Consider the following 120,270-nt stretch of genomic DNA (forward strand, 5'->3'; position numbering starts at 1 on the left):
ACAATTGCAATTGGAGTTACTATTTGAATAATTTTACCATAGACCACTGCCATCTGCCATGATCTATCCGGTTTTTGTAGGAGCCAAACTGGTGGTATGAAAGGGGCCACCTCTCTTATATTCTTTACGTCTTTGAGGGTGGCACTAATCTCTTCCATTTACCCAAGGATATGGTATTGTTTTTATTTATTATCTTGGCGTGGGGTAGTCTCAGCCCTCTAATTGGCCTTCATCACTTGCTCCACAGGTCAAGAAACCAATATGAGTGTTCTGCAACTTCAAAGAATGTCCATTTCAGTTATATATTGGGGTATCAGGGAAGTGACCACCTGGTGGATCCTTGGTCTCAGTGAATATCCTGTGAACCAGACCTGAGCCCAGGACTCCACTTATTATCTGGACCCCATATGCTCCTATTCTAACAAGGGGTCGTGGTACAGCTTTGAGTTGTCAGCTGTCAATGTTAGCTCAGATGCTTTTTCCAAAAATCCTCAAAATGTCTGAGTATTCTCCTTTTTTCAATAATGGTCATCAATGTAAATGACTTGTTTAGGCATTTTTACTTTTCTTAGCGTGAGCTATCATTTTCCCCAAGCCTCCTAGAAGTGTATTCTCCCCACATCCCAGGGATGTGGTCCACCAGGCTCCTTATTCTTGGTTCCCTCTTCCTCATCTTCCTTCTCTCTACCAGCTCCTCATACAGGGGACTTTGGCCCAGGCTGTCACCAGTGGAGGAACCAAAGGCAACTTCTTCACCATGTTTCTGGCTGGCTCTCTGGGTGTTAGGCTAGCCATCTACGTCAGTGGTAACATCTCAGGTGAGGAGGGTGAGGTCTGGTCATCAGACGGGGTAGGATGTGTACTTGAGTGTGGTAATGATGAAAAGGCAGATCCTTTGGTGACTCATAGACATTATCTCCTTGAGCTTGACCAGTGCCCTGGACTGAGATATGCCTTTGGCCCAGTCCAGTCCCTTCCCTTTCTGTATCTTGCCATCCCCCTTCTTCACATTAATCCTCCACTCACATAGATGGAGATCTATGGCAAAGCATCAAGGGTAAGTGCTCTCCTCTTCTGTCCCCCACCTAAGCCCTCGGGGGTTCATCTTTGCTCAGGACCTCACCTGCTCGTCCCCCAGGCACACATTGCATCAAGTGCTGTAGTGGAAAGAGCAGACAGATCCAGGTTCAAACTTGGCTTCACTGTGTGACCTTGACAAGTTGCTTAACCTCCTTGAGCCTCAACTTCCTAACCTATATGATGGGAATAGTAACATTTGTCTTAAGAGTCGTGGGGAGGAGTAGCAGTGTTACCTGGTGACAGTGCCTGGCAGTGACACAATGGATATTGGTTTTCTTTTCTTGATCCTTGAAGGGGCCCACCTGAATCCAGCCTTCTCCCTGGCCATGTGCCTCCTGGGATGCCTCCCCTGGGCCAAGTTTCCCATTTACTCCTTGGTGCAGTTGCTGTCTGCTTTCTGTGCCTCTGGAGCATAGGTGTATGCTCTTTATCACGGTAACAGAGAGAACAGGGTTGGGGACACCTGTGTGTGGGCAAGGGTGCCTTAGAGCAGTTTTGAATGAGCAAAGATGGAAATACTGGCTGTCCCCCTACCCTGCAGATGCCCTACAGAACTATACAGGTGGGAACCTGACAGTGACTGGTCCCAAGGAGACAGCCTCCATCTTTGTCACCTACCCTGTCCCCTATCTGTCCCTGAGCAATGGCTTCCTGGATCAGGTAGGCATGAGGGGGTGATTTGGGAAAGCCACAACCTTTGCCCTTGTCTCCCGGGACCTCGGCCTATTGTTCAGGCTCTGGGTGGGATGTGGGGTTGCATTTATGTTTGCACCTCACCTTCCCCAGCTGCCTGTGTTGGACAAAGTCAGATGACGTGGGGTGGTAGCCTGGAGCGCTTGGGTGAGATAGGGCAGATGGAGCACCTGACAGCTGATGGGAGCCCCTCTGCCTCTGTCCACTCCAAGGTTCTGGGTACCTGGTTGCTGATTGTGGGGATCTTAGCCATCCTGGACACACGGAACAAGGGAGTGCCTGCGGGTGTGGAGCCTGTGGTAGTGGGGTTGCTGATCCTGGCCATCAGGATATCCATGGGTGCCAGCTGTGGGTTCCCAATCAACCCTGCCTGGGACCTCGACCCACGGCTTTTCACCTATGTGGCTGGCTGGGGCCCTGAAGTCTTCAGGGGAGAGATGACCTCCCCTGGTGCCGTCCTTCCACTCATCCCTCTGCTAAGGGCTCTAACCCTCGGTCCCCAGATCTTTCCTTTTAAATAGTTCTCTTGGCCTCTTAGGACAGTGAACCTCCTCTAAGCCCAAGTTCTCCCTTTCTCTTTTGTCCCCTGCCTCCCCCTCCACTCTTTCCATTGAAACAGTGACATTTAGAGGTTGTGTTCTTGGGCACATCACATTACCTGTTTGGACATTAGTAATCTCATCAACAAAACACAGATATTCAGATAATTCCCTAAGGCAAGAGGCTGGACCAAGCTCTCCTGGGGTCTCCTCTCTAAGCGCTATGCTCTGGTGCCAAGACACCTTCTTTCTGGTGTCTATCACCCCAGGAACTGCTTTAGGGAGTTCTCTTACTACTACCGCCAGTCCTTCAGAGGGAAGGCTAAGGGACTCACCCTGATATCGCCCTTCTGATCTTCTCTTGTAGCGCTGGCAATGGCTGGTGGTAGGCCCTCTAGTGAGGGCCACACTTAGCACAGCCACACACCAGCGGCTGGTGCCTCTGCACCATCCTGAGCACTCAGAGCCAGCTCAGGATCTAGAGTGTGCCCAACCTGAAGCCTCAGACTTGGAAAGTCCTGCCGCAACTCAGGTGCAGGAGAGTAAGCTGTGATTCTGACATGACAGTCCTCACCTCCCTCATGGACACTGAAGAGGGCCAGAGACCCATGCCTGGTGACAAGATGTTTTTTGTCTTTATTAATACACCAGGCCCTGGGCAGCTTCTCCGTTTACTCATCTAGGCATCGCTTCCTCCTAAACTGGGGAGGATGCCTGGACAGGGAGAATTGAGGAGTATCAGGTAAGGGACCCAGGCTTTTCATCCCCTCCTGCCCCAGGCAAGTTTTCGGACCCTGGACTTCCAGGAACGCAGTTCCTCAAAGTAGCCGCCAGAGGGTGCGCACCCTGGAACCCAGATTGGGAAGGCTGCGGGAATCCACAGGATCGTGGGGGCCGACCATCCAGTGCGGGGCATAACCCAGGGGACTTCCTCCAAAGCTTGGTCCCCACTGCCTGACTCCTTGCTCTCGTAACCTCAGTGCCGCCCGCCTTTCCGCTCACTGGGGCGCCTCGCCTAGATTCAGCACCCCGCAGATAGTAATTAGGGGTAGGGGGAGCCGCCTCCACCAAGGGGGCGTGGTGGGGGGAAAAAGGGAGGGCCGCCAGAGGAACACAGGCATGCAAGCGCCTAGAGACTGGGAGAGCAAGCGGGAGAAACTGAGGCACGACCCAATACCTAGACATTCCGGGCTGTGTCATTGAAGGAGAGGGTGAACAGTGAGATGAGCCAGGGCGAGGAGAGAAGGCGAAGGAACAGAGGGAATGAGTGTAGGGGTAAAGAAAGCTGGCGCGGAGGAAAATGCTCGTCGTTCACCGCTTCCCTAACTCTCTCACACATTAGCAGATAAACAGCGTTCTTCTGTTTCCTTTTTTTCAAATAAAAAAAGAAAAAAATCTCAGCGCTCTCTCGCCTCCAGACTTTTGTCTGTTTGTTTTTGACCGGGGATGGATCGGAGAGTGGGTGGGGTGGGGATCACGGCCTCACACTGCGGAGGCGCATCAGAGGGGTTAAGACCCTCCCCCTGCCCCGCACAAAGATGGCGGCTCCCGCCTTCCCTCTCCCTCATCCCTCCCCAAAACCCCCTCCCGCCCCCCGCCCTCTCCCGCCACCTCCGTCACTTCCGCCCCGCCGTGGCCGAAACTGACACAAAGTAGCGGGCCGAGGCCCGGGGGGGAGAGGGGCTGCAGCTGGGGGGGCGGGAGCCCGCGGGGAGCTGAGCCGAGCGCCCCCCGCCGCAGCCCCCGGCATGGGCAGGACGTGGCCGCCGGGGCGGGCGCCGAGCGCTGAGCGCTGAGGTGAGGTTTGGCAAGGCGGGGGCAGCAGCCCAGGAGCGCGGGGCCGGGAGGGCAGGGGGAGATGCTGCTGCGGACGCGGACTCGGGACTGGAGGGGCCGGGGCGGGGGGTGTGGGCAGGGGAGGACAGGGGACAGGGAGTCGGAGCTGCGGTGAGACGGAGGAGGGGGAGTGGATGATTGGAGAGAAGATGGTGTTGGGTGCCTGAGGGTGGGGAAGATTCGGGAGGCCGTCCGCAGGATGGGAGGGTGGGGTGCTGAAGGGGCGCGTGGAGACCAGCAAAGGGGCGCGGGAGTGCGGAGGAGAAGCTTATGGAGCAGCGGAGAGGGGAGAACCGGCCAGAGTCGTGGGGGTGAGGGGAGTACCCGGGGTCCGAGGGTTTGGGTGCCCGGAGAAGGGAGTTTGGGGGTGGTGGGCGCTGTCTCTGTAAGGTGGAGGTCTCTGTGCGTGAGGAAGACCAAGGGTGCCAGGCGAGGTCCTAGCTCTGGGAGTCCAGAGCTGGGAGAGAGTCCTGGGTTCTGTCCTTGGCCATGGAAAGTGGCCAGGCGTTGGTGGCAAGTGAGCTGGGGGTCTTGGATTCCATTCTCTTATGTTTTCCTGACCTGCCCATAAATATCCCTGCCAGCTTCCTCTAAAAGAAGGGGTCAGGCTTCCTGGGTTTGGGCTGGAGGGGAGCAGGGGCCAGGCCTAGAGGAGGAGCCGTTTTCCTCCATGGAGCATTGCCTTCTTCCCAGAGCTGGCTATTTTTATCCCAAATGTGGCTGCAGAGGGGGCTGGGGCAGGGTGACGGGGCAGAGCGACGTGGCTAATGGGCCTGGGCTCAGAAAACCCAGGCTGTGTGAGATTGGGAAGGAGAAGTGAGAGGGTCCCTGTTCCCAGGTCTCCCCGCTCCCTTTCCTTCCCTATTATGGCACCCCAGAGGGGATGAAGTCTGGGGCCAGCCAGCTTTCAGTCTCCCCAGGGTCTTAGAGGTAAAACAACTTTCCTGGGCAGTGTCCAGACTCCTGGCTCCTGAGAGCCTGTGCAGCTCCTTCATTAACTCTTTCTTTCATAGGAGTCAAACCCTGATCTTCAGGCTGATAGTGTTTCTTGACTGCCTCCCTCCCTGAGGGCGGGGCTGGCTATGGAACTTGTGATGCCCACCCTTGCATCCTCTCTTTTAACCTCTCTCTCCATGCCCCACCCTCGTATGACTCATACTCTAGACTGGGTGGAGACCCTGGCTGGGGGCCTTGTAGGAAGGCTTGGCATCTCTGAAAACGTGGATGAGGTTTTTCTTCCTGATCCAGGCACCCTTGGTTGCCAGGGTTGGGGAGGGTCAGAGAGGAAAAGGACTTCTGGCTCTAGGTATTGCCTGATTGGGGTTCAGGAAGGGAGTCCGGCTTAGTGAACGAAGAACTGGTGTGGGTGACAGGGCCTTGGCCAGAGTGTGTAATTATAGAGGCTGGGCAGACAGACAATTAGTATCTCTTGGGGCTGACAGGCTGGCAGGTTGTTCCCAGGAGGCTGGAGACAGGGGAACCAAGGGGAATGAAGGCTTTCCACCCAGACGAAGAAAGAGGAGGTGGACAAGAGGACACAGGACCTGGCTGGCAGCTTCCTTTGAGCCAAGCTGGGATGAGGCTCTGTGACCCTGTCTATAGGCCAGGGCTTTTACCTTTTTAGGTGAAAGGAAGGACATGGGGAGATAGAAGGAAGCAGAGGTCCATCTGACTGATGCTCCCTGAGCTTGCACCCAGTGCCATACTGACTGGACTAGGCTTGGGGTGAGAGAGAGAGAGCTAGGGATGACTCCCCAGCAGGGTTGAAAAGACCCCTTTGCTGGCCCAGAAGGGCGGTTGACCCAGACTGAGAGGAAGTGGTTTGGGGACTGTGTGCAGGAAGTGAAGGCCAAGCCTCTAAAGTGAGCTCCCCTGGAGGAGGTGATAATGGAAGCCCCAGTAATGGAGGGGGGATGGGAAGATTATAAGCTTTTTGAGAAGGGTGGAGCCTGCCCACCCTGTTTCCTGATGCTCTGCCAGGTGTTTCCTGGCTCATGTTCCCTCAACCCCACCCTTTAGTGGAAATTCTGCTTTCCAGTAAACACAGGCACCCACTCACTGCCACCAGGAGGGCACATGGGGTATCCTTTGTCCCTGGGATGGGTACCTTGAGAGTTGTGCCCCTCCTGTCAATATCTGGCCTCTTCTCTTTGCCCCCTTCCTTTCCCAGCAGGTCTTGGTTTTTGTAAGTGGTCAGTCCCCTCATGTTATCCAAGGCAGAGGCATGGGGGGAGGCGGTGGGGAAGTTCCCTCTTCTTTCTCAGGGACCTATCAGGGTAGTAAGAGCAGAGTGTTGCTGTGGAGTTAGTGGGGAAGGCTGGGGGAGGGGCAAGTTCAGAACTGGGGAAGAAAACCTTCAGGAGGAGTCTGAAAAGGGGAATGAAGGTTACCCTCAGTTTCCTGACCTCACGCATATGTCACCTTCTTGCAGGGTCTCCCATGGGATTGCTGGGACCTTGCTGGGTGAGATGGCACTGTGTGCAAAAAAGCGCCCCCCAGGTAAGACAGGCAGGAGGCGGGGTCGGGGGGAAATCCCTGGGACCATCAAGAGTGGGTGTTATTATGGCTCAGGGAGCAAAGGGAAGAGGGACGACAGGTAATGAGCCTGAAGGAGGGTAGATTGCAGGCCCTATCCATCCTGCGGGGAGCCTTAGGAAACCGAATTATTCGCCTTGATTCCCTAAGCTGGGTTCTTCCCCAGGAGGGTGCTGAGTACCTGCCCCTCACCCCCAAACACATAGACTCTTATCTTATCTTGGGGCACCTGGAGCTCCTATTCCGTGGTCTGGGGAGCCCGGGGTGCTGTGTTCCCACCATCCCTTCTCCGTCCTCGCACTTCGTTTCCTCCCCTCATTTTCCCATCTAAGGCCAGGTCCTCCTTGTTTTCCTGAGGGCGGGGGTGGGGGTGGGAGGCGGTGGGATGAAAGCGGTTGCCCCGGACAACGCTGGCAGTCCCCTCACCCGCATTGGCCGGGCCGAGGGAGGCGGGACTCCGTGCTGGCTTTCGCCTACGCGGCGCGCTGGCAGGCGGCTACCCCTGCAGTCGGGGGAGCGGGCGGGGGCGGAGCCCAGGGAGTGCGAGTCGTGTCCGGGGCCACTCAGAGCGCGCTGGCGTCCGCGGGGGGCATCGGGGGCGGGGGCGGCGCAGCAGAGCGCGCGGCGTCGCCGGGTGCGAGCGGCCGGGAGGATGGCCGGGGCTGCAGGTGGGGCGCGCGCCACACGGCCGGGGCTCCACTCTGAGCTGCCGCAGCTCCGGTGCCTCCCCGGGGGGCCGCCCCATCGGAGCCGCTGAGGCCGAGGACAGACCAACAGACAGCCCGCCCTTCCCCCGCTCAAACTGGGATCATGACGGTCCCCAAGGAGATGCCCGAGAAGTGGGCCCGGGCCGGGGCTTCCCCCTCCTGGAGCCGAAAGAAGCCCTCTTGGGGGACAGGTAACGGGAGGCAGCGACTGGCAGCTCTCCCGAGCCCGTAATTTACCCCCTCCCTCCCTCACATTCGCTTGTCCCCTGCCTCCCCCAGCCTTCCCATGTCCTCTGCAGACCCAGAGATCCTGACTCCGAAGGTTTTGGTCCCTACCTCTCCTTTTGCATGGTCTTTGGTGACTGCACAGGCGACTCAGCCTGAGGGGTCCCCTCTGGAGAAGTTTTGGGAGTAAGGTGACCACGCAGGGAAGGAGCACTCTGGGTAGGCAGCGGATGCAGTGGTCTGAGGTTTTTGTTACTGCAGTGTGCTCTGCAGGGGGCTTGGAAGGGGGTGAGGGAAGGCGTCTGGAATGCTGCCTTTGGCTCCAGGACAGGTTTGCATTATGTTTACTACCTAACCAGGGTACCCCCTTTTTCAGCCTGTGGTCGTGACCATGGGAGATGGGCTGGAGAACCCTTCCTAGGACAACCCCATGTTTTGGGACCTGAACTTGGTGCCTGCAGTCCCAGATCTGTGGGTGTTCAGAATAGGTGTAGTTCATTTGTCACTAAGTGACAGATGTGTTGTTTAGGGGAAATATGTGCAGATGGCACAAGAAAGGTTACGGTTAGAGAGCAACTGCTTCAACTACATCCCATTCCTCCCTCTTTCATCTCTGTCTCAGTCTGCATGACCCATATCCCTGACCAGCCCCCGCCCCCCGACTTGAAGATGAGCTTTGAAATAAGATGATGTCATTGTGGGCCAGTCAGAAGCCGCTGCTGATGACATGTGACAAGCAGAGGCTTCTGTAGGGGGGACTGCACGTGGCGCTGGGTTGCTGCCGCAGAGCAGTTACAGGGCACAGTGACCCTCTGTCTTGCCACCCACCCCACCCACTAGGTTAGGAGGAAGGCAGTACCGTGGCTGGATCTGCAGGGGTTTCCAGGAGAAGGAAGCTTAGTGTCTTCAGCTGCTGTTCCTCTGGAGATACCCAAGACCGTTAATTCCTACAGCATTAATTAGAGGGATGGGGGAGAGAAACTGAGTGTCCCCAGTGGAAGACCTTGATGGTTGTTGGTGAGGAAAGGAGAAGGCATCTTGTCCTGAGAATGTAATACCTGCAGAGCCCAGTGGTCAGGCTGGTGGTGAGAGGTGGACTAGAGGGAAGACTTTAGTGGCACCTCAGGTGTGGTGCTAACTCCTTAAAAACTGTGTGCTGTGGAAGGAACCAAGGGCCCTCAGTGGAAAACCCATAGAGTGGGGTGGGCCTGACAAGGTGTTGGGCCAGGCCTCAGTTTGCTTCTGACTGCAGCATCATTCTGTTGCAGAAGAAGAAAGGAGGGCGCGGGCCAATGACCGAGAATACAATGAGAGATTCCAGTATGCGGTAAGTGGCTCTAGACCACCTGTGCTCTCCTCCTGAGTCAGAAAGGGGAAAGGTGCATCCCATCTGTCCTAGGCTGGGACAGAGGGCTGACTGCTGGGAGAGTGCTTGAGGGAGGGGAAGGCAGCCTCCTCGCCACTCTCCACCTGCTATGTGCTGAATTTTTCATGGCCTTCACCTGTCAGTGAAGCAGGATACATTGACCCCGTGAGACTCTCTTCTCTCCTCCTCTTTCACCCTCCCACACCTCTGGTCACTGGCTTTTGGGGACAGAGGTTTGGAAAGTGTAGATGGAGGAGGCAGCCTCAGTCTCGTTCTGGGTTGGGTTTGGAGGCTGCCTCATGATCTTCTCTCCCACTGCCACAGAGTAACTGCATCAAGACCTCCAAGTACAATATTCTCACCTTCCTGCCTGTCAACCTCTTTGAGCAGTTCCAGGAAGTTGCCAATACCTACTTCCTGTTCCTTCTCATTCTGCAGGTAAGTGACCTGTGGTAAACCCTTTGCAACTCACAAAGCGAAATAAAGTCAAGGAAGAGAAAGGTCTAGGGGAAACGAGACGGGGCCTCGGAGGCATGACTTCTCTTTCCTTTTTTCAGTTGATCCCACAGATCTCCTCCCTGTCCTGGTTCACCACCATTGTGCCTTTGGTTCTTGTCCTCACAATCACAGCTGTTAAAGACGCCACTGATGACTATGTGAGTTGTCGTTCTTTTACCTTTTTCCCACGCCCCACCCCACAACTCACCTTCCTCCACCCAGCACAATTCCTTGGTGACCTTGCCATCCCTTACCTGGTCCAGCTAGATCCATGATATCTTGGCTGAGAGTAGGGAGGGGGAGTCAGGAAGAGAGTAGACCTGTGAACAGGTGTAGACAAGGTGGTACCCAGTGTGCTCTGCATTCCACTGATCATCTAAGTCCCTTGGAGCAGGAGAAGGTGTCTTACCTTTCTTTCCTCTCTTCAGTTCCGCCACAAGAGTGATAACCAGGTGAATAACCGTCAGTCTCAGGTGCTGATCAATGGAATGTGAGTGCCTGTTGGAGACTGAGGGCCTTGGGGAAGAAAGGGGTCCCCTGGGAACTTCTCTAGCTACTGACAGCCTCTTCTCTATCTTCTCATTGCCTCAGCCTCCAGCAAGAGCAGTGGATGAATGTCTGTGTTGGTGATATTATCAAGCTAGAAAATAACCAGTTTGTGGCGGTAAGGGACAAGGTGCCCCTCTAGGCCTACAGGGCTCTCCCTTTACTTTGGCAGAAAGGGATGAGTCTTTCCTGATTGACTATTGCCTCTTAAACACCCATGGGAGGAAACCTCCTTGAGTGGGAAGCTTCTGTGTCATATTAATATGCCTCCTTTCTAGCCATTCACGTGCTTGGGACTAAGCAAACCAAGAGTGCTTAGTGGAAGGAGGGATCATCAAAGAGTCCATTGGGGGTGGAGGATTGGGTCTTTGGCCTTCTCACTAGGTTTTCTTTCTAGGCGGATCTCCTCCTCCTTTCCAGCAGTGAGCCCCATGGGCTGTGTTACATAGAGACAGCAGAACTCGATGGGTAAGTCGCATGCTCAGTGTCACACATCTCCTTCTGCCTCCTTTGGGGTAACAAGCTTGTTTTTGAAAGAGGTTCCCAGGTCTGGGGTCTGTACCTTTTGGAAAATTGATGGGTAAGAAAGGCTTTGGGTGTGTAAAAGAATTACCTACCTCGTAATGCCTGGGGGTGGTGGTGCTCCATGGTCAGGTGCCCCCAGGTAGAATCTAGAGGAAGGGAAGGGAACCAGGCCTCAGGGACACTGTCCTTCCAGAGAGACCAACATGAAAGTACGGCAGGCGATTCCGGTCACCTCGGAATTGGGAGACATCAGTAAGCTTGCCAAGTTTGATGGTGAGTAGTTTTGGAGAAGCAACTTTCAGGTAGAGGAGATGGGTGGGTTTGGGGCTTTAAATTGTGCCTTCTCTTTTTGGCTTCTTGTTCCTGTGATTATGCAGCGCCCTGGACTTTTTTGGGTGGTTGGGGAGCAGGGGTGTCAGGAATGCCGGGTGGCTATCATTTACTTGTGAACTGATGGTCATTTCAAGAGATCTTCATGGCTGATAGCTCCCTCCTTGCTGTACATGTTGAAATTCAGCTTATTCTTATTTCTTATTCGTCTCAGAATAATGATATATGCTCCTTCTAGCAAGACAAACTATGTAGCATGTATAAGAAAAAGCCCTCCTTCCCTCCAATTCTAGTCTCCTTAGGTAGTCACATTAACTGGCAGTTTAGTGTGTATTCATCCACACTTTTCTCTGTTTATACAGACACGTGAGCATAAATCAATGGGATCATACTGTACTAAAATCTCTGCAACCGCCTTTCTGTACTTATTAAATTCATCATAAGTATCTTATCATGTCGCTATGTAAAGAAATTTACATCATTCTTTTTCATAACCATATAATGTTTCAAAGAATTGATGTATTGTAATTTATTCAGCTCTCCCCTGACTATTCAGTTGTTTCCAGTCTTTTACTCTTCAAATAATGCTTCAATAAAATTGTTGTGAGCTATGCTATCATTTCTTTTTTTTTTTTTTTTAATTTGGCTGTGTTGGGTCTTGGTTGCTGCACGCAGGCTTTCTCTAGTTGCAGCGAGGGGGAGCTACTCTTCGTTGTGGTGCACGAGCTTCTCATTGGGGTGGCTTCTCTTGTTGTGGAACACGGGCTCTAGGCGCGTGGGTTTCAGTAGTTGTGGCACGTGGGCTCAGTAGTTGTGGCGCGCAGGCTCAGTAGTTGTGGCGCATGGGCTTAGTTGCCCCACGGCATGTGGCATCTTCCCGGACCAGGGCTCGAACCTGTGTCCCCTGCACAGACAGGCGGATTCTTAACCACTGCGCCACCAGGGAAGCCCTATGCTATCATTTCTGTAGAATGAGTCCTCAAAGTGGGATTACTGGGTCTGAGGGCATGTATACTTTTAATGGGAGTTCATGCTGCTCATTCCTTTCCCAGAAAGTTGCATCAGTTCACACTCCCACCAGCAGTGTGTGATGGGCTTACATCCTAACACCATCTCCCTGCAGCTGCTTTTTCTGTGTTGCTGTCTCGTGGTTAAGCTACAGACTGCACCTCGAGCGGGGGCACTCTTGTCTTCTGTTCAGGTGAAGTGATCTGCGAACCTCCCAACAATAAGCTGGACAAATTCAGCGGAACCCTCTACTGGAAGGAGAACAAGTTCCCCCTGAGCAACCAGAACATGCTGCTGCGGGGCTGCGTGCTGCGAAACACCGAGTGGTGCTTCGGGCTGGTCATCTTTGCAGGTGAGCCTCCTAGGGCCCAAAGAAAGAAGGGTGAGAGTTGCTACCTTCACCCTCCCGCAGGAATGTGGGAGGAGGCTAAGTGGGCCCTGGATCCAAGCTTCTCATCCAGCCAGTGTCTCTCTTCCACCCTGATGTCCTGTAGTCTGGGGACCGGGGCAGAAGCCCAGAGGCAGATTTGTTATTTGGCTTTCCCAGCCCTTTGCATTCCTTTCTAGGTCCTGACACTAAGCTGATGCAGAACAGCGGCAGGACAAAATTCAAGAGAACAAGTATTGATCGCCTAATGAATACACTGGTGCTCTGGGTAAGGCATCCCACATATGGTTCCTGCCCCTGCCCTTCTGGTTCTCCCTGGGCGGGTCCCTTTACTTCCATCTCTCCTCTCTGGTCAGTAGTCAGCCTTCAGGTTTTAGCTTTAAAGCCACTGGCAGGTCAACCACTCAAAGACAGTGTTTATTTCAGGCTCTTTTTGGACTTGGAAGATGTTATTTAAAAATCCTTAGGAGCGTGCATGAATCAACAACTTAAAGAAAGTTAAAACAAATCTTCCCTTCTCTGGATTCCAGTTATGATGGTGACTTAGCTTAGCATGTGACCTTCTGTTTGCTTTGCCAGGGACAAGGAGGCCTTCATGGGGATGGAGAGCGAATTAAAAGAAAAATTTCCATTTGGAGTATGGATAGCAGGGTCTTTTCCCCTGACTTCCAAGAGCAAAGGATCCCAAAGGAAAAGTTTCTGTTTTAGTTTTTGGCAATTCCTGAATCCTCCCCTTGTTTGGCTAGAAATTTGAGCTCCTTGTTGGGCTCTCCTCCCCTTCTTGTGCTCCCACTGCCTGCTGCCTGCCCCCCACACGCCAGCTTGCAAAAGCTGGGGTCAGCCTCTGGTGAGACAGTTTCCTCCTTGGCCTTGAAGGGTTTGCAGAAACCCCAGCCTGAGAGGCTATCAGGCCAAGGCTTGCATCGCCCCCTGGTAGTCCTTGGGCATCAGGATGGTTCCTGCTTTGTTTCAAAGCATCCAGAGTGGAGGCAACTTTGAAGATAGATGTCTGAAATCACACAATGGTCTCAATTTTTTTCTTTTAAACCACCAAAACTTTCTTATGATCCTTCTTCAAGGACTCCAAGCTTTATAAGTTTTTTGACTATTAAGAAATTTACATTTATGAAGACATAATTTGTGTCTTGGTTAAAAAACTTTTTTTGGCAATCTGTATAAGATAATGAACATTACAGAAACTTGGCATTTTTTAAAAAATATTTATTTATTTATTTATTGCTGCGCTGGGTCTTAGCTGTGGCATGTGGGACCTTTAGTTGCAACATGAGAACTCTTAGTTGTGGCATGTGGGATCTAGTTCCCTGAGCAGGGATTGAACCCAGGCCCCCTGCGTTGGGAGCATGGAGTCTTAGCCAGTGGACCACCAGGGAAATCCCGGCATTTTTGTTGGCTTGTAGAGGCTTAGCTCCAGTAAATGGATGATTTCTAATAAGCTTCTTTGGTATGTTGAAAGTAGCTCACCCCCACTCTTACCATCTTTGAGGTCTCCCAAATGTTCTAGGATGTCAGAGTGGGAGCTACACAACCATTTCAGCCCTCCCAGCATACAGTTGAGAAAACGTCGTGAGAAAAAGTCCACATGATGGTCAGTGACAGACTAGAACCTGTCACCAGTTCTGGGTGCTTCCCACTAGAGCATGCCACCATTTTAAAGATGCCTGAGGGGATTCCCTGGTGGCGCAGTGGTTGAGAATCCACCTGCCAATGCAGGAGACACAGGTTGGAGCCCTGGTCCGGGAAGATCTCACATGCCATGGAGCAGCTAAGCCCGCGAGCCACAACTACTGAGCCTGCGTGCCGCAACTACTGAAGCCCGCATGCCTAGAGCCCGTGCTCTGCAACAAGAGAAGCCACCGCAATGAGAAGCCTGTGCACTGCAACGAAGAGTAGCTCCCACTCGCCACAACTAGAGAAAGCCGGTGCGCAGCAACGAAGACCCAACGCAGCCAAAAATAAATAAATAATAAATAAATTTATTAAAAAAAAAAAAAAGATGCCTGAGCTTTCGAGGGCTCAGGGTACCAGTGGTGACCTTCAGGGATGCTCTTGGTTTTGAGGGCTTCCTAAGTGGCAGCTTAGCCTCTGCTTCTCATTCCTCTGCAGATTTTTGGATTTCTGGTCTGCATGGGGGTGATCCTAGCCATTGGCAATGCCATCTGGGAGCACGAGGTCGGGACACGCTTCCAGGTCTACCTGCCCTGGGATGAGGCGGTGGACAGTGCCTTCTTCTCTGGCTTCCTCTCCTTCTGGTCCTACATCATCATCCTCAACACCGTCGTGCCCATATCGCTCTATGTCAGGTATGCGCTCTCTCTGCTCTGGGGTCTCTCCAGGGAGCTCAGGTGGTCCCTTGGCAAACTTCTCTCTTCTGTGAAGGTGAAATTCTCGAGAGGGAACTTGGGGTCCTCTCCTTCCTGTGCTGTGAACATTTTATATTACCTGTTTATCTTTCTGTACAAAGCAAACTTCACCACAGTTTCCTGGCACTTTGGATTGTATTAGAACAAAAACCATATTGATTTATTCAGCACATATTTATCGCATGCCGACTTTGTGCAAAGAAGCATGCTAGGTGCTGTGGCACATACAGATGTATTAGGAATGGATTTCCTTCCCTCCAGGAGCTTCAGTCTAGTAGAGGGAGATAAATCTGAACATGTTCTAAAACAAAATGGGAACTAGTGCTGTAACACCTTCAGTGTTACCCTTATGTGTAAAGCAAGGGGACACAGTTGATGTGTAATACAGCCTCTGCCTTCAAAAGCAGCAGACTGGTAGGGGAGGAGAGATGCAAACAGTGAAAGACACCGAGCTACCATGCATCCCACTGAGATACCACAGAGGCACAAAGTGCCATGAGGATTGGAAGAGCATTACTCCCCGCATAGTTAATCAGGGAGGACATCTTTGAAGAGGTTGCTGGTGAACTGAGCTTTGAATGGCGGCAGGGATGGGTGAAGGTGGAGCCTGGAGGAGAGGGCTGGAAGCAAAGGCACAGAGATAGGGACCTTGGAATGGTTGGTCCTGGGACAGTTTGGCAGGAGCATGGACTGTGAGTGGGGGCCTGTGAGACAGAGAGCTGGAAACATAAGCTTGTTCCCTATCGTGGAGGGTCCTGAATCTTTGCCAATGGACTTTTACTTAGTAAACCATTAAAAGATTCTTTAAAAAAATCTAAAGAATGCTTTAGGAAGTGTTGGCTGGCAGTGGTTAACAGCATGAATAGGAGTAAGAGGACATCTAGGATGTTTGCAGGAAAGATAATGTTAACAGGGAGAATGAACAGGAAGGGCGGGGGGATGCAGGAGGAAGAAAGAATGGCAAGAAGAGAGAAGATCTCTTTGTATTTAGTGCCTTGCACTTGAGATAAGAGAACCTGTGACTTTTTTTAATTTATCAGATTGTATACTTTATTATTATTATTATTATTTTGGCTGCGTGGCTTGTGAGATCCTAGTTCCCTGACCAGGGGTCAAACCCAGGCGCTCGGCAGTGAAAGCGCAGAGTCCTAACCACTGAACCGCCAGGGAACTCCCAACCTGTGACATGTTTAAGGAAATGCTTTACAGAGATGCTCAGATCTCTTCCCATATGTTGTTTTTGTTCACATAGGTTCCCCAGATCGTCCTCAGATCTCCCCACTAGCCACTGAGTCCTAGTGCTGTTGACAGTGAGTAGGAGATAAGGAGTTTCTGTGCTGAGGGTGGACAGTGGGGTTTTTATCGAGCATTAGGAGGAGACTCAGAAGGCTTGTGGTTTAGTCCTGCTTACTCAGTAGCCACGTGACCTCAGGCAAATCCACAGTCCCTTAGGGCCTTGGTTTTCTCATGTAAAATGGGAAGAATAATACCAGTTTCATCCTCTTCATAGGGACATTTTGATATAAGATACAAGATTGGAAAATACATTTTAAAAATTAAATTACTGTACGAATAACAGGTGGTAGCGTGTTCATCATTATCATCGCAGCTCTGGTATTTCATTACTATTTAAAGGTTTTCTTGTTTCTGATCTGATTTTTTTTTTTTTTCCATCTTTGGACTTTGCTGTCTTTGTTTTGTATCCAAGTTCACTCGAAGCCCATGGTAGCTGCCTGAGAAAGTTTCTAAGTCTCATCAGGTTACAGTACGTGTGTTTGCGGGGAGGGTGGAGAGGGGACGCTTGATCAGCAGAGTGGGGCAAAGGCCATTAAGGCATTTCCAGCCAGCTCATTTTTTGTGTGGTAACTGGATGCTGACAGCAGCCTCAGTCAGGGTTGGAAGCAGGGTTCCAGATGTGGCCCCATTGCTTGGCTGTGCTGGACCTAAACATGGGGCCCTTTCTGAGATGCTGACAGTCCGAATCCCAGGGGTAATGCCTAGTAAAGAGGATGATGCGAACAGACCTCTGGGACGCTGAGAGCCCTGTGCCATTGTAAACTGGTGTTATTGCCCAGACTCTCGAGACCCCGCTCCCTTCTGGAGTCGGCATCTCAGTCTGCCCCGCCTTCTTCCCAAACACCCCAGGTCAGGTTGTGCAGCCCAGAGCCGGGCGGAAGGAGCGAGCTCGGCCTGTGTTCGGGCAGCGAGGCACGGGCTCCAGGGCCTCCTCGGTTTCCCCTCCCTGCAGGGGCGTCTGTGTGCCTGTGGCACGCGCAGCACCCTCATTATTTCTTTTTCTCTTTTTTTTTTTCTCTTCCTTCTCTCTTGCACTTTCTCTTGTTTTCTCTGCATGGTTTCTGTATTATTAGTCCTGAGGTAAGAACTGGTCGAGTGCCTTGTCCGCAGTCCCTTCTCCTCTGCCTGTGCCGTCTGTCCCGCCTGCCCAGGCCCTTTGCACCTTTTTGTCTGGAGAGCATCGGAGGGTCGGGGTCGGGGACCCCCACCTTTAGGCTCTCCTTGCCCTCCCCCACCCAGGTGTCCTTGCCCAGGTATCCGCTCCGTTCTTGTTTCTCCCCAGGCGGAGGGCCTGCAGCGAAGGCCCGTGGGGGTGGGGTCCCCCTCCCCTTCCTGCCCCCAGCCTCACCTCCTGTACCCTGTGCAGCGTGGAGGTCATCCGCCTGGGCCACAGCTACTTCATCAACTGGGACAAGAAGATGTTCTGCATGAAGAAGCGGACGCCCGCGGAGGCGCGCACCACCACCCTGAACGAGGAGCTGGGCCAGGTGGAGTACATCTTCTCCGACAAGACAGGCACCCTCACCCAGAACATCATGGTCTTCAACAAGTGCTCCATCAACGGCCGCAGCTACGGTAGGGCTGCGCCTCCAGGGACCGAGGGCTTGCGTCTCGCCTGAAGGATTGTGCTACTGGGGCTCCCACAATTGTCTTGATGTTTGGGTTTTACTTCTTTCCTACCTGGGTCTGTGGGACTTGAGAGGGTATGCTCTGCGCCCCGGGTCAGGAGGTAGACACTGACAGTGCTTCCCCTCTCCTCTGCTGGCGCCCTCACCCCGATCCCAGCTCCAGGCAGTAGGGGAGCTCCTTGGCTGTTTGAAGTGAGGCCCTAGACACTGGCCCCTGGGCACCCCGGCCAGGTTGGACCTTGTCAGCCCTGGTGGAGTCTAGACTCTCCCCGTGTTGCTGTCCAGGGCCCTTGTGAGTCTCTGGAATGTGACCATGGCCTTTCCAGTGTGGCCCCGCTGCAGTGGCCTTGTGGCTGAGCTGCTGGGATGGCTTGCACAGGGTGTGTGGGGTCTTTTATGCAGAGTGAACCCCTTTCCTAACTGCTTTCTATACTAACCCAGGCCCCATGGCCAGTGTGTGAGGCTTCGTCTGCTGTGCAGACCTAAAGAGCGAAAGGCGCCCGAAGGGGCCTGGGAGCCCTGGGGACATGGGTGTGGAATTGGAGCTGCCCTGGGGGGGAGAACTGGAGCGTGGACGGGGATGGGGAGCAGTGGGTGTCATGGCTTTCAGTCCTGGGGTTCTGAGGATCCAGGGTGCCTGCGCCTCCTGTCCTTTGAGTCAGCTGTGTGAATCTGGGTGACATTTACTCAGGGACTAGGGTTGCGGGTTCCAGATGCCTGGGGGGGTCCTGCACTGGAGGCTTCTCCCCCTGCTCTGCAAGATCTCGAGCTCTGACGTTGCTTCTCCTTCTCTCCTGGCTGTGTGTAGGTGACGTGTTCGATGTCCTGGGCCACAAAGCTGAATTGGGAGAGGTAAGGTCCAGACCCCATGGTGATTGTCTGTGCCAATGAAACACAGGGTGCCTGGGCAGGGTTGGTGTGGGTAGGAGTGATGTGTTGTCTGGTCAGGAAATGGAAGCTGCTTGGAGGAAATGGTGTTCTAAGGAAGAGCTGGTAGCAGAAGTGGGAATCTTGAGGTCCACAGTGGACAGGATCTTGGTGGGGACAGCGCCTCCCTGGGAGGCAGCCTAGTGACCCACCCTTTCCTGATCGCCCTCTTACCTGCTCCAGAGGCCTGAACCCGTCAACTTCTCCTTCAATCCTCTGGCTGACAAGAAGTTCTTATTTTGGGACCCTACCCTCTTGGAGGCTGTCAAGATGGGGGACCCACACACGCACGAGTTCTTCCGCCTCCTTTCCCTGTGTCACACCGTCATGTCAGAAGAAAAGAATGAAGGTGAGGGACTTCGCCGGAGGTCTAGTGGTTAAGCCTCCACGCTTCTAATGCAGGGGGCACGGGTTTGAGCCCTGGTCAGGGAACTAAGATCCCACGTGCCGCACAGCACGGCCTTAAAAAAAAAAAAGGAAGCACGAAGGTGCGCCGAGGATCTGGCTTGTGTTCTCCCCCACCTGACTTGTGCCTTTGGTCTCGGGCTGTGGTCTGCAGTGCGGCTGCCTGGGGCTTCCTGGGCGGGACACTCGGCTGAGAACGTGGCCACTGACACCACCTGTGTTCTTCCTCCCCACCCAGGGGAGCTGTACTACAAAGCCCAGTCGCCAGACGAGGGGGCTCTGGTCACCGCAGCCAGGAACTTCGGCTTCGTATTCCGCTCTCGTACACCCAAGACCATCACTGTCCACGAGATGGGCACAGCCATCACCTACCAGCTGCTGGCCATCCTGGACTTCAACAACATCCGCAAACGGATGTCAGTCATAGGTGAGGCCGGGACGGGGGTGCCGGGGGCATTCAGGGGCAGCATGCAGACCCGGGATAGGTGAGGTGTACTGGGTGACCCTTGATGTTTTAAGGATGGGGGGCTTCAGCTGCCTGAATTTTTCTGGGACGTTCTCCCCCCGCCCCACCCGTAGTGCGGAATCCAGAGGGGAAGATCCGACTGTACTGCAAAGGGGCTGACACCATCTTGCTGGACAGACTTCACCACTCCACCCAGGAGCTCCTCAACACCACCGCTGACCACCTGAATGTAGGCGTGAGGAAGGGGGCCCTGTGGTCCTGCTACTCGCGGGGTGGTGGGAGGGGCTGGGGGCTGACTCCCTTGACTCCTGCTCCAGGAGTACGCGGGCGAAGGGTTGAGGACCCTGGTCCTGGCCTACAAGGATCTGGATGAAGACTACTACGAGGAGTGGGCCGAGAGACGGCTCCAGGCCAGCCTGGCCCAGGACAGCCGGGAGGACCGGCTGGCCAGCATCTACGAGGAGGTTGAGAGCGACATGATGGTATGGGCTGCAGAACGGGCCAAGGGTGGGCAAGGAGGGGTCGTGCCTGGACTCTCTTCCCAGGGACCCTTGTGGTATTTTCAGCTGCTGGGCGCCACGGCCATTGAGGATAAGCTTCAGCAAGGGGTTCCAGAGACCATCGCCCTCCTGACGCTGGCCAACATCAAGATCTGGGTGCTGACAGGAGACAAGCAAGGTGAGAACCAGCAGGGCAGAGGAGATTGCATCTGGACACAGCCCCGTGGGGTCCTTGCATGAGCCTAGGACATCGGGCTGGCAAGTGCGCTGACCTTGTCGGGGGCCTGTCCAGAGCTCCTGCAATCTCTCTTGGTAGAGACGGCTGTGAACATTGGCTATTCCTGCAAGATGCTGACGGATGACATGACGGAGGTGTTCATCGTCACTGGCCACACGGTCCTGGAAGTGCGGGAGGAGCTCAGGTAAACAGGCCCGAGGCAGGTAGATGCTCTGCACTGTACCTGGGGGTCGGGCAGAGGTTCCCCGATCGGGCTTGAATCCCTGCTCCTGTCCTGGCAGACCACGGTCTCGTTTCCCCCTTCACAGGAAAGCCCGGGAGAAGATGATGGACTCGTCCCGCACTGTAGGCAACGGCTTCACCTACCAGGAGAAGCTTTCTTCTTCCAAGCTCACTTCTGTCCTGGAAGCTGTGGCTGGGGAGTACGCCCTGGTCATCAACGGGCACAGCCTGGTAAGTGTCGCCATCCTTTGCTTGGGCAGTAGTATCTTTTCAGAGAGCGGCTCTTATATCTTACCTTGTTCCCATTTCCCTGGACTTCGGGGGGGCTGCGGTCTTAAAGGGACTGGGAGGAGCTGACCCCCAGGTCTCTCCTGGAGAAGACTGGGGCTCTCTCAGCACTCTGTGTTCCAGGCCCATGCGTTAGAGGCAGACATGGAGCTGGAGTTTCTGGAGACAGCCTGTGCCTGCAAAGCTGTCATCTGCTGCCGGGTGACCCCCTTGCAGAAGGCACAAGTGGTGGAACTGGTTAAGAAGTACAAGAAGGCTGTGACCCTTGCCATCGGGGATGGAGCCAACGACGTCAGCATGATCAAAAGTGAGTGGACTGCGTAGGTGTGGCGGCTGGGCGCTGGGGAAGGGAGAGGGGCCCAGGGAGGAATGATGGGGGAGGGGGCTGAAATGTGATGTGAGTCTGAAGGGTGTGGCTGTCTTCATCCTCTTGTCATCTCTTGTCTCTGCAGCGGCTCACATTGGTGTGGGCATCAGTGGGCAGGAAGGGATCCAGGCTGTCCTGGCCTCCGATTACTCCTTCTCCCAGTTCAAGTTCCTGCAACGCCTCCTGCTGGTGCATGGGCGCTGGTCCTACCTGCGCATGTGCAAGTTCCTCTGCTATTTCTTTTACAAGAACTTCGCTTTCACCATGGTCCACTTCTGGTTTGGCTTCTTCTGCGGCTTCTCGGCCCAGGTAGTGAGCTCCCCAGACCCCTGACTTGCCAATCCTTAAGCTCCTTAAGGACAGAGATTGTGTCTGTCCTGTTCATTGCTTGGTCCCCTTAGGGCCTAGCTGTTGTCTGATGCATGCATTTAAAAAAATGCTTGTTGAAGAAGTGGAGAGGGAGTTCCAGAAAATTCCTTAGGCCTCCACATATGCCACGTCGGCTGTCTTCCTCCGCCTGATTTGTAGTGAAGAAAGACTGCATGTTCACTCCTCTCTTGCTCCCTGTTCTCCTTCCAGACCGTCTATGACCAGTATTTCATCACCCTTTATAACATCGTGTACACCTCCCTCCCAGTCCTGGCTATGGGGGTCTTCGATCAGGTATGGGGGAGTTGGGTGACCGGGCGGGCTGGGGAGAAAGACGTTGCTGCAAGGGAGCCACCTGATAGTGGTAGGCTTGTGCCCACTGCCTGTGGTCCCTGGGAAGGCAGTTCTGTGAGCTGGGCAGGGTGTGGCTGGTTCTCCCTCTCAGCCACACCTGCCCTGTAACTCCCCTGGGTTGCTGAACAAAAGATTGATTGGGGGCAGCTGGCTTGAGGTCAGATATAGCTGTCGAAGAATTTAGAAAAAAAGAGGTAGGGGGACAGAGTCTGCCCTTGGCCTTCCTGAGTTAAAGCGGCAGCTTCTGAGGCATCCTGTGCCACGGGCCCTCCGCACACAGGATGTCCCGGAGCAGCGGAGCATGGAGTACCCTAAGCTGTACGAGCCAGGCCAGCTGAACCTCCTCTTCAACAAGCGGGAATTTTTCATCTGCATCGCCCAAGGCATCTACACGTCTGTGCTCATGTTCTTCATCCCCTATGGGGTGTTTGCTGAGGCCACCCGCGATGATGGCACCCAGCTGGCTGACTACCAGTCCTTTGCGGTCACCGTGGCTACTTCACTGGTCATCGTGGTCAGTGTGCAGGTAGGAGGCAGTCCGGGAACTGGCCTCCCCTATGGAAGGGGTGGGGCTCCTGTCCTTGGGGTGCCCTGGGCACTGCAGTTCTGTTCCTGGGAGGGGGGACTGGGTTTTGGGGGGGGTGCTCCTTCTGCCTGTAACAACTGCTTTTTGCAGATTGGGCTGGATACCGGCTACTGGACGGCCATCAACCACTTCTTCATCTGGGGCAGCCTGGCGGTTTACTTTGCTATCCTCTTTGCCATGCACAGCAATGGGCTCTTCGACATGTTTCCAAACCAGTTCCGGTTTGTGGGTGAGTGCCTGTGGCTTCCTCTTGAATCAGTGAGGAATCACAGTTGTTCTGGGACTAATGGGGTAGGTAAGCATTTATTCAACACTCTTTATGTGCCAGGTATTCTGCAAGGTGCTGTGGGGATCTAGGTGTATCCGACCCAGGCCCTGCCCTCAGAGGGTCTCCATATCCATGAAAATGAAGAACAGCCCTGCCAGGCTACAAGGGAGGCGAAAGGGTGGCAGGCTTCATGGTCAGCAAAATGACTGTTTGTGGGGTGGTCAGGGATAGTCCCACAGAAGAGGCTGCTGAGGGTGTAGCCAGGATTGGGGAGCCAGATTCCAAGTCAGAGAGCTGGAAGTGTGAAAAGGCTGTTTATTTCCAGGAAATAGAGAGTGCTCCAGCTAGGGTGGGACAAGAATACCCTTTGAGAAGCAGTGGAAGAGAGGTTAGAAAGGCAGGCCATTTGAGGAATCAGAATGCCAGGCTGTCAGGTGTGCATTTGACTTGCTAGGAGCCTCTCTTTTTTTTTTTTGAGGAGAGAGTGGGGAATGGCATCAAAGAATTACCTTAGAAAGATGAACGTGGCAGTGACAGCCAGTTAGGAAGCTGCTGTAGTGATCAAGTGCAAGGGTGTTCAGAACCGCCGCAGGGTGGCTCTGGTGGGTGGCCAAGAGGGACTGGTTGGGAGGCATGAGGTGAAAGACTCATTTGCGGGTCTTGGCATTTGCTTTAGATCTGTTCATTCTTTAATCCAGTGGGCATTCAGTCACCCGCTATCCTGGATGCCAGGGATGCAACAGTTAACAAAACAGGCAAAATCCTTGCCCTCCTGAATCTCATATTTCAGTGAGAGAGACAAATTATTTACAAGTTAACAGTTATAATGTCTGAAATCAATAAGTCCTATAAAAAACATCAAGCAAGGTAGAAAGGTACAAGGGTCATCAGCAAAGCCCTCTTGAGGAAGAGACATTGGCACAGAGAAATCTGAATAAAGGGAAGGAGTGAGCCATGTGCCTCTCTGGACAGGAACAGCCCAGGAAGAGGAAACAGTGATATGGAAGCCTTAGGTGAGGGCTTGTGGGGAGGTCGTCAGCAGCAGAGGAGCTGGGGGAGTGAAGGAAACGAGGTTGGAAGGTAGGGCTGAGGCAGGAGGGCAGAGATGAGAATCAGTCCAGATCATTTAAGCCTTTATAGGTCAAAGTAAGAACTTTGAATTTTAATCTAAATGTGATAGGAAGCCATCATCAGAGGGTTTTGAGCAGGGAAATGTCATAAACTGATTTATGTTTTTACAGGATCACTCTGACTGTTTTGTGGATAATAAAAGGTAGAGGGCAAAAGTAGAAACAGGGAGACCAGCTAGGAGGCTATAGCAGTAACCCAGGTGACAATGATGGTGGCTTGGAGTCAAGTGAAAAGTGGTGGAATCCCATAGATATTTTGGAAATGGAGCCAGCAGATTGGATGGGGGCCTGAGATGGTGGGGGTAGGAACCAGGTTGACTCCGGGGCTTTTACTTGGGGCAGCTTAGTGGGTGGTGGCATCTCCTGAGCTGGGGAAGACGTGGAGCAGATTGGGGTGGAGGAAACAGTAGTTCACTTTCAGCCGTGTGAAACCGAGATGCCTGTTAGACCTTCAACAGAGATGTCAGGTTAAGGCAGATAAAGAAGTAAGTCTGGGGACTTCCCTGGCGGTCCAGTGGTTATCATTTGGTGCTTGCACTGTAGGGGGTGCAGGTTCGATCCCTGGTCGGGGAACTAAGATCCTGCGTGTCATGCAGCCAAAAAAAGAAAAAAAAAAAAGACAAAACAAAGCAGGTCTGAAGTTGTTTTCAGAGTTTGGAGCTAGAGTCCAATTTGGAGATAAATATTTGGAGAGCAGAGAGAAAGAGAAGCCAGGGATGACTTAGGTTTTGAGACTGGGGAAGTGGGGCTGCCAGAAAAAGAAATGGGGAACTCAGCGGGGGTGTGCTGCCCTTGCACCTGCTTTGTGACTCCCAGGGCCCCTGACTCCTTTGTCCCCAGGTAATGCCCAGAACACCCTGGCCCAGCCCACCGTGTGGCTGACCATCGTGCTCACCACAGTCGTCTGCATCATGCCTGTGGTCGCCTTTCGGTTCCTCAAGCTGAACCTGAAGCCGGATCTCTCAGACACGGTGAGAGGCCAGGCTGTCTGCTTTGGGGGACGGAGCCCGTGTGTCCGGAAGCCCTCAGGCTTAAATACGCCTGTGGCTGCAGTTTCTGTTAAGTGCGTGGATGGTGGTCCTCTGCCCTTCCCGGGGACAGACGCCCTGTGCAGTCTTGGAGGTGCCCGTGCCTGCCCCATCCCGGGCGCTCTGGGTCCCTTCCCTGAGGCGGTGTGTGACGCTGCCACGCTGACGCTGACGGAGGCTCCTTCCCTCACGCCTCCCCCACCAGGTCCGCTACACCCAGCTGGTGAGGAAGAAGCAGAAGGCCCAGCACCGCTGCATGAGGCGGGTGGGTCGCACGGGTTCCCGGCGCTCGGGCTACGCCTTCTCCCACCAGGAGGGCTTCGGGGAGCTCATCATGTCTGGCAAAAACATGCGGCTCAGCTCCCTGGCGCTCTCCGGCTTCACCACCCGCTCCAGCTCCAGCTGGATTGAGAGCCTGCGCAGGAAGAAGAGTGACAGCGCCAGCAGCCCCAGCGGAGGGGCCGACAAGCCCCTCAAGGGGTGACGGCTGGGACGGCGACGCCCCTTGCCGGTGAGCAGCGCACGCAGGGCTGGCCGGCCACCGAGAGGACAGCATCTCGGAACTGCGCGTCCTCATTCCTTGCCCAGGTCCTCATCCCATCTCCCCTGGTAGACTCTGTCCTGCTGGTCCCACTAGGAGTGGCCAGGGCATCCCCAGCCCAGGGCCCTCCTAGCATCTGGGAGGGTGGAGGGGGCCGGCCCCAAGGGCAGAGCCGGGGCTGACCAGCCCCAGTGGGGGATCAGATGTGGAACCAAAAACAGAAGAAAAAACTGTGAGAGATTGTGTCTGCCCCTGCCCTGCCTGGGAGCCCACAGGGAGACTGTAATCTCTGTATTTTTTTACTCCCACTCCCCAGAGGGGCCCCAGCGCCCCTGTTCCTGAATTACACAAGAATGTATCGTGCCGGGAAGCCAGAGACCTGCTGGGGCCCTGGGCCCCTCACAGTGTGTGTGTCTCTCCTTGATTTGTGTTTGTGTCCAGTTTGGTTTTGTCTTTTTTATTTGGCAAGTGGAGGAGGCCTTTATATGACTTTTATGTTGTGATTGGTTTCTTCACTCTCCTGGGGAAGAGGAGGCCGGCTAGGTGTGGAGCGGTTTGGGAGGAGCTGGTGCCCACGAGGGACAGAGAGGCTGACCAGGGAGGGAGGTGCCTGTCAGCCAGAGGGTGCGGGGAGAGTATACAGGGGTCTGCTCCTGTCTCCTTCCTCACCTTGAGAGTGAAGTGCTACCCCTCCCCAACACACGCAACTCCTGGATTCCGGAAGTCCTGCTGGTACTGGGCTGGAGCCTAGGAAAGTGGCCCCGTCCTTCTCAGTGACCTAAAGCTGGGTGTGAAATGTAGTCCTAAGAACATTTTCTTTAATTTTAAATTTAGACCCAAGTTCACTGGCAGAGTCTGTTCTGACTTTCCTTCTCCCTCCTCGTTGGTGTTTTCCCACGCCTGAGGCGGCCCGAAAGGGGAAGCTGAGCACCACGAGACGAGGCTGAAGGGAAGCCGACCTCTACTCCTCCCTCTGGTAAAAGAGGTCCCAGCCCCTCCAGGCCCCGCACGCGGCGGGAGTTGGTGGGGTCCCTGTACTGAGTGGTGGGGAAAAGCAGAGGAGGCGGCTGCCCCGTGCCTGGCTTGGTCTGGACAGCAGAGCTTCGGCTTGCCTGTCCTTCCTCTCCATCGTCTACACCTAGGAAGCTCTTCCCCAAATTACGTATCTCCCAAGCTAGTTGCTACCAAATCAGTCTTGGGAAGAATTTTTTCCTTGTCTTTGGTAGTGGAGAGGGTTACTCAGGAATGGTGTGGAGCTGGGAGCGGGGTATGTGGGAGTCCCAAGGGAACTGGAGGTGGGCTGCGTTGAGGCAGGGTGGGGTGGGCAGGGGATGGGGGCGGGGAAAGCTTGACAGGGAAATTCTTTAGGCCACACGGTTTACAAACCCAACATCATGTCTTTGTGTGTCTCTCAAGGTGAGAGTCTGATTTTTATACCAAAGAGGAAATGATTTTTTTTTTCATATTTGGTTTGTCTATATTATATAAATATAAATATATATATATATATATACAGTTATATATATATTATTTTTTTGGTTCTCTCTCATTTTTTAGGGAGGGAGGAAAGTACCAAGTTGCAATGAGCTGTAATTAAGGAACATTCTGTATAATTTATGACACATTTCTATACTTGCAAAAATTATATCATTTTATGGATATAAGAGAAAAATGCCTTTTTATAAAATTCCAATTTCTGAGAAGTGTGTAATTTGTGTCTTTTCTGATGTTTAACCAAGACTGGTGGTAAAAGTAAAGACAGATAGAAACTGTTTCTTAAATGGAACTGAGTGGGTAGATGTGGGCCGAAGTGGAGAAAACAGAATCTGACTGGTGGGGTAGAGCACCTCCTCTGTTTGCACACCTTCTGGGATCTGAGTTTCAGCTGGAAGATGGGGCAGTGGGCGGGACTGATGTGGATCACAGGGACTTTGTGTTCTGCTGATGGCCGGGTGCTTAGGACCTTGACTGTTTGCTTTTCCAAACACAAGCCAAACTCTCATTCCTAACACATACCAGATAGGTGGGTATGTGTAGGGGAAAGTACTGGGTAAATAGTTTGATTTTTTTTTTTTTTTTTTTTTTTTTTAACCACCACCCCATGACTTTTCCATTGGCACAGGCCTCATATCCTCCCATCTTCCTGGCTTTTCACAGAAGTAGATATTAAGGAGCCTAAGTAGGGACTTCCCTGGTGGTCCACTGGTTGAGGTTCCACACTTCCACCGCAGGGATCCCTGGTCAGGGAACTAAGATCCCGCATGCCTCGCAGCCTGGCCAAAATAAATAAGTAAATAAAAATAAATAAATAAAATACAAAAATCAATGGTGCTTAAGCTTGGAGGAAAGACGGAGATAAGATCAGTTTTCCTCCTGAGGAATAGTTCAGGGCAGGGATAGCCCACAGACCCCTGGGACACAAACTGGTACCTGCCTCCACACAGGGAGAACCTGTTTAGGGGCAAATCAGCCTTTTACCAGGCTCCTTCTGGAACCCTGAGCCTCAGGCAGCAAGTGGCATCTGGCCTCAATCCCCCCACCCCCAGGACAGAGAAACAGGCCTTAATCCCTTGAGGCTGGTTAGGCTCCCAGCCTTCCTGTTCCTGCCACTTTTCACTCCGACCAAAGGGCTGGTGCCCCTCACCCTGTGACAGATCCTCAGGGTCCCCACTCCCCACCCCCCCCCACTGCTGACCTGCAAGAGAGGTTTCAGAGGACAGACGAAGTGCTATTCAAGCATGGAGAGAATGTTCTCCCCCGCTCCTCAAATGAGCAGCTGAGGTCTCCCCTCACCCAGGATCCCATTATACATATCTGAGGGGCAGGGCCCGAGTTATTTTTTTTACTCTCATTGCCACTTCCAGGTACCTTTTCTTCCATCTCTAGATAAGCATGAGTTTGAGTCTCCTGCCGCTCAGATAACCCATTTGCTCTTGATTTCCTACCTCCTTCCCTGCACTCACTGAGGACTTGGGCACCTGGCTTACTGTCTTCTGGTCCCTTCTCCCACCATTACCCTAGTGCCTTCTCGGAATGTGTGTCTGAGAAATCTGTGTGACGCCCTCACTTTGTTCTCCTTCGGCCTCCTCATTTCTGAGGGCGTTCACCTCCTCCACAAAACAGCGCCCTCCCACGGGCGCCCCACTGCCATCGGGAGTGTCACCTCCAAAAGGTCACAATCCAGCATTTGTCTGTGTCCTTCAGCTCCTCTGCCTTTCACCTGTACTCCCAATACATACTACAAACTCCTCCTCTTCTGGTCGTGCAGCTCCTTTGTGTGGGCTCTTACTTGCTTGGCATCCCAGCCCATAGCCTGTGGTCTGGTATTAACCACTCTGCCCAGCAGCACTCCGATGCTGGGTCAACATGCCGTGTCCCACGGTGAGCTGCCCATGTGGAAGGAGGAAGCCGCGTGACCATGTTGAGTAGAGGAGCTGGGAATTCACAGACTCCCGCCGCAGCAGGCCTGTCACACAGTGAGGCAATGCTGTGCACCTCTGCTCACTTTCATTCTGCTTCCCCTCAATGACAATCCCTAACTTTCTCCTCTTTCCTCAACTCCTTCCCACCATCTCCCTACCCTACCCTATGCAGATGGTTCTACCTCCTACTTCACAGAGGAAAATAACTTCTTCAGCTCTCCCCATCACCTACAAGTTTCACTCCGCAGAGGCAGGGCACGCAGCCCCCATCCTCTCACCTTCCATGATCCCCCATCCATTGTCCTCTTTATCTTACCTTCCCCTTCCTCGCTCATGGTTCTTCCCTTTACCAAATAAGGATGCTCAGCTTTTCCCGCACTTCCCCCCTCCTCAGCCCTGTAAACGACTTAGTGATCTGTGTCCATGTCCTCGTCCTCTTCCTGCACTCCCTACCATCCGGCTCCTCCTTGACCCACCCCTCAAAGGCTCTCTCCAAAATCGCCTTTGACTTTCATGTGGCCAAGTCCCAGGTTTGATCTTACTTGCAATCTCTTAGTATTTGACTTTGTTGACTTATTTCCTTGAAACTCTGTCCTCCATTGGCTTAAAAACAAAACAAACAAAAGCCCTCTTGGTTTCACTTCTGCCTCTCTGGCTGCTCCTTCTCAGTCTCCTTTCCTGGAGCTCCTTCCTCTGCTCTTCTCCCCCGTGGCACCATTTTGGCTCCGAGCTCTTCTGGTCAGTGCAAGGTCCTTGAATGGCCCCATCCAAACCCATGGTTTACATAAGATTTGGGAGTGTCACCATGGTTCACCTCCAGATTGGACTTCTCCCTGCTCACCCCCATACTCTAGGGCCTGTATTCAACTATCCACTGGACTTTTCTACTTGGATGATCCACCAGCACCTCACATTCAACATGCCTCCAAATGAACATTATTCCCCCCAGCACGTGCTCCTCCTCCTGCGTCCTCTATTTCAGTGAATGACACGCTATCTTCCCAGTTACCAAAGCCAGACTCACAAGTCCTGGAGAAAACCCCATACATCTGCTCTGGTGCCACCACGTTCCATGTTGTATATTTCATCTTCCTTGATGTTTAGCATGAAATGAATTAAACTGCAATGTCCTGAGCCACTATTTCCCAGTGATTGTGACCAACCAAATTTCTGGCCCTAAGGGGGAGCCATATAGGTTGAGATTCAAAACACAAAGACATTTTTTTCTGCCAGAAAAGTTGGGTACCACTACATTCCTTGGTGCTGCGGGAGATAATGGGGAGAGACCAGAGGACTCAGGTCAAATAGGCAGGTGGCTGCAGCATCGCACCATTGCCACCTCCCTCGAGCACAAAGGAGGGAGTCACTGATAAAGACCCAGGACTATGGTCTGTGGTCTCTCCTCAGGAGGGATCGGTTATTAGGAGATTCCCTGCACCAGCAGCTGGAGCTCTGGAGCTGAAGGGAGGAGCTGAATTCTCCCTCTTATCTCATTTCTCAGAACAAAGTTGGGAAGACTGCACCCAAGTTTTTACATTGTGTGGGGGAGAGTTTGGGTTTGGAGGGCTACCTCCTAAGGTCAGGGATAGGGGAGGCGATGGTGGCTCTGACTGTGTCCAGTGGAAGACACGGTGTCTGTTCCAGGCTTCAGTGCAGACGCTCCTCTGGGGCTTCGTCCTCCTATCTTGAAGAACTGTGTCCTGGCGCCAGTTAGAGACGCTGACCTCCTCTCTGACTCTCCCAATACTTCTGGAAGCTTTCCAGTTCTCAGTGAGTTGCTGGGAGCTGCACTGCAGAGGCAGCAGCTGAGCCAGCCAGGGAGGGTGTAGCCTTCATCTTGCTGAGTTGTGACAGGGAAGTCTTTCCCAAACATTTCCTAGGGCCTAGAATCCACTAAAAAAAAAAAAGTTATGGGATGTTTTCCCTTAAGAAACGAGTGTTTCTGGATAAGAGCATGAGATTCCCCCTTGGCTAGGACAACTTGAGGCTTGAGGTCTGTCTGGGCCGGAGGTCCCACAGAAATTTTCCATCTGTCCATGACTGCAGGATCCGGAGGCTCCAGCCACCCTGGAAAAGGTCAGTTCTCTGTCCCCCAGGGCCCAGCGGGGACTAGTGTGGGTCCAAGTACCAGGAAGAGGTGGAGAGGGTGCCCAGGTTTACTCAGGGCCTGCAGGAGGTGAGGAGGGGGCACGGGTGGAAGGAAAAGACAATGTCCTGCCCCACTCCCTCCGCAAGCCACTCTCTTGGCCCTGCTCGCCTCGTGGAGCCAGCCCGGGTGCCTCTCGTCCCTGGTCACCCTTGGATGCGGTGCTTCTGCGGGAAACGCCCGGGTGGGGGGCTGCTGTGACAGGGGTCCAGGTTAGGAACCTGCTCCTAGTGGGGGCGGGGGGTGGGTGGGGAGAGATGCTGGAGGCATCTCACAGAGCGTGCCTCTGTTCCTCATAGCGCCCCGGGCTCCCCTGCCAGCACAACGGGAGGAAGGCCAGCGGTTGCCCCTGCGGGGAAAGTGGCTTCTCCAACGCCTGGTGACCCGCGGGGCCAGAGGGGAAAAATGCAAGAGCTTGGATCTTGGGGTTGGATCTTTACTGGAGAGGAAGGGACGACTCCTAGAAACCCAGCAAGTCTGATCTGTGGGAGTGTTACAAGTTTTAGAAACAGACTGACTGAAATAAACAGGTTTATTTGGGGCTTGTTAGGACTGCAGCCTGGGAGACACAAATTCAAGAAGCACTTGAATTGTGTTCTGCTGGACTACAAAGTGGGATATGTTTGTAAAGGCAGAAACTGCAAGGTTACAGTTAAGTTACATGCGTTATCAAGAATTATAATCGAAGCTGGCAAGAAGTAAGGGTGCTGGTTAAGTGAGGATTCGTTGGGGTCCAAGTGGTTGCATAGTCACAAGGGGAGACCATAAGGTTGCAGGTGGCAGGTGTTGCTCTGAATATGCTGGTGGTGTCCCTCGGTCAGGTAGAATTCAAAGAAAGCTCAAGTTCTCAGTGGTGCAGAGACGTGTCTGAGACCAGATCCTCAATGGCCTCCTGACTCCATTTTTAAATGCCTGAACTGTGATTACTCTTGTTGACAAAAAAATGTTGCCTGCCGTTTCAGTAATCAATGAATGTTGCCCACCGTCAAGCTGTGGGCCACTGCAGCCAGCCCCAGCGGTGCACCCTGAAGGGAATTCAGGATGGAAAAAAACAGGATGCTGGCCCCAGAGAATTAAGATGCATATCAAAGGAATAATTTCAGTGATCCCAGACTCTTGCACCTTTCCATACACAGAAAAGCACTAAAATCGTTAACTTGAGATGTCTCTTTTTTTGTGATTAGCAATAATCTTTTGACGTTTGACTACTGTTTTTTGTTTGTTTGTTTTTCCCCAGCAAAAACTCCTATATATCCTGGCTCCTCCTTTGCCTCAGAGCTATATGAGAGGCTGTCTCCTGGTCTGTAGTTCTCAGTAAAACACAACTCGCAGCTTTTAGGTTGTGCAGTTTTTGTTTTTGTTGTTGTTTTTTTCAGTCGATACTCCTTTATAATTTTGATTTGTCATCAGGAGATACAAAGGATACAGGAAGAATGCAGGAGACCTTCATGGCCACCAATGATGGCTGTTCTCTAGGTCTGCCCCAAGAAGAGGAAGAGACAGTCCTTGACTCTGTCTCTGGAACTAGCTTGGTGGAACAGGCCGACTTGTCCCAGCAGATTTTCTGCAATATCTCGGCCAGTGGCTCTTAATCTTATTGGCTCAGGGTCCGCTTAAAAGTTATGCAAGAAAACGTTCATGTGTCTTTACAGAGTGCATGTAGCTTAATGGGCTCCTCAGCTGTCCATCCAGGGATGCGTAAGGTAGCTCTGTTGGGTACATTTATGGGCCCCAGGGCAAGTAACAAATGGAGGCCCACATACCACTTGTCTGAGTACTGAGGCCTTAAGAGGTCAGGCTAACGCACTGTTAAAGTGTGTTCTATCCTTCTACCTTGACAGATATTTCTTCATAACAACTTGGAAGGCCAGGTTTAGATTTAGAACTTGCCACTCATGGTTCTCCAACCCTCAACCTGTGCCCTTTCACTTCCCATTCCTCTCCGCTCCCTCCATTCTGCACTGTGAGGGGACTTGCATGCACACAATGAACAACCCAGCTCACAAGTCCAAGCTCAATTTGCACACCTATGAACAGTGGTTCCTGGCCACCTACTGAGGCTAGGTGTGCACACTTGTAGAGAAATCTGCCCACCTGAGGATGTCCCAGGCAGAGGCCTGCAGAGACCCTGGAGGAAATGGGCTCAGGCTATTTGGGCAGAAAATGCCAGAGTCTAAAATAAAACAGTGCTTCTGGTGAATGGCTAGCTTTTTAAGTTTCCAATCTGGGATGAACTATTACTTTTATAAAATACAATGTAATTTTACTAGCATTAGCACTAGCAACGCAATGTATTATATTAACATTACTGGAAAATGGAGGATGACCAGGAGCTTGGAAGTTGTAACAAAGTCAAATTGTGATAAAAATTTCTAAATGCTTGCTTTCAATTCCTATATTTAGTGTGTGTTGTGGACCAGTAACAAGAAGTTTGCTGACTGGTAGTGGTTAGAGAACCACTTTGAGTAGCCCCGGTCTAGAAAGAGTCAATGTGGGCTCCAAAAAAGCCAGTCCCTAGGGTGGGGAGGCCAGAGGAAGGCCCATGGTGGTGGTGGTGAGAGGGTGCTCTAGATGAACCCAGAACAATAGCCTTTCTTGCCTGAGTCTAAGAGTGGTATAAGGAGAATACCTGCTTTGGGGATATAGACCCTTGAACTGTGTGGAATTCTAGCATAATTTATCCAGAAGTCCAAAACTCCTTATGCTGTATCATGACACTAGGCTTCTACTTGGCCAGTGGCCAAGGATAGACGAGAGAATCAAAGACAGATTACATATTCATAAATAAGAAAATCTGTTCTATAACAGAAGAGCTTGACTATTAAAAATAGCTATCCAGGGCTTCCCTGGTGGCGCAGTGGTTAAGAGTCCGCCTGCCAATGCAGGGGACATGGGTTCGAGCCCTGGTCCGGGAAGATCCCACATGCCACAGAGCAACTAAGCCCGTGAGCCACAACTACTGAGCCTGCGTGCCACAACTACTGAAGCCCGTGGGCCTGCAGCCTGTGCTCTGCACGCAACAAGAGAAGCCACTGCAATGAGAAGCCCGCGCACCACAACGAAGAGTAGCCCCCGCTCGCCGCAACTAGAGAAAGCCCCGCGCACAGCAACAAAGACCCAATGCAGCCAAAATAAATAAATAAATAAATAAAATAAAATATGCCATGCTCCTTCCTTTAAAAACAAAAAAAAGGCTTCCCTGGTGGCGCAGTGGTTGAGAATCTGCCTGCAAGTGCAGGGGACACGGGTTCGAGCCCTGGTCTGGGAAGATCCCACATGCCACGGAGCAACTGGGCCCGTGAGCCACAATTACTGAGCCTGCGCGTCTGGAGCCTGTGCTCCGCAACAAGAGAGGCCGTGATGGTGAGAGGCCCGCGCACCGCGATGAAGAGTGGTCCCCGTGCTCGCTTCGGCAGCACATGTACTGGGATTGGAACGATACGGAGAGGATTAGCATGGCCCCTGCGCAAGGATGACACGCAGATTCGTGAAGCGTTCCATATTTAAAAAAAAAAAAAAAAAAAAAAAGAGTGGTCCCCACTTGCCGCAACTAGAGAAAGCCCTCGCACAGAAACGAAGAACACAGTCATAAATAAATAAATAAATAAATAAAAGAACATGAATTTCTTAAAAAAAATAAAAAAAATAAAAAAAATAAAAAAATAAAAACAAAAAAAAGCTATCCGTATAATAAATACTACGAAGGCATGAAGGGCTTGCTGATCTTTTTTTTTTTTTTTTTTGCCTTGTCCTAGCTGGAGTTGCTATGGTGTCACCTGTCAGCCACAGCTGATTAGTCATTCTGTATCCATCAATCCATCATTCCATTTTCTCTCTTTTCTTTTCTTTTCTTTTTTTTGTATCCATAATTTCTTGACTCTTTGGTTGTGCGAATATGGGCTCTAATCACTGTGTGCTGGTTTTCTTCATTCTTTCCTCCTAGCATTACTGTCGTCTGTAATATAATTTTTACTTGATCTACTGAAATCATCACACAGTGACATAAGAAGAACCCAGAGAGAAGAGGGGAGGGCAGAAAAGGCTGGTGGGATGAGATGTGAGGTGGAATGGCCACCATCATGAATGACTGGGACTTTCCCATTGATGGACCAGGGCAACGACTGAGGCTCTGCAGGGCTTCCAGAGGCAGTAAGGGGAATGCTGAAAAGAAGGTTCCTGCAGCTGCAGGTTGGCCTCTGCTCACAGAGTCTGCATTGTCACCAACTGGGTCACCTAGGGAGAGGAGCTGCCGCATGCATTGCAGAGTACAAAGAGATAAAAATATCCTCACCCTGGGCAGATCAAGAGTCTTCATTTGTAGGTGTGCCCATTGGGAAGAGAAAGGGGATGGAGATAGGCTTGCAGATACAGGGTTATTTTCCTTTGGAACAAACAGCCACTCCTGGATCTTGCAAGCCACATAGTGCGGCAAATAAATAAATAAACAAACAAACAAATAAATAAATTAAAAATAATAATTTATTTTTATTTTTTAAACATCTTTATTGGAGTATAATTGCTTTTCAATGGTGTGTTAGTTTCTGCTTTATAACAAAGTGAATCAGTTATACATATACATATATCCCCATATGTCCTCCCTCTTGCGTCTCCCTGCCATCCTCCCTATCCCACTCCTCTAGGTGGTCACAAAGCACAAAGCTGATCTCCCTGTGCTATGTGGCTGCTTCCCACTAGCCATCTAAAAAATAATAATTTAAATTAATTATTTAAATGTGCTGTCCCTTTAAGAAAATTTTAGATATTTGCTGAAGGTAAAACTGGAGGGGAAAATGCTCAGCTTTGAATTAAATAAATGGCTGGTTGCTAGATTACAAGATAAGAAGAAAAGAATTCAAACTGATGTCAGGTTAGCAAATAAAAAGAGAGAGAGAGAGAGGACTGAAATAAATAAAATTATAAATGAAAGAAGAGGCATTACAACTGATACCACAGAAATACAAAGGATCATAAGAGACTACTATGAACAAATACATACCAACAAATAGGACAACCTAGAAGCAATGCATAAATTCCTAGAATTATACAAGCTATCAAGACTGAATCATGAAGAAATGGAAAGTCTGAACAGACTAATCACAAATAAGGAGATTGAATCAGTAATCGAAACCTCCCAACAAGAAATGGCCAGATAGTTTCACTGGTGAATTCTACCAAACATTTAAAGAAGTAATGCCAGTCCTTCTCAAAGTTCCAAAAAATTGAAGAGGAGGAAACACTCCCAAACTCATTTGATGAGGCCAGAATTACCCTGATACCAAAGCCAGATAAGGACATCACAAGAAAAGAAAACTATAGGCAAATATTCCTGATGAATATAGATGCAAAAATTTGCAACCAAATACTAGCAAAATGAATTCAACAGCACACTAAAAGGATCATACACCATGACCAATGCACAGGGTTATAAAAATTTGCATGATTAAAAAGCCCATTAAAAACACAAGATAGGGGGCTTCCCTGGTGGCGCAGTGGTTGAGAATCTGCCTGCCAATGCAGGGGACACGGGTTCGAGCCCTGGTCTGGGAGGATCCCACAGGCCACGGAGCACCTAGGCCCGTGAGCCACAACTACTGAGCCTGCGCGTCTGGAGCCTGTGCTCCGCAACAAGAGAGGCCACGATAGTGAGAGGCCCGCGCACCGCGATGAAGAGTGGCCCCCGCTTGCCACAACTAGAGAAAATCCTCGCACAGAAACGAAGACGCAACACAGCCAAAAATAAATTAAAAAAAAAACCAAAAACGCAAGATAGGGACTTCCCTGGCCGTCCAGTGGTTAAGACTATGCTTCGACTGCAGGGGGCGTGGGTTCAATCCCTGGTCAGGGAACTAAGATCCTGCATGAAGCACAGCCTGGCCAAAAAAATAGATAAATATTTTAAAATAAAGCACAAGATAGACCAACGTGTTTTAAAGTACAAAAAGAACGTGAACATTTTGGGCTTCCCTGGTGGCGCAGTGGTTAAGAATCCACCTGCCAATGCAGCGGACGCAGGTTCGAGCCCTAGTCCGGGAAGATCCCTCATGCCGCGGAGCAACTAAGCCCGTGAGCCACAACTACTGAGCCACACTACGTGTGCCACAACTGAAATTCGCGTGCCTAGAGCCCGTGCTCCGCAACAAGACAAGCCACCGCAATGAGAAGCCTGCTCACTGCAACCAAGAGCAGCCCCTGCTCGCCACAATTAGAGAGAGCCTGCACCCAGCAACGAAGACCCAACGCAGCCAAAAATAAATAAATAAATAAATCTATCAAAAAAAAAAAAAGAATATCCACAATTATCTGAAAAGGCTATTAAAATATTCTATTTTCCAATTACATATCTGCAAATGCCAAACTTTCTTTTTCACAGGCACACCTTGTTTTATTGTGCTTCACTTTATTGTGCTTCGCAGATATTACATTTTTTTTTTGCAAATTGAAGGTTTGTGGCAACCCTGCATTGTCAGATAATGGTTAATATATTTTTTTTTAGCAATAAAGTATTTTTAAACTAAGGTATGTACATTTTTTTCAGACAATGCTATTGCACACTTAATAGACTACAGTATAGTGTAAACATAACTTTTTATATGTACTGGGAACCCAAAAAATTTTGTGTGACTTGCTTTATTGTGATGTTCACTGTATTGCAGTCTGGACTGAACCCACAGTGTCTCTGAGGTCTGCCTGTACTTATTAAATCACAATATCCCATTTCCCTCTCTCTCTATCCCCTGGCAACCACCATTCTACTCTCTGTTTCTATGAATTTCACTACTTTAGATACCTCATGTAAATGCAATTTTACAATATTTATCTTTTTTATGACTGATACTTCATTTAGCATAATGTCCTCAAGGTTCATGTGCATTGTGGCTTGTATCAGTCTTTCCCTCTATTTAAAGGCCAAATAATATTCCATTGTATGTATATGCCACATTTTGTTTATCTAGTTATCCATTGATGGACATTTGGGTTGTTTCCACCTCTTCTCTATTATAAATAGTGCTACAATGAACATGGGTGTGCAAATATCTCTTCAATGTCCTCCTTTCAGTTCTTTTGGGTATATACCCAGAGGCGGGATTGATTTTTTTGAGAAACCTTCATATTGTTTCCCAGAGTGGCTGCACCATTTTACATTCTCACCTACAGTGCACAAGGGTTCCAATTCTCCATATCCTCAACAAAACTTATTTTGTGAGGTTTGGGTTTTGTTTGTTTGTTTTTGGTAGCAGCCATCCAATGGGTGTGCAAATTTTCTTTATATACTTCAACTAAAATATCATGTAACAGAATGGAGACAGAAGCTGACATGAGAATCAAGCTGTCTTTTATAAGACAGAATTAAAATAAAAGTAAAAAATGTAAAACAATGCCACTCTTATTTCTGTTTCTTTTTTCTAAACAAACGAACAACAACAACAACAAAAAACCCCAAATAAAGTATATGTTATTTGTAATGGTCTAATTTGTTATTATTTTAGAATGAATTAAAGTATACATAGTTTTAAATTCTCAATTTTAATTTCTAATATGGTAAATATTGTTACATATAATCCACATAAAGAAAAGCTCTTCGAGGTCCTCAATTACTTTTTAAATTGTGGTAAAACAGATTAGCATAAAACTTACTGTTGTAACCACTTAAAAACGTACAATTCAGTGGCATTAAGTACGTTCATAATGTTGTTCAACTATTACCACTATCTAGTTCCAGAACCTATTCATCACCCCAAATGGAAACCTTGTGCCATTAAGCAGTCGTTCTTATTTCCCCACCTGCCACAACCCTTAATCTGCTTTCTATTTTCAGTGAATTTGCCTATTCTGGATATTTCATATAAATGGAAACATATAATACATAGCCTTTTGTGTCTCTGACTTCTTTCACGCAGCATTATGTTTTCAAGTTTCATCCATGTTGTAGCATGTATTATTACTTGATTCCTTTTTTTGGCCAAATAATATGTCATTGTGTGAATATACCACATTTTGTTTATCCATTCATCTGTTGATAAACATTTGGGCTGTTTCCACCTTTGACTATTGTGAATAGGGCTGCTGTGAACCTTTGTGTGCAAGTTTTTTGTTTGAACACAAAGAATGGTGTTTTCCATTCTTTTGCGCATATACTAAGAGTGAAACAGCTGGTCATACTGGCAATTCAATGTTTAACTTATCAAGGAACTGACAAACTATTTTCCACGGTGGCTGCACCATTTTACATTCAGCAGTGTATGAGTGTATGAGTTTCTCCACATTTTTTCCAATACTTCTTATTTTCCCCTTTAAAGTCCTTTCTTATTAGGGTCATTCATTTTGAGGGTATATATCATTGTGGTTTTGTTTTGTTTTGCTTTTTTAAATATTTATTTATTTGGCTGCATTGAGTCATATTTGTGGCACGCAGGATCTTCATTGTGGCGTGCAGGATCTTTGTTGCAGCATACGGGATCTCTCTTTGCGGCTCACAGGCTTCTCTAGTTGTGTCGCGCAGGCTCATTAGTTACAGCGTACAGCCTTAATTGCCTCACAGCATGTGGGATCTTAGTTCCCCAACCAGGGATTGAACCCACATCCCCTGCATTGGAAGGCAGATTACTAACCACCGGACCACCAGGGAAGTGCCTCATTGTGGTTTTGATTTGCATTTTCCTACTGACTAATGACGTTAAGCATCTCTTCATGTGCTTCTTGGCCATTTGTATAGCTCTTCTGGGGAACTATCTGTTCAAGTCTTTGACTTTTTTTTTTTTTGCTTTGTTTTGTTTTTTGTTTTTGAGTTTTAAGAGTTCTTTATGTATTCTGGACCTTTATCACATATATGATTTACAAATATTTTCTCCCATTCTGTGTAATATTTTTTCACTCTCTTGATAGTATCCTTTGAAACATAAAAGCATTTAATTCAGTTTTTTTTCATTAATTAATTTATTTTTGGCTGCGTTGGGTCTTTGTTGCTGTGCGCGGGCTTTCTCTAGTTGCGGTGAGTGGGGGCTACTCTTCGTTGTGGTGCACGGGCTTCTCATTGCAGTGGCTTCTCTTGTTGTGGAGCACGGGCTCTAAGCGTGTGGGCTTCAGTAGTTGCAGCACGCAGGCTCAGTAGTTGTGACTCATGGGCTCTAGAGCACAGGCTCTGTAGTTGTGGCACACGGGCTTAGTTGCTCCGCGGCACGTGGGATCTTCCTGGACCAGGGCTAGAACCCATGTCTCCTGCATTGGCAGGCGGATTCTTAACCACTGTGTCACCAGAGAAGCCCAAAACTTTTAATTTTGATGAAGTCCAGCTTACCTATTTTTTCTTTTGTTGCTTGAACTTTTGGTAATGTAATTTACAAACCATCACCAAATCCAAGGTCATGAATATTTACCCCTATGCTTTCTCCTAAGGGTTTTTTTTTTTTTTTTTTTTTTATAGTTTTACCTCTTAAATTTAGGTCTGTGATCCATTTTGAGTTATCTTTGCTACGCAGTGTGAGATAAGAGTCCAACTTCATTCTTTTACATGTGGATGTCCAGTTGTGTTCTTAATAATTTTTGAGAGTATAAAGGGATCTTTCAACCAAAAATTTTAAGAATTTCTGGTCTAAGGTATCCAACAAAAATAGTAAAAGAATGTATAACTAAGAATTGAACATAAGGAAAAATGGAATAATAAAAATAATTAATTCATCCAAAGAAGTCAGAGTGACAGGAAAAGAAAAATAGAAAAGATGAAATAAATATAAAACAAATGATAAGGTGGTAAGATTTAAATCCAAATATATTAGTAATTCAATTACTGTAAAGAACAAAATTCCCTAATTAAAAGACAAAGACTGTTGAATTGCATAAAAAAAAACAACTCAACTGTATGCTGCTTACAGGAAACACATGTTAATTATAAGGATACAGAAAGGTTAAAAGTAAAAGGAAGGAAGAGGTATACAATGCAAATGGTATCTAAAAGATAGCTGGCAGGCTATAGGTCTATCAGTCAAAGTAGATTTTAATATAAGAGGTATTACTAGAAAAAAAGAGGGAAGTTTCAAAAGGATAAAAAGACCAGAAAGATATGATAATTCTAAATTATATGTACTTAATAACATAGCTTAAAAATATACAAAGCAAAAAAGGACAGAACTAAAAGGAGAAAAAGACATATCCACAATCATAGCAGGAGATTTTAACACATTTCTCTCAGTAATTGATAGAATAAGGAGATTAAAAACTTAAATAAAGATATAAAAATGCGAAAAATACAATTAAGAAACTTGATCGAATGTGACATATAAACTACTGCCACCCATGATTGCAAAATTTACATTGTTTTCAAGAGCACATGAACACTGAACAAAATTTTTCCTTTTTTTGGCTGCATTGGGTCTTCATTGTTGCGTGCGGGCTTTCTCTAGTTGCGGTGAGTTGGGGCTACTCTTCATTGTGGTGCACGGGCGTCTCACTGCGGTGGCTTCTCTTGTTATGGAGCATGGGCTCTAGGCGCTCGGGCTTCAGTAGTTGCAGCATGCAGTTTCAGTAGTTGTGGCTTGCAGGCTGTAGTTGTGGTGCATGAGCTTAGTTGCTCCGCGGCATGTGGGATCTTCCCGGACCAGGGCTCGAACTCGAGTCCCCTGCATTGGCAGGATGATTCTTAACTACTGCACCACCAGAGAAGCCCGGCAGGCAGATTCTTAACCACTGTGCCACCAGGGAAGTCTCAACACTGAACAAAACTGACTGTATATTAGATCATAAAATGTCTCAACATATTTTAAAGGATTAACATGATACAGAAAAGTTCTCTTACCACAAGGGACTTAATGTAGATAGTAATACTGTAGTAAAAAGATAAGTAGAAATCTACAAATGGCTGGAAATTAGGTAATACACTTCTTAGTAACCCATGAACAAAAAGAAGAAATCACAACAATGAGAAAGTAGTTTGAACTAAATGACATTAAAACTATAACATACCAAAATTTAGGGAATGCAGCTATACCCAGCCTCAGAGAGAAATTTATATCTTTAAGTGCATATATTAGAAAAGAGGAAAGGCTGCAAATCAATGATATAATAATCAATTTTCGAGATCAGGAAAAAAAAAACCCCAGCACATTAAACCCAAAGAGAGTAGGAGGAAGGAATAAATCTAAGAACAGAAATTAATGAAATAGAAAACAATCATATAATAGTATGAATCAACAAAGCAAAAGCTGTTTTTTTGAAAGAACTAATACAATTGATGACCCCCCTGGCAAGACTGATAAACTTTTTTTTAAAAAAGGCACAAATTGGGACTTCCCTGGTGGCGCAGTGAATAAGACTCTGCGCTCCCAATGCAAGGGGCCTGGGGTCAGGGAACTACATCTCACATGCATGCTGCAAGTAAGAGTTCGCATGCCACAACTAAGGAGCCGGTGAGCCGCAATTAAGGAGCCTGCCTGCCGCAACTAAGGAGGCCGCTTGCTGCAACTAAGACCCAGCGCAACAAAATTTTAAAAGATAAATTAATTAAAAAATATATAAAAGGCACAAATTACCAATATCAATAATGAAAAGAGAGATATCACAATAGACATTAAAAAGGTAATAAGGGGGTAATTCCCTCTAGGTCCAGTGGTTAGGACTCCATGCTTTCACTGCCTAGGGCCTGGGTTTGATCCCTGGTAGGGGAACTAGGATCCCACAAGCTGCGAGGCCAAAAAAAAAAAAAAGATAATAAGAGGATACTGTGTACAATTCTACATAAATAAACATGAAATTTCCAATGAAATAGTCAAATTCCATGAAGAATACTTTTCAAAACAGAAGCAAGTAGAAAATCTGAGTCTGAAGATTCTGTATTTGTTAAAGAATTTGTATCTAAAAATTAAAGATCTTTCAACAAAGAGAACTCCAGGTCCAGGTGGCTTCACTGGTGAATTCCAATAAACACCAAAGCAAAAAGTAAAAACATTCTTCCAATTCATTTTGTGAGATCACCATAACCTTGATAACAAAAACTGATAAGAACATTAATAAAGAATATGTAGGCTAATCTTTCTTATGACTATAAATACAAAAAATCCTAAATAATACATTAGCAAATTGATTCTAACTATATATAAAAAACTTACTACATCACAAAAAATTTGGACTTATTCTAGGAAAGCAAGACTGGTGTAAGAGTTGACAATTTATCAATGTAATTAATCATATTGACAGAATAAGTGAGAAAAACACATGTCTATCTCAATAGATACAGAAAAAGTGCCTGATAAAATTCTATACAATTCATAATAAAACCTCTTAGAAAACTAGACATCGAAGGAAACTTCCTTACTCTGATGAAGAGTATAATAAAAAACCTACATTTTATGTCATGACTTGATAGTGAAATATTGAAAGTTTTCCTCCTGAGACTGAGAATGAGACAAAGTTATCCACTATCATCACTTCCAGTCAATATTGTTCTGAAGGCTCTAGTCAATGTAATAGGCAAGAAAAAGAACTAAAAATGGCAAGTATTGGAAAGAAAGAAAGAAAGAAAGAAAGAAAGAAAGAAAGAAAGTTGCAGTTGCAGATAGCATGATTGTGTACATAGAAAACCCAAAAGAATCTATAGATAAATTATTACCATTAATAAATGAATTAGGAAGATTATGGATACAAAGTCAAATAAAAATTGATTGAATTTCTATATAAATCAACAATAACATGTTCTTTTAAATAAATAGTGCTGGAACAATTGAATGTATATGGAAAAAATAAATATTGACCCTTATCTCACACCCATACACAAAAAAATTAATTCAAAATGAATCATAGGCCCAAGTATAAAAGGTAAGACGATAAAGCTTCTAGAAGAAAACAAAGAAGGCTATTTTTATGACCTTGAAGTAGAGAGAAAGTTAAGACATAAAACATACTAACTTAATACTTAAATACTAAAGTATTAACTAAAGCTAAATGTATGCCTACTCTGTGACTAGAAAATTCACTCCTAGGTGAGAGAAATATGTGTATATGTTTATCAAAAGACATGTACAAGAATGTCCACAGCAACTTTATTCACAATAGCCAAGAAGTCAAAACAGTCTGTCTATCAACAGAATGGGTAAACAAATTGTACATTCATACAATGAGATACCACATGGCAATAGAAAGAATGAACTATGGATACACACAACAACATGGATTAATCTCAGAGACATTATGTTGAGTAAAATAAGCCAGACACAAAGGATAACATTATATATGACTTCATTTATGCCCAAATCAAGAAGAAGCAGAACCAGCAATAGTCATTCTCACAATAGTGGTTACTCTTGTGGTGCTGGGGATGGGGAAGAACCTTCTGGGATGCTAGGAATATTCTATATCTTGGCCTGGGTGGAGTTTTCATGAATGTATACATATGCAAGAATTCATTGAACTATGCACTTAAGGTCTACACTTAGTGTACCTCATGGCTATGTATAATATGTTTCAATTTGAAAAGTATTTTAATAATAAGCTTCCAAAACAAATATCTAGAAATAACTCTAATAAGTGAACTATCCATGTAATCACATCTGAAACTTCCCTAGTGCTCTGCTCCAGACCCCTGCCCCCACTTCCCCAAAGGTAACCTCTATCCTGACCCCCAACACCATAGATCAGTTTTGCTGGTTTTTACACTGTATATAAATTGAATCAGGCAGCCTGATATTTTGTGTCTTTTACATTTGTGAGATTCATCCATCATGTGCTGTACAAAAACAGTCAGTGGGCCTGATGTGGCCCAAAGGCTAGGGTTTGCTGACCCTGAGCTGGAGTATCAGAAAAGTCTAAATAGCCATGAATGGGCTTCAGCTCAGCTGTCCTACCATCCTTTGGGTGATGGTGGTGACAGGGGGCAATGCTCCAAGGATTGCTCTGGCACTGTCTTTTCCCAGGTCTCACATCTGCACTCAGCATGATCCAGAGCAAGAGGGAGGAAGTGTCTCCTTTGCCATCCATCATGTCTATCCTCAAACTGAACCTGGGGAGTGCTGTGCCGTGTGTGTGTATGTATGTGTGTGTTTAATGTGGAGTGTTCTAAGTGTGAGGCCCAGGGCAGGAGCTCCACTTACTCATGTCAAGTCAATGTTCTTGAATGCAAGAGCACTGTTTATTGAGGCTGAAGCCCAGACAGCAAGGAGAAAGAGGCCAGAGATGAGGCAAGACATAAAAGCAGAGGTGGCTTCTGGAGAACCCTTTTCTTGGCTGAGGCATTTCAGCCTGATACTGGGAATAAGCCATAGCCCATGAGGGGTGTAAAGTGGAGGAGAGCCTGCCCCACTCCAACTCAATTGGAGTGAGGCTTTTTGGGTCCTTCTCACACTGCCCTTTCCTATGGTTCAAAGATAACAATAGGACTAACTTCCAATGTATTCATTTCTCACGTTATTCATTGAATTTATTTTATTTTATTTTTTTATTTTTTTTATTCATTGAATTTAGAGTTCCTCCCCTCTAACCCCCTCCTCTCCATCACCTTGGGAAGGGTGGAGATCCAGGAAAGGGATGGGGTGTGGTGCCTGGAGGCTGAAGTGTACATCTTGATTGTTTAACTTGGGGACCCTGAGGGCAGAGGGCTGGAGGGTGGGGAGGGGAAAGGAAGGCACTGGAAAGTCCCGTGAGCCTGGCAGGTCACAGACCACAAAGCCCGTCTAGAGGAGAGAGCCTGATTCTAAAAGCAAGGAGGAAACGATTGGCAGTTCCTCACTGGTTTGTCGGTAGCAGCAGAGCTGCAGGCATTTCTGTACACGGGTAGGTGTAGACCTGTTCTTCCAGATGGAGCAGTCGTCTCCCCGTGCTCAGAATCTACACTGCTGCTTTCTCCCTCCTGCAGATCCCACAGGCCTGTTCTGTTATTAGCACACATTTTTGTGTGCAGCTCCAAACTCTGACAGCTTTATTTAAAACACCCTTATTTTACCCTGCCATTTGGTTTGTATTTTGGCTGGGTATAGAATTCTAGGTTGGAGATACTTTCCCATCACAATTTTGAAAGCACTGCTCCATTGCCTTCTTTCTTCTAGTGTTGCTATGGAGACCAAGCCATTCTGATTCCTGTTTCTATCAGTCTGGGTTCAATCAGGAGACAGGAACACACAGTGATTCCACACAGGGAAGTTTACTACAAAAAAGTATTAAAGTGGGAACTCCCTGGTGATCCAGTGGTTAGGACTTGGTGTTTTCACTGCTGAGGGCATGGGTTCAATCCCTGATCTCACAAGCCGTGCAGTGTGGCCAAAAAAAAAAAAAAAAAAAAAAAGGTGTTAAAGTATGACAAAAGAATGAGTATAAGATGTAAGAGAACTCTATGGTATCTGAGGGCTGAGGGAGATATCCAAGGAAGAATACATTTGGAAGGGATCTCTCCCTGAGGCAGGGTTTCAGACCTAACTGGAGAAGGTGTAGTTGCAGCCCAGTGGATAGCAGAGAAGGGTGTTGGTTTGCTGGGCAGGCAGGAAGCAACCCTTCAGGGCACAGGTGAGCCACAGCTGGTAGCCCGGCATACAAAGAGGGTGAGAGCACTGGTGCAGTAGGCGTGCAGCGCACAGAGTCCATATGCGAAGGGTCACAGCATCGGGAGGACAGTGGGGCATGTGGCTGGGGCAGAGCAACCCAGGATGTCCTTCCCTCCCACCTCCGACCAATGGTGCAGCTGCTGGGCCCAGCAGGAAAAGCCCCTTCCTCCTGCAATGTCCCTCCAGCACCTTCTACCTAGAAAGCTTAATAGCGAGCAACAGCTTGCTCGCTGTGAAAGAGAGATGCTTAAAAGAATCCCCCCAGTGCAGCCAAAAATAAATAAATAAATAAATAAATTGATTGAGGAAAAAAAAGAGTCCCATCCATCATCACTGAGAAGGTATTAAAAGGCAGATTTGGAGCTGAGAAACAGTACATTGGTAACTGGCACATTGATTCTTTGTGGTGATTATTTTTTCTCTCTTGCTGAAAGTTTGTAAAAGTCTTTCTTTGTCTTCAGTGTTTCCTTGGTGTGGGTCTAGTTTCATTCCTTGTTTTAGACACTCAGCCGACTCTTTCAGTCCAAGAACTCATCATGTCTTTTAGTTCTGAGAAATCTTGAATTATTCAAATTATTTTTTCCTCTCTATTTTCTCTTTTCTCTCTTATTATTCAAATAGTGTACTTCTTGGACTGTTTTTCTCATTTTCTTATCTTTTCCTTTTATACTCTATTGCTTTGGTTTTTTTTGGCTATAGTTTCTGGAACATTTCTTTAACTTTATCTTTCAACTCTTCTAGTGAGTTTTTAATTTCTGCTGTCATGTTTTTAATTTTCAAAGAGCTCTTTTTTGATCCTTGAATGTTTTCCCTCTTTTTAAATAGCATTTCATTTTTGTTTCGTGAACATAATATCTTTTAGTGTCTCTCTGAGAATATCAGTGATACTTTTTAAAAAGTCTTCTTCCTGCACAGACTGTTTCAACAAGTTGCTTTTCACTCTGTTTTTTTTTTTTTTTTTTTAATTTTTGGCTGTGTTGGGTCTTCATTTCTGTGTGAGGGCTTTCTCTAGTTGTGGCAAGCAGGGGCCACTCTTCATCGCGATGCGCGGGCCTCTCACTATCGCGGCCTCTCTCCTTGCGGAGCACAGGCTCCAGACGCACAGGCTCAGTAGTTGTGGCTCACGGGCCTAGTTGCTCCGCGGCATGTGGGATCTTCCTGGACCAGGGTTCGAACCCGTGTCCCCTGCATTAGCAGGCAGATTCTCAACCACTGCGCCACCAGGGAAGCCCCCCATTCTGTTTTTTTGTTTGTTGGTATCTTCTGTGCTGAAGGTTTTTACTCAGGTGTGTGGTAATCCTAGACAGTCTGATTATTTCTGAGAGGCAAACTGTATCAGTCAGGTCCCAAAAGTAAACATAGTTTCACTCAAACTAGGGTAATTTCAGGAGGCTTTATTTACAAAATGGCTGTTTACAAAGGCAGAGTGGAGGAGCTGCGTCTCTGGTGGAGAGACACAGGGAGGCCGAGGTGACATCAGAGAGGAACAGAAGAGCAAACGGCCCAGCCTCGTCTTCCTCCCTCGCTCCTGTTTACTTCCTGGCTTCCACATTGGTCAAACCAACCAGAAGTTGGAGGGTGCGGGAGCCTGCATATCTTCCGTACCTGGGAGCGTCCCCAAGCAGAGGGCAGGGCGGAGAGGAAGGAGGTGCGGAGGAGCAGATGGGAAATATCTGACACAGGAACCAAGATGCTGACCGGAAGCTCTGGGGAGGGGTGGAGGTGGGGTATCTGAGTGGGACTGTTTGCTGGGAAAATTCCCAAATGTCTGAATCTTTAGGTCTTTCCTCTCAGGCTCGTCAGATTTCCTGGAGAAGAATCTAGCAGTTGCCTTCCAGCGGGGAACACTGGTCTGGCCCCCCGTATTCTGGTTGCGGAAAGGAGCAGAGGGCTGTGGGCCTTGGCATTTAGCATTCAGCACACACACAGCCAATCCTCTTCTTCTAGAAACCTCGCCTATGCTCTCAAATGTGCCTGATGTCCCCCAGTTCAGAGGTCCTGTTTTGCCCTGTTTAGAGAATAAACCTGTAGATTTCTGTGGGAGTGAAAGGGAGACAGTTACCCCATAATAGAAGGTAGAAGAGGGAGATTGAGAGAGCTGCCTCTTAAATAGCTTTCAACCACCCCTCCCTATTCACACACACGCGCACACACACACACACACACACACTCAGTTTCAAAGGTCCTTGGAACTGTCAGCTCATGAGTCTTTTGAGGATTTTGTGGAATAAATTGTCTTTCCCTGCTGGCAGTTTTAGGATATGGCTTTCTCAAGTTGGCTAAGTCAGTTAACACTGACACATGGGTGACTTTCCGGTTCCTGGCCTCTGCCTGGAAGTCTCAAGTCTTCTTTGGCTGAAACACAGTATATCTGGAGAGGGCTTATGGGAAAGGGGAAGAAAAGGCATCCTGGGGCCAGAGTGTGAAGTGTTTTGAGGAGACTGTACTTTTCTCTAGAGGCTGTGGGTTTGGGGATGGGAGCTAACAACTTGGGTCTAGCTATATGGGCCCTTTGGTAAGTTTATCTGGGTCCCCATTTTCTATTGGCTCCTGTGTGGTGACTCAGTAGGGTGTGAGGAAGGAAGCAATGAACTATAAAGTGCTATACCGTGATACATTATTTTTCAAATGCAGACAGAATTTTCCTGTCTTTATGTCTTCGCTAATACTGTTGCTTCTGCTTGGAATTTTCTGTCTTCTCCCTCACCTCTCCATCTCTATTTACAGACATGGTACATTTAAGTCCAGCTCAGTGTCAACTCCACTATGAAATTGATGCCCTCAAACTGAATAGGAACTCCCAAACTCCCAAACCTTTAATGAAGGCCACTTTTTTCTCACCTCCATTCCTGTCTGTATTAGCCAGAGAAATGAAACCATTAGGATATATATCCTGTGTGCGTGTGTGTTATCTCTCTGTATATCCTATATAAATCTCTTTTAATAAAGAGATTTATTATACAGAATTGGCTCATGTGATTTGAAGGCTAGCAAGTCCCAAGATCTGCAGGGTGAGCTGACAAGCTGGAGCCCCAGGAGAGCTGATGGTGTAGTAGTTCTGTCCAAATCTCACTTCCGCCTTTTGCTCTTCCAGCCCTCCCAATACCTTTGTAACTAATTCCTTATATTTCATTCCATCAATTGAAAAACATGTGGAGGGACTTCCCTGGTGGTCCAGGGGTTAAGACTTAGCCTTCCAATGCAGGGGGTGTGGGTTCAATCCCTGGTCAGGGAGCTAAGATCCCACATGCCTCAGGGCCAAAAAAACAAAACATAAACAGAAGCAATATTGTAACATATTCAATAAAGACTTTAAAAATGGTCCACATCGGGCTTCCCTGGTGGCGCAGTGGTTGAGAATCTGCCTGCCAATGCAGGGGACATGGGTTCGAGCCCTGGTCTGGGAAGATCCCACATGCCGCAGAGCAGCTAGGCCCGTGAGCCACAATTGCTGAGCCTGCGCGTCTGGAGCCTGTGCTCCGCAACAAGAGAAGCCGTGATAGTGAGAGGCCCGCGCATCGCGATGAAGAGTGACCCCCACTTGCCGCAACTGGAGAAAGCCCTCGCACAGAAACGAAGACCCAACACAGCCATAAATAAGTAAATAAATAAAAATAAATAATTAAAAAAAAAAATGGTCCACATCAAAAAATCTAAAAAAAAAAAAAATATGGAGTGGCTTTTGCTTTCTTGACCATACTCTGATTTATAAAAAGCAGACTTATCTATTTTATGGATATTATGATATCCTTCCTGGAAGTACAGTAATTTTGAATTGGTCTTTCTCCCTTCCACATATTTTGTTTTTTTTTTTTTAATATAAATTTATTTTATTTATTTATTTTTGGCTGCGTTGGGTCTTCGTTGCTGTGCGTGGGCTTTGTCTAGTAGCGGCAAGCAGGGGCCACTCTTGGTTGCGGTGTGTGGGGTTCTCATTGTGGTGGCTTCTCTTGTTGCAGAGCATGGGCTCTAGGCACGCGGGCTTCAGTAGTTGTGGCACATGGGCTCAGTAGTTGTGGCGCCGGGCTTAGTTGCTCTGCGGCATGTGGGATCTTCCTGGACCAGGGCTCGAACCCGTGTCCCCTGCATTGGCAGGTGGATTCTTAACCACTGCACCACCAGGGAAGTCCCTTGTTGGCTTATTTTTTAAATGTCATATCCAAATACAATATCATGAAGATTTTTCTGTATTTTTCTTTTTGTTTTTTGGCTGCGTTGTGCAGCATGCGGGATCTTAGTTCCCCAAACAGGGATCAAACCCATGCCTCCTGCATTGGGAGCATGGAGTCTTAAACACTGGACTGCCAGGAAGTCCTTTCTGTATGTTTTCTTCATTTTGAGTTAATTTTTGTATATGGTGTTAGGTAAGAACCCGACTTCCTTTTGTTTTTGTTTTTTGGCCGCACCCGGAGGCTTGTGGGATCTTAGTTCCTCAACCAAGGATTGAACCCGGGCTAAGGCAGTGAAAGCGCTGAGTCCTAACCACTTGACTGCCAGGGAATTCCTCCTACTTCTTTCTTTTGCACGTGGATATCCAGTAGTCCCAGCACCATTTTTTGAAAAGACTGTCCTTTCCCTGTTGAATGGTCTTGGCACCCTTGTCAGAAAATCAATTGGCCATATCAAGTACAGATTCCTCAACAGCACTGAAAAAAAAATCAATTGACCATATGTATAAAGATTATTTGGGAGCTCTCTAGTCTATCTCATTGACCTGTATGTCTGTCCTTATGCCAGTACCACACTGTTTTGTTTTTTTAAAAAAATAAATTTATTTATTTATTTATTTATTTTTGGCTGTGTGAGTTCCTCACTGCTATGCGAGGTCGCGGCGAGTGGGCGCTACTCTTCGTTGCGGTGCGCAGGCTTCTCTTGTTGTGGAGCACAGGCTCTAGGCGCGCCAGCTTCAATAGTTGTGGCACACGGGCTCAATAGTTGTGGCACTAGGGCTTAGTTGCTCCTCGGCATGTGGGATCTTCCTGGACCAGGGCTTGAACCCATGTCCCCTGCATTGGCAGGTGGATTCTTAACCACTGCACCACCAGGGAAGTCCCACCACACTGTTTTGATTACTGTAGCCTTGTAGTAAGTTTTGAAATAAAAAAGTGTAAGTCTTCCAATATTATTCTATTTTTTCAAGACTGTTTTGAGTATTCAGGATCCTTTGAGATTTCATATAAATTTTGGAATGGGTTTTTCTATTTCTTCAAAAAGTGACATTGGAATTTTGATAAGAATTGCATCGAAACTGTAGATAACTTTGGGTAGTATCATCATCTTAACAGTATTAAGTCTTCCAATCCATGAACACAGGATGTCTTTCCATTTATTTAGGTCTCTTTTAATTTCTTTCAGCAATGTTTTGTAGTTTTCAGCATACAAGTGTTTTGCCTTGTTGGTTAAATTTCTTCCTAAATATTTTACTTTTGTTGATGCTATTGTAAATAAAATTGTTTTTTGAAATTTCCTTTTCTGATTGTTCATTGCTAGTGTATAGAAATGCAACTGATTTGTGTCTGTTTAGTTTGTACCTTGCAACTTTGCTGAATTCATTTATTAGCTCTAACAAGTTTGTGTGTGTGTGTGCGTGTGTGTGTGTGAGATCTTTAGAATTTTCTTAAAAAATAAGATCATGTAGTCTGTGAGCAGAGATAAGTTTACTTACTCCTTTCCAATTTGGATGTCTTTAATTTCTTTTCTTTGCCTAATTGCTCTGGCTAGCACTTATAGTACTATGTTGAATAGAAGTGGCAAAAGTGAGCACCCTCGTTTTGTTCCTGATCTTAGGGAAAAGCTTTCATTCTTTCACCATTGAGTATGATGTTAGCTGTGGGTTTTTCATATATGGCCTTCATTCCCTCTTCCACTTTGATTAAAACAAAGACTCCTTGAATAAAATTGTGAACATTCTTTGGTTATTCATCCAATAAATATTTATTAAGTGTCTACTCTGTGCCGGGAACTTGTTTTATGCACTGAGGATAGAGTGATGACGAGACAGACACATGCCTACGAGAAGGCAATAAGGGTTCTAAGCAAAAAAAGAGTGATATGATAAGTGTGAACTAGTGCGGTGAATATAGAGAGATGCAGATGGATTTGAGATCTGTTCTGGATCACAGTGCTATAACGAACTGGATGACAGAGAAAAGGAGAAGGAGGAGTTAAGGATGACTCTTAGGTTTCCGACACGGGCAGAGGGTTGGGCAAGTCCCCGAGGTAGAGAGCACAGGAGGGAGATCAAATCGTGAGAGGACGAGGATGGCTCAGTTTTGGACACATTGAGTTTGAGCAGCACATGAGACCTCAAAGTGGAGATGTCAGGTATGCAGTTGTATGTGCTGATCACAAGTGCCAACGAAATATTTGGGCTGAAGATAAACATTTGCGAGTCAGTGGAAGTGGATGAAATAGACTAGAGAGAGAATGTTTGGGAGGAGAAGGTGGCCTAGGGAGTAATTTCAGCGTCAGATTGAGGAGGAAGAGTTTATAAAAGAGACTGAGAGGAGTGGCCAGGAAGGTGGGAGGAAAGTGTGATAGTAAGGAAGCCAAATGAGTGAATTAAGAAGGAAGGAATGGTAAACCTGTCCAAGGCTGCTCAAAGGTCACATATAGTAACCCTAGAGCATGTTTCTGTATTTCTTAATCTGGATGGCAGTACATGGATGTCTATTGTATGATTCTTTTTACCTTTATATGTAATTAATATAGTATTATATGTAAGAGTAATCAATTATAGGTATAATTAACATGAACAATTATTAATATATTAGGTATTAGCTTAAGATAAGAAGGGCACAGTCTGTCCTTCTTATCTTTGAATTTGTTGTAGTGCCAAGCTCCAAGTTTGGCACATGGCTGACATCCATTAAATATTTGTTAGAAACATAATGCTATTTCCTAGCAACATGCTGAGTTAATACTATGTGCCTGGCACTGTGCTAAGCGATTCACGTGTATTATCTCATGTAATCCTCATGTCCACCCTATGATTTTGGTCCTACCCTTGGTCCTATTTTACTGGTAAGGAAATCAAGGCTGGGAAAGATTAACTAATACAAAGATGTCAAACTGAGTCTGTCTGACTCAAAAGCTTCAAACATTTATTTCATTTTATTTATTTATTCTTTTAAACAGCCTTATTGAGATATAATTTACATGACATGTAATTCTCCCAATTAAAGTGTACAATTCGGGACCTCCCTGGCGGTCCAGTGGTTACGACTCCAAGCTCCCAATGCAGGGGGCCCGGGTTCGATCCCTGGTCTGGGAACTAGAGCCCACATGCACGCTGCAACTAAGAATCTGCATGCCACAACTAAAAAGATCCCACATGCCGCAGCGAAGATCCCACACACGGCAAATAAGATCCCACATGCCTCAACTAAGACCCGGCACAGCCAAATAAAATAAATCAGTAAGTAAATATTTTAAAAAATGAAGTGTACAATTCAATGGGTTTTTTTTTTAGTATATTCATAGATATGTGCAGCCATCACCACAGTCTATTTTAGAACATATTTATCACCTCAAAAAGAAACACAATAACCTCTAGCTATCACCCCTCTATTTCTTCATCCATCCCCTATGCTCCCAGCCCTAAGCAACCACTAATCTACTTTCTATTTCTATAGATTTCCCTATTCTGGACTTTCATATAAGTGGAATCTTATAATATGTGGATTTTTGTGACTGCCTTCTTTCATTAGCATTATGTTTTCAAGGTTCATTCATGTATGTATCACTACTTTATTCCTTTTTATAGCTGAATTATATTCCATTGTACGGAGATACTGAATTTTGTTTATCCGTTCATCCACTGATAGACATTTGGGTTCTTTCTGCCTTTTAGCTATTATAAATGATGTCTCTTTAATATTTGTGTACAAGTGTTTGTGTGGACAAATATTTTTATTTCTCGTGGGTATATACTCGGGAGTGGAATTGCTAGGTCATATGGTAACTCTATGTTTAATCGTTTGAGGAACTTCCAGAATGTTTTCCAAGGTGACTGTATCATTTTACATTCCCACCAGAAGTATATGAGGGACTTTCCTGGCAGTCCAGTGGTTAAGACTCTGCGCTTCCACTGCAGGGGGCACGGTTTTGATCCCTGGTCTGGGGAACTAAGATCCCACATGTCGTGTGGCCAGAAAAAACCCCAAAACCAAAAAAAACCAATGCTGTTCTTCAATTAAAATTGAATCTTAAAAAAAAAAGTGTATGAGGTTCTGATTTGCTCACATCCTTGTCAGCACTTGTTATTATTTGACTTTTAAATTCTAGCTGACTCAAAAGCTTTTAATCTCTATGCTATATCACTTGAAATTTAATAAAATTATGTTCAGCATGATCCAGAAAAGTGTATAAATTTAGCAAAGAGACTCATGAAAACTGTCAGTACAAATAAGGTTTTTTCCTTGGAGGAAAATGTCAGTTAGCAGAAAAAAAAAAAAGATACAAGTAACACCTTCCTTCTCCCATAAATAACACCCATCTCCACGGGGCAGACGCGGTTATCACACATGTAGATTATTATTATCATGCTAACAGTTCCTGAGCACTTCCTGGGTGCCGGGACTGAGCTAAGTACATCAGATAGTTTTCTCAGTTAATCCTCACAATAGCCCTGTGCAGTAGAAACTCTTACTATTCCTGTTTTACAGATAAGGAAAAATGAGGTTGGAGAAATGGGGTTTAGAAATTATCCAAGATCCTCAGCTGGTCAATGGCAGAGCTGGATTTGAATTCGGGCAATTTGGCTCAGGAATCTGCTTACACATGTATGTCTGCACGTATATATACAGCTACACATACAGGAATGATTGCTAAAGAGCCAGCTAATGGACACAAATGGAGTAGATGATCAGCGATGGGAAGGGTAATTATTACTCAACCCTTATTCTGTGAAAATCCAGAGTGTAATGCAGCTTCTGCTGGGAAGTGAAAGAACAAACAGCTCACATGTACTCGTGAAATCCAAGTTTAGACTATCTTCCAGGAAAGGTAAAATGGCAGACAGAGGTAGTAACTGCAGAGGCCCCAGCCCTGAGAAAGACTACTGTTGACGGCAGAAGCAAACTGGTCTGGAATGTTAAGTCTGCTGGTAAATCGTTCTCTATTCCAGAACGCTGTTTAACCCATGAAGCTAGAAGGGGCCTAAGAGAGTGTCTAATAACCAAATTCTATTGCAACCTGTTCACTTTATGGGTGATATAATGAGCTATAATTAAAAAACATATTCAGATGGACTCTTCTGTCTAGAAAAAAATGTGCTTTGGGAAAATTTACTTTTACATTTTTGAAACAAACACTCATATAGGACCTACCACGTGTGGGGCATTGTTATAAACATTTTACATATGTAATTAACTTAATTCTCATAAAAATCCCATGAGGCTACTTTTTTTTTTTTTTTAAAGATTGATTGATTGATTGATTGATTACTATGTTGGGTCTTCGTTTCTGTGCTAGGGCTTCCTGTCGTTGCGGCAAGCGGGGGCTACTCTTCATCGCGGTGCGCGGGCCTCTCACTATTGTGGCCTCTTTTTGTTGCGGAGCACAGGCTCCAGACGCGCAGGCTCAGTAGTTGTGGCTCACGGGCCTAGTTGCTCCGCGGCATGTGGATTCTTCCCAGACCAGGGCGTGAACCCGTGTGCCCTGCATTAGCAGGCAGATTCTCAACCACTGCGCCACCAGGGAAGCCCCATGAGGCTACTTTTATTTCCCCTATTTTACAGATGGAGACATTGAGACATAGTGACGTTAAGTAATTTGTCTAAGGACATACAGCTAATAAGCGGCAGAGCTGGAAATTGAGCCCAGGCAATCTGGCTCCAGAGTCTGTGTACATAGAATTATATTGTATATTGCATTTTTAAAAGTCCACACTCTGAAGGAGTTTCAAGTAAATCCTTTAATAACATGGGTCATCTCCCTTCCCCACCTACTCAACATTGCATCTATTTTATATATCTGAATTTTCAAGCCCCTAGTTTGTTTAATTTTATAATTGTGATGCTTTTTTTAAAATGTGGTAAAATGTACATGATATAAAATTTACCATTTTAACCATAATTAAGTCTGCAGTTCAGTGGCATTAAGTACATTCACATTATGTACAACCATCACCACCATCCATCTCCAGAACTCTTTTCATCTTGCAGAACTGAAACTCCATCCCTATTAAACAATAATGTCCATTTCTGTCTCCCCTCAACCCCTGGCAACCACCATTCTACTTTCTGTCTCTATGAGTTTGGCCACTCTGAGTTCTTCGTATAAGTGGAATCATACAGTTTTTGTCCTTTTGTGTCTGGATTATTTTACTTAGCAAAATGCCTTCAAGGTTCATTCATGTTGCAGCATGTGTCCGAACTGCCTCTCTTCTTAAGACTGAATAATATTTCATTGTATACAGATACCATATTTTGTTTATCTGTTCATCCAAAGATGGACACTTGGGTTGCTTCCACCTTTTGCTATTATGAATGATGCTGCTGTGAATATGGGTGTACAAATATCTGTTTGAGTCCCTGTTTTCAATTCTTTTGTATATATGCCCCAAAATGGCATTGCTAGATCATATTTCATTTTAATTGTGCTGCTTTTTAGCAGTTACAAAGTTATAACATTCTATAAACATTACAAAAAGGGGAGATTTTATAAACCCTTTCTGAGAATGGTGCTAAAAATCCCTTCTCAAAGATGTGAGGTATACACACACACACACACACACACACACAATGGATACAGTGGAATACTACTCAGCCATAAAAAAGAATGGAATTTTGCCATTTGCAACAACATGGATGGACCTAGACGATATTATGCTTAGTGAAATAAGTCAGACAAATACTGTATATTATCACTTATAGGTGGAACCTAAAAAATAAAACAAATGAATATAATAAAACAGAAACAGACTCACAGATATAGAGAACAAACTAGTGGTTACCAGTGGGGACGGGGGGGGGGGTAGGGGATTAAGAGGTACAAAATACTATGTATAAAATAAATAAACTACAAGGGTATATTGTACAGCACAAGGAATACAGCCAATATTTTATAACTTTAAATGGAGTATAATATATAAAAATATTGAATCACTATGTTGTACACCTGCAACTAATATAATACTGCAAATCAACTATACGTCAATTTTTAAAAAAATCCCTTTTCTGAGGGCCAACTCAGCTGGTGATGTGATGAAAAAGGGAAGGGACAATGTATTAAGCTCTGCTGCAGATGGTGAATGGAGAGAGCCTGAGTGCTTTGTGGAGCTGGGGTTCACCTCCACTGTGAAGGTGGAGAAGTCTTCCCAGGCAGGATGAGGGTGCCGGGCCCTGGTTGGGGCTTGATCTTTGGGGGTGCTGCTGACCTAAGACACTGAGTTCTGCTGATTAGAGGGGTTCCCATATTATACCTCAGCTGGCCGCATGCTGTCAACCTCCTTCCAGCTGAGGAGAAAGGGAGGGGAAAGTTTCAGGGAATAATGAGCACCTTCCGGTAATTATTGATTAGTCAGGGCAGGAGGCCAGGGGAGGGGTCTGCAGGTCAGCCCAATCCCACTCCCCCACCCTGCTGCACTTCTTAGGATTATCATTGCCCCTAAAAGTGAATAGAAAACAAAGCGTATTGTTTTAAACTCTCCCAGATGAGAATAGCCCTAACACAGCAGCCCAAGCCTGGAGGGCATGGGGGCAGGGAGAGAATTAAAAAAAAAAAAAAAAAAGACTCCTTTGAGTCATTATATCTGGGATCTTGGCCAGCGGTCGCTGCCTGTTTCATCTTTGGCAAACCAGTCTCCCTCAGGAGGTCTGAGGGCAGAGGAGCAGATGATGAAGAATACCTTTTGGATTCAAAACAATCTATGTATTTATTCTATGGGGCCTCCAACAGACTTCTGTCTGTGGCAGACTTTAAGAGGCTTAATCTCTTCAGGTCAAAGGTGAGAGAGGACTTGCTGGTTGGGAAGGAGTCTGATAAAAGCAGTACCACAAGGACCTACTGTATAGCACAGGGAACTATACTCCTCAATATTTTGTAATAACCTATAAGGGGAAAGAATCTGAAAAGAAAAGTAGATATATATATGTATAACTGAATCACTTTGCTGTACACCTGAAACTAACAGAACATTTTAAATCAACTATACTTCAATTAAAAAAAAAAAAAAGTGGCGCCAGCCCAGAGCTTCTCCCTCTAGGGGAGACCAGGGTAACTGCAAGGACACACAGTGAGTGGAAGGAGAGGGTCTGGGAGGCCCAAGAAGGGCGTGTCCCAAATGCCAGGGACCCCCAGCCTACTCTCCCCTCCAGCCTACTTATCCCTGAGCGCCTGCTGTGATGGGATCGACAGATGTCCTGCAGTGTCCTTGGTCCTGTGCCCACTGCGCCATCCCTCAGTGAGAGTTCTGGGTCAAGAGCCAGACTTCACTCCAGAGCTGCCAGGTACCAGCTGTGCAGTCTTGATCAAGTCATCTCACTTCTCTGAGCCTCAGCGTAATCTTCTGAAAACTGGGGACACTATCTCCTAGTTCTCGGGGTTAAGAAATTCAAAGGAGATCAAGTTGCGAAAGCATTTTGTAAGCAGCACAGTTACCCAAGAGAGGTGCCCTGGTTAAAGTCCTAGCTGTCCCTTCTACTGCAGGATCACTGCAGTGAGTCTGGCAATCGAGGTCCCCAGGGTGCTTCAGCCCTGTCTGGTCTTTATTTCTGATTTCTGGTGACCAGATAGCCCCATCCTCACTCTGCAATTCACCCCAGAGCTCTTGCCAAGTCTATATCCCCCACAGGCCTGAGTCTTCTCTTCCGGGGGGCAAAAAGTCTCGCCTGAGACACTGGTGACCCCCATGGGTGCTGGCATCAAGAACCAGGCCTGGGAGAGGGCAGGTCAGGCTGAACTGAACATGTATGTTTTCTTCTCTTCCTTATCAGTGTTTTTCACAACAAAGCCTGGAATGTTGGCCCATGAATTTTGAACCTTCACTTAGTGCAGAACTCAGGTGGGGCTTGAAGGAGTTCAGAGAGTTTGCTCAGACTGTACCCCAGGGGAGGCCACATCTCCCCGACAAAGGCCCTCCACATGCCAGGCCCTGCTCAGCCGTGTGGATACAAAGATGAGCTTTATGGTGTGGCAGGGAAGATGGGGTGGTGAACAAAGTCGGGAGGGGGTTTTGAGGCAGCACAGAGACAGACCACCTAATCCAACCTCGTGGATGATAGGATTGCAGGGAAGCAGTCAGCCTTCCTGGAGAAGACATCCCAGGTGAGTCTTAAGGGTTAGTAGGGTGTAGGACAAAGGAGGGTGTCGACTGAAAAAAAAAGCACAACCTAAAAGTTGAGAGTTCTGTTTAATTTAGCAGACATTCTTAGGACTTCAAGACAGCATCTCAAATAAATCTGAGAGACTGCTCCGAAGAGGCAAGAAGGAAACCAGGATATACAGGAGTTTTTGCAACAAAAGACCAGGTAGTCAGAAGATCAAAAGATTACTGTTAATAAAAGAAAACCAGATATCTCAAGTTAAGGAATTTAGTGCTTTTCTATGTATGGGAAGGTGCAAGAGTCTGGGCTCACTGAAATCATTCCTTTGATATGCACCTCAGCTACCTGGGGCCAGTATCCTGTGCTTTCTCATCCTGAGTTTCCTCAGGGGGCACCATGGGGGTAGCAGGGTGACGGCTTGATGGCTGCAACATCCTTTGTTTACTAATAGGGCAGGCAACACTTTAGTTCTCTAGGGGGATTTCTGGCAGAGGGAATAACTTGAACAAAGGTGTGGAGTTGAGAGGACATAAATAATATTGTAGAAACAGAATTATATTCAAGCTTGGAGATGCAGAAAATGAGGCTGAGAAGATAAAGATAGGCCAGATATTTTCATATGAACCACAATGCCAATAACTTGCATATTGTTGCTTTCGTCACACAAATCATGAAATAGAGGCTCTGAGAGGTTAAGTAGCTTGCCCTAGTCACACAGCCAGCAAATGGCAGAGCTGAGATGGGAACTCGATCTGTCTGACTCCAGAACACAGGCTCCGGCTGGTGGTTTGGACGGGGCAGCCCACTTCGGTGCAGAAGCCAGGTGCGTTCTGAGACACCTGTTCTTGGGCTTGAACATCCCTCCTTCAGATTCTCCTCCCTGAGCAGAGGGCTTTCTGCAGCCTTCTGGTTTCAGTCCCCCTTTGATTTTTTTTCAGGTCTGTATCTGCCACAAATAGAGGGGAAGGGGGGCAACCACAGTGGGAACCACCTTCCAGGCCGCCTGCAACCTCATTTTAAATATCAGGAGAGAGGGCCAGTGGCCAAAAGATCTACCTTTCAACATGCCTTTTTTTCACCCCTGTCTGTGGGTGTGGCCAGAGCAAGCCCACCCAAACCAGCCTCCGTCAGGAGGTGGGTCAGGGCATGTGCCTAGTTCTGCCAGGCACCGCTGATGGGTGGTTCCCACAGAGAAAGCCAGATGCACCGGGTGTGAGGGCTGCATTTCAGAAGCTCTGTTTCTTCAGACCAGGTCCTATCCACTGGGGGCTTCTGTCAGGCCACACCCATTCCTGCTGTCCCAGGAACCTGGATCCTGGTTAGGATCAGTCTGAAGCCCAAAGTGGAAAAGCACATTCTAATTAGCAGTTGCTGGGCCAGAAACTTCTTAGCTGAGACCTTATTTCAGCACTTTGCGCTCCCTCCAAACTCGGCTCTGAGGCCACCCTGTCAGCTTCAGGCTCCTTGGGGAATCTTGGTGAGCCCTTTCAAGAGCTGGTTGTGGTTGCTTCTGAAAGCCAAGCACCAGTTTCTGTCTGTCAAATCAGGAGGGCAGACATGCACGTTTTGACATCGATTGAGCACCTGTGGTCTGGACCCTGTGTCATGTGTCTAGAGCTTCACAACCACGGTATCTTCATAAACATCCCGACCACTATAGACTTTCTTATATCTGACAGATGAGGAAACAGAAGCTCAAGGGATTTCAACAGAAGTCACAGACACAGTAGGTGGAGGTCTGGATGGGAACCCAGGTCTTTATCTGCTTCCAAAGTCCAAACCTTCTCCCTGCCCGTGCTGCAAGGAACAGACAGGCACGGAGAGAGAATGTACCTTTACAGTAGTGAGTCACCTGATGCCCAAGCCTCATCCCAGATCCATTAAATCAGAATGTCTGGGGGTGGGACCCAGGCATCGATGGTTTTCAGGGCTCCCAGGTGATTCCAAGGGTCAGAAAGGGCTGCCAAGCACCGCTTTACTGTAACGGTAAAAGGCACATCGCCTCCTCTAGGGCTCTCCAGGTGCTCCTTTCACAGAGTAATCCTGGTCACGAAACCAAAAATCAAAACCGAGCCGGTGGTGTCTAATTCCCCTGCTCTGATCAACAGAAGTCGGGGGGAGGGCCCCCGGCTGAGCTCGTCCCCGCCGGGTTCGGGGATCCTGCCCTCGCGGCTCAGGTGCGGCGCTGCGGCAGGAAGCCACCCCTCCGCTCGGCCGGTGCGCGGGGCTGTTGCGCCATCCGCTTCGGCTTTCGTAACAGCACCCTGGGACGGCCGAGAGACAACTCCAGTGCGAGTTCCTCAAATGTTTTCTTGCGTTGCCAGGACCGTCCGCTGCTCTGAGTCATGTGTAAGTGGGAAGTCGCACTGACACGGAGCCTGGCCAGAGGGAGCCGAGCCGAGAGCGGCGCGGGGCTCGGGGACTCGCCGTGCGTGCAGATCGCGGGGCCCCAGGGGATGGGGGCTGCCCTCGGGGCTTAAGCCCGCCCGCCGCCCCGCCCCGCCCCGGCCGCCAGCTCCCGACCCGCGCGTCCGCCCGCCCGCCCGCCTCTCTGGGACCATGGGGCATTAGCCGAGGAGGAAGCATGCTGGCCGTCCGCTGCGCGCTGCTGACCGCCCTGCTTGCGACGCCCGGGACGGCGCTGGCACCGGGGGGCTGCCCCGCTCCAGGTAAGGGCTTCGGGCGCATCTGGAGTGCTGGAGCAGCCGGCGGGTGAGGGAACCGCTGTGGGCGCCGCAGACGCGGGGAGGCGGAGGGAGGCCGGAGAGGTGACGGCTCCCCTTGTCCGGGGCTAGCTTGGGTTCCCGCGGCACAAGGTGAGGCACCGGGCTGACCCAGCTGTCCGGTGGCGGGTGCTCGCTCGCGCGCGCGCCCCCTGCTGCGTCCTGCGCCTTTGGCCCGGCGCGCTTTCCCCGTGACTGCCCTGCGGCCGGGTAGCTCCCTGCGGTCTGCGTACAGGACTTGGTGTGTTCTCAGAAACCTGATTCTCTTGTCTCCTTCCCAGTGCCCCCAAGAGTCCTTACACAACTGCGGCCCGGGTTACTTTAAAAGGAGATGCCCTCGCGGGGTGGAGTTCCTGCCCGGGGCGTCCTTTGTACCAGCGCCCCCTTTGCCCCTCAGCTTTGGGGGAGGCATCCCGCCTGGCTCTCCCCTCAGCCCCCCGGGTTTATGTGTGGATGACAGTGCCTTGACTGTGAAGGGAGTGACATCATGGGCGCTGAGTCACGGACCCTCCCGCTGCCCCGCTGCCCGCGTGCCTCAGCCCTGGGAATTTAAGCCAAGTGGGGAGGTTGGCCAGGGATTGGGACGTCTTGAGGCTGGCACGCACTGGACTCCACTTCCAGACGAGAGAAGGAGGGGTGAGGCAGAGGGCACGGGGCACTTGTTGCTCCTGTGGACTGTAATCTGCCTCTGGCCGCCAGTCCTTTCTCTGGGCTCTGGCGGCATGCCCAGCTGCGCGTCTAGGCTCTCCTCTAGAGGAGCTGGGCAACTGCTTCTCCAGAGGTTTATTTTAGGGTCTGAGGGCTTCTTTGAGGACACAGCGGAAAACCAAGGGGGCAGCCGGCAGGCTTCTGGGAACAGATGGCTGGGGAGACGGTGGCTCTGGCTTTCACTGTGAGACCGCACTGCGCTCCTACCCTGGGTGAATGCCCTCAGCCTGACCCCTCCCTGCTGGAGAGAGCCAGGGGCTGGTGTGCCTGCAGGTCCCTTTGCCTTCTGAATGGTTGTGTTCCTCGTGCTTGGAAGAGGAAAGTAAAGAGATTCTTTTTCTCAGCACACATTTATAACCCCTGCCAGTGACAGCCAATGTTGATTGAGGCCTCCTAGGCTTTACACACGTTTTCTAATTCTCTGCTGGATCTAAATAATACTTTGTTCCAAAGAAGAGGCTGAGGTTCAGAGAGGTTGGGATGGGAAGTTGTCAGTCCTAGTTGGTGGAGGCCCCCCCTCCATGGCCCTGTGCTCGGGGATGGTAGATCCCCAAGACTCCCAAATGTAGAACTAGCCCAGCAGGCAGAGCTGGGGGTGTTTGGGGGCCAAGATGAGAGTCACCCCTGGCTGGCTGAGTGCTGGGCAGAAGAGGCCAAGGGAAGGGAAAGCCTGGGTTTGCCCACTGTTCTATCAGAGGGAGGCAAGGCAGGGCTGAGGCCTGGGTCGCCCAGGAGGGCACAAGGCTTCCCTGCCTGCCTGTGTTGCTACTCACACCACACCCCAGGGCACCTGCCCCAGGGAGGTTACTGCTGTAGCTGCTGCTTTCTTTTGCTCCTAAGTGGCTGCAAGGTACTGTGAGGGCAGCCGGTTGCAGTCAGTTCTCCCTATTCCTGGTGCTCAGGTGGAATGGGCAAAGTGGTCTCAAGGCCTGGACAGGCTGTGAAAGGCAGAACTGAGAGTTTGGGGAGGAAGTGAAAGCCCTCCCAGTTCAGAAGGAAAATGCAGAGAAGTAGAAAATACCCAGCTCCCCTCCCACACCCACAGAGACTCAGCCCACAAACTTGAGAGCAAAAATAAAGACATTGTACAGGAAGCATGGAGCAAATGACTGTGAGATGCCTTGCTTTGGAGAAGTAAGGGGCCGAGAGGGGTAGCAGAGGCTGGAGTTGGTTTAGAGGGGAAATCCGCTGGCTCTCCGGGCTGTGGGCCCGCTTTCCTTGGGATCAGCCGCTGCCCACACATCCAAGAGCTGGCAGGGCCGCTCAGGTGAATCGCCGTCTAGGGGCCTGGATTAGCTGGGATGTAAGTGTCGGGTGTGGAAGGCCTGGACATCGGTGACTCAGGTTCCTTCCATGTTCTGCAACACAAGACGGTGCGCACAACAAACACGTACACCTTTAAATCTCTCAGAGTCCTGTCTCAGCCTCTGAACTTCCCTTTAGGGCAACCTCTTTCTGCCCCCAATGTCTACCTGCATTCCTAGTCTCACCCTAAGTCAGTATTTCTCAAAAGGATAGTTCTGGGTCTGTTTGAATCAGAATTGGTGTGTGTGTGTGCAGGTGTGCCACATGCACTGGGGGTGGGGGTTGGGTGCTTGACAAAAATGCTGATTCTTGGCCCCCACCCCAGATTTACTGAAGAGAAATATCTGGAAGTGAGGCTCAGGAAATGTCCTTTTCGACAAACACCCCTTGTGATTCGCAAGTTTGAGGATGACTGGCTAAATGGTGTGATTGAGGAACTGAAGGAAGGCCCTCCCCCATCGGGCTTCTAGTTGCCAGAAATCTCTCCCCACTTTGGCTCTGCCTCTTGTTTACTCATTGCAGCAAACATTTATTGAGTCCTGTGAAGCCCTGGGATCAGCCACCCTGAGTCTACCCTAAAAGGAGCTTGAAAATGGTCAAGGTTAAATCCCTAAGAGGGACTGAGAAACCCTCTGACCTGTCCCACTGGGTACCAGCTACCCAAGGACAAGGTGTCGGAGGAGGGGGGGGGGTGGACCAAGACCCTGAGGCAGCAGGCACGTGGACCCTCACTGCATATCTCATCTCTGACCCTCCGCGTCTCCCCCTGCGGACTGGGTTAACAAATCCTCCCCTTACAGGGTGTTTGTAAGGATGACACAAAGCCACCCCGGTGCTCACCGCTGTCAATTCCCCTCCGCTTCTCCTGTCCCACCAGGCCTGCGTGCCACCGGCCCATCCGTGAGCCAGAGCGTGCCCATCACCAAATCTGGGCTTTTCCAGGTCAGTCTTAAAGGTCTAGAGCTGTTCTCTCGAATACGGTAGCCATTTACTAAGTATGGCTATTTGAATTTAAATTAATTAAAATGAAATCAAATTTAAAATGTAGTGCCTTAGTTGCACTAGTCACACTTGGCTACTGTATTCCACAGCGCAGGTATAGAGCATTTCGCGATCATTGCAGAAGGTTCTACTGCACAGCGCTGGTCTCGAGTGCTAAACAGTTTCTTCCAGAGGTTTTCTGTTGCTTCTTCCTTTATCTCTCTCTGGACCTTCTCTCCACCTGAGCACAGCTCAACCCGCACAGGTAATGGTTAAGGTTTTGGAGTCAGACAGATCTCTGCCTGGCCCTGCCGTGGAGAAATAACGTGAGCTTGGGTGAGGGATTTTACTTCTCAGAGACTCACTGTTCTCATCTGGAAAAGAGATATAATTCATATACTACCTTGCAGAGTTGTTATGATGATGAAATGCCCTAAGTAAGGTACTACGGAGTGTATAGTGAGGTCTCTAGCACAGAGCAAATGCTTAAATGCGTGTAGCTAATAACTTATTCATTTGAAAAAAATATTTTGAGCTCCTCCGATCTTCCAAGCACTATTGTAAGAGCTGAGGATACAGCAGTGAGCCAAATAGCCAAAAATCCCTGGCTCACGGGGGCTTCATTCTACCTGGGATGTATATTAAATATATAGTATGATAGTGACCTAGTGCTAAGGAGGAAAAATAAAGCAAGGGAGGGAGATAGGAACTGCGTACATGTTGAGGAGTATGTAGAATTGATCTTTTCGAGGGGAGGCCAGGGAAGTTCTCACCAAGAAGATGACGCTTGCATGAAGGCCTGAAGAAATATAAATGTTTAGGGATTCCTTATACTCCCATCTTGCGCAGGAAAATTCCTGCCTCCTCTTTAACAATCTGGTCCTACGTGAGGGCCTGCTGGGTTCTGGAGCAGAGGGCTCTGTGGGGACACACGGGTGCCCTCTGCCCTGGTGAAGCTTGGGGTTGTCTCTGGGGAGACCAGGCCTCAGCCATTGGGCCCCTTAGACTCCAGCTGGACAGGGGAATGCTAAATGTCCTGTTGCTAACTGTCATTGAGGTATCAGTCTTTGGAAGAGAATCCTTGAGGGCTGGAGTGGCAAGAGGAAGATGGCAAAAAAGAGGCTTTTAACTCTTAGACTCTGTTTGCTGAAGCCCTGGGGAGTTTGTTTTCGGTCATCTGTGTGCTTTACTCTCTTCTGCACTTGAGATCCAAAAAGGTCCAAAGTCTCTGGCATAGTCAGGGGCTTTTCTGGCACGGTCCTGGGTTTGGCCTGACTTCTAGCTGCACCTCACTCCTACCTGCCCCCCGCCAGCTCTGCCCTCTGGCTCTGCTCTTAGGAGTGTGCCCCCTGAGGCCCCGCATCCAGGCTGTCTCCCAGCACCTGTGCTCAGTTTCCCTCCACCTCCCAACTTCCTTTCCCGAAAAGCATCCTCTGGTTTTCTCTCTCTACGTGATGGTTACAACAACCGTTACCATACTGAGTGACGACCGTACACGGAACTGTGCTGGGCTCTTTGCATCTGTGACCTCATTTACTCTTCACAGCAGCCGTGTGTGAGAGGAATCTGAGGGCATTGCATCGATGCGGTAGACTGTAGGACAGCAGGTCTTGTTGGGGGGAGATCAGGTCAGTTCAGACACGCTGAAACTGAGCTTTCTATTGGACAAGGCGAGAAGATGCTGATGAGCTGGGTATGGGAGTCCAGAGTTTGGGAATGAGGACTGAGTTGAGGTATGAATTTGGGAGTCGACTGATGGCAGGTGTTATTTCAAGCCTTGAGAGTGGCTGAGATCACCGAGGGCGAAAGTGTAGATGGAGAAGAGACGAGGCCCTGGGCTGAGCCCTGGGACACTCCAACCTTTTCAGGCTGGAAAAGGAGGAGGAGACTGGGAAGGTGAGACCAGTGAAGCAGGAGGAGAACCAGGAGAGTTGTTGTCCAGAAAATCCAGTGAGGACAGTGTGTCAAGAGGCAGAAGCAATCAGTGGTGTCAAACGCTGCTGAGAGGCAAGAGGACAACCTAACCAGTGGACTTAGCTACACGCAGGCCATTGGTGACCTTGACGATGTGAGGAGTTTCGGCGAAATGGTGGAGGCCTAAGGCTGACAGGAGTAGTTTGCAGAGAGAGCAGGAGGAGGGAAACTGGAGCCGGCTGGTAGAGGCTACTCTTTGGAGGATTTTAGCCATAAAGGGGAGAAAAGAAATGGAGTGTTCGTTGGCTGGAGAAGTGGAGTCATGAAAAGAATTTTTTAAAAAAATGACTGAAATCTCAGCATGTTTGCTTGCTGATGGAAATGATCTAGTAGAGATCAAAAATTGACAGAGAGGTGAGAATCGCCGAAGCAGTGTCCTTGAGTAGGTGAAAGGAAATTGAGGTTCAGAGAGATTAAGTAACTTGCTCAAGATCGCACAGCAAGGAAGTGACAGACCTTGCTCTGAATCTTGCTCTTTCCACTGTATCACGTGTGTCACCCACAACTCCCACCCTTCCCAAAGCATGGCGACTTCAGTGATATCGTCTCTGTTATCAGTGTCCTCAGACTCACCAACTACATATGCACTGGTGTGGCAAAGACAGCCCCACTTTTTGCCCCAGGAAGTGTCCTTCTTCAGTACTTCTCTTAAGAAGAATAGTTAAGGCCACAGTATATGTTTAAACCATTGCACTGTAACCGCCTCCTCCCCCATATCCATTCATATCACTTTGGGTCAGGGGAATGTTTTGCAACCACATGTCACTGTAAATGATCTTTCTCTGTCTCTTAGCAAGGCAGCTGGGACAGCAGAGAGAGAAAACAGCTCAGGGGTCAGACAGTCCAGGCCTGTCTCTTGACTGCCCACTTAACAAGCCAGCAGACCTTGGGCCAAGTCACTCCAAGCCCAGGCAGAGCAACACATCTTGAGGCTGAAACAAACAAAAGCAGGTGCTTGATAGCTGCTATTGATTTGAAGACTCCATTTTGATGGGAGGGGTGGGGGAGGCTATAGTGTGAAGACTTTCTCACAGAAAAGGGGAAAGACCCACTAATGCAGTGGAAATAATAATTACAATTGTTCACATTTTTTGAGAGATTAGGTATGTCCTGAAAATAGTGCTAAGTTTTTAACGTTAGTTTTTTGTTTTTTTATATTTAAATCTTTATTTATTTGGCTGCGCGGGGTCTTAGTTGCGGCACGCGGGATCTTCCTTGCCGCGTGCGGGATCTTTAGTTGCAGCATGTGGGATCTAGTTCCCTGAGTAGGGATCAAGCCCAGGCCTCCTGCATTGGGAGTGCAGAGTCTTAGCTACTGGACCACAAGGGAGGTCCCTACACAGTCTCCTTTTGATGGACGTTGGCTTTGGGCTTGTTTCCTGTCTTGCCATTACAGACAGTGCTTTGGGGAGTAACTTTGCATATCCATCATGTTGCCTGAGCGCAAGAACATCCGCAGGATAAATTTCTTGAAGGTGAACCTGTGGGTCGAAGGCCATGTGCATTTGTACTTTTGAGTGAGGGTGGAAGTTGCACCAATTCATACTCCCCGCAGCAATGAGAGAATGCCTGTGTCTCCACACCTCTGACGAAAATGTGTTATTAAACTGCTATCTACACAGAGATGGCATCTGTGTGGAATTAACTTGTATTTATCTTATCTGAGTGTGAATGTACAGGTTTTCCCATGTTTAAGAGACATTTGCATAACCTGTTTCTATGAAGTGCCTGTTCATATTCATTGCTCATTTTTAAAAACTGGGTTGTTGGTCTTTTTCCTCGTAATATATTAAAGAATTTAGTCCTCTCTGATATGAGTTGTGAAGATTTTTCTCTAGTTTGTCATTTGTCTTTTGACTTTTTTGGGTGGGGGTTGGTTTTTGCGTATTAAAAAAAAATTGTAGTTGGGTTTATCAGTTTCTTTTATGACTTGTAGGTTTTGTATCATACTTAATAAGATCTTCCCTATGCCAAGATTGTCTTAAAAGATTCTTTTTGGGAGGGGGTAAAAAAAAGATTTTTTTTTCTGGTGTCTTTAAGAATTTTTGTATTTAAATGTTTGATCCATTTTGAATTTATCATGGACTGAGGTATGGCTCTAACTTTTCTTAACCCAGTTATCACCTGATGTCCTTTTTTATAGTTTATTGAATAATCCATCTTTCCACCACTGATTTTAAAAGCCACCTTTAAAATCTACCAAATTGCTGTGTATACTTGGGTTTATACTGCTTGTCGGCAGATTGAATAGTTAAAAAGCACAAATTCTGAGGCCTAATTGCTTGGGTTTGAATCTAGGCTTACCCCTAATTAGCTATGTAACCAGCCTCCTCTTCTGTAAGATAAGCTGTTGGGAAGATCAAGTTGGGTCATCCATGTGCAAGCTTAGAATAGCACCTCTATATAGCCAACGCTCAAACTAAGCTATTTTTAAATAATTGTAGTAAGATACAGAAGCATAACATTTATAATCTTAGCCATTTTATTAAAATAAATTTTATTTATTTATTTATGGCTGCATTGGGTCTTCCTTGCTGCGCGCGGGCTTTCTCTAGTTGCGGAGAGCAGGGGCTACTCTTTGTGGCGGTGTGTGGACTTCTCACTGCGGTGGCTTCTCTTGTTTCAGAGCATGGGCTGTAGGTGCACAGGCTTCAGTAGTTGTGGCATACGGGCTCAGTAGTTGTGGCTCACGGGCTCTAGAGCGCAGGCTCAGTAGTTGTGGCGCACGGGCTTAGTTGCCCCATGGCATGTGGGATCTTCTGGGACCAGGGCTCGAACCCGTGTCCCCTGCATTGGCAGGCAGATTCTTAACCACTGCGCCACCAGGGAAGTCAGTCATCTTAGCCATTTTAAAGGGTACAGTTCAATAGTGCAGACAAATCTATTTTTGGTTACTATTATTTCTGAACTTTCTAGTCTCCTCCATAGTTTTGTCTGTCTACTCATGTGTCAGTATCACACTGTTTTAATAACTATAGCTTTATAATATGCTTTAGAGTTTGGTAGGGCTAATCCTCCTCTCAGTTCTCTGCTTTTTCAGAATTTTCCTGGCTATCCTTGCTTGTTTACTTTTCTGTTTGAACTTTAGAATCAGCTTGCCTACTTCCAAGAAAAAAAAGTCCTGTTGGTATTTTTATTAGGATCAAGTTAAATTTAGAGATAACTGAGGGAGCACTGACATAGTTATAATGCTGAGTCTCCCTAGCTCAAAACATGGTAGGCCTGGCGTGGCTTATTTATGAGGGGAACAGGTTGGGGGCAGGAAAGCTGGAAACCAGGTTTCACAGTTTCACTGAGGGTAGATATGCCTGCTCTTCCATTCTGAGCTGCTTTCTTCATGGTGACATGAAGCTAGACCAGTGTGTGTGTGCGTGTGTGTGTGTGTGTGTGTGTGTGTGTCTGCTCATGGTACATGGGAGTAAGGAGAAGAATGTAGGCTTGAATTCAGGCAGGAGGACTTAGGGGCTTTAGAAAATGTGTGTAGCAGTGTAACATACATATGGGAGAGTGCGCTCAGCATAAATTTAACAGCCCGATGAATGTTCGCAAACTGAGCATAGCCGTGTAACCACCACTTAGCTACATGACCAGCCCCAGCAGGCTCTCCTGTGTCCCTTCTAGTCACTCCCTACCACACCTCCACTTTGTGACTTCTCACATCTTTAGCTTTGCTTCCTCATATCTAAAGGGGTGGAGGAGTGGAAGCTGGGGCAGGAGGTGGGGTTGGATATGGTTTGGGATGGGGAAGGGGGAAGAGATATCAGGTGTGTGCTGCACCCTGCCCCCCTTTGCTTCCACAAACACATAAAAGACCCTGATGTGGGTCAGGCTCCTGGTTAGACTCCAAGGCCAAGTTCAGAGACAGGAAGACAGGACCCTTTGTGCTGTGCTCCTGGGAAGGCAGTGGGCTGTGGGGCAAGCATGACCCAGAGTCCCAAGGCCCAGGGTTCCAGTCCTGGCTACACCACACACTGGCTGTGTGACTTCTGGGCCCTGGTTCTCCTCATCTATAAAAATGAGCAGGTTGGCTGAATCATCTTTAAGGGCCTTTATAGCCCTAGAAGAGCAACTCTTAGCTCAGCACCCACTCTGTGGCTGTAGCCCCAACTTAGCCCCTTTCTGGACCCAAGTCCCGTCTGTGTCCACCTGTGGCCATGTGCCCTTCTTCCCGGCCTGCTTAGTCTTGCCTTTACTCTTTTTATTTCTCAATCTGCTTCTTGGGGTTTGGTGGGGGTGGGGGAATTGAATTGTTTGCCCTCCTTTGATATCTTTTCCTCTAATTAGTTTATAATCTCTGAGAGGTGACCCAGGCCAGACCTTCTGGGCCCGGGGCCAGCTGATTATCTGTGATGCTGCCAGGGGAGGATTGAATGTTTTTCTTGTGAGGAGTTGGTCACACGCGCTGGTCTCTGAGTCAGCAGCCAGCATTACCTTTTTATGGTCCAAAGGAGCCTCCCAGACCCTCTGTCCAAGCAGTAAGTATACAGTCCCTGGTGCGGATGGAGGGGAAGGCCTCGCCAAGATAAATACTGACTCCACCAAATACAAGACAAATACGAGCAGGTACAGAAGTACAAACACATTAGACGGAGAGGAGGGCAGGAGTCAGCAACCTGAGGAGCGGGCTGTGGAAGAGGTGGGGCTGGGAGCTGAGTTAGAGAAGGCGGCAGGGGCCACAGAGGCCCAGCCCTAAATGGCAGGAGAGGGCATTCTGGGGATTTTAGGGAAGTGAGTGGATGATCTGGTGAGAGCGTGAGATTGGGAGTCCGACGGGGGAGGGGGGCGCTTTTAAACTATAACTCGTCACAGGAGTGCTGCTGCTGTAGGGTAGAAGGAGAAGGATCAAGGGTACTTGGCCCCTGGTTTCCTGGGAGAGCCCCTGAGGGGCTAGTTGGTGTGGCAGGGCTGTGTGGGAAAAGGCTCGCTCCCCCTTCACACAGACCCCTCAACCCCAGGACTCCCCTCCCTGAGCCTCTGTGATGGGTGGAAAGGCCTGAGGAGAGCAGGGAGGAGGAGAGGAAATTGGGAGAGAGGGGGAGACGAGGGTGGTGGGCAGCCCAGAGAAGCGGGGCTGGGCCGGAACACGGGGATGCGCCTGGACCCCCAGAGAGAGGGGGGCTTTGGCCAGACTCACCTGGAGCCAATGCAGACTCCCTCCCTCACTAGCTGTGTGAATTTGGGCCAGTTCCTTAACTTCTCTGAACTTCCACGGAAATGGGGACCAGCCTCTCCCATAGCAGGGTTGTTGTAGGAGCCGAGGGCTCTTAGGTAAAGTGCCTGGCACCTGCTAAATGCTGTAGGTGGTGCTGAGTGTTACGGTTATTATTACTCGGGAAGTCAGGACATTGGTTTCAGTCCTTAGATGGGGATGCAGGGAGAGGGGACAGAGCACACTGGGGACTTGTTCTAGGCCCCGTGGGGTCAAATTCTGCATGTGTTTCCCTTTGAACATGAGGTGCCCACATTCTTCTTCTCCTGGAGACTTCTCAGCAGCTCCCTCCTTCCAGATCAGGGTCTTTACCGCTGACAGGGGCCCTGCGGTTCCTCTGTGATCCCTTCTGAGATCCTGTGTCTCTGCAGCCCCAGAGGCTGGAGGCTGTCCTGTGCTGCTAGCCGGCCCAGCTGCCAGCCTGGACGACTGTCCCTGCTCAGAAACCGGGGCGGTGGGATTAGCAAGCGTGAGCTAAGCCCGTGTTGCGGTGGCACTGGGCAGCTGCTTCACCGCTTACATAAACGGGTCCAGGAAGCTGAACTTGTTTTTGCTGGCAAGAGCAACAACAAGCTGCAAGAGAGTTGAGAAATATGTGTCTCCGTGTGCGTGTTTTTCTCTGGTTATTGACATTTGCAAGTTTACTTGAAGAAGGAAAAAAGTAGAAAAACAAGAAAGCTGTCTGGGTTTCTGGCACCCAACCTTAGGTCTGGAAGGGGGAAGAGTCTCACTTCCCAGGGCTGTACTGCAAAGTTCCCAGGCTTGAGAGGTGTCGGCCATGGTGGGGGGCCCAGCGGCCCAGGGAGTGGGATTGCGTGAGCATTGGGCCGGGAGGTGTGGATTTGGTTGCCAGAGGTTACTAGGACCTAAACTCTCTTCCCCTTGAGGAGTGAGAGGCGAGGGAGGTTATGGGAATTTCCCTCTCCTGGGGCTCTCTAGGGATAAGGAGACGTGTCTGTCTGAGGGCACTGGGATGCCCTGGCCATCATCCTTCTCCAAAAGTCATTGACTACTAGAATAATAAATCCATAGATTAATTGTATTTTCAAGCTGGGCTGTTGTCTGAGATAAACAGACACAGACATGCTTCCTACCCCCTGTGAGCTAGTGATTCAGAGTGATAAGATGCTAGACGGCAGGAACAGGGGCAGCAGGGAGCTTCAGATTGTAGTCTGAACCCTCACCTCATAGAGAAGGTGAGTGGGGCTCTGTCAGGGGCTGTGATGTGCCCAAGGCTCATTGCAAGTCAGTGGCAAGACCAGGAATAGAACTCGGGTCTTCTGATAACACAGGGCTGCTTCCCCTATGCCAGGCTGCCTGCCACTCTTAGAGATGTGTTTTATGTTAAAGGACAAATCAAGACAAGAGTGTATCTTGGTGTCAGTCCAACCCTACCCAGTTAATTGTCAGTGACTAAACAAGACCAGACCAGATACTGAGTTCATTGACAGTTGAGGAGGAGATTTGGGGAGGTTTGTTTTCAGGAGGGGATACTTTTCTGCTCTCAGTCCCAAGTGAGATGCTTTGGTCCTCTGCACAATCCCTTTTCATAGGCAGCTGGGATGTAGGGTGCTGCCACCCTGCATCTGACATTGACCTTGGTAAGAACAAAGGAGGCTCAACAGTCCTTCGCCGCCTCCTCCTCTCTGCTGCCTCTGGGATGCTTTGTGATGCACTAGGAGCACTAGGAGGCCAGGAAGGGGTGGGGGGCTGGGGGGAGGGCAGGCACTGGTGATTGGAAGATTAACAGAAGGAGGAAGCACTGCTGGCTCCTGTCCTGGAGGCTGGGGTTGGAGGTGGGTGGGCACTGAGCCTGCACATACCTCTGCCTGCAGAGTCAGGTTTCTGATCCCCTTGGAGGACACCAGATACCTGCCCTCCCCGGGCCCTCACTTCTCAATGCCTTTCCATGCTGTTCCCTCTTTATACAATGCCATTCCCTGTAGTTCCACTTATCAAACTCCTACTCATGTCTCAAGGCTCAACCCAAATATCTCTTCCATTGAATCCCTCCCTTTTTGAGTGTTCTACCCCTCCTCTTGGCTCCCTCAATATGTCAGGGACATTTATCTTAGGGCAGCCTGTGTTATAGGTAGTTTTAAGTTGTCCATGGGGTTTTGTGGAGAGGAGTGTCAGTGCATAGTAGGTGTTCACCACTAGCTGTCAGTTCTCTCTCCAGGATTAAGATTTCTGGCCTTGCACTTGATGGTGCACAAAAAAATTCTTGAATCTTAAGGAGGGGACAGGCATGGACTTGCAATGCTGGCCTCAAATGGCTGAGCAATTGCTCACGGGCAGATGCTAAACTGCATGCTGTGCTGAATGTCAGAGTGTGCAGGGCCAACCCCTCCCTCCCCACCTGGTCCCCTCACCTCCCAGAGTGGGAGTGTGAGAATGGCTGGGGCACATCTCTGGGGAACAGGATGCTCTCAGGAGCTCCCTCCTCACCTGTTCCCCACTGTGTCTCTTCCCTTTGGCTCTTCCCCATCAGGGAGGCCTTCAGGAGGGCCCTGGCAGACTCCAAGGAGCAGACAAACAGGGCAGATAGGGAGGGATGGTGCCCTTGTGTCCACCAGGGGATGAGGCCAGCATGGCTGAGGGTTAAGTGTGTAGCGTGCAGCGCAAGTGACAAAACAGAGAGCTGCAAGGGTTGGAGGGCAGAGCTGCAAGCGTGGGGGGTGAACGCTCTTTGACCGGAAGGTGCTGTCAGAAGCTGCTTGCCCTGAAAAATCCAGTCTCACCCCACCCCTATTCCCTGGTGTCCACTGCATTCTGCCCCACCTCCTCCCGCCCTAGGCGTGATAACTTGGACAGATCCAGGCTATGTAGTTTCTTTGTCTTAAATATATATATACGTATGTATGTGTGTCTGTGTGTGTTCATTATAAGAGTAATACAAACAACTTATAGAAAATTGAAAAAAAGACAGAAAGATGAAAGGAAGAGAAAGAAATTGCCTCTAGTCCCATCATTTGGAGAGGTGGGTGGAAGTACCAGGAGGGCATTCTGTGAACATCACTTCTTCCTTTTCAAAGAGTTGCTCAGGCAGGGGTTCCCTGGTGGCCTAGTGGTTAGGATGCCGGGCTTTCACTGCCTTGGCCCAGGTTCAATCGCCGGTTGGGGAACTGAGATCCCGCAAGCCGCGAGGTGCAGCCAAAAAAAAACCAAGAGAGATGCCCAGGGCCTCCTATGCAGCCCCACGGGTGTCACGGGCACTGACTCAGAGATTCGGGTCAGGAGGCAGAGGGGTGGGTGGCTGGGTAGGGCCAGCACTGCCCACTCTTGACTGTAGCAAGGGTATTTTCTGGTGGTCTTTCCTCTCTGAGTGTTTGATTGTGATCATCCTGCATAGAATGCTTTTAAAGGCATAGTTAACACAGCATTGTTCACAGGTTCTAGAAGAAATGTATTTTGAAGAAGGGCAGGGACAGGCAATACTTGCCAATGGGTGTTTTACAATTAATCATTCCCCGTTAAAAAAGAGTAGTGACTCAGTTTTAAAGATTCAGAAAACCATTACTCAAGTTTTTTGGCAGAGGAAGTGGCCATTATGTTGCTCCTGAAGCTCTGCTTTAGTAGAAGAGAAAAAAAGTCTTTTTATTTGTGATTTCTCTGAGCTGCCCAAATACTCTGGCCATTGTTAGTGAATTCAGGAACAGAACAGCCCCTGCTATTGTTCAAGCTGGTCACTAACCATGGCAAGAGCTTCCATCTGAACTGGGGGTAAGGGAAGTGACCAGAGAAACATATTTCCTGGAACTGGCAAAGGCAGAAGCAGAAAAGAGAGTCCCTTCTGGCTCCAGGCTTATAGTTTCTTTCCTCAGCATCTCCTGGCTGTGACAAGCTGGCTCTTCTGGCCTCTAGTGTAGGGCTTGCCCGCTGCACAACACGAGGGGCACCACGTAGACCGCTGTGTCCTGTGTGACAGGGGCTCCTGGGAGTGTGCACTGTGGAGGCCCTGACCTTGTGGGTACCTCTTAGGCACCCTACATTAAACATTAATTAAGCACCTACTGAGTTCTCTGAGGAGTGCTAGTAGGAGTTCACAGCCTCATAGTCATGATTGGGGAGGGGGACCTATATATAGTTAAGGATGGTGCCATGTGGAAAGTGCCAAGGAAAGCATGAGCCTACCGTGGTCCTTTACCCCTACTTGGACTTTCAGGCAACCCTGAGAATCTATTGTGTATTGGTGCCTTGTGAATTCCGACTTCCGCTCGTCAGCTGACGGAGGGATGTTGTAAGCACTGCACAGTGGGGCCACCCACCAGAAGACTGTCCTATTCTGACAGCGTCTCCATCTTTTTTATTTTTTGACCTCGCCGTGCGGCTTGTGGGATCTTAGTTCACGGACCAGGGATCGAACCCGTGCTCCCTGCACTTGAAGCTCGGAGTCCTAACTACTGGACCACCAGGGAATTCCCGACAGTGTCTCCGTCTTTGTTCCTACAATGTTGGTAATTTGTGCGTGAACTTGACATCCATGTTAGGTTTTGTCCTTATAGCTGCTTTATTAAGTGGAAAATGGAAAAGTGAAAGTATCGATATATTGATTCAAAGTGTCAGTGTGTCTTCTAGACCTAACCTGATTCAGGGAAAGATGTAATTCAGTATGTGGACTGGACATGGCAAACCATAGCCACTGTCAAGTGCACGTAAGACTTAAAAGGTTTGGACTGTGTGTCAATTATGAAGGAAAAGGACATGTGTGACATGCACACACACCAGGACCAGCAATTCTACTCAGGGAAATTCTTGGGCAAATGCGCCAAGAGCCACCTTCGAGAAAGTTCCCTCTTTGATATAGCAAAACACTGGAAACGACCCAAAACCTCCCTCAGCAAGAGAATGATACAGTTGTCCAATGGAATATTACACAGCAGTGAAAATGAATACTATAGCTACATGAATCATGGAAGCAATGAATGACAAAAACATGTCACAGAAGACTATAATCTATTTACATAAATCTCAAATATCACACAAAGTTAAGAAAAATTGAGGGATCCATGAGTAGCAAAACTGAACCCATTTACAAGAGAAACTAACACAGTATTGTGAAGCAATTATACTCCAATAAAGATCTATTAAAAAAAAAAGTGAGGGAGCGATAAGTTCAAAATGTAACACTATAAGCAGGGAGGCTGGGGGATGCAGAACACAGAGGGAGCTTCAGAGACAGTGATTGTGCTCGTGGTTCGGTTGGTAGGAGCTTGGGGGTGTTTCATGCTTCAATAGCTTTCATGTACATTACATATATTAATTTGCATGTGTTCAATATCATATAGTACATTTAAAAACGATACTTGAAATGCTGGAAATATATTACTGAAGATTATGTATGAAAGGTGTACTGTAGTTAGGGCTTTTCATACCTCTTTTAAGCCCTCTGGGCGTGGAGGTACCCTCAGTGGACTTGGTCTCCTAGGGACTGGGATTTTGCTGATGTTCAGGGGCACCCTGTGTCGTCTGCCCCAGTTCTGCAGCAGTGAATGCGTCTTACATGTCTTGTCCTTGAGGGCAGGGTCTCTCTGCCACCTAACTGTGTCCTCTTCACTGGTGCCTGGCTCTGGGGGCCTCCTCAAATATTTGTTAAATGGAGGACATTTGGCCCGTAGTGGGGGGAAGTGAGGCAGAGGGGTCTAAGGAACCTGGCTACACTCGCTTGGCTGCATGGTGAGATTCAGCCATTTTTCTCACCCAAAGTCGAAGGCTCTGACAGTGAAGAGAAAGAAACCATAGGTGACCAGCTGCTACGCTGCCCTTGCACATGTCCTTTATCTGCCAACCTCGGGGCAGAGGTTGCCAGGGTGGAGAACTCTGACTCTAAGTGATAAGGTGAGAAGGAAGCTTGAAGGGAGTCTGTGTAGCCAGACAGAAGCTGTCGCTGTCCCTTTGATGCTCATGTCCCTGGTCTCTGGACTGTGGCCGGCGGTTGGTCTGGACAACCAGCCCCGCTGGCTTTGAGTGTTATCCTCCTGGGAGTCACTGAGCCTTATTCTCTCCTCTCCAACAGCTACCTTGGCGGGAGGAGGGACAGTCGGTTAAGCGTGAGATTAAAAACTCCTCCCAAGCAAGAAGGCTTTGCAGGTCGGGGGGACACTAGTGCTGGTCCTCCCAGCCCAGGAGCACAGGTGGGAGGTGAGGTCAGGTGCCCAGGCTGTTGCTGGGCCTTTCGGAAATCTTTGACCAGACTTATGGCTGCTGTTTGCTAATAAATGGCTACACATTTGGTTAGAAGGACCAAGTGTGCTTAACATGAAAACTTGCTGTTTTCCCTGGCTTCAGCTTCCTCAACTGGCTAGACTAATTTAAATCTTAGATTCTAGGCTTCCCTGGTGGCGCAGTGGTTAAGAATCTGTCTGCCAATGCAGGGGACATGGGTTCAAGCCCTGGCCCGGGAAGATCCCACATGCTGCAGAGCAACTAAGCCCGTGAGCCACAACTACTGAGCCTGCGCTCTAGAGCCCGCAAGCCACAACTATTGAAGCCTGTGCGCCTAGAGCCTGTGCTCCGCAACAAGAGAAGCCATTGCAATGAGCAGCCCATGCAACGCAATGAAGAGTAGTCCCTGCTCACCACAACTAGAGAAAGCCCAGGTGCAACAATGAAGACCCAACGCAGCCAAAAATAAATAAATTTATTAAAAAAAAACTTAGATTCTATGAATCTATTTAACCTATACTAAAAAAAAGTTTACTTGTATCTTTAATATCCTTTCCTTGAGTAGCATGATATTTTTCAGGGGTGGGGAGTGCATTTGTTCCCTTTTACTTTCCAATTTGGTCCCTAGAATAAAAATAACATTACCCTAAGTGGTTTAATAGATAGGTGTAGGGTTCTGGAGGGAGCACTGAACAGAGTTGGAAGACCTGGTTTGCCTCTCAGCTGAGTTATTGGTGATCTTGGGCAAGTCTCCTGATTCCTCTGTGCCTCAGTTATTACCTGTAAAATGGAGACCCTGGGATTCTGAGACTCCCTGTGTACTCATGCATCTTGTGAGTCCCACTGGGTACGTGGCATTCATTCCTGTGTGTATACATTCATTTATACATTCATCAAGTGCTCAGTGGGCCACCACCGTGTGCCAGGCAATGATCTAGGCACTGAAATATGACAGAGGACAAAACAGCGTGCCTATTCTTGTGGCATTTGGAGTCCTGAAGTGAAGATGGATACAGAATTGGTAATTATACGGCAGTGTGTGATGGGTGACATGGTGGGGGAGGTAGAATGGGGGCCTAATGCAGCTGAGGAGATAGGGAAGGCCTCTGGGGAAGGGACATTTAGGCTGAGACCTGCAACAGGAGGAAGTTGTGTGGGGATGGGGTGGGGGGACTGTGTCTCTTCTAAGGCTGAGCGGGGAGAGATGAGGCCTCAGAGGTCAGCAGGGGGCAGGTGGTGGAAAGCCCTGTGGGCCAGGCCTCTAAACTTGGACTTTATGCCATGGACAGCAGTAGGCCCTTGAAGGGTTTTCTAATCAAAGGAGTGGGGTGGCCAGATAGCCGCTTTGGAAGGCTCCCTGGGGCAGCTGGGTGGAGAGGGCCAAGACTGGGGCTGGGAGGCCACAGGGAGGCCATTGCCATAACCCAGGAAGAGGTGATGTGATGGTGGCCTGGGCCAATGGAGGGACTTGAGAGATGTTTAGCACTAGAGCCTTTTGTGGCTTCCCGAATCGGATGCAGTCCCTTTGTCAGGTTGCTGTGGGCTTACCCAGTGTCTTCTCCCCCTGCAGAGATGGCAAACGATGTGCTGACCAGCCTGCCAGGGGCCAGCGTTACCCTGACCTGCCCAGGTGGGGAAGCGGGGGACAATGCCACCGTTCACTGGGTGCTCAGGAATCAGGTCACCGGTTCACGCCAAGGCAGATGGGCTGGCGTGGGAAGGAGGCTGCTTCTGAGGTCTGTGCTGCTTAGCGACTCTGGAAACTATTCGTGCTACGAGGACGGCCGCCCAGCTGGAAGCGTGCGTTTGCTGGTGGATGGTGAGTTGTGTCCTCAGAGCTCCCAGAGACGGCTCCCAGCACAGCACTGCTCTGCGCATTCCAGAGAGAGATTCCCTGCTTGACCCTTTAAATTCCTGTTATTTCCCTGGCCCAAGTATTTCGGGGAAAGGCCCAGTGACGTTTGCCAGCGAGATTGGTAGAACTTCCAGCTGGGTGGGGGCATCTGGCTGACGGAGACGCCGTCCAGCTGACCTTGCTGTGTGGTTAGGGCTTGGGGGTCGAGGGCAAGGGGCCTGGGTTCGCATCCTCCTCCTTCACGGCTTAACTTCTCTGCCCTTCAGTTCCCTCGTTAGTAAAATTAGGTTGATTTTATTAACTTACTTCAGGGTTGTTGTAAAGATTAAATATGGTGTTAAAAACTCTGCATAGCACATAGTAAGCTCTCAAATGAACTATTCTTACTGTTAGAGTTAGCAGGTTCCTAACTCCCTTGCATCTCATAAGACATCCTATAGTCAGATGCCCTGTGTGCCAGGCCCTGTGCTGAGGGACTTTCTTCCTTGGTGTCTCATACCATCTTCCCAATGTCCCAGTGAGAGGCAGCAGTATCATGGTGACTATTTTATCGTCATTTAACTTTATAGTAGAAAACTGAAGAGAGGTTGGGACTTGCCCAAGGCCACACAACCAGGCCTGTGGGACTCCAAAGCCCCAACTTTTGGTGCCAATCTCGCTCCCCTTTAGGCAAGTTGGCCTCCAGGCACCTCCCCTCACTTGCCCCACCTCCTAGCCTGACAAGAGGACTTTGGCATCCTTTGATTTCCCGACCACAGTTAGATCTGTCTGTGGCTGTTTGGCTGTGGTACAGGCTGGTGCCAGGGTGGGGGCAGGGCGCTGAGTCAAGGGCTCCCCTGGAAGGGCGGTGAGGTGTGCTGCCTCCTCAGCCTCTGTGCTCTCCTTCCAGTTCCCCCCGAGGAGCCCCAGCTCTCCTGCTTCCGGAAGAGCCCCCTCAGCAACGTGGGTTGTGAGTGGAGTCCTCGGAGTCCCCCGTCCCCGACCACCAAGGCCGTGTTATTGGTGAGGAAGTTGTAAGTATCTTGGGCTGGGCTGTGTGTCTGTCTTCTCCATCCTTCCTGAGGCCCTGGGAGTGGTGGCGGCTCTCAGAGGACCCCAAGGGGACTGGCTGGCCAGTGATTCCAAAATGTTATTGGAAAGTAAGTAAGTACTTTGGACCGAGGAGAAGGGAATGAGGGAGGGAGCTGAGACTTCGCCACGAGTGCTCACCCTGTGCTCTTCACTGTGCTACAATATTTGTCCTATTAACCCACACAATAGCGGGGGTGGATGTGGGGGTGTGGGTGTTGTTTTTCTCGTTAACAGATGGAGAAACTGTGGACCACAGAGATTGGTTAACTTGTTTAAGGTCATCTAGCTAGTAAGTAGCTCTGCCGGGAATCAAACCCCAGCCTATCTGATTTCATTCAAAATACAAAGGTTTTGGGCGTTGCTCTTAAGAAGATGCAGATGTCCTCGGGAGGGGAAGGGCAGCTCGTGGGCAGTGTCCTGACTGTGAGCTTATCAGGCTTTTCCCATTATAATGGCCGATGAGAGGAGGTGGTGATAGAGTCGGGAGAGGGAGCTGGGGGCAGTGGGGCAGGAAGTCACACCTGCCTGGGGGTCCCTGTGGCATAAAGTGAGGGGACCTGGGATGAGTTCAGGCACAGATGGAAGTTGGAAGGTTACATCTCTGCAGTTTTCTCTGTCCCCATCCCAGAGCCAAGGTCCCCGTAGTCCAGATGTTTGTTTATCACTGAGTTTGAGCTGGCAATCATCAGAGTATCAAAAAATCCGAGCAGTGACGGACGTCATCTGGGTGTTTTGGTTTCCACTTGTGTCTGTCTCCAGTGAGTCACCTGGTGGTGATATTTATGTTTTGGTCTCTGCACAGGGACATGTATAGGTTGCCCATCTGCACATGATGCAGCTGCCGTTAGGACTGATGGTTCACACTCCAAGTAGAGGAAGGTCAGAAATCTCCACAGCCCGAAGCTGAGTTGGGATATAATTGTGTGGCACCTGGAAGGCATTCCTCCGTAAATGGGATGTTCTGTGCAGTGGCCCTGGGAAAGCTTTATTCAACTGACACTTGGACTAGAGTAATTTGTGTGTTGACAGTAAGAATGAGAGAGGACAGGACATTTAAGCTCACAGCCTCCTCCTGCCAGCAGCCTCGGGCATGTCCATCCTCCTCCTGGGCTGTCTACCCTGAACTGAGGAAGGGGGAATGGGGAGCCACTGTGAGAGCCTTGGGGGCCTCCAGAACTCACTCAGGCCCATCCTGGGACTGCGGGGGTGAAACAGGCCCCTGGAAAGAGGTTTTGTACGTTCTGCTCTTTTTCTCGTGTGTGTGCCCACAGTCACACCCTCACCCCACTGCACTTGCTCCTTTGCTCTCTCCATAAGTGTTTGGCGAGTTCGGTGTCTGCCGTGGGCTGGGTGCCGTACTAGGCTGAGGGAGAGGCACAAGGCAAACAGGACTGGGCCCCTGCCCTCAAGCCCCACGGGGGTACCCACCTGTAAGCAGACGGTCCCACCTTCTCAGTGTTAGGTGGGATGGATGCCTGAGTGATGGTGGAGGGAGGGAGGGAGGGAGGCCCTCACTCAGACTGGGAAGGTGGGAGCAGGCTTCCCAGAAGGAAAGTCTGTGCCGGGCCTGGGGTTCAAACTCAAATCAGAGGTTGGTGGGTGATCCGTCACTGAGGCGGCAGGGTGAGTGGCTGCCCTGGACTCACATGCCCACACATGTCACAAGTGGGTGAAGCTCAGGCTTCCAGGCCGGGTGGGACAGTGTCTGACTCACCTCTAATATCTTCATCACCCAGGATTCCTTTCTGGGCTCACTGCCGGAAATGCTGCCACCTCTTTGCAAACCCTTCCAGCACTTCGAGGTTCTGGAATGGCATTCTACTGGCTGTCCTAGTCCTCTGAGGGCAGGTCTTTTCTGTTAGTGTCTTGAGGCCAAGGTGGGGCCTCTTGATTCCCTTCTGCATCCCCTGCAGTGCCAAGAGCCCAGGGCCTGGCAGGGAGCCCGAATGCACCACCTCTGTGATGCCACAGTGACTGAACGTGCCCTCTAGTGCAGCCTCTTAGACTGCCATGCCAGATGCTAAGCTAGATGTTTTACACTCATTTTTCAATTAATCCTAAGAAACCCCTGTGAGGTGGGTACTGTTAATATTCCCATTTTTGAATGAGAAAACAGAGGCTTGGAGAAGTTGGATAATTTACTCAAAATCCCCAGTGCTACTGAGTGTGAAGTGGAGATTAAAACCCCCTGGGTCAGACCGCAGAGCCTGAGCTCCTAACCCCTGCCCCTTCTCTCCTGTCCTGAGTAAGTGCAGCAACTGATAGCGAGCCCCGCCCTTGTTTTGTGTCTACAGTCCGGTGAAAGACTTCCAGGAGCCGTGCCAGTACTCCCCGGAGTCGCAGCAGTTCTCCTGCCAGTTGGCAGTCCCAGAGGGAGACAACTCTTTGTACGTCGTGTCCCTGTGTGTCTCCAACAGTGCCGGGAGCCAGTCCAGCAGACCCCAAACATTTGAGGGTTACGGAATCCGTAAGTAAGCTCTTCAGGCCTCCATCTCCCCTCCAACTGTTTCCTTTTTTTTGATTTAATGCTCCTCATGGACTTATTGGAGGGGCCGGTGAGGGGTTTGGTGAGCTGGTGCCTTTTGGGCTTTACTTTTTTTTTTTTTTTAATAAATTTATTTATTTATTTATTTTTGGCTGTGTTGGGTCTTTGTTGCTGCACACGGGCTTTCTCTAGTTGTGGGGTGAGCAGGGGTACTCTTCGTTGTGGTGCGTGGGCTTCTCATTGCGGTGGCTTCTCTTGTTGCAGAGCACGGGCTCTAGGTGCGTGGGCTTCAGTAGTTGAGGCACACGGGCTCAGTAGTTGTGGCTCGCGGACTCCAGAGCGCAGGCTCAGTAGCTGTTGCACACGGGCTTAGTTGCTCCGCGGCATGTGGGATCCTCCCGGACCAGGGCTCGAACCCGTGTCCCCTGCATTGGCAGGCGGATGCTTAACCACTGCGCCACCGGGGAAGCCCTTGGGATACTTGCCAGAGGTCTGATTGTGGCAGGCGAGGGCCCTGTCAGGGTGTGCCTGGGGAAGTGGTCTGGGGCTGGAGGTGGGGTCCTGCCTGCTGGGGACTTGCAGTCTTCATGGGTCTCTCCTTGGCACCAAACTTGCTGCCGCATAGGAGCTGTGCTCCCTTTTCCCACAGTGCAGCCTGACCCACCCGTCAATGTCACGGTCACCGCCGTGGACAGAAACCCCCGCTGGCTCAGCGTCACCTGGCAAGACCCCCCTTCCTGGAACTCATATTTCTACAGGTTACAGTTTGAGCTCCGATACCGGGCTGAACGATCAAAGACATTCACAATGTGGATGGTAATTTTTTCTTTTACTTCTGGACAGAAAAGAGCCCCTAGATACTCAGGGGTAGTAGAAAGGGTACTAGAAAGAAAAAAAATGAGTTCTGGGTCCTGGTCAGCCACTCACTGCCTGCATGGCCTTGAGTAAGTCTCTGAACCCTTCTGAGCCTTGGCTGCCTCATTTATAAAATGGGAATAATAATGCCAGGCCAATCTCCTCTTTGCAGGCCAGTTTATGAGATCGAGTGTGAGCTGGGAAGAGAGATGGGCTGCCTGCAGGTCAAGGGTGTGGCTTGCAGGAGTCTGTGTTACACGGGGGCAGGGACTGTGACTTACAGCTTCTGCACCGGTTGGCCCAGATGGCAACCCCACCTGGCTCTGCCTCCAGGGTGGTGTGAGCCTTTGGAGCGTCTCTGCCCAGCTGAGTTATCCACCGGACCCGAGAGAGGAAGCAGCTGAAGGGCTGGGGTTGTCCAAGGACTCCCATGTCCCTGTGGAGCTGCTTAACCTGGTGCCACCCAGGCCCCACCCCAGAGTCACCTGTGCCTCTCGCCCTCAGGTCAAGGAGCTCCAGTATCACTGCATCATCCACGACGCCTGGAGTGGCATGAGGCATGTGGTGCAGCTCCGGGCCCAGGAGGAGTTTGGGCATGGCTTATGGAGTGAGTGGAGCCAGGAGGTCACGGGCGTCCCTTGGACAGGTATGTGATAAATGCGGAAGGGATGTTTCAGCTTTGTTACTGTATCAATTATCTGTTGCTATGTAACAAGTCACCCCCAAACTCATGGTAAAATAGCAACCATTTATCTGCTCAAGACGTTGAAAATCAGTCAGCTGGGCAGCTCTTGTGCTGGTTTTGCCTGAATCATGAATGCAGCTGCATCAGGTCTGCACCGTCCAAGATGGCCTCACTGCCACATCTGACGGTTGACTCTGGCTGGTGGCTGGAGCTCTTGGTTCTCCGTGAGGTCGGTCATCTGCCAGCAGGCCAGCCCAGACTCAAGGGGGGAAAGTTCCTCCACAACTTGATGGGAGGAGCTGCAAAGAATTTGTAGCTATATTTAACCTACCACAGTTAACTAATGCTTTTTACTTGAAAAAAAAAAGATGTTAAAGGTAGTAATAATAATCATCTGTAATTACTGTGATTAGTGAAAAATTCCCTCCCAAAAATATAAAGAATAATTATCACCAGTATTCTTACCACCTAGAGAAAACCAGTGAGAACATTTTACTATACTTCTTTCCTTTTCTAAGTATATTTATGTGTGTGTATATTTATATATAAAATTTTGTGAGCATTCCCATGTAATTAAATATTTTTGAGAAATGTATTGTTTAGCAACTGTGACTAATGTTTTTTTTTTTAACCCATGGGAATTTTTTTTAACTTAATTTTTATCAAATTAATACATTCTCATGGCAAAGAAGCAAAGAAGGGATTATAATAATGTGTCCCTTGCCCCACCCCTTCCCATTTCCAGCCCTGCTTTCTAGCGGAAGCTGCTCACTTTCTGTTTCTAGTTCTTCTGCTGGTGGCCTCCTTCACTCTGAATAACAAACTAATATGGCTTTTTTTTTCTCTTTTTTCTGAGAAAATAATTTGAGACATTATCTTTTGACTCCTTCCTATGAAAAATTAGGATGTAATAGACCTATACCCAGTGCAGGAATCTCCCAGAGAGTGGTTACCCAGCCTCTGCTTGAATGCTTCCAGAGATGGAGAGCTTACTATCCCTTGTAGCAGCCCATCCCATTGTTCCCAGTGTTCTTATTTTAGAATAGCTTAGAGGCTTGCTTCAGCGTCCGATCTTTTTAGTCCAGCAGCATAATTGGACCCAATTAGTTGTTCTTAAATACCAGACAATTAAAAAAATAATAAAATACCCATTTATTGAATGTGTATGGCAAAAAAAGCAAAGGATAGAATGATATAAATTGTCCAGGCCCACCCCTACCCCTGCCACTTTCTTCTACCCCTGGCTTCAGGGAGAATTTTTTTTTTTTTTTTTTGGCAGCGTTGGGTCTTCGTTGCTGCGCGCGGGCTTTTTGTAGTTGCGGTGAGCGGGGGCTAGTCTTCGTTGTGGTGAGTGGGCTTCTCATTGTGGTGGCTTCTCTTGTTGTGGAGCACGGGCTCTAGGCAAGTGGGCTTCAATAGTTGCAGTGCGTGGGCTCAGTAGTTGTGGCTCGCGGGCTCAGAGCGCAGGCTCAGCAGTGGTGGTGCACGGGCTTAGTTGCTCCGCGGCATGTGGGATCTTCCCAGAGCAGGGATCGAACCTGTGTCCCCTGCATTGGCAGGCGGATTCTTTACCACTGTGCCACCAGGGAAGTCCCTTCAGGGAGATTTTTATATGTAGGCTGGCATTCTTCCCCCAGAGTGGATGCTGTAATGTGATGGCCTTTTCTCTACACTGGCTTTGCAGTGTGTGATCCTTGTCTCTCTTCTCCCGGGAGAGCCAGAGGAGTGGGCTTAGGGCTTAGGGTGTCTTGTTAATTGGATGTAGGCAACGTCAAGTGCAGGCTCAGATCTTTTCTTGTGCTGTCCCCCTCTCCTGTCCATTAAGAACAGGAGGCAACTTTCTATTGAATCCTCTCCTCAAAAGTTTATTTCCTGCTAAGACCTGGACAAGAAGGGAGGCCTAACTACTATATCTTATTTAGAAAGACCATTTAAATAAATCAGAACATCCTTCAGGCTAGATTGTGTTGCCCCGTCCACGATTGTCTTTGGTTTGTATACACTTTGAGCGAAAACACGCTCATTATCTGAATGCCAAACATTAACATGGCCTTAGGAGCCTTTGCAAGGGGAGCAAATCATTTATCACATTGTGCAGAGGAAATGTTCTGGATACAGGCCGACACCTGTTTACTTTTTATCCCAACCACTTAATTTAGATGGTTACAAACAGCTTTAGGAAATCCTGTTTTGTTAGAAAGTTCTTTCTTGTTTTTTTAAAATTTTAAATTGTGGTAAAATATACATAACTTATAATTTACCACTTTAACCATTTTAAAGCTTATGGTTCAGTGGCGTTAAATTCATTCACATTGTGGTGCAATCATCACCACCATCCATCTCCAGAACTCTTTCCATCTTGCAAAACTGAAACTCTATACCCATTAAATAGTAACTTCCCATTCACCCCTACCTCCAGCCCCTGGTGACCACCATTTTACTCTCTATCTCTATGAGTTTGACTACTCTAAGTACGTCATATAAGTGGAATCATACAGTATTTGTCTTTTTGTGACCGATTTATTTTACTTAGGATAACATCCTCAAGATTCATCCATGTTATAACCTGTGTCAGAATTTCCTCCCCTTTTAAACCTGAATAATATTCCATTGTACGTATATACTATATTTTGTTTATCTATTCATCCATAGATGGACACTTGGGTTGCTCCCACTTTTTTTGACTATTGTGAATAATGCTGCTATGAACATGGGTGTATAAATATCTGTTTGGGTCTCTGCTTTCAATTCTTTTGAGTATATACCCAGAAGTGTAGTTGCTACATCATATGGTAATGCTATTTTTAATTTTTTGAAGAACCACCATACTGGTTTCCACAGTGGCTACACCTTTTTACATTCCTACATTCCTATCAGCAATGTGCAGGGTTCCAATTTCTTCATAGCCTAGCCAACACTTAGTATTTTCTTCCTTCTTTCCTTCCTCCCTCCCTCCCTCTCTCTTTCTTCTTTCTTTCTTTCTCTCTCTTTTTCTTCCTTCCTTCCTTCCTTTCTTTCTTCCTCTCGCTTTCTTTTTCTTTCTCTGCCTCCTTCCCTTCCTCCCTCCCTCCTTCTTTTTCTTTCTTTCTTTCTTTCTTTCTTTCTTGCTCTCTCTTTCTTCTCTTTCTCTCCCTCCCTCCCTTCCTCTCTTTCTTTCTTTCATTCAAAGAGCCATCCTTATGGGTGTGGTATTGTGGTTTTGATTTGCATTTCCATAATAAGCAGTGATGTTGACCATCTTTTCATGTGCTTACTGGCTCTTTGTATATCTTTTTATGAGAACTGTCTATTCAAGTAGAAAGTTCTTTCTCATGTGAATCCAAATCTGGCCTCAGTGGACCTTGGTCTCCAGGGTAACCCCTGATAAGTCTGCTAGTCTGCTTTCTCTGAATTCTTCTGGAATTCCCAGGGGACTCGCATCTGCTTGGGCTTCTGTTCCCAGGCTGTTGTATGGGATGGCTTGTGGATTCCTTACCTGTCTGGTCACCTTCCCTTAAAGCTGGTCTCATTTGTGGATGTTCCTCTTTAAATTGTTGACGTTCTCCTGACAGTGGAAGATGGTGCAGCAGAGACATGTCTCTGACTTTTCAGCCTCAGGTCCTGTGCTTCTGTGACTTGCTACAGTGACTGTGTAAGCTCAGACAGAACTCTTGGCCTCTGTTCACATAAGCAGCTGAAGAGTTTGAGCTCCCCGTTCTGTACATGTGTGGTTTTTTTTTTTGGGGGGGGTGTTCTTCAAAACCCCAGTGGTGAATGTCCAAGAGAGATACCAGCTTCTCCCTTCTCCACTGAGGGCAGAGCAAGAAGAACTTGGATGATTCTGATGCAAGAGGGATTTAGGCTGGAAATTGGGGAGCATTTCTGGAAAATGAGAGGGAGGTTAGGTGTGTTTTACTGATGGTAGAGTTATTTGACTGTTTGGGACATGTCAGTGCACTAGATACTGCATCGATGGGCTTTTTAACCCCAAGGGCTTTTTAACCCCTTGACACAGAGGTCAAGGGGACTACACTGCACCTGGGAATCATGCTGTATGACCTTAGTAAAGTTAGTTTACTTCTCAAAGCCTCAGTCTTGTCATCTGTAAAATGGAGATGACATGACCTGTTTTGTCCCCTTTGGGAATTTTTATGAATTTAGTGAGAAAACATTCTTTAGAAATAATAACCTGTACTGCAAATGTAGAAGGATTATCAATTTGCAGTGCCATGTTGATTGGTTCTTGGGATAAAGAGAGCGGGGCTATGGGCATCCTAGAATTGCTGCCCTGGATACAATCCTGGACCCACTGAATTGGAATGTGGAGGGGAATGTGGAATGGTATTTTCGAAAGCTTTCCCAGTGATTATAGAATGTGCTGTGGGGCTGGGGGAGCATCCCATTGTACTTGATAAGGCTGTGGAGCAGACAATACTTGGGGCAGTTTAGAAAGAGCAGGAAAAGCTTCATGGAGGAGGTGACATTTGAGTTATGTCTTGGAGGATGTGTAGGAGTTTCCCAGGTAGAGAATGGGGCTTATAGGCAGCGGGAACAGCAGGTGCAAAGGCACGGACTGTGAACAAGGGCAAGGCCTTTTGGTGGGGCTGGAGCACAGATGTGTGGGTGGGAGGTCCCAGTGGGGCAGGTGGAGGCAGGCTGCTCCTGCCGGAAGGCCTGCAGAGAGTGGGGGTGGAGGGGGGCTGGTAGAGGCCTGGGGGAGGGGATTGAGGAGCCTGGACTTCAGTGAGTGCTGCCCCCTTGAGGCCATGGCCTGGCCACACACAGTCTGTGGCCACACCAAGGTTCCCTGTGTGAGCGCTGGGCGCAGAGTCACCCAGTCTGGGGCCCCTGCTCCGGCCAGCAAGGCCAGGTGACTGCTGACAGCACCTGCTGCAGGAACTCATTGAGTCCCTGCATGTCAGGGCTGATGTCACCCTAATGTCAGGGCAGGAAGAAGAGGTTACACATTGACAGGCGGCTGGTCAGCCGGTCTTTCCAGATTGGGAGTTCTCCCAGATTTGTCCTTTCCGGTAGCACTGGCAGGGCTGGCATCTAGCAAGTCTGTGGACCCTTTGCACAGCGAGCTTGGGGCAAAGTGCCAGGGAAAAGCCCATTAGGCATAAGAGGGTTATTTCTTGCTCCCTTTAACTCCCTCTCACACCCTGCTCACTGACACCTGGAAAATAATTAGAACCACTTGTGACAGGTAGCGAGTGACGTGGACCCATTCTTTGGAATCACACTGTTGAGGAGGTGCCAGAGGTTTGCATCCGCAAGGCCTTTGGGGTGCCCAGAGGCCAGGGCTGCGGACTCTCCGGGCAGGTGGGTCTCCCTGGCCTGATCCCTGAAGCCATGTACTGTCACCTCAAACCCTCCGGTCCCATCTTGGGGGGGTTCACTGTGTTCCTCTCCTTGGCACCCCCGAGGGGGAAGTTGTGCAGGTTAAAGGGCACTTGGGGACACGTTTCTGAAGAGATTGTGCCCCGTTCAACCATCAATGTGCATCCCCTGCCTCCACTCTTGTGCTGTTTTCCACGGTGTCTCCATGTGCCCCTTCCATGGGGTGGCCTGTCCACGTCCACTCTGTGCATTGTCCTCGCTGGGCATCAGGCGGACTGGGCTCTGGTTGCTGGCCCTCCCCCTTCACAGTGCGACCTTAGGGAAGTGCCTGACGGAGCCCAGGTGTGCTTAGTTGTCAAATGGGAATAATAGGCCTGCCTCAAAACCCCGAAAACCAAAAAACCCGCCTCACAGGGTTGTTGTGAGGATTAAACGAGATGGAGAGCCGTTTGCACCCAGCCCTGCACGTGGTAAGTGTATACCAAATGCCAGCAATTCACATGTGTCTCAGGCCACACCTGTCTCTTGAGCTCTGGATTCTTGTCTCCACTCTGCCCAGAGCTGGGCCCACATCCTCCCTCACAAACCTCCCTGTGTTCTTTGTCCAGAGAAGGACACCACCACCCAGCCCGCTCCCTGAGCCAGGACACCCCCAGGACATCAGGCTAGACACCCCCCTTCCTTGGCTCAGGTTCTTGTCCCATCTCGAAAGAATTCTTTTTTTAAAATAAATAAATAAATAAATAAATAAATAAATAAATAAATAAATAAGTTTATTTATTTTTGGCTGCATTGGGTCTTCGTTGCTGCTGTGTGGGCTTTGTCTAGTTGCAGCGAGTGGGGGCTACTCTTTGTTGCGGTGAGCGGGCTTCTCATTGCGGTGGCTTCTCTTGCTTCAGAGCATGGGCCCTAGGTGCGCGGGCTTCAGTAGTTCTGGCATGCAGGCTCAGTAGTTGTGGCACATGGGCTTAGTTGCTCTGCGGCATGTGGGGTCTTCCCGGACCAGGGCTCGAACCCGTGTCCCCTGCATTGGCAGGCGGATTCTTAACCACTGTGCCACCAGGGAAGCCCTCGACAGAATTCTTATAACGACCCCAGAAACTGATCTCTGTCTCTGGTGTGCGAGCACCAGGCGTCCTCCACGCCACTGCTACGGGCATCTTTCTAGATCACAAGCCTGCATTGTTGCTCCCACACCCTCCCTGATAGCTCAGAGCTTCCTGGGATTTCTGTAAAAGTTCAAAAAGAATTTTGGGGACCAAATAAGGTCACCAACTTTTAATTTTGCAAAGTAAGGACATAAAGTTAAATGGTTAAGTAAAAAGTTGCTATTGCCATTGACCATCACCATTATTTCATAAAAGAGAGGATGAAACAAGGGCTTAAGCTCAGAAGGAAGACACTTTGGCAATCTTACACCATGCAAATATCCACGCTGCCTTGTCCATCTTTTTCTCCTTTGGCCTCAGACCAATAGACTTCTCCACAGACCATTCTGGGTGGTGTTGGGGCCCAGCTGGAGGTTACTTCTTTCTCCTCAGGAGACTGTCAGATACTTGGTGAGGTTTTTTGGTTTTGGTTTGGTTTTGGTTTTTTTTCATGAATGGAGGAGCCGTGATTAACTTTCTGGTTGGTGGTTTACAGGTTGTGAGGGAAGGTGTGAAGCTCAGAGTGGAAGGTGCTGCTCAGCTTGTGGGTCCCTGTGTCCTCGCCCCCAACCCCTCTCTGGGAATGTCTGGCTTTGTGGTTTGTCCCTCTTCCCTTGTTTCCTCATCTCTCTGCCACTCTCTGGCTTCCTTTTTCTTTCCTTTTCCTCTTCTTATTCTCAGCCCACTCCTACTTTCCCTCTATGTATGTACTCCAACCGTGGAGCCCAGTGGCCCATATCTTAACTGGTCATAATATACAATTTAAAAAGATTGTGTTAGTGGGACTTCCCTGGTGGCGCAGTGGTTAAGAATCCGCCTGTCAATGCAGGGGAACACGGGTTCGAGCCCTGGTCCGGGAAGATCCCACATGCCGCGGAGCGACTAAGCCCGTGCGCCACAACTACTGAAGCCCCCGTGCCTAGAGCCTGTGCTCTGCAGCAAGAGAAGCCACCGCAACGAGAAGCAGCTCCCGCTCTCCGCAACTAGAGAAAGCCCACACGCGGCAATGAAGACCCAACGAAGCCAAAAATATAAATAAATAAATAAATAAATAAATAAATAATAAATAAAATAAAATAAAATGTTATCGCTATACCCAAGGTCATCTAGGTTTAAAAATATTATTGTGTTAAGAAAATGTTTTATATTCTCTGCTCTGAATTTTGAGAGTTGGGTCAGTTTTTAAACAGATATTATTGTGTGCCGGGCGAGTGCTAGGTCCTTTCAGCCTGTGATCCCAGGTGATCTGTGCAGGAGGAAGCTATCCCCTTGCTTAGAAGTGAAGAAACAAGGCCTAAAAGAGGTTGAGTGTCTTGTCCAAGGTTACACATCTGTATGAAGACCCCTGCCATCTTTTATATTGGATTTCTCTACTCCAAAACCCAAGCAAGCAAACCCAAATCCATTCTCAAATTAACAGAAGTAAGTCTCTTGTTTTAAAAACTTGTGTGGAAAAAACTCACAGGTGGTCTTTATCAGTCTCACTTATTGGAGTATGGTCATTCATTCATTCACTTTGTTATGAATATAAAAGTACACCTTACAATCTGGAAATATTAATACAGGGGACACAGTGTTGATGTTAATGTGTCGAATAGTCTTTTTTTTCCAAGTGATTTTTTCCATAATTAAAATTTTTCTAACTACACAGTTTTTCAGCAAGATGCCAGGCCTGTGTTAAGAAGTGAGTTTACAAAGATGAGTAAGATACAGTCCCTGAATTTGAGAAATGTTCAATCTAGAGGTGATTTTTTTTTTTTTTTTTTTAATAAAGGGGAAAAAAGAGTATTCTTGGAGTCAGAAAGCCTTAACACTTACTTCTTACAAAACTTCAGGCAAGCTATTTAACCTCCCTGTGCCTCATTCTCCCCATATGTAAAGTGGGGATAAAAACGGTACCAATCTCAGAGTACTGTTGTGAGGATTAAATGAGTTAATTCATGTAAAGTAGGTAGAATGGTGCCTGGCACATAGGAAGTGCTCAATAAATATTAGGCATTGTTATTGTTGCTGTTTTGTCTAGTTACCACCACCACTATCCTTACCCCTGTAACGTCCTGGCACATGGGGGGCACACGGGGGCACAAGGGGACCAGTGAATGATGGTTCCTTCTCCTCTTTCACCCAACATGCTAGCTGAAGGGAGGCATTGGGAAATATAAAATACTTTAGGAGAAATATGAAATACTTCTGTCCAAACAGAAAAAAAAAAAAATGTGCTCACAGATGTTGCTAATGTTTTATAGCCTTCCTGAGCCTCCATGTCTCTGTAAACCTGAGATGATAGTACCTGCCTCGTATATTGCTGTGAGGCTTCAGCATCACATAGGCTAAGAACCACTTGGAACTGGAGTAGGGTGAGCTTCCACAAAGGTTGCTGCTAGAAATACTGGTAATATTCTATTAGTATGCAGTTAGTATTATTAACCTAACTTATTTCCTCCGACCCTGAGCCCCAGTTTTTTCATCTGTAAAATGGAAATGATTATTAGTAATAATGATGCAAAAGTTGCTCCATCTCAGGGGACAAATGGTCTGAATCAGGGGTCCCCATCATCATCTAGGGAGCTTTTTAAAAAAATTTATTTATTTATTTTAAAATTTTTATTCTTTTTGGCTGTGTTGGGTCTTCGTTGCTGTGTGCAGGCTTTCTCTAGTTGTGGTGAGCGGGGGCTACTCTTCTTTGTGGTACGTGGGCTTCTCATTGCAGTGGCTTCTCTTATTGCGGGGCATGGGCTCTAGGTGTGCGGGTTTCAGTAGTTGCAGCACGTGGGCTCTGTAGTTGTGGCTCGCGGGCTTAGTCGCTCCGTAGCATGTGGGATCTTCCCAGACCAGGGATCGAACCCATGTCCCCTGCATTGGCAGGTGGATTCTTAACCACCGTGCCACAAGGGAAGTCCCTAGGGAGTTTTTTAAAAAGTCTTGTTATGTAAGACAATCTTACTGTGCATTAGAAAAATTTTATCCATTCTGGTAACATTCCTGGGTTACTTGAGATAAAATTCCTACTTTATCCCTGGAAATCTGAGCCACCAAAGGTTAAACATCCTTTTCTGGACCACATACCATGTTGGGGGGTCAGAGCTGAGGGTTGAAAGTATACTAGTCTCCCTTTCTTCCTGAAACATCTCTCTGGGTTTGGGGAACCTTTTCAAAACCCTGATGTCTGAATCCCATCCTGGAGATCCTGAGGCCATAGGTCAAGGATGGGACCTAAAAGGCCACCAGTGGTGCTGAACATGTCTGGGTTTGGGAACCACTGCACTGAATGACCATCCATGGTCAGCCATATTTCCTATGTAGCGTTGCCCCTGTCTCCTGGTTTTAGCTTTCATTCTAGTATCCCCGCACCCTCCTTTAATCCTTCAATCACCCCCTGCTATGAGTCTAACTGTTCTCTGCTAGGCTGGTCTGGGAAGAACACACAGGAATAAGAGACTGTGTCCCTCCCATTTATCCTAGGTTGATTTGGGGCTAACTTGATGTATGACCTTGGACGAGTTGCTTTCCCTCTCTGGGCCTCTGTTTCCTCTCTGTACCGTGCGGAGGGTGAACGTGCTCTTGTGTCCCTTCCAGTGCTCCTAGCGTGTGGTTTTTCTCCCCTCCTGGGAAGGCACACTCCCTCTGGAAATTCTGTCCTGAGCAGAAGTAAGGTCACCCCTCTCCTCCAACCCCTTGCTAGACCTTCTACTCCTGGCTCAGGGAGGCTCGACATCTTTGTGTAAACCGCTTCTGTGGTATTTTTAATTTCTTGATGGAAAAATGATGAACTGAAAAGAAAATATTTTAAACTCCAGAGCATTCCACACTTTGCCTGTCAGGGTTCAGCGCCTGGTCCCTCGGGCCCACGTTTGCCGCTGAGCCTGGCCTTGTGTCAGCACTCTCGCTTTGATACTTGGCCTTCTGCAGCCTTGGGGGTTTCTGCAGAAACGTGGTTCCCATGGAGGGAGAGGGGCCTGGGAGGGTGCCCTGTCCACCTCCCTTCTCGGGCAAAGTGTATTAAGCCCACCCAGGCAGGTGAGAATCTGTTGTTTATATTTATTTTTTTAGAAGTATGTATTTATTTGGCTGCGCCGGGTCTTAGTTGCGGCATGCGGGATCTAGCTCCCTGACCAGGGATCGAACCGGGGACCCCCTGCATTGGGAGTGCGGAGTCTTAACCGCTGGACCACCAGGGAAGTCCCTAGAGTCTGTTGTTTAAATATTTTTTTATTGCAAAAAGGTGCATAAAGGAAATTAAAATGTTAATGGTGTTTATATCTATTGCTGTGTATCCTTCCAACTTTTTTTTCCTCTGTGTGAATATATATTGCAATATATCATATAACATATAATGAATACTGATATAAATGTGTTTCTTTAGAAGCTCTGGATCAAACTCTATGGCCTTTTTCTTGTCTTGCATTTTTCATAAAACATAGCATATTCTTAGCTATTTTCTAAAATATTTTTAAAGGCTATTACAATATGTGGCTATATCATAATTTATATAGCTAGTTCTCTAGGGTTGGATATTTGTTTGTTTCCAGCATAAAATTCATTGTGATGAATTTTATTCCATCAGATAGGACTTTCAGCATCCATGAATCATTAATAATGACTCTTCTATCCACAGAATCCAAGAGTTCTCCAGTTGAGACTGAGCTGCCCCCCTCCACGGAGGTGAGCTCATGTTCTTGTCAAAGGGTCACGGCAGCAGCACCTAGTGTTAATGGTTGTGGGCTGGCATCAGGCAGAAATTGGTTTAAATCCCAGCTCTGCCACTTACTAGAAACATGGCCGCGGGCAACTTGCCTGTCCTTTTCACGCCTCTGTAAAGCAGGGTAAGAGCAGTTCTCTCGTCCCGGGGATGTGGACCATGGAAAGTGTGGAGCGGTGCCGGCCTAGCTCACTGAGCTTCTCTGTGTCTGGTGCCTGCTGTTTCATCTCTGAACCTCTGGGCACCGCTAACGGCTTAGCTTGTGACTCAGATTCAGTTTTTCTGAGCTCTTCCCCTGTGGACTCCTGGTGTCATAATTTTCTGGAAAGAGGATTACTTCTGAAGCTACTCAACAAATCCTTGAGTAATCCAATTTCCCATCCAACTACAACTCCTCTCCTGGTCCTTAACTCCCTAAATGCTAAGCTGGGAGGCTCAGCCACTCCTGGAGCTGGGCAGCACAGGGAAGGAGCCTGGGGTCCTGCACCTTGGCTATATTGGATGCAGGACTGTCCAGGCACCAGTGGAAGCAGCTCCAGGGTGAAGCCCACGCTTGTGGGGCTGGAGCGTGGAGGGAACTGACACTGAGAACTTGCCACGCCGTAGTAGGCTCTGAGCCTGGTGTTTGCTAACTCATTTCATCCTTATGATAACCAAGATTTGGGTGTCAGGATGGTTGTGCCTACAAGGGAGGAAAAGTGATGCCCACGTGGGTTAAGAAACTTGCCCAAGGTTACATAGCTAGTAAGTGGTGGATCCAAAGTTCTAGCCTGTGCTTTTCCTAGTAAGTGGTGGTATCCACGCCCTGGGACCGGACCCGTAATACAACTGCTGCTTCAGGGTATCTATTGATTCTCCTCTGTGGAAGGTGCTGTGACTTTAAGCTCCTGGTAGAGAGGCAGATGGGAAGAAATCCCCACCTTGAGTAGGCAAGCTGTTAGATACAAATAATAGTGCAAAAGTTGAGATTGACAGGTCAGACATGGAGAGGTCCATGAGATAGAAAAAGGAATGCCTTGGGTGGATCAGGCAGGGGGTTAAGGAGGAGGTGGCACCTGAGCTGGGTCCTGAATGATGGTGGAATCTGCAGAAACAGGCTTACAGTCAGGAATGTCTCTTTTAGGCACCTACTACTAATGAAGATAATGAAAATATTTTCTCCAAAGATTCTGCAAATGCAACAAGCCTCCCAGGTAAGGACTGGATATTTTTGTATTTCTATGGCCTACGGGATGCAAAAGAACTTGTCTCTGCAGAAAGTCCTTTTCTTTTTGGAAATATTGGCAGAGGACCAGTCTGCTTAATGAAAAGGATCAATGGCAGAAATATTCTTTTTTGTTACTTAATACCTCCAAGTTTGATATTGTTAGCTATGATATAGTGAAGAGACCATAAGAAGAGTGGGATAAATCAGTAAAATACTTCACAATTGGCCCAGAATACAAATGAATGTGCTACCAACAAAATTATTGGAGTCTGAAATGGAATACACTTTGAGGAATGGAATAAATCTTTGTTTCGGAAACCCTTGATTTCAGTGGTTCTGATTCTCTATACATGTGAGACCAGGAAAACTCAGTAACATCCTCATCAAGAAAGATCCCAGCCAAAAAAAGAAAGAAAAAAGAAAGATCCCAGGTCCTGTGTTTTTTAACTATATGTATGGGACTCATGGGGTCCAGACTCTGGAGGCTCAGTAGCTGAGTAGATCCATCTGATGGCTCTTGGGCTTTCTGAGGAAGGCCTTGGCCTCTGTACCTTTACCTGGGCAGATTCCTGCCGCATCTGATGCTGGACGCCCATGCTCTGTCATCCCAGTTGCAAAGCCCTACCTAGTGCAGTGCACCTGGGGGGACCTACTAAACACCTGGGGCTAAGCTCTGCCTGCACAGCTGGGGACTCAGAGGGAATTGAACCAATCCCTGCTCTCCAGGAGTCTACCATCAAGGGGGCAGGCTCTGGTAAAGAGTAAAGTAGTAACTAACAGAGAGCAGAGTGTGAGACTGGCCAAAAGAGAGCCATAGATAGAGCAAAGTGGGATTTAGAGACTTGAGAGAACATGTCCATTGGGGGAATCAGAGAAAGTTCATGGAGGAGGTGCCATTTGCAATGAACCTTAAATGATATGGGAATGGCAGGAGGTTGGGGCAGCAGTTCAGGGGCTGCTGTGGAGGAAGGACCTTGGAGTCTTCTCCATCCACTCTCACTGATGATCTATCTCATTCAGCCCCATGTCTTTAAAGACCATCTATGGGCTCATGACTCCCAAACTTATAGCCCCATCTCTGACCTTTCCACTAAGATCCAGACTCGTGTATCCAGCTGCCTAGGTGATGTGTCCACCTGGATACCTACTAAAAATCTCAAACTGAGTGTGTCTAAAAGAGAATGCTTGATGCCTCCCTGCCTCTTCAACCCAAATCTGTTCTTGTCCTTCTTCCTCATCTCAGGAACTGACACCACATCCTCTGGGTTACTGGGGCCAGGGACTTAGACATGCTTCCTCTTCTATCCCTCATCCCATGTCCAGTCCCTCAGCAGGTCCTGCCAGTTGTATCTTGAGGCATGTCCAGGAGCTGACCTCTTCTCACCTCCTCCACTGCCAACACCGGGTCCAGCCACTGCTGTCTTTCCTCCTGTAGGACTTTAGGAGCTGCCTGCTGGTCTGCTGGCTTTTAGTCTTAGTCCCCAATAGACTCCTTTCCAGCCACCAGCCAGAATGATTCTTAAAACACAAATCCAAGCTCTCCTTGGCTCAACGCCATCTTCTCTCCTGGAGTAAAAGCCAAAGACCTAAGAAAGGCCCTAGTCTCCATGGGGTCAGGCCCCCAATCTTTAGACCTCGCCTCCTTCTTTCTCCCTCTCACTCACTCTGCCCTCCTCACTCTTACACACATGCTCTACCTCATGGCCTTCGCGTCTGCTGCTTGCTCTACCTTGGATGCTCTTGCCCCCACCTCCACTCGGCCAGCCCCTTCATCCAGGCCTCTGCTCAAATGCCCCCTCCTCAGAGAGGCCTTTCCCCACCACCCAATCTGACAGAACCTCCTGCTGTCACTCTTCCCTTCCTGTGCTTTGTTTTCCATCATTGCCCTTGTCACTGCTGACATCATATTACATACGTATTTGTCTGTCTCCCTTGATTAGAATGTAAGATCCAGGAAGCCAGGAGCCTTTCTGTCATCCAATTCTCTGTATCCCCAAGGCTTAGAACAAAGCCTGGCACATGATAGACACTCAATAAATATTTGTTGAATTAATGAAGGAACAAATACAAAAGGTGATGAAATATTAGTAAACGAGTCAGCCAAGCATACATGAAATGGCTGTCTCTGCCAAGAGACGTAGGACATACTAGGAGAGACCCGTCCTTGTGGTCAGTGCCCACTACCAGTTGGGGCTCAAGGCAAAGCCTGCGTCCACTGGGCACTCGAAGTGATGACTGGCAGGTGACATCATCAGCACTGGGTACTGTTTGGGGTGGAAGGGCCTGAATCCCAAGTCCATGAGACTGCAAGTATCTGCATTTCCAGCAAGAGAGAATGATGGTAGACAGATGTACTCTCTGTCTAGTCCAGGGTCTCTCTCTGGCAGCCATGGGAAGGAGCTTTCTGTGGGAGGACGTGGCTGCTTGTGAAGCTAGTTTGTTCTTTTATTCATTCAATGAAATATTGGTGAGCCTGCTTTGTTCAAGGCACCGCGCGAGCCGTTGGGAGCAGCTGGGAAGAAGACACATGTGGTCCCCGCAGGGAGCTCAGACTGGAGGTGGAGGAGTAACCAGGAAGGGCACATAGCCAGCTTGGAGCAGGGTCACTTCTCAAAGGAAATGACATCACCTCATGTGAGACTCAAAGGTCCAGGAGGGACTGGACAGCAAAGAGGTGCAGTGAAGGTGGACGAGCGTCCTGGGGGAGAAGAGGGCAGTGGGAGGAGCTCTGGGAGGAGAGGGAACATGGCATGAGGAGGATGAAATGAAGTTCATATGGCTGGGGCTTGAGTACCAAGTGGGGAGACAGGCAAGAGGTGACACCCCACTGGGGAAAACTGCACCTGAACACTTGATTTAAAGCACCTGAGCCTCCGTGACATTGCCCTCGGTGGCGCTGCCGTCCATGAGGTCCCCCAAGCCTCTGTTTCTGGCACTCCCTCTGTGCCTTGTGGGGCAGGCTGAATGCCACTAGAAAAGCCACTTTGAAAGTGAGTGGGAGTCTGTGGCTGGCCGCAGGCGCTCAGAAGCTCTGAGCTTGAGGTGTATCTCTTGCCAAGTGGTGGAATCCTGGGGTCTGTCAGGTTGTGCTGGGGGTGACTCCTGTAGAGGTGGCTTTGGCCAGAAAACTGGCAAGCTCGTCAAGTGGCCTGTTGGTTAATGCAGAGCTGTTTCCTCCTGCAGGGGTGAGGTTCTTCTGAGGTTTTGACAGCACCTGCTGAGTGGTTTTTTTCCCTTCTTTCCTCTGCTTCCTCTTCCTCCTCCTCCTCTTCTTTCTCTTCCTTTTTTTTTTTTTTTGCTAGTGCAAGATTCTACTTCGGTACCGCTGCCCACATTCCTGGTGGCTGGAGGAAGCCTGGCCTTCGGGACGCTCCTCTGTATCGGCATCGTCCTGAGGTGAGATGGGCCCGGGGGGTGGTCCTGTGGTGTTCTTATGTTTCTGATCTAGCTTTGCCAGGGCTAGGATGCTGGCAATGGGTTGGAGAGCCATGAATGGATTCCAGGTATATTTTAGAGGTAGAATTGACAAGATTTGATGACAGCTCAGAAGAGAAGAAAGGAGGAGAAGGAGGAGTCAAGTCTGACCCTCAAGTTTCTGGCTTAAGCAGTTGGGCAGATGGAGGGTGTCGTCCATGAAGACTGGAAAACACTGGAGGTAGAACAACTGAGTGAAAAGCGACGATTACATGTTGGCACCACTGGGGAAACCCCAAGTGGACAAGTTTTGGAGATAATTCAGATCATTGGCAGCAGGCAGATGGTAGTTGGGGCCATGGGAGAGGATGGGGCCAACAACGTAACCTGTGGAAGACAATTGAAAAATTGTGTAGAGGAGGCGATGAGAAAGGGGCTGAGAAGGAGTGGCCTGACAGGAGAAGAAACAGGAAAACCTGGCTGTGAACACCAGAGGGAGAAGTGTGTGTTAGACACTGAAGAAACCCCTTAGGCTCTGGGATTGCAGTAAGAATATGACCCTTCCTCTCCTCCAAGAGCCACGTACTAAAATCAGTAAAATACCACGAGAGAAGCACCACACCAGGGGTATGTGCACAGGTAACTCTGAAGTGCCTAGCTAGACATTCTTGGGAATATTCCATGTCTCCAAATAAGCAGACCTAGTGGATCACCTTTAAATGCCCTGTCCTAGTGCCCTCGTCCGGTCATGGTGAGGAAACACCACAGGTGAGGGCTCGGTTGGCGCCCTGGTCACTGTAACGCCCATGCCCATTTCATCCGAGTCTCTCTCTCCATTTGGTCATTGGTTTTGTCATTCGTTCCCAAGCTTGCAGAGACATCACGTAACAGCGCTCCCAGTGAATGGGCAATAAAGAAAACTTCCTATGTTCATGATTTTACTGCAGGAACTGGTAATTTTGCATATGCTGAAGCCCTAAAGGAAATCAGGCTGGGCTCTGACTTTGGATGGTGGTTAATTACAATAATATAAGTAGAGGAGAAACTTCACTGTGTTTTTCCTGTCTCTTCCCTTGTGTGTAACTTGTGAGAGGTGGTCTTTGGGGGTGTTTGGGAAGGAGGGGTAAGACCTTGGCAGAGAGCTTTTCCACATGTTATAGCTCATTGAATTCTCACAATGACCCTGAAATAGCTTGCCCACCAAGGTGGTCTGGGTTGGAAGATGAGCAAGATGACAACTCAAGCTGTGTTCGGGTTGTTTTGCTTTGATTTTCCAATGAAGTAGTGAGCAAGCTGTCCAAAGGGTGTGCAGAAGATAAGGTTCCTCAAGAGTGGAGGTAACTCCTTGGAGGAGCCAAGAACTCACTGTCTTTTATACCTTTGGGTCAGAGAGGGGCCATGACAACTTTCCGAGGTCTTCCTACTGCCTTCTAAGGGATCCATTGCCTCACCTCAGACACATATTTCTGTGTTCTCTTTCTATATCTATATCATTAGGGCTTCAAAAGGCCTTTCTCATAACCTACCACAGACCCTATAGAGTAAATATCATGATTTCCACTTGACAGATGAGGAAATTAAAGCTGAAAGAGGTGGAGTGATTACAGCTAGTAAGGGTAAGGCCAAGATTCAAACCCAAAGCTTGTGCTTTTTGGATAGGGCCTTGCGGGTCATTTAGTCAAACTCTTTAATTTTACAAATGAGAAAACAGCCCTGAAAGGTAAGATGACTTGCCCAAGGACACACAACTTATTAATAGCAGAGACAGGCCTAGAACTTGTGTCCTGAGAGTCCCTGCCCACTGCACCAGCCTGCTGTCAGCTAGGAGGTGGGCCCAGTTGGTCCTATCAGTCCAGTGTTGGCCAGTGGCCCCGCTAACAAGCAGCGCCATCTTGGTGTGCTGTTAATCCCTAAGAGAGAAGCGTTAGGCTGGGAATTGGCCGCAGCGCTCATCACAGACTTAGTCTGCTAATGTGCTGATGGTGCTTGTACACTGGCTGGTTGCTACACAACCAGAGTCTCCGAAGGCACAGTGCCTTGTGCAGAGAACATATCAGTAATTTATTTCCTAGCCTGGTGAGTTTCCATTTTCTCTCATATAAGGCAAATTTATTTGGAAAGAGGCCAGTTATTTCAAGTAATGAAAAACCCCGCTACTCCCAAAGTCCCCCGTGTCAAGACAAGAGTATAAATGTAGAGATGATGTGGGAGCCTGGGGTGCCAAAATGGTTGGGCCACTGTACCGTTGGGGTGGCCAGATTACAGTGGACAGAATGAGGGACAGGTGGAGGAAGTAAAGCCCGCCCACCTGTGACACCATCTTTTTATTTTTAGTACATTTATTTTGTGTCTCAAGCAAAGCATAGTATTTTCCTAAATATTTTTCCAGCAACATCAGTGACAATTTTTTAAAATTTAAATGTGCTATTGAAAAAGGTGTGCCATCTTCTTAAGTGGATGTTATAACTTACAGGGGCCAGTTCTCTGTACCCTACTCCCTGTGCCCCACTGCTTCTCTCTCTTTATTTTATGCTATCAGGCACTGAGAAAATAGGATTCTCATAGCAGAGAATTGCTTTTCTGCACATTTATCTACAATGGCTAACACTATTAGGTGAGGACTTCCTCTGTGTATGCCTATGACTTAAATCATTTTGTATTGAATGTATTGTCTCATTTCAATTTTTTTTCTTGGCCACACCGCGGGGCATGCAGGATCTCAGTTCTGTGCCCCCTGCAGTGGAAGCGCAGAGTCTTAACCACTGGACCGCCAGGGAGGTCCCTCATTTCAATATTTTAAAATCATACTCTCCCACTGCTATGGTTAAGGGATATTATAAGTGTTTTTTAAAAATTTCTTTTAGCTGCAGAACCTTTTCTTTAAGTAAAATATTACGAAGCCCAAGTATGTAAAATAGGTAAAAGGTGGAGGCTGAGGTGCAAATGAAGTCTGACAGCTCAGCTCTTTGTTCCTTCTACCCGCCCTGCACCCTCTCCAGCCCCCAGGCCCTGCTCAGACCCCTGCCCAGGGTGGGGCAGTGCCAAGTGTGGATATACCCCAGGCCCTGGGGTTGCAAAGGTCCCTTTGAGCTTAGTGATTTGCCAAAAAATCTCATTCACTCCTCAAAATTTTTCAAAAGAAGGAAGGCTCATCTTTCTCAGTTACCCATCCAATTGCTCTGGAAAAAAACTGAGGACAGAGACTGCTTTCCATATTGGTTAGGTAACATCAATAGAGACTTTTAAAAAATTGTGATACATGATTATTTGCTAAAAATTGGTAATTTGCTAAATACTGCCAAATAGAAAGAAGGGAGAAAAATGACACATTATGCAAAGACAGCCACTGTTAATTTTTAAAATGTAAATGTGATCGAAGTCTAACAAACATATAGGAAAGTGCAGATGTCCTAAGTGTACAGTGCCATGAATTTCCACAAAATGAAGATACCCATGCAATTGACACCCAGATCATGAACACTTTATATTTAGATGAATTTCCTCTGAGTCTTTTTCCTCTGCATAGTTTCTTGTTTGTTTTTATGTAGCCATGATTATTCTGTCTCTACAGCTCTGAATCCTGCCTTTTAAATTTAGTATCAGTTATATAACATAAGCACTTCTTCCCATTATTACAAATTCTTTGTAAACCTCACTTTCATCACTCCTCTGTTAGGTGGCTATAATACCCAAGATCACTTAACCAACCTCCTATTATTGGGCATTTGGGTTGTTGTTTTGGTTTTGTAAACAACACTGTGTTGAACATCTTTGTGCATAAAGCTTTTTCCATAGCTATGCTCTTTCCTGAGGGTATATTCCCAGAAGTGGAATTCTTGGGTCAGAGGGTCTAAATATTTTGAAATCCAGAGTGTAATGACTCTATCCTCAGTTCTCTCATGAGGGAGGAGGATTCCACCCAGGGACCCACCATAGCTCCAGTAAGCACCCCTGCTGTGTTCCCTTCCTGTGCAGTGCCTGAATGGCGAAGCCTAAGTCACATTCTGCAGATTGTTTATTCCATTTGGATAACAGGCTAAGAGCCAATGGCAGATTTGGAGCCAACTATCAATTATTTATCATAACAAGGACAGGAATAGCCTGTCGATATAAAAAGAAACCTAAGGAAAATCCCCAAACCTTGTTTTTGACATTGGTTTCCCCTCTTCCCTCCCAGCCCTTCCTGGAGTAGCTGACGTTTGGTAGAATTGAGGGAGACCACCTTGCTCCCACTTTGAGGTCAGTGGGCAATAAGTTAGTAGGCGACAAAGTGGGAAGCAGGAGGGGGAGATGAGCTGCCGCACACCACAGAAGGGCCCCTTCAGGGAGGAGACCTGATTGTACCTTTGAAGATTGCTATCACCATCTCATCTTTCTTTGGGCTGTCAAGTGACTTTTCTCAGTTACTGAGCCCTGGCTTTGGGCCCAGAATGGAGCAGGGTGAACGAAGCTGTGATCAGAGAGATGTCTATCTCCTTCCTGTTTAACATTGACTTTCCTGTCAGATGAGTCACTTGTGCCCAAGTGGTGCCCACGGCCGAGTCTGTGAGAACGTGCCAGCATGGTGTGAGGGGACCCAGAGGTGTAGGGAGAATTGGGGACGCCGGGAATATTGGAAGCAAGAGGAGCAGGAGGGCTGCTGAGGGAGCAGTACAGCCTTTTCCCTGCCATTAAAGGCAGCTGCCAATTCTCCACCTCTGGCCAGTGTTAATTTGACTGAGGGGCCCCTCTGGGCAGCCTCTGGAGCAGGACAAACTAAATTCTCGGTGCTATAAAGGGGTACTCAAAGCCACACTCTCAAAGCCTCAGTTTCCCCATTGGTAAACTGGACCCACAACACACACCTATTCTCTTGGGGTATTTTTTTTAATTAATTAATTAATTAATTAATTAATTTTTGGCTGCATTGGTCTTCGTTGCCATGCGCGGGCTTTCTCTAGTTGCAGCAAGCGGGGACTACTCTTTGTTGCGGAGCACGGGCTCTAGGCGCATGGACTTCAGTAGTTGTGGCGTGTGGGCTCAGTAGTTGTGGCGCACAGGCTTAGTCGCTCCGTGGCATGTGGGATCTTCCTGGACCAGGGCTTGAACCCGTGTCCCCTGCATTGGCAAGCGGATTCTTAACCACTGCGCCACCAGGGAAGCCCTCTTGGGGTATTTTTGATGACTCTTCAGAGGATTGTGTAACTCCTGGTAACAATAAACAGCCAATGAATAAATAGTTATCACTTCTTGGAGCTGAAACCCAGGAGTGCCAGGCCACTAGGGCAGCCAGCTGTTGGTGTTTTTCTCGCGGGTTTATCACAGAGGGAACTCAACATTTGCGTGGTTTGTCTTTGTGTGTCTGTGTGAAGGTTCAAGAAGACGGGGAAGCTGCAGGCTCTGAAAGAAAGCAAGACGAGCGTGCACCCACCGTATTCTTTGGGACAGCTGGTCCCTGAGAGGCCCAAGCCCACCCCAGTGCTCGTCCCCCTCATCTCCCCGCCGGTGTCCCCCAGCAGCCTTGGGTCTGACAACACCTCGAGGACTAGCCGACCAGATGCCAGTGGCCCTCAGAGCCCTTATGACATCAGCAACAGAGACTACTTCTTCCCCAGATAGCTGGCTGGCCGGGTGGCACCTGGCAGCCTGAAGTGTCAGGCCCCCTGGACTATGTGGAAGCTGAAGCAGAAACTGGCTTAGCAATAGATGCTCCTCACTGCCATGCCAGCTCATCTCAGGTACTCGGGGCCTCTGGCTTCACCTTTACAGAAGGGCCTCGCAGAAAGTTCTGTGCTGGGTGAAAAAAAGGTTTGCTGCATCTGTTCAGAAGGAAGAGGTGGTTGGGTTTTTGAACCACTCTTCCCCAAATGCCCTGCTTCCAGGGGTTAGAGTGAACTCAGGCCCCCGTGAAGAGAGGGGTGTCAGGACTCTACCGGACACTCAGGTGGGCAGAGCCGGGCGGCTGCACAGGCCTCAGACTCCCCCCGGGCTTGGTGTGGACAAGTTGCTGGCCGCCCGCGCACCCCGACCCACCTCCAGGAGCTGCACCCTCAGGCGGGTGGGATGAATTTCCAGCCAAAGACTCCCCGAGTCGCTTATCTCTTGGCCCACCGCACAGTTTCACCTTCTAGCTTCTTGAAACCCAAGTGCCTTCGCAATTCAGTTTTACTAGGCCTGAGATTGGCTTTTCTTAAACCACCGAGGCTGGGGGAAAGTCTCACCTGCTTTTCTTCACTGAACAGCTGAGAGTGGGGTGATAGTATCTCAGGGCCTGATGGTTTGAAATGGAATTATAATTAGTTCCTCATTAGCATTTTTCTAAATGTGAATGATAGTCCTAGGCACTTGCTGAATCCAGAAGCAACTGCACTGGCTCGATTTCCCTTTTTGGATCCCAGGACTTCAGGAAAGAAGCCGAGGGGGGGTGCTGGGGACAGGGTCTCCATGCTTGTCTGTCGTAGCATTGCTACCGGGACGGTGGCCTCTGCAAACCACCATTCTCCATTCTCCCCCTCCCCTGGCCCTCCAAAATGAGAACTGGCATTAGGGAGGGCTTCTGCCAGTGGTGAAATCAAAGCTGCCTTATTCCAGCTTTGTTTATTTTGGTTTCAGCTGAGCCTGAGTAACCAGGGAAGATAATATTTATGCGAAAAGACAAAAGAACCTGGCAAGAATGGATTTTAATTTGGTTTTTAAAAAACTGCTGACTATTTTATCTTCAGAGAGTGGAAGATGCAGTATTAGCTGAGTGTCAGTATAGAAATAATGGGGGAAAAGCACAATAGCTTTGTTTAGCACAAAACTGAGTCAAGTGGAAAAGGAGGAGAAAAGGAGATTTTGCCCTATTAGAGAAGAGACTCTGGTTTCATTCTAAATTTTGTTTTTGCCTTAAAAAGTGAAAAAAAAAAAAGTCTGCCTCTTCTCTAATTGAGTGGAAAAGCAGCTTGTTACTACTCCCCCAGGCGGCTGAGAAGGAAACGGTGTCCAGCTCCGTGTCACAGTGCTGGGAAGCAAGCCTCCCACGATTACCCAGCAGGTCAGCTGAAAATCCCCACCCCTGAAAGCCACGAGCCCTTGGGTATCAGAGGAGGTTCATTAAAAAAAAAAATCCCTAAACTTGGTGCCTTCCTCTCTTCAGTTAGTTCCTTGAATGTGATTCAGTTCAGCTAGTATTGAAGCACCGAGTAAATGTCTAGCCGTGACACTGCACTAACCACTTCAGTTCACTTTTCTGTCTGGGCTTTGAAAATTCAGTGATGTTAGTGGTTACCCAAACAAGCACCCTCAAGTATTCTGGGAGGTCCCAGAATGAAGCTGTGATTAAAATCAGTCGTGTAACCACCACTAAAAATTTACCAGACCACAAAACTTTTCTAATAGTCTCCAATTTTAGAAAAATAACCACCAGCACCAGATAGGTGGGGAAAGGATAGAAATGACCATGTTTTATTTACCGTTTGCCAGGTTCAGACTGTTATGATGTTGGACTATGCAGTGATTTTCATTGCTGGCTTTGGCTGTAAATTTCAGGCCCTGTTGCTGCTTTTGGCAGCTAATCTTAACTTGACAAAAGTGAGGCAGGTGGTTTTGTTTTGTTTTGTTTTTCTCTAAATTTTCCTTGACTGAGAACAGCAAAAATGCTGTTAAAGGGAAATATAAGAAATGAGAATCTGCATGAGATAGGGTGATTCTGTGCCCACGGTTCTTTAACTCTTGACAAAGTTTTACCCACGTGTAATATTACCAGAGCCAGGCAGAGCGGTGCTAGTGGAAGATGTGAAATCCAGATAGCTCATGATTGCTGAGAGCTAGGCAGCTTTGATCTCCAAATTGTTATTGCTTTCATTATTATTGGAACGGAACTGCATTTTTTTTTTTAATTGAAGAGGGTTTTTTTCCCTTTATTTTTTTATAAGCTAGTATAGATGAAGGAAAAATATTTGTCTTCTCTGGGTTTGTAGGCCTTGCTCAGTGTACACAGGTATACACCCTAAGCTTTCTCTGTCCTTGAATCTGTGGTTAGTGAATGTGTGTTTCAATCCATAGGTCATTCTTACCTGTGTTTCTGCAGCACACGTGCTGCCTTTTATCCTCAAGTAGTAGTGATGCTACTCACCTAATAACTGTAGCAATCTGCTACACAGCCAGATGTGAAATGTTAGCACAGCGACAATTTTTGTTGAAGATGGGCAACTTATCCTGCTGGGTGGGAAAAGTTGAAAATATGCTAGATCAAGGTCTCAATTAAAGTAAGTGGTCATTAATTTTTGTAGCATTAATGAAAAAAAAAAAAAAGAGGTCGAGGAGGTAGCATTGAATGTGTCTACAAAGCCCTTGGTGACTCTGAGAGCTCTTTGCCCTGATGGAGTCTTGCCCTTGCAGTTCGTTGGCTAGGCTCTTGGCTCACCCCGTGTGTCCGCCATTTCCCAGCTGCCCCCAAGGGAAGGAAACACCATTAACAAGGGGTGGAATCTGCTGCTGGAATGGATTGGGAGCCCACCTGGTGGTGAACAGAGCTGAGCAGGGCAGGCTGGGAGTGGTCATGGTTTGTGGGTTTCCTGCAGAATGTTCAGGAATGCCTTGCCTGGGTGCTTTGGTGCTGAGCTATATCGCTTCATCAAAGGCACTTAAGATTGACCCAGTCGGGGAGGAGTTGGTGAGAAATTTATCTTAATTTGGAGAAGCAGGGGCAACTGGTGGTCCTTGGGAGCACGAGCCTGGATCCCAGCCTTCCACGCAGCAGTTGGCAGTGGGGCTGTTGCTGAAAGGGAGCCCAGGTGGCTCAGCTTCTGTGCCAGACACTCCTGCGCATCCCCGAAAGGTCCTTCCAGCATCGTGTCCTTGGTGTAGCCTGGCCCCAGCGCCAGTGAGTTTCTATGGCAACCTTAATGATTATTAAGGAACATTGTCAGTTGTATGAACATATGCTCAAATGCAGATCTACTTCAGAAGGAAAGGATTGGAACAGCATGTAGCAAGGCTGTTCATTAACAGAGAAACCATATTTGGATGGAGATCACACATCCGTTAAATAGAATACCTCAACTTTACATTGTTTTTTTTTTCTGGAGAGAAATAATAGTTTTAAGTTTTTGTTTTTATTTTTTTACTTAATTACCTGAAAGCAAATACCAAAGGCTGATGATGTCTGTATATGGGGCAAAGGGTCAGTATGATGTCTTTCAATGTTTTCTCTTTTTACTAGCTACTTTGCATTTAAAGTGAAAATTGTAAATGTTTGAAATAAATAAGTTCTAAAACTATGCTTGAGAGGTAATTATGCTTTGGCACCTGGGTCATTTCAAGGAAAGACTTGAATGATTATGGGGGAAAGGGGTAAGGAAAGATGGGTTTAAAGTTAAGGAGGACCATTTTGGGGTGAGCTTCTCCTTAATGCAGGATTAAATTACCTCTGGGAAAAAAATCAGGTAAGTTTAAGAAATAAGTAGCAATTTCTCAAAGACTTTAATGATGAAAGTATTTCCCCAAATGAGCCCTGGGGTTTCTGGAAGGGGCGTGGTTGCTTCTGCCATGTTTACATCATTATCAGGTGATGGACCTGTGGGGAAGGAAAAGGAAGGGCCATTATTCATCAGAAGACTGTTTATTGGACAGGGCGGTGTTAACGGAATCACAAAGGCAACCTTGTACTTCTTGATCATCAGATAGGCTGCATCTGTCCCCTGTTGAAAAGGGTCCTCAATAGGAAAAACTTGGGACACAGCCATCCCATATCTTCCAAACAGAGGAAAGTCATCGTGTGGATGCTCTGTGGATAAGAGTTGCTGTGTAAACAGTTCAGGGCTGGGGAGGAGGAAACTGCATGGAAACCTGGAAATTGTGTAACTCAGACCAAAAGCTGAAGTGTGAGGCCCTGCTGTGTGACACCACCCCACACCCGGCCGCCTGGGCAATCAGAGGAAAGCCTCACGACCACACCTACAGGGCCCATCGACTCCTTGAGGATGCCACCGTCTCTTTTGAGGTTGGTCCCTGTCTTGCAGAAAGCGACACAGGAAACAGATGTCCCTATGGTGGCTTGGCTGTGTAGGCCCCACGGAGGGTGCAGGAGTGGGCGTAAGGGGCAGGAACTGGAAGAGGGTGCGTCCCTCTTCTCCACGGTGTCACTGTTAGGATGACATGCTTACGATGCTCTTTCCAGAAGAATTGGGGGGAGCAGATGGTGAATCTTGTAGAGGATGGCAAGGAACACTCAATTCCTGGAACAGCCACTAAGGAAAGCGTTTTCCTTATTTATTAATGCATAAGGAGACCAAACCTTTCTCCATGTCCGTGAGAAGCACAGGCCAGAGGCAGGGAACTGTGTGCCTTCTTGCAGTAGCAGAAGTGTGCCGTTGAAGGGCCTTACACTGGTCCATGCAGTGTTCAAGGGCTGGGCTGGGGGCACAGCAGCCCCTCCGGCAGAGTGGTGACCAGGTGGGCTGCCTGAGTGGCCTGTCGCTTAAACAATCCTGAGCATGAAAGCGAGCCCTGCACTGTCCTTCAAACACTGACCAACCCCTCCTTTCTCTGTGAAAGTTCTGTCTTCTTGCTGATGTGTGTTACTTAAAAACAACAGAACAACCTTAGCCACGTTTTATTTCATACCAGCAGTTTTCGGTGACCATCCAAAACATGAATACAATGAAGTTTTTCAGTAAAATCCGGAAACACTCATACTATGGGAATATGCAATATTCAGTTAGGATATTTCTACTAAGGTAACTTCAAATTGCTTAGTAAAGCTGCCCAATGTCCACAAAGAAAATAGCCTACTATTTTCTTTTTTTTAAAATTTATTTTATTGAAGTATAGTTGATTTACAATGTTGTGTTAATTTCTACTGTACAGCAAAGTGATTCAGTTATACATATATACATTCTTTTTCATATTCTTTTCCATTATGGGTTATCACAGGGCATTGAATACAGCTCCCTGTGCTATAAAGTAGGACCTTGTTGTTTATCCATTCTATATAGTTTGCATCTGGGAATTCCCTGGCGGTCCAGTGGTTAGGACTTGGTGCTTTCACTGCCGTGGGCCCAGGTTCGATCCCTGGTTGGGGAACTAAGATCTGACAAGCCATGCTGCATGGCCAAAAAAAAAAAAAAAAAAAGTTTGCATCTGCTTATCCCAAACTCCCAATCCTTCCCTCCCCCACCCCTACCCCCTTGGCAACCACAAGTCCATTTTAATATTTCATTATGATTTTTTAAAGAATGAAATTTATTGGGAGGACAGTTGAATTCTATTTTGGTTTTTAAATGCACATGCTGCACACTGAGGGTTTTGCAATGACGAATGGTGTAAGTGGGACATTCTGGAGCCTGTGCCCAACCATAGACGAAGAGAGGAGGGAAAGGTGGAGGAGGCGGGCGTGGGCACACCCGCTTGTGTGGGCAGCATGTTTGCCCTGCAGAGTGCAGGTATACACGGGTGTACACTGGACTCACCACAACCAAGCAGGGATTCCAGGTCAGTCTGATGTGGACTGAGATGGTTCTGAAGAAGGTGGTGGTGATGGACCCCGAGCGTGACTGTGGACCGTGATTGTTTCTATGATGAGGTGGGTGCTCTGGGGCCTCGGACTTCAGGCCTTGGCGAACTTCAGTGGATCATGTCCATGGATGGGTCCAGGGATTAGAAGAAGCCCAGGCTCCACCCCAGACCCTCTGAATCACAAAAGTGGGTGTCTGTTGACATGAGCGTAAGGTCCTCGGTTTCTCCTACTGTGCAGCCAGCTCTGAGGGTCTCTGTGCTGGAGACCACAGGGCAGGAGGTGAGATTCTATAGCAACATGTTACTGTGGATAGTAATTGGGTTAACAAAATCTGTGGACAGAAAAGAGCTACACCACCGGCCCTACTGGTTACCTAGAAGGCCACCATCCCCTTTTGGTCAAGATGGTCTATTAAAATTAGCTAATAGGGCTTCCCTGGTGGTGCAGTGGTGGAGAATCTGCCTGCTAATGCAGGGGACACGGGTTTGAGCCCTGGTCTGGGAAGATCCCGCATGCCGCGGAGCAACTAGGCCCGTGAGCCACAACTACTGAGCCTGCACGTCTGGAGCCTGTGCTCCGCAACAAGAGACGCCACGATAGTGGGAGGCCCGCGCACCGTGATGAAGAGTGGCCCCCGCTTGCTGCAACTAGAGAAAGCCCTCGCACAGAAACGAAGACCTAACACAGCCAAAAAAAAATAATAATAATAAATAAATAATAATTTTAAAAAAAGTTAACAGGAATTTAGAAAAAAAAAATTAGCTAATAATAACGACAACCGTTTATGGACCCGCCACCATGTGCTTGACAAACAGGATATTCTTTCTCATAATGGCACTGCAAGGAAAGTGTTTTCACCTGTTTACAAGTGAGGTCACAGAGGCTCATATTGGTGAAGATAGTGATCTAAGACACCTGAGCTAAGAGGCTGAACTAGATCCCAAACCTATGTCTGCCTGACTCCAAGGCCGGTGCTCTGTGTCCTCGCTGTGTGGCCCCTCAGCCCCTGGTGACAACGAAGATGGGCCTATCTTTCCAACCCCTTTTCCAGGCCAGGTGCCCTCACCCTGTGCTGGGTGGGGCCTGGCCCACTCACGCCTGAGGGGAGATGGACCTGGATTCCTCATTTGGTTTATCACACCTGTCAGTGTGGAAGCTGAGACCCTGGGAGTCTGAGCCACACGCTGGTGGCCTCAGCGTGTCCCTGAGGCCACCAGACCCCAGCGCTGCTCACATAATAGGCAGCCACAGAGAAGATGGGCCACAAAGGGGAGGGGCAGCAAGCAGCTCCTTACAGTTAATGATCCTTGATCAGAAACCAAACCAAACCACTTCCCCTCCTCTGTATCAGCCCTGTATCTATTCCTCTGAACTCTGTGTTCTGTTGCTTCCTTGGTGTAAACTTTAATGAACTTCCTTGAAATCCCCTAACTGTGCTTTTTTTTATGGCGTGGGAATCTTTTTCTGTCCACTGCCTCTGAAAGGGTGAATGATCACCACAGTAAGAGGTGGTTCTCTCTGGGCCATGAGATCCATTCAACCACCATGCCGGCTGCAGGGATATAAGAGGAATCAATCCCTCCCCCAGGTGTCAGTCCACCCACTGAGCCACATAATTAAGGTGCAAACGCTCTCTCTGGGAGCAAGTGACTAATCTGGTCTAGGGAGTCGGGGAAGGAAGGGATAGGGAGAGTGAAGACGGAGGAGGAGGGCTCCGGGTGAAGGGGGCGGCCCAGGGAGGCTGCTGGTGCAGGGCCTGGGGCTGGGGGGGAGGCCTGCCTTGGACGTGCTCTGTGGTGAGCAATTTTTTGATATTCTAAGAGCATTAGGGAGCTGCTTGAAGACCAGATTTGCACCTTCTTTTTTCTTTTATGCATATTAAAAATTTTTTCATGAGCCTGTATGTTTTTACAACTAGAGTAAGCTTTTCACTAACTAACTATAATCCCTCTGTTTTGGGATAGTTCAGCCAGGCTGTACTGCCTATGAAAAATTATTTATTAAAAAGTGCAAGACGGGACTTCCCTGGCGGCAAGGAATCCAGTTAAGAATTCACCTGCCGCGGCTTCCCTGGTAGCTCAGTGGTTAAGAATCCGCCTGCCAATGCAGGGGACACGGGTTCGAGCCCTGGTCCGGGAAGATCCCACATGCCACGGAGCAACTAAGCCCGTGTGCCACAACTACTGAGCCTGCACTCTAGAGCCCTGAGCCGCAACTACTGAGCCCACGTGCCACAACTACTGAGCCTGTGCTCTAGAGCCTGCGAGCCACAACTACTGAGCCCACATGCCACAACTACTGAAGCCTGTGTGCCTAGAGCCAGTGCTCCGCAACGAGAGAAGCCACCGCAATGAGAAGGCTGCACACCGCAGTGAAGAGTAGCCCCGGTTCACCGCAACTAGAGAAAACCCACGCACAGCAACAAAGATGCAATGCAGCCAAAAATAAATAAATAAATAAAATAAATTTTTTAAAATGCTTAAAAAAATACTATATTGCTAAAAAGTGCTAACCAGTGTCTGAGCCTTCAGTGAGTTGCACATAATCTTTGCTGGTGGAGAGTCTTGGCTCATTGTTGATGGTGCTGACTGATCAGGTGGTGGCTGCTGAAGGTTGGGATGGGGGTGGCAATTTCTTAAAATAAGACAACAGTGAAGTTTGCTGCATGGACTGACTCTTCCTATCATGAATGATTTCTCTGTAGCCTGCAGTGCTGTTTGATAGCATTTTACCCACAATAGACCTTCTTTCAAAACTGGAGTCAATCTTCTCAAACCCTGCTGTTGGTTTATCAACTAAGTTTATGTAATAGTCCAAATCCTCTGTTGTCATTTCAACAACTGTCACAGTTTCTTCACCAGGAGTAGAAGAAACATCTACATCTCTGCTCATCCATAAGAAGCATCTCCTCATCCATTAAAGTTTTATCATGAGATTATAGCAATTCAGTCATATATTCAGGTTCCACTTCCAATTCTAGTTCTCTTATTATTTCCACCACACCTGCAGTTACTTCCTCCACTGAAGTCTTGAGCCCTTCCAAGTCATCCGTGAGGGTTCCAATCAACTTCTCCCAAACACCTGTTAATGTTGATATTTTGATCTCTTCCCATGAACCACAAATGTTCTTAATGGCAACCAGAATGGCAAATCCTTTCCAGAAGGTTTTCAATTTCCTTTGCCCAGATCCATCAGAGGAATCACTATCTACAACAGCTAGAGCCTTATGAAATGTATTTCTTAAAGACTAAGACTTGAAAGTTGAAATTACTCCTTGATCCATGGGCTGCAGGGTGGATGTTGTGCTAGCAGGCATGAAAACAACATTAATCTCGTTGTACACCTCCATCAGAGCTCTTGGGTGACCAGGTTCATTGTCAATGAGCAGTAATATTTTGAAAGGAATCTTTTCTCCTGAGCAGTAGGTCTCAACAGTGGGCTTAAAATATTCAGTAAAACATATTGTAAACAGAGGTGCTGTCATCCAGGCTTTGTTGTTCCATTGATAGAGCACAGGCACAGTTGATTTAGCATAATTCTTAAGGGCCCTAGGGTTTTTGGAATGGTAAATGAGCATCAGCTTCAAGTCACCAGGTGCATTAACCCCTAACAAGAGTCAGCCTGTCCTTTGAAGCTCTGAAGCCAGGCATTGACTACTCCTCTCTAGCTATGGAAGTCCTAGATGGCATCTTCTTCCAATAGAAGGCTGTTTTGTCTACACTGAAAATCTGTTGTTTAGTGTAGCCACCTTCATTAATGATCTTTGCTGGATCTTCTGGATAAGTTGCTATAGCTTCTACTTCAGCACTTGCTGCTTCACCTTGTACTTTGATGTTATAGAGATGGCTTCTTTCCTTAAACCTCATGAACCAACCTCTGCTAGCTTCAAACTTTTATTTTGCAGCTTCTTCACATCTCTCAGCCTTCATAGAACTGAAGAGAGTTAGGGCCTTGCTCTCGATCAGACTTTGGCTTATGGGAATGTTGTGGCTGGTTTGACCTTCTATCCAGACCACTCAAACTTTCTCCATGTCAGCAATAAGGCTGTTCTGCTTTCTTATCATTCTTGTGTTCACTGGAATAGCACTTTTAATTTCCTTCAAGAACTTTTCCTTTGCATTCACAACTTGGCTAAAACTTTTTGGTGCAAGAGGCCTAGATTTCAGCCTGTCTTGGCTTTAGGTGTGCCTTCCTCACTAAGCTTAATCATTTCTAGCTTTTGACTTAAAGTGAGAGACTCTTCCTTTCACTTGAACACTTAGAGGTCATTGTAGGGTTACCAATAGGCCTAATTTCAATATTGCTGTGTCTCAGGGAATTGGGACGCCCGAGCAGGGGATGGGGGAAATGGCTAGCCAGTGGAGCAGTTAGAACACACACAATATTTATTGATTAAGCCCATCATCTTATATGGGCATGGTTCATGGTGCCCCAAAACAATTACAAGAGTAACATCAAACATTACTGATCACAGATCACCATCACAAATATAATAATGATGAACAAGTTTGAAATACTATGAGAATTACCAAAATGTGACACAGAGACAGGTGAGAGGATGTTGTTGGAAAAATGACACCAATAGACTTGCTCGATGCAAGGTTGCCATAAACCTTCAACTTGTAAAAATCGCAGTATCTATGAAGTGCATTGAAGTGCAATAATACGAGGTATGCCTGTCTAGGTACAGCAATTAAGAGCCACTCCAGAATTAGACCTGCGCTGCAATCTGGGCTACCACTTACTATGTGACTGACCCAGTGTCTATCTGAAAAATGAGGCTACCTGGTTCACTGAGTTTTGGAGGATTAAAGCAAGATAATGTAGCATGAAAAGCATTTGTTTAGGAGCACACCTGGTGTGTAGCCAAGAGTCTATTCTCATTACTTATATCTTGGCCTTTCACAGGGTCAAAATCCAACACTCAACAAACCCTGGGCTCTTGTAAACGTGTTCAACCTGAATTCTGAAAACAATTACTCAATTGCTCTGGTGATGTTGGGAAGGTGAATATTTCTCAATGCAAACTTCCTTTTCTGTTAACACAGATGGGAAAAAACAATAAGCACTTGTACCACTGGGTGGCAGTTTATATAAATGTTCAATGGAAATTAAGACTTTGATAGCGAAAGACTCAACACTATAGCCTTCTTCTAGAAACTCAAATGAATTTATTTGTGCGTTTCTAAACAGTTGCCTCCAGTGGTGGTTCTCAGCCCTGGCTGGGTATCAAAATCACCTGGTAGAGGTTTTTTTTTTTTTTAAAGTTTTAATTTATTGATTGATTGATTGCTTGATTGCTATGTTGGGTCTTCGTTTCTGTGCTAGGGCTTTCTCTAGTTGCGGCAAGCGGGGGCCACTCTTCATCGCAGTGCGCGGGCCTCTCACTATCGTGGCCTCTCTTGTTGCGGAGCACAGGCTCCAGACGCGCAGGCTCAGTAGTTGTGGCTCACGGGTCTAGTTGCTCCGCGGCATGTGGGATCTTCCCAGACCAGGGCGCGAACCCGTGTCCCCTGCATCAGCAGGCAGATTCTCAACCACTGCGCCACCAGGGAAGCCCCTGGTAGAGGTTTAAAAAACTTAGATTCATCACAGATTGCAGCATCACATCCCATGGATGGGCTGGGGGCAGCTGTATGAATAACAAACAAGGGTAAAAACAAAAGCAAAGCCACAACTCTGATGCCTAGTCAGGGACAAGGACAAATGTAACAACCACCTACTCAGGAAGAAGACTGCCGAGGAAACGGAAGAGGAGAGCTTCAGTGTGGTCCTGTTTTATTTGGGAAGGAAAACCTAGCAGGAGGGCTCTAAAGGTGAACTCAGAAAAAAAAAAAATTAAGGTCATGTCTGCTGGTTATGTTCAGTTGTGGTTTGTTTACACATTTCATCAACGGTGATTGCAAATGAAACTTTTGACCCTCTCTGCTATAGCAGAAAAGTGTTTTTTATGAAGGGAGGTGATTCTCAAAACTAATTGACTCAAGCAGAAACACTGGTTTTCCTGGAATAATGTTTATTTAAAGTTACATTTCAGAGTAAACCAATCTTCAGGAGGGCATGCAGCTTGTACTGGCTACTGCAATACATCCAGAAATTTTTATAGAATCTTTCTGATATAATATAAATTACTAAAGCACTACCGATAGGCACCTGTATTACATACAATCTTCAGATATTTTCAAAAGTTAAAACTATGTATTAGTTGATACTTAAAATGTTAAGGCCCCCTGACAAGATAACTGAATGGGTAAGAAGGTGACAAAATGAGATGCCTGTCTCAATGATCTGTTGCCAGCATATTCATTAAAATTTCAGATTCTAAACGACATGATCCAGCCATAGTCCAGAGGCCTCGTGACGATGGTTGTATGAGGTTGCAAATCACCCTTTCCGCAGGAAAGGGCAGATTTCAAGATGGCAACTGCTGTGTCATCATTTTCTTGCTAAGGATTGTATCAGAAATCCTTCAGAAAACCCTGCCCTAAATGCGCTTTGTTTTCCCACTGCAGTTTTCTTTTTCTCCATTAGATGGCAGTAACACACCACCGTTTTCTTTCTATAGGGTCAGAAATTAAGGAGAATAAATTAAGGTTCACTGCAGGCCAAGTTTCTCTAAGTCCAAGTTAATCGGGGTACAAAAAATTGGAGACAACAATAAAGAAGAGTGATTCTAAAGAGATCATGAGGCCAAAATAGTGCTGGTTACAGAAAATAAGAAAGAGACAACGAATGAATGAGACATGTGTGAGAAAGATATCAAATAAACTCTGCTAAATATTAAAAGGATGAGGAGAGAAGGGAAATGAAATATCCCCCCTAGACTGAAGGAAAAATGAGCCATTAACCTTTGACTATAAAAGGACACTTTAATAGAATAGAAAGGCTACTCTCATTTAAAAAGCAACCTGAAGAATGTCTCAAATGCTCAGTTGTTCTTCTGAATTAAGTATTAAGATTTATTCACTAACAGTGGCCATTAAGAGACTAATGACGTAGTCAAATGACCCAATTAATAAATTAGGATTATTTTCCTACCGATCTCAAAATCTTCTGGCTGTCCCTATGGATTATCTGCCCACCTCCCCGTCCTCTGGCAGAGGCCAGTAAATGAGTAACAATTCGGCAAAGCATGGAAACTTTGAACAGATAAGAATAAAGGCTCTTTTTATATACGATTCTTAAGAAAGTACTTTGGATAACTAAAAAGGACACTTCCATCCTCAGAACAGAACAGGCATATCAGCATTTACCTTTTTGTACATATATTACCATTTCTCCATTATTTTATTCCTACTTATTTAAATACACCAACTCCAGTGGTTGAAATCCATCCTGATAAAACAGCTATGGTAGCAAAATAA

General features: G+C 47.9%; 3 protein-coding genes and 1 non-coding gene across 9 annotated transcripts; all 4 read left to right on the forward strand.

Moving 5' to 3' along the window:
• The first annotated feature begins 524 nt into the window (after nt 1-524).
• Nucleotides 525-2,865, forward strand: AQP10 (aquaporin 10). The gene is given in 6 exon segments (XM_059921903.1): nt 525-536; nt 692-818; nt 1,375-1,515; nt 1,622-1,740; nt 1,986-2,228; nt 2,680-2,865. Coding segments are annotated over 6 exon segments (828 nt in total).
• Nucleotides 2,866-3,940: 1,075 nt separating this feature from the next.
• Nucleotides 3,941-25,759, forward strand: ATP8B2 (ATPase phospholipid transporting 8B2). Its single transcript, XM_059932494.1, has 28 exons — nt 3,941-4,109; nt 6,580-6,647; nt 8,884-8,942; nt 9,306-9,419; nt 9,539-9,637; nt 9,908-9,969; nt 10,071-10,143; nt 10,423-10,493; nt 10,744-10,823; nt 12,082-12,240; nt 12,456-12,544; nt 14,401-14,597; nt 17,320-17,528; nt 18,390-18,433; nt 18,692-18,857; nt 19,152-19,340; nt 19,493-19,608; nt 19,697-19,861; nt 19,946-20,057; nt 20,196-20,301; nt 20,426-20,570; nt 20,751-20,934; nt 21,080-21,303; nt 21,574-21,657; nt 21,998-22,243; nt 22,394-22,532; nt 24,542-24,672; nt 24,935-25,759. The coding sequence occupies exons 2-28, from the start codon at nt 6,617-6,619 to the stop codon at nt 25,211-25,213; spliced, it is 3,573 nt and encodes a 1,190-aa protein (XP_059788477.1). The 5' UTR covers nt 3,941-4,109; nt 6,580-6,616; the 3' UTR covers nt 25,214-25,759.
• Nucleotides 25,760-30,697: 4,938 nt separating this feature from the next.
• On the forward strand, nt 30,698-110,669 carry IL6R (interleukin 6 receptor). Of its 6 annotated transcripts, none has more exons than XM_059932565.1 (11): nt 30,698-30,768; nt 61,949-62,293; nt 80,260-80,508; nt 81,434-81,557; nt 83,910-84,082; nt 84,750-84,916; nt 85,460-85,601; nt 96,723-96,769; nt 97,930-97,999; nt 101,316-101,409; nt 105,605-106,275. In XM_059932565.1, the coding sequence occupies exons 2-11, from the start codon at nt 62,209-62,211 to the stop codon at nt 105,621-105,623; spliced, it is 1,170 nt and encodes a 389-aa protein (XP_059788548.1). In that variant the 5' UTR covers nt 30,698-30,768; nt 61,949-62,208; the 3' UTR covers nt 105,624-106,275. The 6 variants fall into 6 exon arrangements, with proteins under 6 accessions (XP_059788548.1, XP_059788541.1, XP_059788518.1 ...); XM_059932535.1 differs by lacking the exon at nt 105,605-106,275 and adding an exon at nt 106,779-110,669 and having other exon boundaries at nt 30,703-30,768; XM_059932541.1 differs by lacking the exons at nt 30,698-30,768; nt 105,605-106,275 and adding an exon at nt 106,779-110,669 and having other exon boundaries at nt 61,916-62,293.
• LOC132354514 (U6 spliceosomal RNA) lies at nt 34,239-34,345 on the forward strand. The gene has a single exon (XR_009499329.1). It is a non-coding gene; the product is annotated as a U6 spliceosomal RNA (small nuclear RNA).
• Nucleotides 110,670-120,270: the final 9,601 nt, after the last annotated feature.

Source organism: Balaenoptera ricei, chromosome 1 (genome assembly GCF_028023285.1).
Source record: "Balaenoptera ricei isolate mBalRic1 chromosome 1, mBalRic1.hap2, whole genome shotgun sequence".
In the NCBI taxonomy this organism is placed as follows: domain Eukaryota; kingdom Metazoa; phylum Chordata; class Mammalia; order Artiodactyla; family Balaenopteridae; genus Balaenoptera; species Balaenoptera ricei.

What these genes read in the sequence shown, in the direction of transcription:
- ATP8B2 (XM_059932494.1), top strand. Translation starts at nt 6,617, where the DNA reads ATGGCACTGTGTGCAAAAAAGCGCCCCCCAG. An exon ending in TAAGCTTGCCAAGTTTGATG is followed by an intron (nt 10,824 to 12,081) that starts GTGAGTAGTTTT and finishes TCTTCTGTTCAG; the next exon opens with GTGAAGTGATCTGCGAACCT. An exon ending in AGGTTGAGAGCGACATGATG is followed by an intron (nt 19,862 to 19,945) that starts GTATGGGCTGCA and finishes TGGTATTTTCAG; the next exon opens with CTGCTGGGCGCCACGGCCAT.
- IL6R (XM_059932535.1), top strand. Translation starts at nt 62,209, where the DNA reads ATGCTGGCCGTCCGCTGCGCGCTGCTGACCGCCCTGCTTGCGACGCCC. An exon ending in AGACATTCACAATGTGGATG is followed by an intron (nt 84,917 to 85,459) that starts GTAATTTTTTCT and finishes TCTCGCCCTCAG; the next exon opens with GTCAAGGAGCTCCAGTATCA. An exon ending in CACGGGCGTCCCTTGGACAG is followed by an intron (nt 85,602 to 96,722) that starts GTATGTGATAAA and finishes TTCTATCCACAG; the next exon opens with AATCCAAGAGTTCTCCAGTT.